This window comes from Salarias fasciatus, chromosome 7, assembly GCF_902148845.1.
Source record: "Salarias fasciatus chromosome 7, fSalaFa1.1, whole genome shotgun sequence".
NCBI lineage: Eukaryota > Metazoa > Chordata > Actinopteri > Blenniiformes > Blenniidae > Salarias > Salarias fasciatus.
Window position 1 is genome coordinate 6,369,786 of NC_043751.1, and position 132,234 is coordinate 6,502,019.

Below are 132,234 nucleotides of genomic sequence, written 5' to 3' on the forward strand. Positions count from 1 at the left end.
AGGTTTGATGGCATTGATCAATGGCGAAACTGAGATTAATCAAATAAATGACAATCCAACACACGTGCACATAGAGACTTCTTCAATCACTGCATGTCAGCTAACATTTGTATTTTATGGATCCAAAAAGCTGAGCTGTAGTGTACAGTATATGGATTTTATTGTGTTTAGATGGTTTATTATTCAACACGTAGTTATTATAATATTGCTTTTCTTTCAATAGTTCCCTTCATAGGGGTGTACAAAACTAAATAACAGACATGTGGATGTGACAAACAGAATGATTATCCTCAATAACATCACAAAATCCTGTCCTCTAATATAGAAAAGAAAACAGCAAATACTGACACATGCATTCTGCCTGTACAGCTCAATAATCACGTTTCAATTTCATATTTTCACCATTAACCTTACTCCAGACCTCAGCTGCGTGAGTTATTTGTGTTTCCATCGGTCCCATCACAGCCGTCTGGCTTTATTGTTTCAGTAAGACGAACCTGAATCAGCGCTTTGAGCCGAACAGCGACCACACTCGTATTCCCAGTGTGAGAGGGGCTCGTCGGACACATGAAAATACCACAGACAGTCATCCTCGCTTCTCAGAAATCAGAAAATATGACACAATCCCACCTTCTTTAAAGTTTAGTGCTTTATGTCTGCTGGTGGGAATCTGGTCAGACTCTGTGATTCACTCAAGCAAAAATGGAGCAAAGCTGAAAAGGTGCAGTCACTGGACCCCTGGAAGGATTCTGGGAAATGGAGAGAATAACACAGAGAGACAGACTGATACTTTCTTGGATCCAAAACACACCAGATGGATCAAGCGATGCATTAAACTGCAGCCACTTTGTACTGCACCACAACAGGAGAGCGAGGGGGAGGGAGAGAGAAAACCTCCCGGCTTCCTTCAAAGTCCTGATTCCGCCTGATATTTCACTTTATGTTGAAAGCCTCATCTTTGTTTCTGACCGTCTGGAAGCTGAGAAATATTCACTGTTTGTATTCACTGTTAAAACATAAAGGTTAGACTTTGACCAAATACCTTCACACAGCGGTCAAGTTTCATCCCCTCCTGTCAGGAATATTCTCACAGGACTAAAATAAATAATTAGACTGTATGAACAGAAAGAATTAAAAGGATGATTGATTTTTTTATAAATGCATTCCAGGGTAAGGAGAGTGTAAATTTTAGTTTTCACAACACTCTTCTCAATTCAGAGACATGGTATCACACAGTATTGCAACTTGTTTTACAGTTTCTACACCGACACCATCAGTTCTCATGGATATTAGAGGATCAGTCTCAACATACAGGCTGACACAAACCCAGTATGTACGGTGGCCCAGAAGGGCCAACAGCACAATGCAACAACAAAAAGTCAAAATGCAACAGCAAAAAGTCACAACTCAATGGTAAAAAGTCACAGCGGAAGTGTGTGGTGTTTTGTTTCCGGGGGACAGTATTTCCTGATGTACTATGGGTCTTCCTGTTGTGTTGTGACTTTTTGTGCTATTTGCCCTTCAGGGCCACCGTAAGTATGGCCTCATTGTTGCAGAGTTTGCAACAATCATCTATCCATCTTCCAAGCTGCTTCATCCTCTTCAGGGTCACGGGCGGCTGGAGGGCGGGGGGGGGGGGGGGGGGGGGGGGGGGGGGTCCACCCTGGACAGTCCGCCAGTCTGCCGCAGGGCTGACTCATACAGACACAACCATTCACGCTCACATTCACACCGAAGGCCAATTAATCTGACATGCATGTTTTTGGACCGTGGGAGGAAGCCGGAGAACCTGGAGGGAACCCACACACACAGGGAGAACATGCAAACACCCACACAGGCCCTGCGCCCTGGCTGGTACGAACCCCTTGTTGTGAGTCAAGGGGCTAATCACGCTGCCACCATGTGGTCCAAACGACACACAAAACTATAAAGATTAACGTTTTCCACAATTTGCGTTTGGTCCCGCCGTGGCTAACACTCATAGTGAGAAGGTTGTCGGTTTGAGTCCAGGCCTTTCTGTGTGGAGTTTGCTAATTCTATTCAGTTCAGCTTTATTTATAAAGTGCCAGTTACAACATAGTCATTTCTAGACACTTTTACAGAGGAAACCCAACAGATCCGCATGAGCAAGCATAAACGATTGTGAAAAGGAAAAACTCCCTTTTAGAAGGAAGAAACCTGCAGAACCAGGCTCAGAGTGGCGGCTGGCTGCTGTTCCAGCTGGGGTGAGGGGACAGAAAGAGAAAGAAATAGGACAGACAGGTACATTTCTTGTATCGACATACGTTTCATGTATAAACAGAGTACACAGGCTACAAGAGAAACAATGGTAACAATGGAAACACATCGTTTATGTTTCATAAATGTTTCGAGTTTACACGACAACAAATGAACACACATTTCATGAACGCATGAATACGAAGTCTATTCACACTGAAACCTAACACTAAAAAGGATGTAGGTTTTATGTAGCGCCACTAGAGGGTACTGTTTGTTGTTTTTGGAAAATGATTTTTCTTAAGAAGCTCACGCGTTTGACAAACGTATTTTCTGGAGGGAGCGACAATATTCTTCAAACTGCTTAATTTTCTTGTTGTGTAGATTAAATTTGAACATTTGGCTAAAGACAAATAAGAACTGAGAGCATGTTGGACTCAGCATCATCATGTCCGCATCTGTCTCAAGTCTGACTAATTAAAGAATCATTTCAAAAGAAAATCAGGGTATTTACTGATTTTTTTATTTTTTATTTTTATTTATTTTTTTTACTGTATGAGAACGTAAATATCCTGCAAGTGAAAAGCCTCTGGATGAATCTGAAAAAGAAAAACCCAAGGATTTGAAGGGGAGCATGCTTGAACTAATAATATAGTAAATATTGCAGTAGAATTTTTACATTTTGCTGAAGCACCGTACCTCCATTACTTTTTACGTTTCATATTCAGAAGTGAAGACTTTTTTTCATTCATTATACAGCATGCATAAGGTGATTTGTTCAGTAAATACATGTATAGTCTTTACTGTGACTGCCAGAAAGGCAGACAGGCACTTTAGAGGGGGGAGGGAGAACATGCAAACTGCTCACAGAAAGCGACGGCTCACAAACTGCTCACAAGCATCTCAGCATTGCTGTGAGATGAGCAGGATAATGACTGCAGCAGATGAATCAGACTGACTGCAGGCCGGCGTTGTGCTCTGAGTCTTGAGCCTGCTGGTCGAAACAATGAACAAATTCACCTCAAACTGTGACTCTCTGCAACCAGAACAATATGAGACTTTACAATGGAAATATGAATACATCTGTTCCTCGATCAGCAGCAGGCTCTCTCCAATAGAAGCCTGATCTTCTGTCTTTGAATGAACTCTGCGGAGGTTTGTCGAGGCGTTGAAGCGTTCACCACCCCCCCTCCTCCCCCCCGAGAACAATGCCCTGATGTGATTATTTTTGATAATCTCAAGGTAAGCTGCCAGGCTTTGGCAACTGTGGGCCGGGAAACTGAGAGCAAAACCTCCAACAAGAAACAAAGAGGTCTCTCCCACAATGCCACGGGATTGTATAACCGCTCACAACCACAAATAAGTCTCTGGCTGATGATCCTGAGATCGAGTCGGCCTGGAGGTCCACTCTGAGGCCGTGCTGGAGATAATGGTCACATCGCTCGGAGGAGTGAAAGACAATACCAGATAATTCTGAGAGCTGAGCAGCATTTAGTGAAACACAACCTTTAGATTTTTGGATAATCAGGGAGAAAATTCATGATACTGAGCACACTGTGACCACCGGCATGTCCTGTGTGAGCTGACCTGAGAGAGAGAGAGAGAGAGAAAGAGAGAGAGAGAGAGAGCAGAAAGTTGAAAGTCTAGACTAGTACTGTTGAGATTCATAGGCAGTAAAGGGTTAACTCATCTCCTGTCTGCCACTGTTGTTATAATCACGGTTTTTGAAGCATATTATATGTTTTTAATCTGAATGAAGTCAGTATGAAAAAATGTGTGCTTCATCATGATTTATGAGGAAAAACCATGTTATACTAGGTTCATAATGCCAGCACCATAAAGGCAACGTGTCCCCCTGGTGGTCAAGAAGGTTTCTTACACACATGACTGTGTGTTTTGGTATATTTAAAAACCTTTTTTTGATGTCAAAATGTGGTTATAGAAAAGCACCCCCTAAACACAAACTAATAGAGAATAATACACACAGGCTTCATGTGATGGCGCAGGTCCAGATCCAACTTCGTAAAATTTATCATGCTCATGTTGAAGAAAATGACTAAACACTTTCAGGAATCTAGAGCAGGTCTGGTCAAGGTAATTTTTTATAAAACATGTGTACCTGTGTTTGGTTCCTCTGTAAAGCACATGAAGCGTTCTGAAGTGTTTATTTTGTTTTCAGGGGGAATCGGTTGAATAAACAACTGTGCAGCGACCGCCCATTCATATTAGTTGATATTCTAAAACATGGAGTAACGGTTGACAGAGAGTAAAAGACGGGATACACAACACTGGGATCATTTCTTGTAAGAAGAAATATGAACCTTTTTATCTTTGTAAAACAGTCTGAAGCAAACAAGGTGAAGCAACGTTTCACTAGTGGAACAAACACACTCTCTTCTTTAGAATCAGGGTTTGAATCCCTCCCCACCATCTCTCCTGTCCTTTTCTCTCCTATAACCAACATCAGCCAGAACAACAGAAAGTCTCCTCTGAGTCTGTTTCTGCAGAAAGTCTTCTCCTCTGAATCTGCAAGTTTCTTCCCATTGAGGGTTTTTCCTGAATTGAAATTATTTGCTCAAGTTCTTCACCGTACAATATATTTAACTTATTTCATTAACTTTATTTTAACACATCTTTTAACTTGATGCAGTCTCATCAGCATGCTGTTCCTATCAGTGACAGCTGGCCAATAGATGGCAGATGTTCCACCCTGGGCTGCAGGAGGATGATTTGACACTTTATCACACTTTGTCTCCCCACAGCATTACCACAGAAGTCTTCGTCTATTCACCAACAATAAATCCTGTTTTTTTTTTCAACCTCATGTTTTATTGCTGACTTTCCTATTGTAATCTGAATTCAGTATTATTTTTGTGTGGCAAACAACCCTCATAGGTTGTTAATGTGCATATTTCAGATTCAGAGTACTGTGATGCTTCTCTTCCACAGTATGAGCCACCAGCACAGGCCACCGCAGAGGTTTCAGTATTAGACACTCAAAAGCTGAGGGGGCTCTCAAACATCTTCACTGAAATGATCAGCTGTAATAATTACAAAGAATTACGTTTGTCCCATTATATAGAACTGAAACAGTAGAGTGTCAAAAGAAATCCTTAAACTGCCACTAATGGATTCACAGTAAGATTTACTTGACCTATTTATGATAATTGTCAGATTTTTCTTTACTTCCATTAAACGAGGCTGTACTGAGTGAGGTGTGTTAAGGAAGGTCATCCATCACTGTATCTGGTTTAAACACAATGAAATTCCAGAAAAATGAAGCGCCCTACCTTAGAACCTCACCGGCACCAGCCTTCACCCGGTATTTTTCATTTTCCCTCTAAAACACCGGACAGCGCCCGTAGTCGAACCCGTTAGTCCGCGGCCCGCGGGGTCGGAACATGCTTGAAGTAACCACTGAGCTTAACCGGCGCGAGAAACGCAGTGCCGCCATTCCTCTCAGAGTGTTTGGTTTTTGGATGAACTTCATTAGTCTTGAGTTGTAACTGATTTGACCCTACTTCAAAGATTGTTGTGCATTTTATGCTGAAGCAGGAAAATATCAAACGTTTCCTGCAGCTCAAGATGATTTAATGTTGTGCAATGTTTTCACCGTTGCAAAATATCATTTGTAATGTTTTATCTGATTTTATAAATTAAACAGATATTTTTAGGATTTTATTTAAAAAAAATTAAATTTATTTTTAATAGCAGATTACGTAACGGTGACGTCATCACTACGCGCCCCCGGAACTCTCCCATTCAGAGGTAAACATTTTAAGTGTTTAAACAAAAAAAATGCGTATTTTTCTAATTTATTTTGAACGTTTTCTGTGTCGGCTTACTTTTAATAGTCTGGGTAACATTACACGCTGTGTGAAAGTGTGAAAGTTGACTGTTGGTTAAAATGTGTTGAATCATTGCGGTCTGTTATGGAGATAGCTTTTAACCGAGCTGTCTTAAATAATCAAAAAAAAAAGCACAATTATACTTTTTTGTAACATCAGTACCTGTTTAATTGATGAACGAGTCGTAAAACTGGCTGCTCGAACTCTCTCTGAAGTTATTGGGATGAATTTGTCTCCCCAGTGTGACCTCCTTCTGGAAGAATGGTGAGTCACGATAATGGCATGAAGTATGCATCCAAAAATATCACAACAATGTCATTGTAAAGTTATCATTCTCATCATTCAAATACATCCAGCCATCTTCTGTACCGTTTCATATAATCAGGGACTTTAAGGTGCAGGAGCTGCCTGTGGTCAGCAAACCCAGACCAGGGTAAATAAACCCTGATCAGGAGTAACCAGATCAATCAATTGTGAAATAGATTTAAACAAAGCAATTAAGAAAGGAAGAAAAAGGAGAATAAAGTGTATGTTTTATTGAATGAAAGGTGATAAGTTAAGTAAAGTCTATAGTTTTGTGGAAACATGAAGCACAAGCCTGATTTAAAGAGGTGTGTCAGGAAGCTTGTTCCTCAGGTGAAGAGCTAAGAACTAAAAGCTGCTTCACCTGCTTTCTTCTGACTCTGGGAACACTTAGTAAACCTCTTCCTGAGGACCTCAGAGTTCTGGATGTTTCATTCAGAATGAATATATGAACAAGTTTCTCTGCATCCTGGTCAGTCAGAAATTCTTTAATTCTCTATATTTTCCAGAGGGAAGTGAGCTGATGTTGTTATTGTCTTATTTGTGGTTGTTTGAATTTCAGGCCTGAATCCATAATTATACCCAGATTCTAGATTTCCCACATTGAGTTTTAGTCAAATCTTTATTAGGCATCGTTATTACGTTTACTGATGAGTTTCTTCTTTCTTTGTTGTGCTTTCAGTCACGTCGATATGATTCTCGAACAACCATCTTCTCACCAGAAGGTAAAAATCCCTCTCTGTGCTCAATCATCTGTTTTTCTCTTATGTGTAACTTTTACACATTTATTTGAAGATCAGATAAATCTTTCCGTGATGCTGACAGGTCATAAAATGCTGGAATCCTGGGTGTATGAAGGACTGGCATACAGTTAATGACTGTTACTGCAGTGATGACCACAATAACAGCATTTAAGCGAAATAGGTTAATGAGGCACAGATTTTCTTTATCAAGCTTTTCAACCTGATATTAGAAGAAAGTGACGTTGCGTAAGTAATTGTGGCCGTTATATTGATCTTGCATCCTGGCTTTGGAGCGTTGTGTGTGTGTCCTCTCCTCGGTGACGCTCTGTCTCCTGCAGGCCGCCTCTACCAGGTGGAGTACGCCATGGAGGCCATCGGGCACGCCGGCACGTGCCTGGGCATCTTAGCCAACGACGGCGTGCTGCTGGCCGCCGAGAGGAGGAACATCCACAAGCTGCTGGACGAAGTCTTCTTCTCTGAGAAGATCTACAAGCTGAATGAGTGAGCGCCTGCTGCCTTTCCTGACGTGTTGGGGGAGAAATCAGCGGCCTGTCAGTTTGATGACCCCTCTCCTCTTCCTTTTCTGCCACCTCCCAGGGACATGGCGTGCAGCGTGGCCGGAATCACGTCAGATGCCAACGTACTGACCAACGAGCTGCGGCTGATCGCACAGAGGTGAGCTCCAGCAGAACCAAGAGTTATCGATGCATCAGAGGGTCTGGACGCATTTAAAGGTTTAAATTATCAACTTAGAGGTCGATCTGATCATGGCTTCATTCTACATTCAACAGTTTGGTGTTAAAAGCTGGTGCCTGAATATCAAAAATCAAGAAAAGCATGAAGGCCGCATGTAGTCTCATGTTGTGCTTTCTAGTTATTATTATTCCCACTGGAATCAAGCCGAGTCTTGTCTTCTGCAGGTACCTGCTGCAGTACCAGGAGCCGATCCCCTGCGAGCAGCTGGTCACGGCGCTCTGCGACATCAAACAGGCCTACACGCAGTTTGGAGGTAGGAAACGTCTCACACTGAGGGAGAAAGCACTAAACTAACCCTAAACATCATTTTCAAAATGGAATGAAAACATACTTTTATACAGTCCGTTTCACTGTATTCATAACAGCTTATTGACTTCACCCCGGCTGGTGAGGAACAGCTGAAAAGTCCGTCTGTATCTGTTTGACATCAAGATTCGATATTATTTTTCGCCAAACTGTAGAGGTCTGGCGAAGTGCGATCTGCTGGTTCCAGGTCAGGAAGTTTGACACAGGATGAACTGAGGCCTGATTAGAAATAACAGACTTGTGTTAGGTGCACCTGTGTCAGTTAGTTTGATGAGCCAGCAGGGGGCAGACTCTGCCAATAATCCTCTTTTTCCATGCTGTGGCGCTTAGGAGCTCTGAGCTTAAACCCAGCTTCTTCAGTCAAACCAGAGGCTGATTGATTAATTCTGTGAGAAGTATCAACACATTTAAACCTGTTTATTACAATGAAGAGCAGGCGTGTCAAACATAAGGGCCGCGGGCCAAAAGCGACCTGCGAGAAAGCCATGATGGGTGGGGAGGTGAAGTGTGACCGTCTTCATCTCTCTCTCTCAGGGAAGCGTCCGTTCGGAGTGTCGCTGCTCTACATCGGCTGGGACAAACACTACGGCTTCCAGCTCTACCAGAGCGACCCCAGCGGGAACTACGGAGGCTGGAAGGCCACGTGCATCGGAAACAACAGCGCCGTGAGTCGTCCGCAGCCCCGCCGCCGCCGCCGCCGCCGCCGCCGCCGGCTCGGCCCAGGCTGCCGTTCCAGTCTGTGACAGTAGAGGGCGGCGCCGCGCAGAGCGGATGGATGAAACACACACACAGTGGCCCACTTTACACACACCCTCAAGAGACAGGCTCATTGTGTCACTCTGAATCTACACTGGTTTTGATGATCTCGGCGGGTCTGCACACAAAGCATTGTGGGTAACCGAAGCTCCTCGGAGCATTGTGGAAACATGAGCAGGGATGAAACCTCACACCTGATCCTGACAGCGGGGCTGTTGTTCCTCTGCAGGTTCAGGAGGTTCAGACGTGAAAGGTTCAAGGTTCACCCATTCACCGACAACAAGGACCGGGCTGTCCTCCGAGGGACTTTGTGCTGAGATGTGTCGTTGTGCCCCCCCCCAGGCGGCCGTCTCCATGCTGAAGCAGGACTACAAGGAGGGGGAGATGAGCCTGTCGTCGGCGCTCGCCCTCGCCATCAAGGTCCTCAATAAAACCATGGACGTCAGCAAGCTGTCTGCGGAGAAAGGTCTGCAATCACAACACGCAGAAGGTTTTCACCCGTCTCCCCGGGTGTTTTCCAAACATCCTCAGGAATCAGTGAAATAATGCCTGAGCAGCAGTTTTCCAGTCAGTAGGTCACATTTGGAGCCGCTGGCAGCGGGCCAGGCCCAGCTGCTGGAGCAGAGCTGGATGTGTCTGTGCTGGAAGGCGGCGGGGCGAGGCGGCGGCGTTCTGCCCGCTCAGCCAGTTTCTAACCGTCGGCTGTGCTTCCAGTGGAGATCGCCACGCTGACGCGCCGCGGCGGCAAGACCTGCATCAAGGTGCTGAAGCTGAAGGAGGTGGAGGAGCTGATCAGGAGGCACGAGGCGGAGGAGGCCAAGGCCGAGAAGGACAAGAAGGAGAAGGAGCAGAAGGAGGAGGACAAGCAGTGAGCGCTCGCGCGTGTGTGTGTGTGTGTGTGTGTGTGTGTGTGTGTGTGTGTGTGTGTGTGTGTGTGTGTGTGTGTGTGTGTGTTTTCTTTAAAATAAAGCTGAACCAGAGTCTCATTGGGTTTTTTATTTCTTATATTTCTTGTTTGTGTAGGAACCATAACACATTATTCTGGACAGTTTTTTTTTTTTCTACATTTCTCTGTCGTCTGAACAAGAATTTGTTCCATCGTGTAACTGCTGTATTCTTAAAGTCTCTCCGCTGGTTTATAATGGCAGTGCAACAATCAGCAATGTCAGAATTCTGCTCATTATCAATGTGAGAAAGTCAATAATGTGACAAGACCTTTGTTATATTTTGCAATAACATTTAGTCAATAATGTAATAAGTTATTCCATGATTAAAAAGTCATTAAAAATCCTTTCAACATGCAATAACTGCAGCTAAAGATGTAAAAATATACTAATAAAACTGCATTTCTTGGGAACAAAATGCATTTTTCTGCAGGTTTTGTGCAGTTTTCCTGAATTATGGTTTTTATCTTGATCAGAATGTCTAAGATTATTCTGTTATTAGTTGATACGGGTTTAAATTGTTTATCATATTTTAAATTACATGAGAAATTATTTTAATTGTGGTGAGAAAGAGTAAAGGAATATATTTTTGTTAAATTCACTTTTAAAAATTAGATTAAAAAGAAAATCAACCCTCTATTGAATGTGTGTTTTCTTGAAATTTACCTCGATTCATTTCATTCTGATTTCCTCTGACCCCTGACCCCTGCTGCTTCGCCACACTTTGAATCCACAGCTGTGAAGCTTTGTGTTGTGAGTCAACAGGTCAGCGTGTTTTTAGACGTTTCTCATGGAAGACGTGGTTAAACATGGTGGAACTGAGCCTGAACTGGAATCCATGAGTCCATCGATGTTTTCATCCTTCGTCATCTTTGCATTTTTTCCCTCTGAAACATTCAAACATGATTCTGTTTTGAGGTGAGTGGTGAGGTCGTGTGTGTGTGTGTGTGTGTGTGTGTGTGTGTGTGAGTAGCAGGGTTTACACGCCACAGGAAACATCAACATGGTCTGACTTTAACTCCGGATCTTCTGAGAAAAGGCTTACGCCGCCGCTCCTTCGGCCTCCGCCTGACACCTGAGGGGAGTTTACGTAAAGTCAGCGTGAGATTAAGGCCAGGAGGAGCCGATCCCGAGGATCAGCGAGACAGCGCCACGCTTTCCACCCCTGGCAGGAACAGTAGGGGGTCTACCTGCCCCCATTTAATGAACTGATAAAGACAAAGTAGAAACACCTGGTCAGGTCACACTGGAGCCCCGCCCCTTTCCTCCAGCAACCAATCACTGCAAAGCACAGCAGCATGGCACATGGTAACAGTGTTTTGTTTGTTTTTTTTTTTGTTTTTTTTTTTTTGGGGGGGGGGGGGGAGGTTTGCAGTTATAACTGACCGACTATATACTTTTCTGTAATAAACTTATGTGATTGATGAACATGGCCTGTTAGAAAAACCCAATAAACAAAAACAAAAAAAAAAAAAAACCTGACGGTGGATTCAAGAGGGAGAATGAAATGAAAAAAAAAATAACATGTAATGTCCAAAGTTTATGTCTTTTTCACTTTATGGTTTTTATAATTTTCATAATAATTATAATTGTGTAATAGTTTTTTGTCATTGCAATTTGTTTTGACTTTTCATGTCAATCAAGGTAAAAAAAAAAAAAAAAGTACTGAGTGACCCACACTAACAGTTTCCATGCAGCGTCTTCATTTATTTTACCGTCCCAACTGAGACTGAGTCTGGCTCCATGCTGCCTAAAATGCTCCCTGTTAAGCAGAATACAAATTCATAAGTGTTGTATTTTTTTTTTCCTCTGAACTATAATGTTGCGATAAATAGTTAAAAAGTGATAAATATTTAACTTCTTGCATTTGTTTTTTTAACTTGAACATTCATTTTTGGTAGAACTGCTTTCCATGTTGAGCCTAGACCAAATCAACCATCTTTATCACACTGAATAAGTTACTTTACAAATAATTTGACATTATTGTGGCAATAAATTCATTCCAGGCATGATTCATTTGGCAGTTTGTGAGTTTTTGTTTAATCCTCTGGGCTTATTAATAATCTGTGCTCATGAAGCAGCATCAAATCTAAACTGTTCACGCCGAAATCTACAAAATGAATCTATATGAAGCCTTTGTTTTGAGACATTTTACTGTATTCTGCTCCAGATAAATGACTCAAAGTTGAGATTTTTCTTTGAAATGGCTCAGACTGTCTCAGAAGTTGAAAAATGGGGCTAAAGTCTTATTCTTCTTCCTTTGGTGGACAGAGGTTTAAAAAAAAAACAGGCCTCTGCTGCATTAGCGAGTCAGATTTAGAGCAGCTGAGCTGAAAATAGTCGTGAATAGACGGAGCGAGTCGGGAGCCGGCCGCCGCGTCTGGCCTGAAGCCAGCGGCGTGATGAGCTGCTGGGAGATTAACGCCCGGCCGAGGCCACCGAGCTACGCAGACGCCGCTGACTTCCACCAAATCGCCGTCCAGCCGTCCCACATTCTGCATTTTCCTTTCAGAAAGGTCTGAAAACGCTGCCCGTTCACACGGAAATACAGGATTTCACTGCATTCACAACACAAACAGAGGCTTAGTCAGCAACCTTTATTGATTTCCTCATTCCCAGAGACATAAACAACAAAATGTGATGAATATACATGTTATGGATTGTCACTGAAATGTTGCTAACGCAATCAAAAAACACCACCCACCCCATTTTTTTCTTGTTTTTGTTGTTTTTTTTTTTTAACTATCACAATAAACAATAGAGAAATATATGTACAGCAAAAATAGACCTCTGAAAAACTTCATATAATGACATTTCCTAACAGCTTATAGTCAGCGCTCCATCAGACTGCAGCAGCAGCAGCAGCAGCAGAAGAAGAAAACCTCAGAGGTGGAACAGTAAGTACGGCCGGCACGGGGAATGTAGGCTAATATTGCTTTTACACACCAGAAGACTGAGACGAGCTGGAAGTGGATTCTTTGGCGTAACTTCAACAAAAGAAATCAGCTCTGCTTTGCATAAAATCACCTGAATCTGATGAAAACATTCGTCCAATAAGACTCTCCAGTACGTAAGAGGAAAATTAAACAAAACGAAAAGATTAAATTGCACTCTTCTCTTCATTTTAGGCACAAGAAGCCAGGTTTTATCCACCGTTGAAGGCTTGGCCAGAGCCCCCGCCCGCTGCTTCTGACGCGTGGAAGCTGAGGCAGCAGCCTCCCCTTCGCCTGCACAGGCTCACGGAGTGGAGCTCGTCGTCTCCTCGCTGTCGGGGTGTGTGTGGGGCGAAGAGCAAAACAGAAGACAGACTGGAATGACACCTCTAACGCTAGGTCTATGCCGGAGGAGCATGTTGAAAAAGCGACGGCGGCTCGGTTCTGAGGCCGGACCGGCACGCCCGCAGTCTTCTTATGGAGAGAGGAAGGGGGAAAAAAAAAAAAAAAGAAGAGGTGGAGATATGCTGCAGAAATAATGTACAAACGCCTTCTCCTGGATGTGCGGCTGCTGTCTTTGTCCTGTTTGTTGCAGCTCAAACAAAAAAGTGAGCTAAAAAAAAAAAATACAATGAAGAGAGTCTATGAGGAGGAGAGGCGACACCTTCAGAGTCTGGTGAGGAGGAGGAGGAGGAGGAGGAGGAGGAGGGGGTGGGAGAGGGAGGTGTCAGTCACTCCTCATCTGAGCTGCTGGTATCCAGAGAGTAAACCATGAAGGCCAGATCGGGCCGGGCCGGTACCAGAGGGTTCCCCGGCTTCACCATCTCAAAGCCCATGTAGTGGAAGGTCCTGATGATGGAGACTGAGACACACAGAGAGAGAGGAAGTCACTCAGCCATGCAGTTTGTTTCCTAAAAACCTAATCTGAAGCAGATCGAGTCTTGTTTTAATTTAATTTTGCCTCATTTTAGAAGCACAGCTGCTTGGTTGGTGTTTCATAACGCGCCTGAACGCCACATGTGGAAGGAACGCAAGCTAAATGAGCGACACCGGGCTAACTCTGCTGCTCATCAGTCACTGATGTTTCGTCTCCTCTTGACATTTTGGCAGAGACACTCTGATAGCGGTGTCGTTACATCAGCAGTATTTATTCTAAAAACATCTCACAGGAAAGCAAAGAACAAGCGGGAGCTCTTACATCGATCCTCTCTGTTTTTCTGGAACCACAGGAAGACATAGTTAACTTTGAGCTTCTCTTCTGCAAACTCCAGCAGAGCAGTCAGCCTGCGAAGGACACACACACACACACACACACACAGAAAGAGAGAAAGAGTCAGTGAGCGGAGAGGAGAGAGGAGTGATGGTGACGCACTCAGTTTTCTTTTTTTTTTTTTTTTTGGTTTTTACATAAGCGCTGCAACTTTACATAATAATGCAGTGGCAGCTGCAAAGCTGGCTGGACGCCTGCAGCAGGCAAGGTTACTTTGTCCTGCCATTGATTTTACACACACACACACACACACACACACACACACACACACACACACACACACACTGAAAATGTGGACTTATTAGCATCCTCTTCAACTTGCGTCATCTCTGCTGGCTTCGGAGAGTCAGGATTAAATTCTGAATGTGATCAACAACAAATGCTTCCAGAGGAAGAGTCCAGAAGGAGCCAGAGCTCGTCCCACATTCCCCGCTCCGCTCCAGGCCAGCTGCAGCTGCCGCAACGCCGCCGCTTCGCCATCGCGTCCCCATAGATGACTGAAGCGCTGTGAAAGGACGGTGGCCGCGCTGGAACCCACCCCTCCTTGCTCCCCTCGGCCAGCAGTCCTCCGGGGATCTCCAGGAAGAGGCTGTCGGCCGTCAGCGCCGTGTCCCAGAAGACGGAGCGGCGCTCGCTCAGCTGGTAGTGGAAGCGGAGAAAAGACGGGCTCCCACTCGACGGAGCGGCCTGCGTCACGGTTAACTGATCGTCCTGCAATCAGACAGAAGGAAAATCATCTCAACTCTGTGCCGGACTGACTGCAGCGTGCTTTAAGGTCTCCATGACAGAAGAAGCTTCTGGAACGTGTTTGACGGTCAGGACGCCGCCTCTCTGATCCCTGTCATGGCCGCCACACACTGAGCCAGCTTTTCTACGAAGCATTACTTCCACAAACCGGCCTGACAGTAAACAAACGGCGTGCGTGTGGCTGGGTCTTGTGACCACGTCTGCTGAACTGGAAACGTCAGAGAGGAGAGAGGCCTTCTTTGATCTGCCTGACCCCAAATATTTAATCCGGTTATGACACACAGACACGGAGGAAAAATAAGAAAAAGAGGAATTCAAACTGAGGCCCAGAGGAATTTCATAAATACACATACAGGTGATGAGCGAGAATGAAGCATGTTTTTTTTTTTTCCTTTTGTTTGTAAAATGAGAGTTGGACTCATTAGTGAGTCAGGAAGGTCCCGGAGGGACGAAGCACTTTACACAATTATGACCCACAGTGCTCAGAGTGAATTAGAGCAACACGTGCCCGACTCTTTGTTCTCATTCACGGCTCTTTAGCCTCTTTCAGCCGGCGAGGAAAAGCCTCTAAAACACCGTCCGGGACAAAGACCAATTCACTTCTTTTATTAAAGCGGCGGCTTAAAAATCACTCGCTGTCGGTCAGCTGGGAACGCTTCAGTTTCAGAGGAGAAGAAGGAAAAAATGTCACAGGAGAGGAAGTTCAGCTGTTTTTATAAACTATTTCACAATATTCTATAATATCCTCATTTTTTTCTGTTTTGTCAGCATTTTGTTACATTTCAGTGGGATTGTTTTAGTCCTTCAGTTAACATGTGAGAAACACTTTAACATTAGTTATCGAATTCTTGTACACGAGATGTCTGTTGTGTGTGTGAGTGTGTGTGTGTGTGTGTGTGTGTGTGTGTGTGTGTGTGTGAGTGTGGTGGACCGTCACCTTGTGTAGTAGCACACTGAGAGAGTGATCCCTGACCGTCCCTCGCCCACCCGGGATCTTCAGCTGTGGGTGAGGGGCATCAGGAGCACCACAGAGGCCCCGGAGACTGAGGGGTGGAGCCGGGCAGCAGGGTGGGCAGCAGGGGCCCCGCTAACCAGGAGCTGCAGGAGACAGGACCCCGTTAGAGCGCTCCGTCAACGTCTCATCCTCACTTAAAACAGGTCTGCTGCCGGGAGCTCGAATATTGTATGATGTGAGACAGAAATGCAGCCAAGACACACACAAACACACTCTCACACCTTTTTGATTGGCAGCCTGGCTGTAGTGAGTCAGCATAAAGCAGCTGCAGCAACACGTTCCTCCTCCTCGGCGTACACAACTGCCCCGGGGAATCTCGCTTCTGTTGGATCCCGACTTTATGCAACCAAGGCTGTCGTTTGCGTAACCCAGCGAGCAAATATAACCCCCATCAGGAGGCATTTCGTTGAGCCACACCGACCGGAATGCATCCACAAAGACCGGCGTGGGCATGCGAAGCCGATGAGCGCCGCGCCGCGATTAAGTTTCACAGCATTCTCCTGTTTGCAGCCAAGTCGACAGGATTAAAGCCGGTGATTCACGGCGGCCTTCAAACGGGTCCTGGTGGGTTGTGCGAGCGGAGAAGGAAGGGCACATATCACAAACAAGCGCGTGATCTGTAAACACGTCTGCAAATAGCTCGCCGGGCTGCCGGGAACAAGCAGCGTCTGCGGTCTGAATTCGGCTCGTGCGTGGCTCGGATCGGGAGCGATGGCTCCGGCTTTGGCTCTGCCGCCGTCGCACAGTCACCTGTGCGGTGCTGCAGGCGGGCCGGCGAGCGAGTGCAGCCGCTGTGCATCTCAGCCCGGCTCCACCGGGACGTTGCAGGCGTGTGCGCGCGCCGCCGTTTCCCCGCCGACCAGACGGGTAACCGGGACGAGCTGGGACGAGCGGCGGAAAACAAGGCGCGTAATTCGCTGCTTCACATGATGCTGTGCTCCTGCATTGGAGTGAAGCTGACCGCTTCCATCGGTTGAGCTCAGGACTCCACCTCGGCTGGGCGAGCGCCGTGGGAAACACTGTCCTGCCGAACCAGAATGAAAACACGGAAGCATGTAGGGAGAACAGGAAAAATAACTGGCGCATCGATGATGTGGACATGAATCAGTGTCCAGGTGAATTCTGAGTCTCGGTGTTGCATCCTGGTTATTTTGCAGGGTCACACGTCTGCCTTAAACGAGACTTTAGCAATTCTGATTTATAGTTTCTCTTAATGGCAACTCAACTCAAGTTGAATATATTGAGTCTGAACCAACACTGTGTTTAAATAGCTTGGACTGTTGTAGTGTTTGTCTAGTGAACTGGTCCGAATGAGGCGCTGTGTTTTGTTGCGAGAGTAACGAGCAGGAACCTGCAGCGGAAAGGTGAAGAGGAGGTAAGAACACTTCAGAGACGTGAAGAGCTGCTCCGGCTTCTTGGCTCTGCCTCTCACGTACAGGCAGTCTGTCCTTGATGGAAATGCCAGCTTGTTTTGAAAGGCGACACTGTCGTCCTCTGACATTTTAGTCTCACGCCAAGCCACCCTGTCGCTCGACGCCCGTCCGCCCGGACGGAGACGGCCTCCAGGGCTCCGATGCTTCAGGAGGTTGCACTAAAAACAGAATCTAGGTTACTTCGTTGGGTGAGCGCTCGACATGTCTGCGAGCCCGGGCAGTCCGAGTATGTCGGTGAGGATTTATTTGCATCGGCGCCGCAGGGGGGTGGGAGGAAGTGTGTGTGTGCATGCAGAAAGCTCCAGGACCGTTTCAGGTGGATTGTTTCGGGAGGAGGAGGAGGAGGAGGAGGATGGCCCTGGGTGGGACAGGCTGCTGAGGCGAGGTTTGGCCCAAATCCAAGAAACACTCAACTCAAACAAAACAGGAAGTGCTCCGGCAGGTCCTCTGAGTCGACCGCGTCACACCAAAACCAACATGCAGCTCTGTAATTACCAGCTTAGTCATGGAAACTGTCGACTCGAACCCGAGCTGCGAACACAAACAAGTTTACAGGGACCACAAATTCTCCGGGGCTAAGCGTTTCAGCTGCAGCATGTAAACAAGCTGCTGCTGTAAACAGTTGAGCCCCCCAGACCTGCCCTGACCCCGCGGCAAGGCAGAGGCAGCAACAGGAGGGGCTCCCGTGCCCACAGGTCTGAAAGTGTGTGGTCGCACCGCTGTGAAAACACGCCGCGGCGGCGACCCCTGGACCCAAAGTGAGGCTGAGCACTCTCGCTCACTAACAACCCAAACAAGCCGAAGGACTTGGTGAACGACAGGAGCACTTCAAGAGAGAGCGGAGCGCCGCAGACAAAGTGATGCCCGTTCATCTGCGAGTGTAAATCACAAGGCTCACATGACAGCTACGTGTCAAAGATCATTAAAATAAATGAATAAATAAAAACCGGGTCACTGCGACATAACTTGTCAACAACTGACAAGTTTATCTTTCCAAGCGCGTGACGACACTGTCAGCACATCTCAGCCGCCGCTGACATTTCAGAGGCGAGAAACGTTATGGAGCATGACTAAAATAAGACCCGAAAGTCTGCAGCCACATGCTCAAGAACTGCTTTCGGCCAAATGCTAAAGTTGACAGACCGCCGTCCGAGCGTGTGAAACTGCAGCCAAGGCCTCCTTTGGGTTGAGCGGAGAAGCTGGATCCAGTAAAGCTGAATTGAGGTTTCCACGCCGATCAGGATGAATGAACAGGAAAGTGTTCTGTGGAAAGCCTCTAATAAGCTTTGGTGTCGTCTGGCATGACATGAACGGCACGTTGAGCAGATCAGGGAGAGCGGCAGCGGTGAGCCGAGTGTCCACAAAGGACACTTTCAGGCGTCGTGTTTCAGGCCACATTCGGGTCGGTCGGTGTTGAAAACCCCCGATTCAGTAACAGGAGCTGAGGGTGAACACTGAAGAAACATGATGTGTTTGAGGGGCAGAAACTTTCACTTGAAGTCGTGTCAGTGTGACCTGAAATATCCCATACTGTTTGTTCCAACTGAGAGTAGCTGAAAATGCTGATCAATAAGGCTCAAAGTAAAACTCCTGGATCAGCATCTTTGTTTTTTGTGATGACAGGAAACAAATTCCTTGACTTTTTTTTGTTCAAAGTTTGTCCTTCAAATGTAAAAAAAAAACTATGCTGGTGAAAGTGAGAGATCTTCACACTTGCGGTTCGGAGACAAGACGATCTCAGTTTGTGTTCAGTCCACGAAACATTCAATCTAAATGAAAGTAAATGACTGGATAAACACTGAAGCTGTCATCTTGCCGGTGTCTGTCCGGTGTGCCTGCTGACACTGACAGATCTCGCTGTCGGCCAGAACCGGTCGGGACAGTTCATGTTTTGGTTTCGTTATGGAAAAAGCAGGACGTGGGCGCTCCTTGTTGACCCAGAATCTCCCAGCAACCGCGGCGAGCCGTCTGTCAGCCACTTTAAAACGGGCACTCAGCTGCACTCAGGTAGGCCGGGACAGATGCCACTGATGCTGGAGAAGCAGAGCGGGGGAAGGGGGGGGGGGGGGGGGGGGGGGGGGGGGGGGGGGTCGTTATGTAACCCACCCGATGTAGGCCAGTTGGTGCCTTCAGCTGACAGAGGTGTAGCAGTCAGAGAGCTAATATAGTAACTGCTCCGGCTCACAGCATCAATGGAGCGCTGTGCTCATCCCGCTGCGTGTCAGATGATGAACCCGCAGAGGACGAACGCACATAAAGGCCGACAAAGGCGGCACGCTACAACCCAACCGTGCAATCGTCCCTATAAATATTTATCTTGGCCCTACCACGCAGTCTTGTCCCACATCAAAAACAACTGAGCGGCGCAGAAACAAAGGCGTATTTCAACAAAACGGCCCCGTGGGGCCGAGGGGGCGGCGGAGCTGGAAGGAGGAACGTGAAGAGCCGAAACACAAGAAAGCAGAAGTTGTGTTATGTATGTGTGCAGGGGTAGACAAAATAACCCTGAAACCAAACCGTCACACAAACAGTTTTCACGTGTGCAGTCTGGTTACTTTAAAAAGTACAAGACAATGCAGTTCAGTTTTCCACCGTGGATTTTATCTCTTCCCAGCTCAGAATCAGCATTTATGCTTGACTGAATAACCTGGATTGGCAAGACATGTTTGAGGTCTCCACCGGGGCATTTATGTACCCTTCTTAGAACCTCAACACACCAAAAAAAAAAAAAAAAAACCCATGTTACTTAGATAAACTGTTTCCTGACATTCTCAACAACATAACTGTTGATCCACTAAATTTCAGTGTATTACCTAATCCAGTATGCAATTTGAACAGGCTGGATTTCTTTTGTTTACATGGTAGTAAATTATTAATAATTTCCATGCTTTGGGAAATACTTTGTTGATTTCAGCTAAATACACTGTAATCAGCATTTTTTTCAGTAATTATGTTCCACTTCTAGATGATTTTTTTTTTACACTTCCTGGTGCACATATTTACGTCTGTCTCCGATCTTGTCTCATCTTTTATTTTGGACAGACTGTCGGTTCTTTCCTCCAAACAGGGATCTCCCACTACATGATTAGTTATTTAATAGTGAAGACGAAAAATATTGGCAAATCATAATCATAACAATATGATGAAGGCGCGTTAACAGGAAAACAAGAAGGAACTTGTATCTTCCCGGAAGAAACTAGCGAGTGTAGATTAGATAATAAATAGCTCAATGCATCTAAAAGTCAACAGTTATAGTTAATGTCTGATGAAAACACTTGTTTTAAGTGTATTTCACCTATAGTTTGAGTAGTTATTGCATGTTAAGTAATCATTGTTTGGGATAAATACAGTCATATTAAGGCTGAATGCATCCCACATCAGCAATGCTGAGAGCACTCTGTCTGAACTTGCTCACAGCAAACAACAGAAGGCAAAACATTCGGTAAAATAACAGCTTTCCCCCCGTTTTGCTCCTCTTGTATGCAAACTTCAGGGCTCGTCGTGGTGCGTTCACTGCGCCTCTGTATCTAATTTCTCCATCATCCTATCTACTAGTAAAAAAAAAAAAAAAAAACAAAAAAAAAAAATTTAGAAACTTTACTTATTTTTTTTCAATTCCAGCACCTAAAACAAGCAGACTGAGTTGGCTAACCACCAACGACGGAGGCAATGAAAACCGGATCGCCGGGGTGTTTTCGGGCGTGGATGTGTGGACGTCTGCCTACCTTTCCTCCGTGTTCAGCATGATAGCTTCGAGGAAGCGCGGAAACGGACGTCCTTTTTTACAACCAAACGAGTTACTGTTCAGCAAAACCTCCACAGACGTGTTGAGCATCCGTAAAGGACACGGAAAGCTTGGTTCTGTTGGATTCTAACGCGCTTGTATAAAGAGCAGAGAGACCGGACCGGACTCCTCTCCGAGCAGCAGAGACTGCGCTGAACACGGACAGGACGCGGCTTTTATACCCGCAGCGAGGCATTGTGGGTAATCCAGCCCTAGCGTCTTTGTACAGGATGTAAACAGAATGTAAACAAACTGATGAAAGCATTAAAACTCTCACATAATTGTCACATAATCGAAATCATCCTGACTATTTATGTATAAGCGCAGTGTTATAACGCTATATTTGTTAAAGCATGGTGTTATAGCACCTAACTATACAGCTTTCACTGACTTCTCACTTTCCTGTGCAAAAATATGATTGAAAAGGATAAAGTAGAAACGAGATTGGATAATTTATTTCTATTTTTCTATTATTATTATTATTATTATTATTATTATTATTATTATTATTATTATTATTATTATTATTATCATCAATTTTAAGGAGGGCAAACGCTCACCTGATCTTGATTTTCACTGTGATGGTCTCTCGATCTTCTGACTTATTGGGTTTTAAGTGGGAGGTGTCCAAAAAGTTTCCACAGGAATAACAGGCTTTTGAAAGCCAACGCTTGGTTCATACTAACGTCACTTTTTGATCTTTTGATTCCCTGTCATTGTGAATCAGAATTCACCGTTGGCTGGTTCACTCACTAAAAGGGAACATGAGCTGGTTGTCAACAGAAAATTTTACCCTTCTTATGATGTGTTGTTGCAATAGTAATCTACCCACCCATCCATCCATCTGCCCATCCATCCATCGTCTCCCTGTGCAGGGTTGCGGGACTCACATTTAACAGAAGCTTCACCTTGTGTCTTCTGACTCGGGAAACACTGAGTAAATCTCCCTCTGAGGGTTTCAGGCCTGAGACCATTCAAAGCTTAATGGACATGATTTTGAAGTAGATCCTTCGACACACAAGCAGCCAGAGCAGAGACTGAAGCTCAGGTTCAAACATTCATATGTTCAAGTCTAGCCCAGGCCTTTCTGTGGGGAGTTTGCATGTTGCCTCTGTGCATGCATGTGTGTGTGTTTTCTCCAGATACTCTGGTTTCAGCTCGCAATCATTAAAAAAATCTGTGTCATTTTTATACAAAATGCACTTCCACACAACCAAGATAGAGACAAAGTGGTGCACATGATGAAACACAAGACATAAACTAAATAAGAAATAAAACTAAAATACAATCAAAGCAGGAATAAAGAGATTAAAGAAAATAAATTGCCATAAAAACTCATGATTGTCTCATGCTGAATTGAAAGTTAGTGATAAAAAGTAGGTTTTAAAATGTTTTTTTTTTTTTTTTTAACTGTACAAAGAAGAGGCCTGTCTGCTCATAAAGGCAGAGTGTTGCACATTTTAGGGGCAGAATAAAAAATGCTCTGTACCATCTGAACAGTAAATGTAACTGATGCCCCTCAGTGTACATGTGAGTGTGTGTGTGTGTTCACCATGTGACTTCTTTATGTGAATCCTGCTTTCAGTCGTAACGTAACTGGCTCCAGCACCTGTGACCCCATATTAGATGAAGAGGATCAATGGATCTCAGCCTCGTGCCCCAGCAGATAAATACTGTTGTTATGAAGCAGAAAAAACTGCAGACAAATTCAAACAATAACTATATAAAGTCTCATGTAATTGAACAATTGCACACATTGTATCGATGTTTTTAAAAATGAAAATAAGTTATCTTGGACTATATTGATTTTCTTAATTCTACCCTCTCAAAATAATAACCATATTGTACTTCGTAAATTCAGCTGTGTATGTTTCTTCATCGGTTGGCAATCAGCTTTCATCAAGCTCATTTATTCACAGCAGAGAAAGAACGTCATTAGCCTTTTCTAGGCTTTCATTTCTTAAACCTAAAAGGACTTTTAGTGACTTTTAGTGACTCTAATCGGCTGCAGTCTCCTCAATATTTGATGTAAACACTTAAATCTCATTCAGAAATCTGATGTGAAACTTGCTGCAGTGTGTTTCCGGCCTCATGAAGGCAGGCTCATGCTCACACACTCACTTCACGGAGCATCTTTTACTGTGTTGGCTTAAGTGTTATTCAACAGATTTACTTTTTAAGTGTTTTTCCTTTTTAATCAGTGGATTAATTCCTGGGGATTAATTTGCGTGGGGTGTTTTCTACCAGCTAGTGCACCATCCATGACGGTCCTACTCAGGTGATCGCAGCTCTACTTGTACGGATTCTAAACCGTTCTGTATGCTTCCAAACTAAATATTATGATTAAAATGAATGAAATGCTGTCATTGCCATAGCAACACTTTGTGATTGAAGTGTTTGTGTTGGTACTTTTCAGGCGAGGAATCCAGAGAGGATAGTTTCAGATAAAATGCCATTCTGAAAAACTGTCTGAAGTGATGATAATATCAAGAAAACTATTCTTCTCTGAAAGTCTCAGAGTGAGATATTTAGACCCAGACTGTGTGAGACTGGTGGTATTTGAATGAAGAGACCCTGATCTGCTGCCTCTCTCTTTCTTTTAGAGCAACACTCACCTGCCAGCCACTGAAACTGAGACCTTTAAATTCAGTCTGGAGCTCCACATTCTGGCTGACATTGACCTCCGACCCCTCCGCAGATCGAGAGCCTGAAACCTGAAGACGAGAGCCCAGTTCTAACAGCTCCCAGGAGTGACCCTGGCAGCGGTGGGCCGGCGCGTATCTGAACATAAACCCAGTTATGTAAGGAGGAATGGAAACGAGCCCCTCTGCCAAACAGATTATCAGATTAGTAACAAGATAGCAGCCGGGCTACTTGATCCCGGCACATCGCAGCGGTCATGTTGGAGGTCCGGCTCGCCTGGCCGAGCAGAGGACACGGGGTCAGCGCCAGCCGCCATGCAACAGCACCTCCATGATGTAACGCGATAGAAACACACAGAGGGGGGCTCTGTCCAGCAGGTCTGGACGCGTCGGCACGGTCCATCTCAAGCACTCTAATCCACACCTTGATCTACATCAGAGCCTCACTGAAGCGTGTTTCCAGGAATCGGTTTACGTCACGACTCGGATCGGAGGCTAACAAAAGAATCCTGACCGCGGCGAACAGATGGGATTGAGTCGGAGAGGACGGGTCAATCACAGGGTTGAGTTATCAATAATCTGGAAGTATGTGTCTCAAACTGTCACTTCTGGTCTAAAACCAAGGCCATTCGATGTCAAACAGACATGTTGATTGGTTTTATATTTAGTGTTTTAGCTGTTTTTGGAATTTAAATGAACAAAAACTGAAAACTGCATGAAAAACCAGACAAAAAGTAGTTTCAGTATTGTGCCCACAGGAAACCGGGGTTGGCTCTGACGGGGTCACACCGTGACCCTGCACAGGATTAACTGGTAGAAGATGGACTGGAGTCATTGTAGTACCTGAGTAAAAAGGAGAAAATGTTTTTCTTGAAATACTTTGATTTACTATTTCCCCTGCAGATTATTTATCACGAGAATAAATCATGATAATAAGAAATAATCCAAGGAGAATACTCTAAATTTTATTACTGAATGAGTTGGAGCTGTAAACAAACAGATCAAGCAGCCACTGTAAATGAAAAACCTCTGACCGGTAAAATAAAGAGCCAGTGAGTTTTTTATCTTTGGATCTCAGTAGCATTTTATATCTCAGAATATGACGTAGACTGTGAAATGTGATCTTGAGAACTTTCAATTCAGGAGAAGTTAGTGGGAGGAAGATGCTCTATAATCTGGATGTTAAATTGATAAATAGAGATAAAGTGAGACAAAACATTCAGACAGCATTGCTGTTATTGTTACAACATTTTTTCAGGATCATTTTCACGGTATTTTAATGTTCAGCTCAGATTATATTCATTTAATTGTAGAATTGACTTTAATAAATTTCCAAGCATGTCTGGTGACCAGACCAGGAAGCTGTTTTAAGACCTGTGTGCAGGTTTAAATCCTCTGACTGGAACTTTTAGACATACCAAAGTCAAGGCGAAAAAAAAAAAAAAAAAGCTGAATGAGTCTTTTTTATTATTATTATCAGGACCCCTTGACTTTGGAGCAATCTGCCTGCTGTGGAGATAAGCAGGCAGAATCTGTGCCTTCCTTCAAAAAGCTCCTTGAAACTGACTTTTAGAGATTCTGGTGGAGGTGATAACATCTTCTGAAGACCCACTTTTAATTTTCCCATATAACGCGTTCTGCTCGATTTCCTTTCCATGCGTTTTTGGAAAATCCTGTTTTTAAAAATCGCTCTGTGATGACCATGACAGGATGTTTAATTCATTCCCATAAAGAGCTGATAGAAGAGCAGCTTTGCTTCTAATAAAACCATCAACTGGAACACTATATCAAGAAACCACATGCAGCTCAGAATAGCACTGCATTCTCAGAAGTAGTCAATCACCAAGAAACAAACAGAAAAATCAGACTCATGACCTACTTCTGCAGGACGGAGTCTATCAGACGTTTTCATTCCAGTCACACCGAGACAGAGAACAACTACTGTGACGGAGGTTACATTCCTGCCCTCATTATTTGCGATGCAAAGAAATGTGCTGAGTCATTTCTCCGCCGCCCCATTTGTGTTGTTTTCAGCCCGGTGCTCCGCTGAGTCGCCCCTGCTTCCAACATGTCTGCTCAAAACTGTGTCAAACTGCAAGTTTAGCTGTGTGGAAATATTATGTGAGATACTTCATGAGTATATACACCGGAAAAGAGTGAAAAATGCAGGACAACATAACTGTAAACTCACACAAACATGTGAGAAGAGGACTAAAACTGAACGTGACAGGAGTGGTCTGAACATGGGAGGATTGCTCACTGATCCCATTAATCAGCTCACTGCGTTTCCTCAGCGCGGTTTGGCGAACGACACTCAGGAGCCAAGGTCCCGTCGTAAATTTCACCGAGAACAATAGGTGGAGAGGAGGGATTCCGGCTCACAGCCGTTTGAGCAGTTTGGCATCTCTGCTTCATCGTCCCTCTGAATGCGAATGACCCTGATTCATCTGCGAGGCCGCATCCGCCCCGTGCGACTTTCACCCAGCGCAGCTTCAAGACGTCTTCTGTGGAACAAAAGCTGACAACCGGAGCTTCCTGAAGGAACGGCCAGCTGCTCGCAGCCTCACCCACAGCAGTCACTGTCTTCGCCAGTTCCACGGAGGGTTCGGCAAAGCGAACACGCAGACAGGTGGAAAGTTACCATGTGTCACATGAAGTTCAGCACGTCACGCCTGCCGCCATTACCTGAACATGTAAATCAACATTTCCCCGTGCCAGAGAAGAACAATGGGAACCTAAATTAGATGGCGAGTTTGTTTGGGGATCGTCACTGCGCACTTCCACGCCTGCGTGTCCAGATACACAACCACACAAAAAAGGCAGATACGCTCACTCTGCTCTTTACTCCCTTTCTTTTCTTATGTGCATTGTACAGAATGTTTTTGCTCACAGGCATGAAACCTGAAGTGAGCGTCCCACTTCTTCTGTTTTCCAGCCAACAATGTACAGAGGGACGGGGGTCTTTGTGTTCGACGTGACCAGTGGGAGCTTTTCCACAATCTGATCTGACTCTGTAAACCAAGTATGGAGCACACACGTGTTTTTAAAAGACGGACTGAGCCCGTTTCAAAGTAATAAGAGAGCGTTTTTATACCCCTGATGTCCCCTTGTCAGGAGGTTGGAAAGTTTTTTGTTTTTTTTTAACAGGACTGTGATCTACAGCAGCTATGAACTGGGATCAGCTAGAAGACGATGCCTGAAACACCAAACATGTTTAACCCTTCATAAAGCACTGAGGAATACTTTAAGAAATGGTCATTTTAACCTCTGGGGCGTTTTGAAATATAGATGATAAATAGAAGGTGCTGAATTTGGAGTCTTCTATTGAAAATATCCATGTATTCTTGTCAGATGTTACGAACTGCTCACAATCTATAGGAATGCATCACAAAGCTACGCTGCAATCAAGCTTCACCAGAGCCCAAACTATCAATTAGCAGATTCATAAAATGGGTCAAATGTTGGACTTTCTCTGCACTGAAGATCTCGGTGACATACATATTAGATAACATTTTTATTTTTGCAACACAGCAGTGGTTTCAGCCTATTTAGTGGAGATCAACACAGTTTTTTGTTTTTTTTTTTACTTTTCGCCCTACCTAAGTTTACTATATCTGCGTTACACAAAACTTGCTCAAAGCTGAACCGTCCTCCCTCCTGCTGCATATTTCATCCTCACAGCAGCGATAGAGTGTCCCTCACCGTTCACTCGATCTGGCCTTTGTCTGCAGCGTTCGGGGCGACGCGCCGGGTCGGCGGTGAATCGAGGCGACGGCCTGAAACTTGAGAGTTGAGCCTCTCGTGTGCGAGCCGGTGACGCCGCACGGGAGTTCGCCAAGGCCGGTCACTGACAGTTTGTCCTGAAAGCTGAGGAGGTTCAGTGTTCACCTGAGATTCAGCCCCGGCTCAGATTTCTTCCTGCTGCTGCTGTACATACAGTCTGTGGACGGTCGCTTGATATTTTAAACTAAATGCCTTAACTAGCATTGATCAGGTCAGTTTTTCTTGTTGGGTTGGCGTTTTCTCCTGTATCCGTATCTCCTCATTGTATTTCCTTCTCTCTGTGTTTGCCTTTGTGGATTTTTCCTTCGGCCTGTTCTGGTCACGTTTCCCGCTTTGTTCAGTGTTCAGGTGTCTTATCAAGTTTCTGTGCTGCAGCAGCTGTTTGTTCAGTCTGTGTCTGACCCTCTCTTCACTCATTCCTTTCTAAAATGATACTGAACTGATTTATAGCTTTTAAGGATTGTCACAGTGCATGAAGACATGACTGAGTTCTATCAGCCTATAGCTGCTGTCGTCAAGAATCTATAGACTCTACAAACTCAAGAGCCGAGGATTCATCCTGGAAACACACCTGGTTCCTCGGGTTTGTTCGGAGTGGTAATCCACTGTGCAACTCTTTTGAATGAATAAATAGGAATAATGCAAAGCTTGCCACTGTCCGTCACAATTCTTCCAAAACAAACTCTCCCGCTGAGCTGAGTTCACCCTGCGCTCACACTCAGCAGCTCTGTAAGCTGATTGAGTCGGGGTGATGCAGGAGTGTCTCAGTGTTTCCAGGCAGGTCCGTCAGTGTGCCGCGCAGCTGATCTGATATGCAGACACGTGTAATCTCAGTCTCGACGCGTCAGTTCATAACAGTAATGAGCTAAGCAGGGCTTGTCAGCTGCATGCAGACTGAAGAGCTTCACTGTCGCTGCAGCGGACTGGGAGTTCGTCCCAGGAAAACACACACAGGGGCAAGAACCTGCTCAGAGCGCTTTGGTCAAACTCAGGTTTAACAGCTCAGTTTTGATGAAAAAACACCAAACACAAAGAAATTCAGCCTTCTGTCTGAAGGTGATTGCAGAGGTGCAGAAATGAACAAAAGCATATGAATGGTGGCTGAGGTCAGGATCCATGAGGTCCATGTCCAACAACATTTAATAAAGTTCAATACATTAACAATAATACAGCTGCAATAACTTTATACAAAAAGTATATAAAACACTAAAATGCAACCATGCAAAAAGCATTTTACTTGAGAACGTGGTCCAGTCCTTTACTACCAGTCAGTTAGTAATCTCATTTTGAAAACTCTTTGCAGCAGAATCACTACAATCTATAATTCTCTTTACAGTACATGAACCAGCTTCTCTTGATTTTTTTCCCCCCACTGACTGACTGTGATAAAACATTCACGTTGATGTCTTCATCTGTCCTGACTCTTCATCTAGACTTCTTTAATCGTATCATTTGTGTGACGGACCGTCCGCAGAAGAGACGGTGACCCTGGTTCTCACTCAGTCAGCTGTCATGGCCTCCAAAAAAACACAAGACAGAACATGAACCCTTCAAATCCCTGTTATGTTTGATCTAAAATGAGAGACGAACAGCAGAGGGCTCATCCATACATAAAGAATAGATTTACAATGTGCTGGGATGTGGATGGTGCCTTGCTCTGTTCGTGCGTGTTTGTGTCAAGAGGAAGCGGTAACCACGGTGGCATGGCGGTGTGCTTGTTAGCACACATTTTGCATGTTCTTCCTGTGATTGTGTGGTTTTGGAAACGAGGGTAGTTCCTTCTGAGAAAGTCCGGGGAACTGAAAGTCTGTGAAGCCTCCTGGATCTTCAGCAGCCTGTTTTAAAAAAATGGCTTTCAAGGCGAGAAGCGAGGCGACGTCTCCACCTGGTCTTTCCCGCGCCTCGGCCTGGTGGTTGCAGTGTTCTGGCCGTCTGGCTGTGGCCGAGGGTGTCTGCAGGAACTGTGTAAGTGGGTAATCTCTCCCTGGGCTGCATGTCGGCTGGGTGAGCCGGCGCCTGAGGTGCCAGCAGAGCCGCTCTTTCTAGAAGAAGCCCGTCCTGCCCTTCAGGCTCTGTGCTTTATTACGTAAGTACCGCTGTCCCATTTCCTCCCGCCCCACTCGAACACTGCAGGGAAGGTCCGGAAGAGCCGAGAGGACTTTTAGTGCCAATATCACAAGTTCCAGTGCCTCACTTCTGCAGCTCTGCTCATAAATACTGAATCCAGGGAGGCTGCCTTCACTTGTTTTCCCCTTTTACTCTTTCATGAACTCATATCAGACTCTGAAAACCTGGCAGCGAGCGCCGAGCCCCAGGAAGGCTACAGCCAGATAAATATTTCACGATGTTGCACAATCCCTGCGAATTAGCGAGTCAGCAGAAGCTGCCATTAGCAGGAATGCAGCAGCACGTTTATGGTCCCTGCCAGAGCACTTAGCTGTGTTCTCTCCCCACAGCTTTATCGTTTTATCGCGTCACCAGAAGTATGCATGGAGGAAGGGGGGGGGACTCCAATTAGCCACCAAGAGAGCAGAGCGGCGAGGACACGGCGTTCAGTTCAGGAAGACTTTGTTATCCAGTGTGGTTCTGCCAATTAACTCCGCCTCGTGTTTAATCCTGAGGCTGGGATGGAGGCGATGAGGAGGAGACCAGAGGTCGAAGTGGATTTTAGAGCCTCGGGAGGGAAGGACGCGTCGAGGAGAACGTGGTGTGATGAAGATTTGTGCTGTCATTGCTTTAAACACTTAAAGTAAATGATGAAATGTATCAAAAAGAGAAGGAAACCACTGAAAATAAAAGATCTGTAACATAACATAGAAACACGCCGCAAAGAAATCCTGCCACAAAACACTCAAAGATAAAATTCATCATGTAATTTATGTTTATTCTGTAGATAAAATCAAACTTTGGCAGAATGCTAGCTCTCTTTTCAATTTTTATTGAACAATTATATAAATGAATCAACCACCTTTTCACTATCATGTCACAGATCACAATGTATTCTGGCATTCAACACAAACTGCCAGTTATTTAAAATTATTTCTGAATATCCCCTTAAAAACAATGAGGAGGCAGAGCCAGGTGGAAAGTTAAGATCAGTGATTTGTATTGATTTGAAGACGGCTGATCAGAAAACTCCATGTTGCTCAGATTTCTTGGATCAGTCGGGTTCAGATCACTAAATATTTCAGTCGTGTGAAAGTTGATGACCCGATTCCAAGAACCAGAGTGGAAAATTAAGAAAAAAAAAAATCTTCAGATAAATATGTAAAGTCCTGAGAACGCAGCCGGGCTGCTCCTCAGGGGTCGGCGTTCTGACCTCTGTTCTGCTTCGTGGGATAAAGTTTGGAGGAAATGCAGCGTCGAGCTCCCACCACCAGCCCTGACCTCACCGCTCCGCTACAAACTTTCTCAGCAGCTTGTAAGATTTTTCTCCCCCCCCATCCTCTTTCTACTCTCGTTGCACACTCGACGCATGTGCTTCGCTTGGATTCGCTGCAGATGAAACGCAGGATCACGGTCCTCCATGTGAGACAATGGAGGCCGAGCTTAAATTAGCTCGCTCCCTCCGCGGCCTCGCCGCACCGCCTTCCTGTCCGGAGAGGTGAGCAAGCAGTAACTCTGGAGGAAGGGCAGGAGATCGTGGGAACCGGCGTGTCACCGCGGGCCGGGCCCGCGTCCCGGAGAACGCTCCCCGCCGCATGGCGGACTCGGCCGCGGGAGGGGGACGGCGGCCGGAGAGGAAGCCCGAGAACAATGGAGGAATGGATGTGACACTGCTGCCGGGCCGCAGGTCTGGGTGGGAACCCGAAAGGCGGCGGCGCTGGAGTCCGGGACGCTCTTTCTAAAACTCATTGACAAAAAACAAGGCCCAGTTCCCACAGTGACCTTTCCCACGCCGCCGCACAGATTGTATATTTATACTTCTCTTGTTGGAGCGTTTCCCCTCTGACTCGTACACTGCCTGTTTGTCTTCCCTTATCTTTGTGGACGTGCCTCGACTGTTGTTGTTTTGAACTTGAGCTCGGCTTTCATTGGGACCCTCTCCGCCGCCGGGACTTCTGTGAAGTTCGTCCCTATCGGAGCTGGCGACCAACCCAGCAGTTTGCAGGAAAAAGCAATGGAGTGGAAAAAGTCTTTGTAAAGAATCCTTTCCCTCATAATAGCAGGCGTTTCTGAACAATATAGATTCAGTATTAAACCACCATCAGGCCCTCTAACACCCACAGTCACAATGTGACATTGTTAAGTCACTTTAGCATTTCTTCACGCATGTATGTAACTTCAGAGGCGACCGCGTTGAACTGCCTGGGGGGGGGGGGGGAGTCTGATCCGGGCTCTGGGGTGGACGCCGGTTGTCTGGGCCCTGAGGGCCTCTCTGGCCTGCTGCTGGTCTTCTCGGGGGTCAGAGGTCATATTTGCATGATCACTGTCACATTTTCATGATCACGCTCATCTTTAATCACTCTTCATTCTAACTGTGGACTCGGTTACCTTGTTTTCTTGTGGTGGGTTCGACTAGTGGTGATCTGTAATCGGCCTCTCCTGGTGCTCTGGTGTGATTTCATACCTGGATCCTCAGCTTCACGCCCCAGTTTGCTACATTCGCCAACAAAAGTCCGTAGGATGTCCTCTGTCATGTCTTTATGCAGGTGCAGTAGCCGCGCTTTGCACTATCTTCCTTCTCTCCACTCTTTTTGTTGTTGTTGTTGTTTGCTTTCTGTCTCTTTATCTGTCTTTCTGTCCCCCTGTCAGGTCCAGCAAAATCATGTATCAGTACTCAAAATAAATAAAAGTAAGTAAGAAAGCATGTTAACAAGAGGAGCTTGATATTTATAAGCTCCTCTTGGAAGAGCAAATCTGTCGGGGAAATAACAGCAGCCAGACTTCCATTCTGCTGCTCCCAAGCTGGACAGAACAGGTTAACAAGAAAAAAAAAAAAGGGAAAAATTATGTGATTTCACTTGAAAGTATAAGTACAGTGTAAGATACAGATTAAACAGTATTTGTTGGAAATAAAATCTTTTGTTGTTGTTGCTGTTTTGGTGCAGTGGACCAGACAGTTTTCTTTTCTCATTTTATTTAGTGCTGTCAATTCATTAAAATAATTTCACTAATTAATCACAACTAATTGATCAAAATTAATCGAATCATTTGGGAACATAGAATTAGCACAACACTCACCCATTTAATGCACAAAAATGTCTTTATCTGATGTGGAGCAGTTTCACCTGAGAAAACTGTCACAAATGTGGAATTTGAACCATCCAACATTTTAAAGTTGAGCTGCTCAAGGGAAGGCCAGTCAGAGTTTCAATTTCAAAAAGTTAATTGTTGACAGTCCTCCATTCATTAACCATGCTTAATGCGATTAAAACTGACAGAATGAGAACATTTTGACTTTATTGGTCGCTTCATGTCATTCCCAACACTTGACCTTCATTTTAGGCATTTAATACACAAATATTGAATAAAGCAGGTTTGGATTAATCGATAACTATTGATTTTGTGCACCTAACTCACGTATTACTGAAAGAACTGTAAGGTTTTCTCTGATAAATCAGTGAAACGGTGACTGATGTGTGTTTGGTGGCTGCGGGGCAGGATGTGGACGTTTGGCCCTCCGGTGTGACCCCATGCCTCGCCGCCGCTTGTTGTGATTCTCTTTTAATCTCTCTGACAAAGCCTCTCGCAGGAAGCTATGCCAGATATGTCCGGCCCGTCACGGCTCTCCCAGCAAGGCCGGCGAGGGAAGAATAACACAGTTTCACTGGACAATCGCCGATCGCCACAAACAGGGCCGGACCGAACAACAGAGGGTTTAGCCGGGAGCACGGTTGTGCCGACTCCAGGGAATTCTTTCCATATTTCGCTTCTGGTGAGTCATTGGATGCCTGAGTGAACCTGGGCAAAACAAGAGCGCGCGAGGCCGGAGCGCTCGCCAAAATTAGCTCCTCCTGGCAGAATCCACAACAAAACATCCCAGAGAAGAGAAAACGTCGACCACGTATCACTCAGACGGTCAGATCCTGACATTCACAGAGCAACGCATGGAGTTTGCATGTTTTGCATGAGTCTGTTCCTACCTGTGTGTTCAATCAGGGACCAAACGTGTGAGGGAGTGTGTGTGGGTGTGTGTTTCTGCTTCAGCCTCCAAACTGTGTGAAGTGGGTTTGGACTGATGAAAGCAGAGGATCCTGTTCGACCATTAAAGCCTCGCTTTGGTGGATGAATGACGGCGCACTGAATACACGATTCAAAAGTTGTGCCACATTTTGAAATAACTGTTGCTTTTGTGGGATTTTCAGAAACTTTCTAGACTCTTTTTTGAACACAACAAATGCAGCTATACTGACCTTTAGTTTTAATTTAAATACTTCATAATTCACTATAAATTCTGACACAATCATTCCCACATTAAGATTGTCTGAGTGTCCATGACAGTACCTCAGTTTTATTCAAATTCATCCACACAGTCACATTTAATTTACTTTTCTTCATAACTCCTCTTACTTAGTACTGAAAGAGGTGAAGCGTCCACGGCATTTCTCTGACACAGGGCCAGAGATGGATTCATTTTAAAGAATCGTCTAAAGAAGCTTTGAATAATGAAGAATAGATTTATAGTCTGAGTCTCACAGAATAATAGTGTCGTATCTACTCACTTCAAAAAACTTAATACTCTAAAAACCAAAGATATGGTCATTGATTATAGAAGGAAGAATCACATGCACAAGGTCAAAGGTCAGACCATTGAATTTGTGCAATCTTACAAATATTTAGGGACTGTTACTGATGGAAAACTGAACTTTGGAGCCAACCTGGAAGCTGTGTGTAAAAAGGGTCACCAGCGTTTGTCCTGTTTAAGGAAACTCTTCACTGACCAAACTATAATGAGCATGGTTTATCGGGCTTTCATTGAGTCTGTTTTATCATTTTCCTTGGTGTCATGGTTTGGTCACACATCTCTGGAGACGAGAAAAGCCCTAAACCAAATAGTTAAATGGTCTTCTCGACTGATTGGTGAGTCACAGCTTCCTCCGGCGTCCCTGTATAAATAACAGCTACAGCGATTTCCAGCTTCTGCCCTCTGGTTCTAGCCCCTAAAGGGAGAATGAAACGTTACAGAAACAGCTTTGTTCCTGCTGCTATTATTGAACTGAACCAGCTGTAGAGATTTTGCACAGAATTTTGCACAATAAGACTACAGAGGCATTACTTGTTTATTTATTTAATTTTTTTTAAACTTGGCTTTAAACTTGTTTTACCTTGGTTTTTATCTAGAGGATTTTATTTGGGTTATTTATTAGTATTTTGATGTATTATGTTGAGGTTTCTCTCCCGTCTCGTGCCCTGACTGCTGGAGCCTTGGGGTACTTGTAACTGTGCGTAAATGTGTGTGAATGTCATCCCACTGCAGAACAAATCTACCCTCGGGTATTAATAAAGTAACCTGAAGCTGAACCTGAATTTAAAATGAGTCAAAGAGAAAAAAATCAGAGGAAAATCAGATGTTATTTCATCAGACAGTAAAAGAGAGGAAGAATCACAGCGTGGCTCAGAAAACAAGAAGCAGACTGGACCACAGGCCGAGCCTCTGTTTCAGTCACAGCAGGTCAGGACTGCGAAGAACAAGAAGAAAACTTTCATTTCTCTGATCACACAACAGAAAAACCCACAAGCCCGGTGTGGATGTGGTGTTTGTGATGGGAGGGCGCCCTCTGCAGGTCACTCTGAACCCATGAGCACAACTCCAGCTCTCAGCCGGTCATGAGAAGGATCAGATGTCCTGCAGGTTTCAGCTCTCACCTCTGAATCTACTGATGATCGTCAGTCAGGCTCTGAAAGCTCCTCATGTGGCGAAGAGACACAAACATGGAGAAGAGGAGACTCCCGGTGCCGGTGATCGAAGAAGCATGAAGACGTTTTTTTTTTTCTTAAAAAAAAAACAAAAAACAAAAAAACCCCAGAATACATACTATTCGTAATCCCTACAAAAAGACTGAAATTTATGAGATTTAATGTTTATTTACAATGTTATTTTAGTAATTGAACAAACTATATATACCATACCATACCATACCAGCTTTATTTATAAAGCACTTTAAAAACTTTACAGCCGGCCAAAGTGCTGTACACAGACAAATATAAACCACAAAATACAATATAAGAGCAGACAGTGCAAAAAAAAACAAAAACAAAAACAAATGATCAATCCATAACAATAAGAACATCATTGATTAAAAGCCAGTGAAAAAAGATGTGTTTTCAAAAGAGATTTAAAAGCAGTCAAAGACTCGGCCTGTCTAATCTCCAAAGGCAACTGGTTCCACAGCCGTGGAGCAGTGACAGAAAATGCACGGTCCCCACGAAGCTTGCGTTTTGTCTTGGGGACCACAAGCTGCAGCTGATCTTCTGATCTTAAAGATCGAGACGGGACATATAGGTGAAACAGGTCAGTGAGATAGGAAGGAGCCATACCGTGCAAACATTTAAAAGTAAATAAGAGGATTTTAAAATCAACTCTAAAAGCCACTGGAAGCCAGTGGAGTGATGCTAATACAGGTGAGATGCTGTCATATTTGCGTGTTCCAGTGAGGAGTCGAGCCGCAGAGTTTTGGACTCTCTGTAAGCGGCTAAGCACATTCTGACTCACACCAAAGTACAGTGAATTACAGTAGTCAAGTCTGGTTGTAATGAATGCATGGATCACCGTTTCAAATTGTTTGGTCGACAGAAAATGTTTAGTTTTGGCCAGTTGTCTTAGCTGGAAAAAGCTAGGTTATATGGTAATATGGTTAATCTTCCAGATCCCTTCATCTGTTTTTCTATTAACACAAAAACCCTTAAGCCAAAGTATTGTATAAAAATTTGTATTTCTGGCTGAAAATGTTTAACAAAACAGATTATAGTTATCAAAATGCTCTTGTCATGATCATAATCTCATTTCTTTGGTCTAATATCGGCACTGTGCCTTTAAACCGCACGCATAGCAGAACAACTGAGCACAAGATCAGTTCACCTCTTATTCAGAGTATCAAGAATTTACCCTATTAGGTGTTTTTTAATGCTACTTGCACAGTGTTGGTGTTGGTGAGGAGATTCTACATGTCTGCTTCATCCAAGGAATTACATGAAGCACATGAGAACCTGAGAGTCTCTTCCTGGAACAGAACCGAGGTTTTCTCACTGTGAAACAGCAGAGCAAACCACTGCACCACTGGGATGATATTCTGAGAAGTATCTGCTTTTCCACAGTCAGTTTTATTGTGTCTGAAGCTCTGAGGATGCAGACTGACCTCACACTGATCTTCCGGGTTATAGCGCCTCTAGTGGTCAGAATGGGAATTGCTCTACACTGTGTGGATGATCAGAGTGAAATCCAAACTTTAAAAAAATACAATAAAAAAAGAAACACCCACACCATTTTAACAAAATGTGAAATCTTTATTTCCGATTTCATTATTTATTGTTTTTTTTTTACAAAACAACGAACAGCTCGGTGCGTCTTGGAATGCTCGTCTGTTTGTCTGAATGGACCCAGAGTGTCGCCGCGTTTGATCCGGACGCTCCTCCCGTGTGATTAAGACAGCGGCCGCTCGGCGCTGAGTGATGACCCGAGACCCTCCCGAAGTGGCCCGCACCATTCCCCCGCCCCGCCCCGCCCCCACCAGTCCGTTTCCCTCCTCCGCCGCCGCTTCACTCCTTGGCCACGGCGAACGGCTTCTCCACTTCGATTTTGCCGCAGTCCACGATGACCACGTCTTTCAGAGGTCTGTCTCGGGTGTCCGTCCCCGTCTGCTCGATCTTCTTCACCACATCCTGGAGGGAGGAGAGGAGGAAAAAAGGTCACCCGAGTGTCAAATAAATAGCATCCGATAGTCTTCTACACATCTGATGTTAATTTGATCATTTTCAATGTGATGAAGCCAAAAATGGAGTCTTTTTTTTTTTTTTTTACCTGTAATTCAGTATACACTATGAACATGATAGTTTATTGGTTGAAACATGGATACAAACTGTTATGCTGCATTTATAAAGTTTCTATAACAATTTAGGATGGTAAATTTTTCAATTTTTGCTGTTTTGTGACTGATTTTAGCAGTTTCCTCCTTCTGTTCCAGCCATTTTCACACAATTCTCACATTTTACAAGAACAAAATACTTTATTAATCTAAGAGGGAAATGCCTTTCAGCATCGCCCCCCCCATCGCTCTCCCCTCTGGTATAAACCTTGCGACTGTGCCGAGCGCCACACTCACCATGCCCTCCAGGACCTTCCCGAAGACCACGTGCTTGCCGTCCAGCCAGGAGGTCATAACCGTGGTGATGAAGAACTGGGAGCCGTTGGTGTCCTTGCCGGCGTTGGCCATGCTGAGCCAGCCGCCGCCGTAGTGCTTCAGCTTGAAGTTCTCATCCGGGAAGCGGTCTCCGTAGATGCTTTTACCTTTATATTTAAAAAAAAAAAAAAAACGACATTTGTTGCTGCCAAATGTTTGGTTTGTCTGACAGTTTGTCAATCGGAGGGGACCCAGGAGTCACTCTGACATCTGGCAGCCGTTTTGGTTCAAAGATCAGGATCTCACCTCCAGTGCCGTCTCCTCTGGTGAAGTCTCCTCCCTGGATCATGAAGTCTTTGATGACTCTGTGGAATTTGCTGCCCTTGTAGCCAAATCCTTTCTGTTCAGATCAAACAGAGAGGCGTGGGTTTAATGTTGAAGCCACCGTAGACGAGGCTCCTGGCAACAGAACACAAACAGCTTCACGTCTCTCACCTCCCCCGTCGCCAGAGTCACAAAGTTTTCAACCGTTTTGGGAACGGTTTTCCCGAAGAGCCCGATCACCACCCTTCCCGCGTCTTCATCTCCGATTTTCATATCGAAGAACACCTAGGAAGGAAAAGCAACGCCGTCAGCACTGCACACTCCCACCTGCCACGGGATCAAAGATAACCCCGAGGCTTCGTTAAAACACGTCCGCCATATCTCCACGTCAAACTGCAGTCAGACATGGAGAACACGTCACATTCCAGACACAGCACCAGTCCACTGCATCTGGAGGCTGGTGTCAAATTACAAGCACACAAGTAGTGCATGTTGACAGAGGTGCTGTCTGGGAGTTCATCAGAAAAAAAAAAAACCCAACAGAAGCTCGTGCATGACTTGAGATGCACAATATCTCGTTTGAGCATCTCCACTGCATCAGGATGTGAGTAATCGTCACCTCACAGGTCTCTGCAGTGCTGGAGGGAAAGGGACGCAACGCTGTTGTGCTGAAGTGTAATCTGAACACCAAGTTTCTTAAAAGAAACTGTGTCAATATATTTTAAGCTTCGAAAGTCAAAACTATGACAATATTGAAATGAGGAGAGACAGGAAATCGTGCCGAGGAATCAATGGAAATATTTTTATTACCGTCGTCAGAGCAAAGGTAAAGCGGCTTTACTTATATAATGCTTTTCCGCAGCAGGTTTACACTGATATCGCTTTTTCACGCATGTACGTGCACAGCTGCCATGTAAGGTGCCCAGTCCATCCATTGGGAGGAATTTGGGGTTCAGTGTATTGCTTGAGGGCATTTCCCCTTGTGGGCGGAGGGAGATGGGGAACTGAACCTGCAACCTTTCCCAGCAGCCCCATAAGTGAAAAGCCCGACTTGTTTAAACAAGGCCAAAGCTTTAACTCGCTGGACTGACGGAACCGTGACTCGGTTTTGCTGAATCTTTACTGTGAGGCTGTAAATGGACACAGCAGCTCCTCTGGACCCGCATGATGGACATTCATCCACAGCAGGAGTTGCAGATGTTGACAGAAGCACAGATTAGATCAAGTCCATATCGAAGAGAGCAACAGATCCGTGGTTGTGATTTGTGGGCAGTGGGGAGACTTTAGGCCCGAGCAGCTGCGTGAGAGCACAGCTGGAGGCAGAGGAATGTCCTCCTCATGCAGATGTGCTTGGACACCGGCTGGAAGTCACACCGGGAGGCGTTTGGCAGCAGGACCGGTGAAGGGATCTGCAGGATGTCTGCGGTTTGGGGGGGGGGGGAAACCTGCAGGTAAACCCGAGGTCCAGCTCAGTGACGTGGCTTCACGAGCCCCCGCTACCGGTTAGCATAGCGGGTTAGCCACGAGCTAACCGGGGGAGAGGTGGTCGCTCTCGAGCCGAGCTAGCTCCCGGCTCACGCCTACCTTCGCCGTCACTTTGGGGCCTTTCTTCTCCGCAGACGATCCGCCGGGGAAGGTGAAGAAGAGCAGGAATCCCACGATGACCGTGACCGCTACCAGGAACTTCATTCTCCTCTCGCACAGTCTCACCATCAACAAAGGAGCCAATCGACCCGCCGGGGACGGCCTGCCGGTCCTGCTACCTCTTTATAAGCGCGGGGTGGGGGAGGGAGTGCCGCGGCCGCGTATCCGGGGGACGGAGGGCCGCATCCGGGGAGGGGACTGCCGCGGCGGCCGCTCCTCCGCTCCCACTCCGCGATGCAACCGCGGCCTCCACGGCATCGCCGGGGGCGGGGCTTATAGACGCACGGAGCTCTGATTGGCCAACGCAGCCGAGGCTCTCAGCCAATCAGAGGCATACGCGTAAGAGCGCGCAGGAATGTGCGCAGTTATCCACTAATCCTTCCTGCTGCAGCAGGCCTGTGAGCTCAAGAGCCATTTTTGACATTTTCTACCAAATACGATTAAATTTACCTGCATCTGCAAGTCAGTATAATCTTTGAAAGAGGCTGACAGCTTCTGAAGACTCATAAACACAGTAGTCCTGCAACAAAACAAATGCAAAAACTGAATCTTAGGTTGCATTTATGATGTTTCAGTTACAATTTACATGATTTTTTAAAAATTTTTTATTATAACTATTTCTGTGCCTGATTTGAGCAATTTCATCTTTCCTTTCCAGACAGAGGAGAACAGAACAGAGCAGAAATACTCCTTCATACTCCAGTCTCCTTCATACATTCCCACGGTCCTGTCCGGTGTGATGCTTTTCTTAAACTCAATGTAGAAAAACAAAGATAGGAGCATCAAAGCTGTCTGAAACACCAAAACACCAAAACCATCATCACAGGTCAGACAGTAGACGCTGTTCATAATGATAAATATCTTGGCACCATTCTGGATGGCAAGATGAAATTTGTCACTGTTTACAAATAAGTATGACTGGCCTATCTGAAGAAACAAACTTCCTGATTGATCGATCTCTGATTTTATTTTATAGATCCTTTATTGAATCTGTTCCTCGTCCTTCCTCTTCTCTGCTGGTTCGGAAACTCAGCACCAGATCAAATAATACAGCGAGCAGTGCAATAAAGACGAGCTGTGAGAGTGTGGGAGTTCAACCGTACATCCTGACGGATCTGCACAGATCTGGCTGGAGCTTTCCGACCTGCTGAGTTCCAGGTTTTGCCTTCTGGCTTTGATCTCAGGATTCAGGTGGAAGAGCTCCTTCATCCCTAAAGCCCCTTCACTCTGAATTTAGGACAAGAGAGGACTCGTCGTACCTGTTACGTACTTGTTCGTGCTAGTTGGAGGCTTCAGTTTGAAATCTCATGGGTATTTAAATATTGTCCACTTTTGTCTCCGTTTCACCGTCAACAAATTCACATATAAAAATGTGTTTTAAGGAATAATTTTATATTTTTCTTCTAAGGAAAACACATCCCCGTTACCCTCAGATTTCTCTATTTGAGAATCACTGCCTTACAGCAATATTGAACATGTGTGGAAAATTAAATCTTAATGTTAAAGAGAAAATAAAAGCCAAAAAAAAAAAAAAATCAGGGGGAAAAAAACCCAGGTGTGCTTGTTTCATGGCGGCATGAAAAACAAAAAAAAAGTTGGACATGATTTCCATTAAAAAGCTCATTTCAAGAGCCGAAATGAAGATGAACAGTTGAAATCAATCCACAGCACTACAACTCAAGACTCTGTACACGTTTTTTTTTAATGACAAACTACAAGTAAATGAGACTTGTGGACAGAAACATATGTTAAAAACATGAGACACGGCGTGTGAAATGAGGAACAGATTGTACTTGCTAATCGTCGGGGTTCGGAGTTCGGGTTACATTCACCTCTGCGGGCACACCTGCCACGTCTACTAGTGCAAAACAAATACCTTCTGCTGAGACATTTGCATTAAGACTCCATTGTGATCATTATTGCATGCCCTCAGAGGCAGTTTGAGGTATACGAACACAGTTCTGACAGTTAGAAACTGCACGTCTATCACGATGCAGGTGTGTCAAACAAGTCGTCCAGAAGCGGGGCTGATGTCTAAGCTGAGGAGGAAGATCCATGGGGGATTTATCGGACAGTCAGGGAGACTTTTCCCGGCAGTCGTCACATAATAACAACTGGATGACACTTTCAGCAACATATATTCCTCCAAAATATAATCAACAGTCAAAAACGAAGCAGCAAGTAGTAGATAATTACATTTAGAGCAAGGTAAGTGTTGAATTTTTAAGCGTGATCGAATTACCATATTTCCTGGACTATAAATCACACATAATTTGCACTGTGTACAATATATTTATTGATTCATTACTTCAATATCCCTCAGCTAGCCTGCATAACTTAAAGTTTCAGGTTAAACTTTGCTGAAAAGTTTGCCGATTATTGGCATTTTTCTTGCATTATTGGTGAAATACGGTAATGCTGGAGGTGTATTCCAGCAAAATTCTGTTGTCATACAGTGACATCTAGTGATCAATATATGATTTACTGATCGACAAATCTCTTCTTATTTTTGAAGTCTTATGACCAGCTCAACTTAAAAAAAAAAAATAGTGTGAAATATGCTCTGAAAAATACGGTAGTGAACTTTATAGAGATTTATTGTCTCGTGGACCATGTTTTTAAAGGGTATCAGGTAACTGTTAAAGGCTCAGCACAGTTTTGCATTTTATCCTACAACACAAAATGCATCAGCATATCAGGATTCGTCAAGTTCGTACTTATTTAAAAAAAAAAAAGAACACTAACAAGTGGATAAGAGCCCTGTTTCCAGGATGTTTCAAGTGAAAATGCATCGTGTCTTTTTAAGAAAAAGTGTCGCATTTACACGGCAATATTTTGGAACGCTGAAAACGATGTAGGTTTCACGTTGGGCCACTAGTGGGTGCTCTTTGTTCCTGTAATGAAACCACACACACACACACTTGTGGGCAGAATACAGTACAAACATTTACAAGTGAAAATGTAGTCGTCTAAATGAGACCAAAAAAAAGATATCGGGGCTGGTATCCACAAACGACGCTAAGGCAATAATTAAAAACGTCACTTCTCTGAGTGACGGCGGCAGGCTGTGGAAAGGCTACAGACCATGGTTCTACACTTTTACCGAGCAATAATCTTTTGTTCATGGGTCTTTAAAATTTAAGAAAGGTGATTTTCAGTTGGCGTGATCTTCGTTTACACCCAGATTCTACACAACAGAGAAAAATCCCACTAACGTTGCATCAGGGGAACCAATAAGAGGCTAAGGCTGAGAAGAGGCTGTACAATGTAAAAATAAAAAGAACAAAAGAAAGTACAGTAACCCTGATAACATGTGGCCTATCTTACAACTGCTTTCCCACAGCAGATGTTTGTAAATTAGCTTGCTAACTCATTGTAAACTGAGTTTCACTGCATATGTGAAGGATCTGATCCGCAATCTGAGTTTCTCTCGCTCTCTTTTTTTTTTTAGCGTAATTACAGGAAATAAAAAAAGATGCTGTTAAGTTTCCAAACATCTTTTTTGTTTTGGGAGTGTTTCCGTCAAAAACAAAACAACAAAACAAAACAAAAGTCATCACATCCTCTCGGGACAAATAAGACAGAGCGTCAAGTATCGAGTCAACACTTACTCCAGGTGTTTGAGTCCGATGCTGGGAAATACTGCGGTGGGACCGTTTCTCCAGTTTCCTACTGACTGAATCTGTCGACTGCGCCGCAGGCTGAGGGAACAGAGAACATGATGGCGGTTACCACGGAGACTCCGCCGCTTCCAGTTAGTCCCACGGCTCGGTCCGGAGCCGAATGGGAGCGGCTCGGTGTTTTCTCAAGGCACAGCAGACTGGAGATACGCGGGTGGGAGTGAATTAGCTGAGCCCGGGGGAATCTTTGGAGTTTGTGGCGATGGCTTTGAGCTGTGCGCGGTGCATAGAGTCGGGTTCGCCTCACCGCTGGCTCACATCCGGGAGGAGGAGGAGCCATCAGGCGTCACCGCGTGACCCCGGCACAGAGACAGCAGCTTCTCGGCTCTTCTCCGGCACGGCGGCGGCGGCGGCCTCAGAACGGCTGCGGCGTCTTCACCTCGGAGTAAACTAGTCCCTCCGCCGAGATGGCGTCCCCGAGCCCGACTGTCCGGAGCGGCTGTTTGCACACCAGCACCGGCGTGAAGTGGAAGGTGACGTTCCCGCGGCGCCACACGGTGACGGGCCGGGCGGGGTCGAGGGTCAGCGCCTCTCGCGGCTCGCCGTGCGAGCTGGAGAACTCCAGCGGCGCCCTGAGCTGCACCTTGCCGACGTCGACGGAGCGCAGGCCGCAGGCCTGGCTGCTGGCCACCCGGGCGCCCGCCATCACCGCCGCCGCCTGGTTCCCCCAGTGGCCCTCCACCGTGGCCAGGATGTGGTAGGCCAGCGTGTGGAAGTGGATGCGGGTGAGGTCGGCCTCGGACGCCGGGTCGCTGCGGCCGTGCCGCTCCAGGATCCACAGCAGGATGTCGCTGACCCGCCCCACGTCCGGCACGCCCTTCCAGGACGGCAGCTCGGCGTGCGGCCCCGCGCCGGCCTGCGACAGGAACAGCAGCTCCTGCTCGTTCAGCCCGATGGAGCTGACGACGGGCATAACCTGCTAACGAGAAGCAGAGAGACGGAGGCTTTAATTACATCCACGGCGCTCCGGGGGGAGCGGCGCCGGCCCAGAGCGCCTTCCTGCGCTGCTTCCCGGGACGGCTCTCCACATGTACCTCCTCCATGATGCTGTTCATGAAGTCTTTGTCGGTCAGGCTCGCCAGCTCCAGGTGGATGGGAATGTCTCTGCGGATTTCCGATATGGCGGCCACGGCCTGGGGAGGAGACACGGAATGAAATGTTAGTTTTAGGGTTCACAAAGGCCGGGGGGGGTTGTTTTCTTATTTAGGCCAGCATCTTGTGAGATATTGTTGAGAGGCGATTAACTCGTTGTTCTGCTTGAAAAGGGAAATGCTGTGAATTGAAATGAAGCGCTGACCTCCTTCAGCCTGGCCTCCCACAGCGCCCGGCCCTGCCCCTCCATCATGTGCAGCCCCGACAGCACCACCAGGTCGGGCTCGAACTCCTCCAGACTGGCCACGAACGTCTCCAGCGAGCTCATGCCCCCGTTGGACACGTCGTGGGAGAAGATGAAGCGGTTGGCTTGAGGCGCCTGCGTGGAGCCCCACTGCTCACCTGGGGATCGAACACAGGGTTCCATCACCTGCCGGATCTCGCTTGAGGAGGCAGATACTGACCAGGCTGCTGCTGTCTCTCCGTCACCTGCTTTGTATTCCAGGATGAGGTGATACTCGTCCGTCTCCTGCAGGGATTCTGGAGGGACGACAATCTGCTCGTCCAGCATCTCGTGAAGTTTGGGACCGACTGGGCCGCACAGCAGAACCTGTGGACAGGGAGCAGTCACATGTCACGCCGATGGACGTTCTGGGGTTTTTCAAAGCTTTAATAAGAAGATTTGACAAGAGTACCATCAGGTCGGGGTAGGTGGCGAACTTCTGACCGATGAGGGCGGCGTTTCCTCCCACGTACAGCTGGAGGAGCAGGACAGAGAGGTCAGGGGGGGAAAGTGAAGAACATGGCAGACGGAGAACTCTGCGAATCCCTCTGAGGAGCGAGCCTTGCCTTCGCACCGGGGTACTCGGCCGCAGCGCGGGCGATCCTGTGGAAGACCTCCTGGTCGCTGAAGAAGCGCTCGGCCGCCGCGCCGCGGGCCATGTAGTGGATGAAGGCCTCCTTCAGGTCCTCCTTGGAGTGCAGCACTTCGTGGTCCGAGCCGGCGCCGGGGTCCACGGCCAGGGCCTGCAGCAGGCCCACCCCGGACACCACCACGTCCACACAGGCGTTCACCCTGCAGACAGACGGGACGGCGTCTGTTACAGACGGCTACAGCGACAAATCAATCGGAACAAGACAAAAACAAAGACGTGAGACGTGATCTGCCCCACCCGGTCACTCACCCCACCGCCACTTTGCTCCACTGCCGGCTGGGCAGAGTGATGAGAGCCTCCCAGGCGGAGGAGATCACCTCCTCCAGGCTGCTCTGCGGCGCCGTGGACGTCTGGAGGCCCGGCAGGCCGACGTACTGCAGGATGTGCTCCGGCAGCTCCGGGCTGCCGTAGTAGAAATATCCGACGGCCAACGCCAGCAGGGCCGCTGCTGAAGCCTTCCTCCACATGACGCTCCCACACACTCCTGCACACACACAGACACACACAACAAGGGCCGGTCAGTCCTGCTCCTCACATCAGACTCGTGGCTTTGTGTAGCTGCTTAATGAATCAGGATACTGTGATACGGCTGATTGAAAATAGAGCTCTCTTAATTTCACAGTCAACTTCGAACATCAACGGGAACAAACTGCGTGCTGCTCGAAAGAAACCAAAAAGCTGCTTCTGCCTTCTGGCCACCAGGCGACGGTGTATTAACAATATCCGCAGCAAGATCTGACAGAGAGAAAGTCGGAAATTCCAAGTGCTTGCAAACAAATATTCAATTCAAAACAGGAAAAAGGTGTAGTTAGAACACCGGCCCCGAACTTATTGCTGTTGGACGTTTTTGTACTGAAAATACACACGCAGAAGAAGTATTTATTCTGGCTGTGGTGCACATGTGCAATAGCAGCTTCTTGTTGTGTTTCGAGTGGCTCTGTGCACTGCCGTCATGTAAACAGACATCCAAAATTCTGCAAAAGTTTCCCATTTTTCACTTGGAAATGTCGTGAAAAGTTTCAGACCTGACTAGGATTCTTTAACACAGATTTGTTTAAAAAGAAACAACAACTTTTCAAACAGGAGCAAGACTTTTTAAACTACATTTTTCAGTGTTTAAAGAAACAGGGTTTTTTTTCAGACCAGACCCAGCCTCTTGGTAGTTGATCTCTTCAAACTACACCATGACTCAGTTAATATGGTTTGTTCTTCCAAATACCAGTGCTACACCTTTTGTTCCTAAATGGACTCTATGCACAACTTCACCACTTCCTGAACTTCAGGAGGCTCCTTGTTTTCTATCTTTCATGATAGGACAAGCTGATTAATCCAGGTGTCCCTGACCTGTGTAACCACAACAGTAATGGTCAAACACACCTGCATTAATCAGCTCGTCCTATCATGAAAGATAGGAAACAAGAAGCCTCCTGAAGTTCAGGAAGTGGCTGAGTTGTGCATACAGCCCATTACACCAGCAGTGACTGGGTCAAGTTTTTTTTTCTCTCACACGTTCATCTGCAGCTTTTCAGAAACTGAGCAGTTTGTGGTTTTAAATAAATGACTACCAGTCTTCTGTGAGGTTGACAATGTGTGTGTTGACATAACATTTCCTGCAGGAAGTTTCTTGTTCAACCCTGGATGTTTAAGACCTGCTTAAGTCTCTTCAAACAGAACTTCTTTGCGAAGCAAACATGTATTATTCAAATAATTGTTCGGATTAATGAGACATTGACTGCACTTGCTAAAACAGAACTTTTTGATTCATAGAGAGATTCTTCATACAAATATTAGTTCTTGAACTGAATTATATGAGATGGACACTTAACTGAACCCACATAAACTTGAAATCTTGAAATCAGACCCTTCGATGGGGCGAATTTCAGGAAAGTTGTGTGACTCCATCAGGGCTTAGTTAGCAGTGGCAAATATTTGAGCAGCATGAAGAGAGGCACAGCTGCAGATCTGTCCCCGGGGGATGGAGTGCACACCGGGGGTAGAACTGCAGCCCTGTCCCCGGTGTGCACTCCATCCACCGGGGACAGATCTGCAGATCTGCTCCCTCTGCGAGCTCCCACCGGGGACAGAGCTGCAGATCTGTCCCCGGTTTCCCGGTAGGAGGAGTGCTCACCGGGTTAAGTTACTGCTAACGTGGACACATTCACTCCGCTAAGCTAACATGCTAGCAGCAGCAGCAGAGGGATTTATTTATTCCCGCTTTATTCCAGCTAATCTGGCAAGAACAGGCAGCTCCAGACTGACGGGTTTAGCCAATTTAGCGACGTAATCCGACGCACAAACACTCCCGGTCCAGCTCCGCTTTTCGCTGGAGGAGAATCAGTCGAAAGCCGGATAGTTTGAGGAGTTAGCGGTACGTACCGACAGCGCGCGGGCTTCAAGTTAGTTTACTCCGGAGGGGGAACCGGGGTCCGGCGCAGGTACTCTGAGGGCATCCAGTCCTGAGAATTCCGCCGGTGGAAGGACAGCTCGGGGAAGAAGTGAGCGTCGGTAGGTACCGGTCATCTGAGGAGGAGGAGGAGGAGCAGTTCAACAGAGGAGCGGCTCCGCCAACAGCGAGCGGCGGCTTCCGTCCACCGCATTGCGCATGCGCCGCTCCCGGAAACATGTTGCGTTCAGTGTTATCTGTTAATTATTATATGAACGCACAGGTAACCTATTATTGGCTTCTATTTCCGCTCAAATGATCATTCTTCCTATTGTGGTTACCCTGATGCAAACCGTGTAGTTACATCCAACTGCAAACCGTGTAGTCACATCTAACTAAAACGCCTATTATAAAATCCAAAGATCACAAACAGAACAGCAGGGCTTTTAAAATGAATGAAATTCATTGTAGGGATTTAAATTGTTTGATTTTATGAGATTTAACAATATGAAGAAGTGTTTCTGAAACTTAACTTGGATTAATTTAGCTTTATTTTTGGCACAAGGTGCAAGCTGACGTGAACTCTTAGTTTTAACGATTGCACGTGAAGGCAGCATCGTGGTACAGTCATGGTACATGATGTTTTGGACATAGTGTCAAATTCAGTCCATTAAAATGTCAGCATAAATTATTTTTAACAACTCAAGATATTTTCAATTTCTTGGCGCAAATAAGTACACTACAAACATGCTGATTTGATTTAATATCCTTCAAACAAACCTCCGCCACTCACTTACTATATGTAGTGCAGGGTTACGGGGTGCAGGAGTCCCAAACAACAAGAGAGAAAATGAAGTCAGACAGACACTCACAGCTAGGAGAAATTTATAATCACCAAACAGAATGGAATTAAGTCAGGAGTGCATGGAGACAGCATGAAAAGGCCCCTCAGAAAGGCCTGGCCTGGACTCTAACCCACAACCATGTTGCTGTGAGGAAAGAGTACAAACCACAACACCAATATTGCAACCCTCATGAAAGACAAAGAGGTTTTTTTTTTCAGAAAGAAACAGTAAAATTAAATGACAGGTAGTTAACCTTATTGCAGTTCTGTCAAACCTCAAACAGTGATAACTATAAATCTATGTGTGATCAATTCTCATGAGATTCTAGTGTGAGCATAATGGGTTTTATTTTATTCATGAATTTACTGATGCACCTCCTTTGAAAAGTATTTGGCTTTAGTTAGCATAGAAAGATCTTTTTGACGCTATTCTTCCAGGTGGATGGGAGAAACCTGCAGATGAGCAGTGCTGTGGAACTGTTTCAGACCACACGGTGGTGCAGTGGTCAGCAGGATCATCCCTGAATCAAGCCCAGACTTGAGGAGTTGTCATGTTCTCCCTGTGCATGGATGAGTTTTGTTTCCTGTCATGGACTGTAGATCTGTCCAGGGTGCATCCAGCTTTAATCCTCAGATGGACTGAATCAGTGGATGAAACTAGTTTGTCTAAACGGAAATCAGCTCTTCATCACTGACATTAGTTTAACATGAAAATGTAGAGAGAACTGTCAGAGGTGAAGATTTCAACACAAAGTGTCATATTGATGGCATTGTACAGTGAAAAAATTTAGTGCATTGCTTCTGCATATTTTTGTTCCTTTACATACACTTCAAGACAATATGACACTCTTTTCACTCATAAAGCAACACGAAATAATCCATCATCTTATAATGATGTAAAAAGCAAATGGAGATAACTATCCAATCAAATATTTTTGGAGGAATGAGCCTCGCTGATAACGCCACACATGTTGATCTGCTGTTTGTGCTTCATCATCAGTTTAATCAAGGAACTCATACTTAAGCAGTTGAAACGGCTGCTATAAAATCCTCCTACTCTCTCTGTGTGTTCAAGGTTTTCTTTTTCATGCAGTGCAAATCAGAAATGAACTCTTTGACCTCCTGGAGGGAGAAGTTTGAAGAGGAGCTCAAGAATTTAACCGAAGTGAATCAAGCATGAAGCAATCCCACTGCAGCAAACGCAAACTCTTCTTTTTAGTCTTTTCTCCCAAAGAGGAGCGAGCGAGCGTGTCCTGGCTCGAGTGCTTGTTTCTGCACGTCAGGTATTTCTCTCCCAGTCGACAGAAGGCGTGGCTGAAACTGAACCTGGAAGTTACACGACACACGCACATATGCAGTGCAGACTGTTCTCTATGATTAAATATCGTGCACAGCGTTCAGGAGGAACCTTCGAGTTAATAGGAATCCAGATTTTACAGGTTTTACTAAAAACCAACACGTCAACTCATGCTTTATTCTTTATTAGAATTTGTCATAAAACTGGATATTAAAGTACAAGTATACAAAAATGTGTTGCTTTAAAAAATGCTACATATTTACATGACTTTCAAGTTAAAATGGTAGAAATTGTACACTCATGCTTAATGTAATGACCTGAGAACTATTTAACCCAAAAAACTGACAACTGTAATCTATAAAAACAATGAAAACAACAAACAAAGACACTTTATAGCTTGAAAAATGTGATAATGTCAGTTAAAGTTTTGCTTTAGAGGTGATTCCCACGTCTGAAGCTCAAGAGTCAGATCTTGGTAAAAATCTAATTGTCTTTAAGATGAGCGGCGTGCTGCTGGGTTCCTCCCCCGCAGGGCTCAGGCACGTCAGCCAGCGGCGTTCGGGGATCCTTCAGACTGTTTCAGGCCTCTGCAGGAGGAACTGGCCTCGGAGCGGAGAAGCTGACCTGGACGTCCCGCGTGTAGAAACCCTGCAGAACCCCGTCAGCGACGACGTCCGGGAGACCTGCAAGACGCAGCTCAGGGTTTAATCCTCCTCGTCGTGTGATTGCACTTCGTAAGGTCATCTGTAAGAAGATGTCCTCTCCTACCTGACGTGCGGCCGGAGCGATACGGGTCGTGGAAGAATCCCATCACTCGCTGATGTGGCGCCTGATAGCTGACAGAGGAAAGGGATAAATTAATGAGCTGTGCTTTTTTTTAAACTCCATTTTCACAACGCTTCGAGTGAAAACGCATCATTTTTGTGTTTCCATTTCAGACAAGTTTCCTCATTTACACAATAACAGTTTTTGTATTTATGATGCAGTGGAGTCAGTGTGCCATAAAGCAGATAATATGACGATCATTGTTCAGCAGCAGTGTGAATGTAAACCTTTCTCTACTCCTAATGTAGGTCCACACTTAGTGTGTTGATGTAGGTTGTTTTACAATAAAAACCCTGTTTAGGCTTGAATTTTCAAATAAGTGTCAGATATTACACCCGTCTGCAGCATCCCGTAAACTAAAGCAGTGTATTTATGATCCATGATATAAAATACCAAAGCCTTTGACGTGTTAAAGTGATAATATAAGTAAATAAGTACAGCTGAATGCAGAGTCTGTACATCTGGTCAGAGCTGGTCATTTGTGGATGCAACCTCACTCATTTTTACACAAGACTGCACACACATTAAAAAATCCAAATGAAAATCTTACATGTAATCCTGGCTGTCCAGGTCATCAAGAGATCTGAAATTAGAGCACATATCCATTAGACCATCTGTTGCAAGTGGAGATGTGCTAAAATCCAAAATAAACAACAAAAACCATCAGTATAACAACACTTACATGCTGCATAAAAGGATATTTTGAATCACAAGCTATTAACTTGCTCAAGAAAAGTTTTGTATTTATTTCCTAGTATTTTCTCTGCAGCTTTTAGGCGTGCACATTTTCACCGACCACCCTCACAGCGTGCCGCTCTGCTACTCTCACTACAACAGTCAATTAATCAGCCGGACGAGTCACTTTATGACAGAATTCCACTCAATGTCCTCATGCTAACTTTCACAGAGCTGCTGCTCCTCACTGCTGTTCCTCAAGTTTTATCATGCTGCTGCATTGCCCCCAATCCCAGAATAGAAACTCTGAATTTAGCCCCACATCCCCGGCTGCAGAGCGGAGCGTGAGACACGGCTGCAGGACTCACTCCACGCTGCCGACCTTGTTCCCCGTGTGGAAGTGTTTGAGGTGGAGGAAGTCCAGCAGCACCTGCGGCACATCCTCATTCTGATAGATGATCTCCTGCAGAAACACCACCAGAGCTACGCACATCAGGCTTTTACAATTTGTTTCATGTCTGGAGATCAAGCTGGCTGGTTTTCCTGGGGAACCACGACCCAGGAGAGGAGAGATCCTGCAAACTCATCTTGATTTGATCTGAAGAAGTGCTGCGATCTCCATAGCAGAACAAACATATAACAAATATAAAAAAGAAGATTTTTCACCAAACATTACAGCAAGGATGTCAACCTCATTTTACATGCAGATCAATTCCATCCTGAGAGGGTCAGACCGTTGCGCCTTTAAATTTAAACTGTAAAGGTTTTTATTGTTGTGATGCAGAGTATATGTAATGAAAAGGTCTTTATTAAGTTATTCAGACCAGTGTTTCAAGTGAAAACACATTGTTTTGTGAACCACCATTTTATTCCAGTAAAGATGAACTGGTTCAGATAGTCATTGTAGAGGAAAATAAAATCAGATTGACACTTTTTTCAACATTTCAGTGTTTGTGGAAGTTCAGTTTTGCACAGAGACTCTACAGTCTTGATACAGGGTTCCTGCTAAAGATTCATGGGTAAATAAAACAAATAGGATCATGAATGATTATTTTTCAGAGATTTGTGGGTGTTACCTGGAGGTAATCCTCCAGCTCCTGCCTCCTCTGCTCCAGGGGTTTGGTCCTCAGGTGGGGGTTTCTTTTACTCGGGAAATCCGGAGTCTGGATGATTTTCCTGAGCTGTGGGCGAGACACATCACAGCAGAAACAGACGGTGTTAAAGTTAAACCCCGTATTTAAAAGAGTCTTTCAGCCTGAATGGATTTTCGAGAATATGCCTCAACGTGCTTCAGTTCTGAAGCAGAGGGAAACAGCCTCACATCAGCCTAACAGTGACATTAACACTTTTGGCCCAGGTTACTTCATGCGGTTACTTTCTTGATGAAACCAACCATTAAAGTCAATTAAAGCTACAGAACACATTTCTCTGAGGGACATCAGGCCCCACACGATGATCACAAAAGCTTTCTGAAGACATTCAGTGACAATTTTAGACTATCATTAGATATTTTTTAACTCTAATTTGTGAAACACAGTGCTATTTTTGCCAGTTTTACACTTTATAGCAGGTTTTCACAACAAATAACCAACATTCCGGTGAATATTTTACGATGGAATCACAAACTCACAAATTTAAAAACAAAAAACTTAGATCCCGATCATCCTGATATATTTTTTTAACAGAAATTATTCATAATCAAATGTTTCAATGAGTGGGGCACAGAAACAGCTGGTGTGTATTGTGAAGCTTTGCTTTTGTGTCTTTTAGTCACTGCTAATCATTCTCATTTTCACTTGTTCATGTTGTTTAAAAACATGGCACCTTTGCTGAGAACAGCAACAGATTTTAACTGTTTGCACATAATTTCTGTAGGTAATATGTATCTGAAACTTACAATTTTTTGTTAAATTGCTAACATGAATAACCTAAACCAGCATGTAATACGGCTGAAAAGTCATTACAGTGAGCTTTAAACATAAGCAGAAGTCTTCTTTCATCTTATAAAGCAGCAGAGATGTTCTTACTGTTTCCCATCAGTGAGGCGATGTTGCGTTTTCCTTCCAGTAGATGGAGCCTGAGTCACTTTTTTATCATGCTGTAAAGTTTGTCCCTGATCACTCTGGGTTTCAACAACCACCTACTTTTGAGGCTCAAATAATTAAACTAATTTGTAATTTGCAGAATGATTCTTATCCAAACAAGTTGTTATATGACTGATCTGTGAATGTAAGTTTTAAGTAAGGTGTGTTTGTCTGAATAACACCACTCAGGATCATTTAAAAAAGGCTAACTAATATTTGTTTACTTAAATCATAAAATCATTTTCCATCCTTTCACAGTCAGTTGCATCTCTATGGAGTTCATTTTCATTTTCAGTGACTATTATTAATTTGCCTGTGTTTCTGCTCTCTTTTCAATGTATCATTCTTCCAGAGACAATCTCACTTAATTTTGGGCACTTGTATTGATGCTTAGCAGAGTTGGTGAATGCACTCATATTCTTCATTATAGCAGAAGTACACAAACTTTTATATAAAAGCAACTTTCTTAGACCAGACCACGTTAACACAACGTTTCAGAAAAGTTTCACTTTTGCACTGCAACTTTTTGACAGAGATGTCTGCCAGTTGAAAACTAAGGAGTTTTTATATCAAGCCACTCGTGGATGCTGTTGTTTGTTTCTGTAATCAAGAAACACAAGCAGAGAATAATGATAAAGTAAGAAAAGGTTCTGGAACAAAAACAGTCAGTAACCTAATCGACACAACATACAGACTCAGAGTCAGAGACAGCGAGAAAAAGAAGCATTTCAGGTGATTTCTCCAGAGAATTATCACTTATAAAACATATTACAGTGTGTGTTACATGTAATTATATGAATTACAGTGAAATTACATGCACGCTATGGTGTAATTACATGCGTGTTACAGTGTAATTACATGCATGCTATGGTGTAATTACATGCATTACAGTTGAATTACATGCATTTAACAGTGTAATTACATACATTACAGTCAAATTACATCGTATTGCGGTGTAATTACATGTGTGTTCCGGTGTAATTACATGCATTAAAATGTAATAACATGCGCGTAATGTGTAATTACATGCATTACGGTGGAATTACATGTGTGTTACAGCGTAATTACATATGTTAGAGTGGAATTACATGTGTGTTACGTTGTAATTATATGTTTTACAGTGTAAATACATGTGCATTACAGTGTAATTACATGTGTGTTACAGTGTAATTACATGCACGTTACGGTGTAATTGCATGCGTGTTGCGGTGTAATTACATGCATGTTACAGTGTAATTGCATGCGTGTTGCGGTGTAATTACATGCATGTTACGGTGTAATTGCATGCGTTACGGTGTAATTATATGCGTGTTACGGTGTAATTACATACATTAGTCAAATTACATCGTATTGCGGTGTAATTACGTGTGTTACAATGTAATTACATGCATTACGGTAATTACATGCATGTAACAGCGTAATTACATGTGTTAGAGTGGAATTACATGCGTGTTATGTTGTAATTATGTTTTACAGTGTAAATACATGAGCGTTACAGTGTAATTACATGCATGTTACGTGTAATTAAATGCATTAAAATGTAATAACATGCGCGTTACATGTAATTACATGCATTACAGTGGAATTACATACTTGTTACGGTGTAATTACATGCATTACAGTGTCGTTTTATGCATTTTACAGCGTAATTAAATGCGTTAGAGTGAATTACATGCGTGTTACATTGCAATTACATGTTTTACAGTGTAAATACAAGCATGTTACAGTGTAATTACATGCGTGTTATGATGTAATTACATGTGTGTTATGATGTAATTATATGCATTACAATGTAATTACATGTGTGTTACGTTGTAATTACATGCATAACAGTGGAATTACGCGCGTCACGTGTAAGTTCAGTTGTTACAGTGTAATTACATGCGAGTTATGGTGTAATTACATGCGTGTTACACTGTTTTACAATATAATTACATGCATGTTACACTTTGTTGCAATGGAACTACATGTGTAATTTACATGTTTATAACAGAGGTGAGGATTCATGTTTAGTGAAAGAGGAGTATAGATGTGACTTTTGGCGATAGAGAAGTACAGAAGGAGGTGGCTGTGGAGATGCCATATGACTGAGTGCCCAGAGAGGAAGTGTGTATTGACCGAGTCACGGGTGACTGAAGTACAGTCATAACACACGGATCCACATTTTATTATCCTGCAGCCTCAGTCCACAATGGATTCAATTCATTTGAGGCCTTGAAAATGATTAACGCACTAAAGTATAGAAATGACAAAGCCAAGCATTGAAAACCAAAATCTTGATTCTACTGATCAGCACCTGATCAGTTCACAGCTCCTCTGCAGTCATGTGAGGTCAATTCATTGGTATAGAAAATGAATCCATGTCTCTTAAAGCCCGTCACACCCAGTGCTGCTGGTTTCCTCTACAGACAGTCCTGTGTCCAACATGGAGCCAGCGGGTCAGGCTTCATCAGGCCTCTACCCTTTGACCTTTCTGGCATGGGTGACCCTACCAGGAGACAAACCTCCCGTTAGCATAGCTCCAAAGGTCACTGAGACGCACCAGCCCCCCGACCACTGCAAGATGGCCATCTTTTGGTGAAACCAAAGAACTATCTGCACGTCAGGGGTGTACTGAGGTTTTTTGGTGGGTAAAAAACTTTTTTGAAGAGCATGAGGATACAGGAGCCATGTGACAACTAACTTCTATGGAGCCACCTGAAAACGATGTCCTCCATCCCCCCGATGTCCACCAGCCGTGCCGGGCTTGTAGCATCGCACTCAGATTTAACTCGGTGCAGTCTTGGTCCTGATACTGGTATCGGTGCGTCTCTTCACCAGATGATTAGATGTCTGCAGGTTCAGTTACGCACCTTTCTGTGGAGACTCTGGAATTCGCTATTTCTTCTGAGCACAAAGTGTTTCCTCTCATTAAACAGCACTTCCACCCTGAAAAGCTGCAGGGAAAACAAAGGAAAAGACTTAAAATATGTTGCAAATGAGCAAATTTAACTAGAATAGAAATGTGGGGCTGAATAGACAAGAAAAGACTGATACTGCCGGGTATGATCTGCCCAGTTATAGTATTGTTAAGTATTGCCAACTGCTCAAAAACAAGTGATTCTAGTGATTTCATCTTAATTTCTGACTTTTTCAGATAATTTTGACATTTTAAAACAGAATAGAATAGAAATGCTTTATACATCCCAGAAGGAAACTCTTTTAAGCACAGGTTCACAAAGAGGACAGCTGAATATGAAATAATGCAGGACAAAAATCGAACAGGTAATTTTAAATATTAACATTTAACGGTGACTAGTATAAGCACAGAAAGGATGAAAACAAAACACAACGAACAGTTTATGGAGGGACGTTTTAGCCAATTTATTATCATTATTATATATAATTATATATCATTAGTTTTGCTTGTTTTTAACATTTTTAAGAATTGTTTTATTGTGCCTTTTAAAAAAATAATTAAAGTGGAAAAAAAAACTTTCGGAAAGACAAAACATTGTGATGTTCCGCTGGCTGCAGACCGTGGAGTGGAGGTTTGCAGAGTTTGGGACTCGCGCTGGTTTCTGGCCGTCGGAGCGGCGGAGTGTCGGTAAAGCGCGGAGGATCCGGTCGGTTCACTTTCACTCCGCGCGCCGCAGGTAAACCGACACACCTGACCGGACACGTTGCAGAGGTGATCGCGAGCGAATCAGGTGACGTGTGAGAGTGTCCGGTCGCTTCAGAGAGGAGAATAAAACAGAGGCGTCCTCACCTTTTTGGTTTTCCCAGAGTCCTCCACTTCCCGCTCCGTGGACGGGATCGACACCTCAATCATGATCGCTCTCCTCTCTGGCTGCTCCTGTCGTTTACACACTCATCTCACACGCGATCTCTCTTTCTGTCTCTCTCACACACACACTCCCGGTTTCTGTGCGCCGAAAAGCTGAAAACAACACGAGCTGTGCGCGCTTCCTTGTGCGCTCCGCCGCGCGCTCCACCTCCGCGCTAATTGGACGCTTGGATCGTTTGAGCCTCTTCAAAAGGTGCAGTTCAGCGTTTAAAGGTGCAGCTCGACGTTTTCAGGTGTAGTTCAGCGTTTAAACGTGCGGAGACACTGGGTGGATGGAAGTGTCTGCTGCAGACTGGACCCGGTAATCTGATCCATCAATCAGATTAACACATTCTGGTTAGTTTTAACACGAGAGCCCGAGATTCCAGGTGCAGAAACACTGATGTTTCCCTTTAAAAATTTGACTCCCATAAACGCAGGCCTGCAACCTGCAGCTCTGGAGCCACAAGTGACTCTGCAGCTCCACGAGGCTTTCAGAAGACATCATAGAAGTAAAAACACATGTTTATTTACACCTGATTTGCTTTCCATCCTGATTTTCAAATTAAATTAAATTGAATTAAATTAAATTAACTCAAATCCAGGATAAAAGCAGAAGTCTGTTCAGTAAGTTCAGTAACGTGTTCATAAGAGTCACAAAGATTAAAAGAAACATGGCAACCCTCTTGAGCCCAGCTCACCTAGTTTCAAAGGCAAGATGATGGATTTGTAAAATAAGACACACACACACTCGATTGAGTGTGTGTGTCTTGGGTTACCAAGATAACCCAGTATTTTTTAGTGTGTACAGTACCATTAATGCATTGAATCTGCGGCAATTGTTAAGAAGTCTTTAGAATTTAGAATTAGAAAGACCATATTGACTTTCCAAGAACTAATTATGATAATTTATAATAAAATCACAGATGTATTTTTCATTTGATAAATTAAGGATGCACAAAATAAATACTGTTGAGAATGTGCAGTAAGAAAAAGAACGGCCAATTCACGTCTTAAAAATGGTCAAAGAGGCTGAGTTTTAGCCTGACAACCTTCACAGAACACTTTCAAATCCAGGTTCACTTCCACTTACCAAGCTGGAAGCACACAGTAAATAAGGGATGTAAACTCAGAGCAGTCAGCACGCAGCTCTGCTCACATCCTCAGATCACCGAGGACGCGTTTCACTCTATCAGACAGGAAAACGCCAGAAACACACTCCTCCACTGACTCTGTGTTTTCCATTATCTGACTCACTCTACTCTCCTGTTTTCCAGCACACAAAGACACTTTTTCAGGATTTTATCTGACCTGGAGTCACATGCCCCGTGTCTGACCCGCCGTCATGCGAGTTCTATCTTCCCCTTCCTGCTGTCCTGTCGCTCTCTGTGCTTAATGTGAGCATGAGGAAGAGCTGAGGGCAGCAGAGCTGCACCGGGACATGCGACCTTCTGGAGTCACAGATCGCAGCAGGGTAAAAATATATCAGCGATTTGCCGGCCTGTTGCGTCACCAGTGTTTTACTATGGCTCATGTGAGTCTTTGTCTGAAGTCAGCAGATACCGTCAGCACACATTAACAAACAGGAAGCCGGTGTCGGCTTCGTGTCTCCAGTAGCAGGACTCTGTTGAGCTAAAACCTCAGAGAATGGTTTATAGCCATACAGAAAGATTTCAGACGACTATAAATCATTTTTATTCAGCTTTCCTGAATGGTTTCGCTGCATTGTGGGAGTCAGTGAGTTGTTGTGTTGTAGTGGTGTCGTGTTGAATGGAACAATGTGGGGAAATAAAATCTTCTCTTTACAGTAACAGGAGGAGAGACACACCAGGTGTGTAAAACTCATTTCAGTTCAGCAGGGCCAGACTAAAGCCTCTTGTGGGCTGGTTTTGGCCCACGGGCCTTATTTTTGACACCCCTGCTTTAAACAATTTTAAGATTGCTCCATTTTTGCCCATTTGGAACATGAACCAACCCTGTGATTGTTGTGAACTGGTTGGATTGCTGTAAGGAAGCAACAAGTTTCACACACATGCCGCGGCATTCGCCTCTTCCTCTTTTGCAACAGTTTGAGCTGGAATGTGAAGGAGGTGAGTCCGTGAAAGAAGGCACTGTCACCCAGGGTAAGCGTGTTAGCTGACGTTCCTGAGCGCTGAGCGTCACATTCTGGCAGCCGTTTACCACTGTGGCTCGATCACACAGCTCCTCACACTCCATACACGCCCAAGAAAAACACCATCGTACAACACCGGAGGTCACAGTGAAGGAGAAAACAGATTCTCGTGGACATTTGTGTGAGAATTTATTTACGGTATATTAGATGGGAAAAGTGGAAAGCCAACTACAAAACACACATTTTATGATTCATGACAAAAAAATGTGTCCTTGAGGGAAAAATTTCTCACTGTGTTTTTGAAAGAGATTATAAACTTTCATTCATGCTGAGAATTTGAAGAGTTGTATCCAACAGAGGCTGCAAAACAGGCCCAGGATATTTCTATTATCAGTATTATTATTTCTATTTTTAATATGCTGTCCGAATTCTTCAAGGTTTATTAGATTTCTAAAGTTCAAAGCATCAATTAGTGGGAGAGAGGGGTGATTTCTGAAGGTAAAAGAATGCAAATGAAAAATGCATCAGTATTAATGTGAATATATGAAAGGTTTAAAGGAGAAGTTCCACTTCTTGTTACCAAAAACTGACACAAAAGACCATCCATCATGCTGAAATGAGATGAAACAAACAACATGACTGACAATTAAAACCTGAGCGAGATAGATGTTCAGAACCGCTGAAAAAAGTGATTTTCACTGCAGCTGATAGTTTAACTTCTGTCGACAGAAGAGATTATCTGAACAGACTTTTCATTTAGAAACTGTACAAAGCAAATAAGCTTTCTTGCATGGTTCAGGCATGGGGTGTGAAATATCCAGCCCGTGGGCCAAAACTGGCCCACAAGAGGCTCCACTCCGGCCCGCTGAACCACCATGAACATATATGGGGCGAATTGACCTTGAACCAGGTGTGTAAGTGTTCTTCACATTTATGAATTCAAAAACCCACACATGTTGAGGGTCCCAGTGTGTGTTTTTGGAGCCAACACACACCAGCATAGAGAGAACATGCAAACCCAACACAGAGAGGCCTGGAGTCAAACTGGGACAGGGTTGCGCTAAACACTTCACCATGACGAGAGAAAGTCAGCTTTATCTATTTAGAAATTCTGAATTGAAGCAGTGAATGAGTCCTCTTGGTTTATACTGGAGAGTTGTTTTGAGCAGAACCAACATGTGAAGCGAAGGGAGTCTCTGAATCTTCCATTTACGTCTCATGCTGACAGCTCACACTTCTTATTTATCTTATAAAACACTCTGACGTTGTTGGCAGGATTCGAACCTGCGAGGGGAAACCCCAATGGATTTCGAGTCCATCGCCTTAACCACTCGGCCACAACAACCCTGCCTCCTGTAATGATCGACATGTATTGATCCAGAATAGGCCGAATACTTCATGTACATTAAACTTCCTTTGATTAAGTGATCCAGATAATGAAGTAATTACATTTCAGATGATGCTCTGATGAGAAAACATGCTGTAGATCAATATATCCCTTTAGTGCTCCATGCAGAGGAATCAAAGACAAACCAGAGAGTGCTGAGTAAATGAAATAATAAAAAATATCCATTCTAAACAGGTGGGAGCAGAAACAAAGGCTGTCATGAGATTATATTCTGGAGACATAAGTTTTGAGACTCAATGTATTTATTTATTCCAGCATCAGATTACTTGGTGTTTTAAAGGATCATTACTCCTATTTCTCCACTAGGTGGCAGTAGATACAAAACTGTCAGTGTGATTAATCCTTTCATAGTGCCAACATTCAGTCATATTCAAAGCCGGTTTTATCATCATTCAGCAAAGTAAAAACAAGTAATTACAAGAGTTTATATTTTGTAGTATTACTGCTGAGTCATCACTTTGAGAGGACTCACAAATACAACACAAAAACTGACTTTGTAGTTTGTAAATAATCCACATTTCAAACTGTATTGTTATAGATCCGAAGCTTGTTGCATATAGTGTTTGGCCCTTTCACCATAAACCTATTACAAAAAAAAAAAAAACACCAGAGAGATACACATCATTAAATGATTAAATATTTCACGTGAACTTTGCTGAACCCTCGGCTGCATGGCAGAGCAGTGGTTAGCACTCAGACAATCTATCGCTCTCCTCTCCAGTGAAGTGGACTTCTAGATCTTCTAGAACTGTTAAGCTTTAGAGCAGCAGTTCTAATAATCGTGAGAAATTCTGAGAAGAGAAAACAAAAGACTGAACAGCATAAATGCATAAATTTTTAGTGTTTCAGTTTGATTAATCCATTCAGCATCTGCTGTAGGATGAATGATAAAGCTGGGAGGCTGCTGCTGCTGCTCACTGACCTATGCTGGCCTGCATATATATTTAAAAAATAATCCGCATATTATGTTGTAAAATGACAAAAAAAAAAAGTCCCAAAAATGTTGACATTAAAAGATGGTATTTAATGGGTTAAAAAAGCTGTCAGTTTATGGAGTGTCATGACTTTTTCCCCTTGCTTTCTTGTTATGCTTTCATTATGTTGTGAATAGATTGAGATAACATGGGAATTCAGTGTTGAGGTGAGGTGAATGATTCAGATCCCTGGACTGTGTTCAGATTGAGGGACTTGTTTGATTATGGTCATGTGTGAAGAAAATAAAAGCATCCTTTATCCCAGGTCAAGCTGAATGAGACTCAAACCCCCCAAAACTTGAAGATGTTGATGAGGACGATGGTGAATATGAGCTATAAACCACTGTGCAGCCCAAACGCCAACCACTGCTGGAAAAACATGAATGCCATGCAGAAGAGCAGAAAAGCTGTAATACCAGGGAAATTCAGCACTGATGATGCTGGTTTCAAAAACAGGCTGGGTCTCATTGGAACATTCAACAATGCATATTTTCAGCGTGCAAATAAACATATAAAGCGATTGGTTTCAGAACATGTTCTGGTCTCTATCATGAGTTTCTTCAACCATGTCGGCTTGACCAGAGTCTGATTTTCATGTAAATACACTGGACATTTAAAAATGTGCTGCAAAAATAATGATTATACAAATATTTCATAAATAGCTACATAACTACTGTAAATTTGCAATTTAAAGATTCACACACACACAAAAAAAGAAAATTAAATTCTCCTCCAAAACAGGGCTGTGATGTTATGTCCAATATGGTGATCATGCAGAGTTTGAATTACTGGAAAATTCAACAAACAGAAAAATATAAACCCCCGCTAAATTAGGAACTAAAAATGTTTCATATCTGAAGTGCATGGAGGAAAAAGACCCTTTAAACCTTGCGCTGTAGTAGAGGGCCCTGACAGATAAACCCAATCATATTTTTCACTTAATCTTGTATCTATTTGTTTGAGTCTGTTCCTACCCTATCTTTTCATCTTTCATTTGGTCTGTATCTTGTATTTTGTGATACTTGTCTATTGCCCGACAGAAAATGTAAAATAATGTGACTATTTCGTATATATTCTTTAAATTGCTGCTTTGCACAATTAAAAAAAAAAGAAAAGAAGAGATGCATAATATGCTGTCCTATATGATGCCCGGTCCAATATGGCGGCTTAAATTATGAGTCAACAACCACATAAAGGCGTCTGACGGCAATCTGCGCATCACGTCACGTGACCGCGCCGTCACCATGTTGCCCTGCTCTTCCTCCTCCTCCTCCTCCTCCTTTTCCCGGGATGCGCGGCGCCTTTAAGAGCCTTATATCCCGCTGCCCGCTGCACTGAACCTCCATCGCTGCTCCGCCACGGCCATGTCCGCCAGCTCCGCGTTCAACGACGAGAAGGGGGGCTCGTCCTCCGTGGGGGAGCCCGAGTATGGGCACGACCCGGCCAGCGGGGGGATCTTCTCCTCCGACTACAAAAGGTAGGGAGCTCCCTCCTCCTCCTGCTCCGGTCTGTTCGTCATGGTGGAGGTGGAGGTGGAGGTGGTGGTGAGGGGATGCCGGGGCAGCTTATGGCGGGGGAGGTGCGGCTGGTTGTCTGACACGAGCTAAACAAAGTGCCGGAGAGCCGGTAGTAAAGATCCAGGCTGGGCTGAGTTTGTTTCGGGCCGTGATGGGCTGGAGGAGGCCCGCCGATCATGTCTGGCTGTGATTTGTCCTCTCTGTGCGGCCCTCTGCTGGCTTCCGGTGGCGTGTGTGCGTGTGTGTTTGTGTGTGTTTGTGTGTGTCCACCCCCCTCACTGCAGTGGAGAATGTGTGTGCGACCCCCCCTTCAGGTGTGTTGGTGGGTTTTAGCGGGTTTCAGGGTGCTTCCACCCGCCTGTGTTCGGGGGGGGGGGACGCCAGGCCTCGGCTCCGGCATTTCAGCACCACCCCTGCTGGACAGCGACACTCAAACACGCACACACTCATACAGAGATCATCATTATGGGTTAGTTACCAGAAAGTTCTTTTTTTTAAAAAAAAAAAAAAAAAAAAGCAGCTGTGTTGTTGATTTCATACTCACTGTAGATAGAAAAGTAACTTGTGAGTATTTAAGTAACATGTACTCTTCACAGACAGGATCTGAACCCACGTTCTGCTCGCTCACCCTGACAGCCTGGCTTTGAGGCTTTAGTTTGATATTATTCAGATTTATGCAGATGGCTGATGTCTCAGCTTGGGGCTCAGTGCTGTTTTGGTGCTGCTACTTTTAAGAAATTAGTTTTTTAAAAAATCAGTGTGTTCTCTGAAGTTTTTACAATTTTCCTTTGTTGGACCTTATTTTTGGCACCTGCCTAATAATCAAGAGTCAAGAGGGCTTCACATGTTCGAGCCTTGTATGGTATTTTTCATTAGGAATGTTCACTGCTCACAGGATTTATTTGTGCAGAAAGATAAACATTCCTAGTGCATTTCCCCTTTTTCCATAATTTTAGTATTGTAAATGCAGTATTACTTTTTTATTTCATTACGATCGCCACCATTGTTTTAATATACTGTTAATATAGTGATGTATGAAAAGAAATATTTTTAGAAAGCTTTTTTTAAATGAGTTATTTTCATTGAATTTTGAACAGACATTGTTTCTCAACATTTCCATTTTCCATGAATAATAAGTGCGTGGGTTCTCTCCGGGTACTCCGGCTTCCCCCCACGGTCCAAAAACATGCATGTCAGGTTAACTGGTCACCCTGAATTGTCCCTAAGTATGAATGTGTGAGTGAATGTGTGGTTGTATGTCTGTATATATGTCAGCCCTGCGACAGACTGGCGACCTGTCCAGGGCATACCCCGCCTTCGCCCACAGCGGCTGGAATCGGCTCCAGCCCGAAAGGGAAGAAGCGGTAGAAAATGAATGAATGAATGAATGAATGAATAATATTTTCTAAGTGTACTTTTTTCTGTATTTTTTTTCCAGTATTATTAATATAATACACTCAGCAACTCTGCAAAGGATGAAGCAGTCTAGAAGGTGGCTGGATGGATTTGTATAGTCACTTTTATTGGGTACAAATCTATTCAGAGGGAATAAAATAAAAGAAGAGTTTGGTTTATTGGACTAAAATGCACGTGCTGGTGCGATATTAGTGCAATACTAAACCAAACTACACCAAATTTAAAGCAAGACTGATGCTGAGCCCAGGCTAAGATGAACTAGAACCTCCTAAATACATCGTGTTTGTAAAAAGTGGCAAAAAAGAAAAAAAAAAATGAGATGTGAGTTTTTCTGTCCTGTTGTAGTGAAGCAGAACGAGAATCTCATGAGATGCAGGAACAGTTTCTGTTCGCTGTGTTTGTTCAAAAGAGGTATTAATGGAAAACTAAAAACATGAAGCTTTTTGCTCCCCACTGCATGAATTCACACATTCTTCATTCTTTTACTCAAACTCATGTAATTCTTCACACACTCCAGTAGGTGGCAGTGAAGGGCGGTGGTTACTGTCACTGTTCCTCATGTCTGTGATTCTGCTGGTTTATAAGTCCTGTATACACAAAGTTATTTATTTTTAAATCACGAGTGTACATTTTTACATCAGACATCACAACTAGTGTCATTTTTAAACACTTTAGTTGTTTTCTGAGGAAATACAGTCACATAGTTTCAGCTTTTCAAATGTACTAATTTTAAACAGCAATGTGTTTTTCATGCCCCCAGACTTTTAGAAGTCCTGAATTACACTAGTCTCTTGAAGTTTGGGATATTTGTCTTTTGGCTGAAAAGGTAGAGCATTTAAGTAGAAACGTGCCACAAACAACTTCTTGAATCGAAAGCCAACAGCAGTGGAGGACATATCACAATAAACAAGGTCAGTGTCTCAATAAGTTGTGCGAACTTGAGCATCCATTGCAGTCTGACAACGTTTCCTGCTGTTCACAAGTGGACGCGTTGTCTCGTTAGCTCCTTGTTAGAACAGCAAGTTATGCAAATGAACAGGAAGATTAGTGCATTCATCATTTGAACGAGCAAATATGGTTTACTGCTCACCCTGTCTTTCTTTTTTGTTGCAAAGGTTGCAGGTCCTTTTTCTCGTCTCTTGTTTCAGTTTTATGAATGAATGACTGCATAGATCCGTGTTTGCAGGAGAACTTCCCGTCTGATGATCTGGATCATCCAGTTTATGAGCAAACAAAATGCTAACTCACTCTCCAGTCAATACATTGAAATGAATTTGATGGGGGATGTTTCCTCACTCTTAATAACTAAAACTACTAAACTACAATATGAGTGAAATTACATACTGAAAAGAATGCAAACAGGCCAAAGATACACGATGCAAAATCTAAGTATTTAGATTTTTGTGCATATGGTAGCAGCAGTGAGTCACGGTCTGGCTGTTTTTGTTTTTGTATTTGTTTTTAAATGTGGCCCACCAGATTCTATGATGAAATGTTTTCTGGGTTTTACTGTGTCTCGCAATATTTTTGGAGTTTATATATTTTCTATAATGCTGTGATAAAACTTCCTCCACCAACACAGATTTATTTTCTACTTGTGGTGACTCAGCACTCCATCCAGTCACTGCATTTCCTACATATCATTGTCATGTAAACAAGGTCTAAATGAGGGAAAAACCCTCTTTTATCCGTGTTTCCATCAGATGTCAGAGCAGTTCGTCCTGACGCGTTTAGGGGAACTGAGGTAATGTTGTCTCCAGGCAGCAGGAAGATCTCAGAAAGAAGAGAGGTGATAGATGTTGAGCCTGAATGGATAAAAGTGAGAGTTTTCATTGAAGAATTCAGCTTCAATATCAAATATGAACAAACACAGATAATTTGATCCAAAACTACAACCAAGAGCTCAAAAGATTTTATTGCTGTCTGAGCCAAACCAAACTTTTGGAATATTTTTACATCTGACAATGACCACGAGGGATTCAAGGCTTTTGCTGCTTCAATGTTGTTGACATTAAATTATAACATGTTGGAATAAGAAATCCAAGGAGGGGCCACCCTGAAAACCTGCTCAAGGCTTTAATTCTGAAGGCTCTTGAAGGTACCTGTTTGGCTTTCACAGTAATGTTTAAGCAGAAAAAAAAAAAAAAAAAGACCGAAGAGGGTCCTTTAAGCTTTCTTCTTGAATTCCAGGTAAAACTAACCCTAAAACATTATCCTGCTTTTACTTAAATTTTACACCTGATGGCGAAAATGAAAGAAATCTTATCTTGCAGTTCAAGATGATTAATGCTGAAAATATAAAATGGCTGTTTTGACGAAGATTGATACAAACGGCGTAAAAAAGTGAAATAGCTCAACGACTAAAACAGTTCTGATCTTGGTAAAACTACCAAGATGTCCAACCCCCATATTCCACATCTTCCGTGTCCGGCCCGGTCCGGCCCGGTCTGCTCCGTATTCTCAAAACCCACAGCGCTCGCATTGCTCTGCTGCGCCTCTGTTCCGCCCGGGTGGAGAAGCAGAGAAGCGCATGCGCAAGGAGCACATTCAGGCCATTCAGAATAAAATGCATACATGGCCCTGAATATGTCATTGTAGAAAACACGAAATTTATGAACAATAGCCTACAAATAGACCATATATGCAGCTGTGTAAACATTCAGAAACGTTCGACTATAGCTTGATTACAGGCAAAAATAGAAGTTTGTATTATAAAACTTGAAAGTGTGTTTTCATTTTTCTTTGTACCACTTTTTAAAGTGTATATTTTAATCAGTATGGTATGTCTATATCTGAAAATTAATGTGAGGACAAATAAACCGTCTTCAAACTGTTTAAAGTTTTCAATAAAGACAAAATGATTTTATTTTGTATAAAGCCGGAGGTTGTTGGAGTTCTCTTTCCTGTTTGGTGCATCTGAACTGTGGAAATTTATGCGTGTGGATCTGATCGGACCGGACCGGACAGAAAAATAGACCTTGGCTCTATTTTGGACTGACGGAGCGGACCCAGACGGAGCCGAACGTGGCAGAACGGAGGCTGTGGAATCAGCTGCAGTCATTAAAATAGCTACGTATTTGCTGCGGGGGTCGGAGCGGAGTGGACCGGACACGGAAGATGTGGAATTTGGGGGTAAAAGACTCAAAACTATTTATAAAAGAAATAAAAAAAAAAAAACAGTCAAATTAGCCAACAATGGAAAATGGCTCCCACAACTGCATTAGCTAAAAATGCTAAAATGGCCAAAACCAAGTTGAAAAGGCTAAAAAATACATTCAAAATTTTCTCAGAGTCAAAACCAAGCTAATTTGGAAATAACAGCTAAATCTGTGACAATAAAAATGTCAAGATAACCTGAATTGTATGTGATTTTAGCATACAGTATATGTGACATTAGCTAAAATTGCTAAAAAGCTAAAACCACTGTAGAAGTTTAAAAAACCAGCAGAGAAGAGTCACAACAGCTAAAATAACTAAATCAGAATGACTGAATCTTCAAGAAATGTTTAAATCAATCAAAAGATGAAACACAAAATATGTGTATCTTTCTAAATTGTGATCAGGAAACTTAAGAAATGCAACACGAGCTACAGTTTTAGTTTGTACAGCAAAATACAAACATAATTTTTAGAAGATTAAACATGTTTTGTGACTCCAGGTGAGTTTTAGTTGGCGGAAAGTGTAAAAACAGCTCTTGAGGTTGTAAAGGTTGAGTCCCCTGGGTGAGTTTTTCAGAGCATAACCAAACACTGTCTGTCACCTTCAGTTTAATCTCTGGAAAAGCAGCCGACCGCTCCAGGGCTCGCTCTCCTCATGACACTGACAGGTGAGAAATCACATTAGTCTTTTGCAAATGTCAACAGATCCTGACTGAGCTGTGATCACAGGGAGAACATACGTAAAGAGCGGCTTCAAGGCTCTTATTTTGGTCCGAGGCAAAAAGAAAGGAGAGAGAGAGAGAGAGAGAGCAAGAGAGAGAGAGAGACGTCCTCATCACGACTCTGCCAAGAAAGCTGAGTCACGTAAGAGGAGAGGAACCAAAAAAAAAAAAGGAAAAAAAGGCACATGGCGGATTATTAAAAATGGATAGGAAGGGGCAGTTTTTAAATGTGAGGACGGAGACGGAGTGAAAGATACTTCAAAGCGTCTGTCGAGTATCGACGATGGTTGGCTGGCTGGGAGTCGGCGCGGGTGAGGCCGGGACAGACGAGCGGCGGAGGGAGATTTCTCACCGTTAACGTGAGGACTGGGAGCAGGGATGACAAGCGTGAAGGGAGGGGGAGGAGGAGGGTGCGCTAACGTGGCAAAAGATGGGAGAGGCTGTGCCATTGTTGAAAGAGCGTGGATGTAATTACGCCTTGGAGAGAGAGAGAGAGAGAGAGAGAGAGAGAGGCTGGTGCAGCAGCAACAGGAACCACATGAGCAGCGGGAGGAGTCACCGGAGGAGAGGAGAGGCAAATAGGAATCCACGCCCCTCCTCGCTGCCGAGCATCCATTTACTGAGCGGCTGAAGTCTGCTGCTTCACTGGATGCGCACCGACTCAGCAGTAGCAGGAGGCAGGCGAGGGTGAAGGAGCAGAATCAGAAAATCAAGCCCTACAGAGCGCCGGAGCTCCACTGCGCTCAGGCAGCAAGGAGGACGTCAGCCTCAACCCTTCCAGAGCATTCATGAGGAGGACTGCAAGATTCACCCACGTATGAAGGGAAGGCGTGGATTTCAGGAGAAGCTGGTTCTGCTGGTCTCAGGAGGAGACGTGCAACTGATTAGCAGCGCTTCGGTAAACCCCGCCATCTGCCAGCAAACCGTCTGAGGATCCCACAGGTTGGGGAGTCGCCGAAGTTGTGAGCATGACCACGATGCAGAAGCTGCTGCAGCTGCCGGTGAACGCCGTCAACATCGTCAAGACGGTGCAGAGTCAGGTCCAGGGCCAGGAGGAGGACAAGAGCCCCGTGCTGACCCCCGATAACGCCCAGCAGGGCTGGTACAACGCCCTCCAGCCCGACGAGCTGCGACACCTCCGGTCCGGAGGGACAGGTGGCGGCGGAGGCGGCGGGGGAGGAGGTGGAGGGGAGCCGGAGGACCGGGGCTTGCAGGAGGACGGTGGTGGCGGTGGAACTTTCCAAACTCAACCGCTACGGTAGGCTCATCCAGGCTTATTCAGCTCCGACTGTGGGAATCGTGAATGGAACCTGATGAGTGGAATCTGTTGGAATCTGAGTGTCAGTCGGTGTTTGGAAGCCTGAAGATCCAAGAAGTTGCAAGAATATTAACTTGCATCCAAGTAGAAGTAGATTTATTTCAGATTTATATCATCTCTGAGTCATTCCAACAAGACCACAGACAACAGCTGTTGTGCTTGTCTTCAGTTCTGAACAGATGCTCCATCATTCGACCACCTGAAGCCTCTAAATCTAGAAAAGTTTCAGTGCAGTGGCTTGCTGGCCTTGACGAGGAATTAGAAATATGCTGATGATGCTGTATTTATGCTAATCAGGAAAATCAGGCATGAAACTATGAGAGCTATCTTAACGTTAGCAAATAGCATGAAAATCTAATCCAGACAAAATCTAAATAACAAGCATGCTGACAGCTTACAGAAATCCTGCGTCCTAAATAGTACGAGACTTCGCAAACCTTTGCTTGAATAGAAACATTTTGGTAAAAGGTATTTCAGCTTTTTGGGTAGATTTACTGAAATAGCAGAATGCTGAGTCATTTGTTGCTAAGTTCAGAAAAATACAAGCAAACGAAAATCATTTGTTTTGCAGCATTGATTCAACTGATATAAATGTTAAAACTGCACTTTTCTTATGATTCAACAAGTTTCTCAAATGTTGTGACTTAGCTTCTTGTGCTTCATGTGTCATAGTTCCCTTGAGCAAGACACTGAGCTTCAAATTGCTCCCAGTGGACGGTTGAGCCTCTTGCAGGCTGCTGTCAGCACTGATGAATGGCTGGACGTGTCTAACGGTGCAAAGTGCTTTGAGGATTGATGAAACAATGAAACAAAAAAGCTTTACGATACTTTGATTTAGATTCTGCAGCAGTTTTATGGTAGGATTGGTTTTCATCACCAAAGTCATCATTGTGGAAACAACTGATCCCAAGAACACCACGCAACTTTTTTCTTTTTCTTTATAACTAACCAACGTGCAGAATGCAGCATCTGGAAACCGCTTTTAAAGGCCAAATGCACCAAAATTATGAAAAGGACCATGTCTGTGAGGTGACAGTGGGAATAGGTTTGGTAGATGAAGAAGAAAGGTACTGTTTTAAATGACTTAGTGGTCTTCAGGCACTTCACGAAGTCCAATAAAAAGGTAGACCCTCTGGATCAAGCAAAGGCTGTACATGCAAATTTCATTAATTAGGCTGCATACCTTCCGAAATTAAAATAAAAAAACAAAACAAATATAGCCCTGCTCAGGAATAGATTGACTTCAAGAGAAGCATAATCACTTCTGGATTTTATTGGGTCAGAGGAGCTACAAGCCGCAGTCGTCTCCTTTAATGTTATGAGATGAGAGGCGCACTGAAGTGCAGTTCTGGTGGGCTTCAGAGTTTCACATCTCTCTCCGGAAAAAACAAGAAAGACGACGGCTTATGTAAAACAGACGAACCGGCTGCTTACAAATGCAAGCGGCAACTCTTGAGTCTTTGGCTCGCCGCCGATTCATGCAAATACATTTTCACATGTTCCGCTTTTTCATGTCATTCGGAACAAACCGGCGGCGTGTCTGAAGTGGAGCCGCCGAACGCCGGCTCCCCTCTGCCGAGGCCAGGTAACCCGACCGCCCGGCCGCACAGGGTTAAATAATTCAGAGCTGTTTGTGAATTCATCCGCTGTTTGGCAGGACGGGACACAATCCAGGGAAATTAGAGAACGCGAGTCGGTGTAGGATGACTGCAGGTCCTCCGGGAGGCGGCCCGTCACAGGGCCGTTTTTCCCCCGCCGGTGCTCAAGATGAAGCTTTACTTTGGAGATAATTCAGGCACAGTGGTGTTTGTGGAAATCCATCACACTCCAACAAATGGATCTAATACCCAGAGGCTGGGCTCGATCAGGGGGCTGCAAGCTTTACGACCTGGGGCCAATTTATCTGCTGCAGCAAAGCATGCAACACCTTTAGGATGGGAACAACACGGCTGAAGACATGTAGTTTTGGTCCATATGGATAAAATTGTTTATGTTACATAAGTTGTTAAGTTTCATAAGCAACTAGTTCTTTTAAGCCATTTTATCAAAAATGTATTAACAAAGAAGCTTTTATTCAGGGACTTCAGGAGCTTTGATGCTTTGGTTTCTAGCAATTTTAGCCATTTTCTCATGTTTTTCTTTTTAATTTTTTATGATTTTAGTTTTTTTATTTGTCATTTTGACTTGTTTACATATCTTAACTCTTTTTGATTTGTTTTTTTGATCATTTCCAGTAATTTTAGCCATTTGAATCTTTTGATGTGTTAAATTTTTGACAGATTGTGAACATTTTTTTTCTAAATTCTACTTTAACCACAATATTTTATTCCCTGACCTTTGATAGCGTTTAGTTGTTTTTGTTCTTTTCCGTAAAGACCATCCAGCAAAAACGAGTCTGAAAAAGAAAGCAGATATATAAGAACCTTAATTTCCACCCTGATGTTCCTCGCTGCTCCCCTCGTCTGAGGCTCTCCACTTCTTGTTTCTGTCTGTTCTGCCTTCGTGGCAGCCTTCAGAAGAGGACTCTCGGTGCGCAGCATTTCCCCTCGTCTCCCCTCCGCCCTGCCAACGCCGACTGCGGCTGCAGCCGACAGATAATTCCTCTGTGACAGGTCGAGTGTTTGGCGACGGCAAACATCATAAATGTTTTCGGGGCCGGTTTTAATTAGATCTTCTGAAGGCTTGCTTGTCGTCAAACAAGTCACATGAATCCCTGTCACTTTATTAATGAGACGGCCTGATCGGGATGGTTAATTAACGCGGCCTGTAAAACAAATGAATCATTTGCTCGGGTGCTTTCTCTCCCGTCTCGTTGCTGCTCACTGCAGAAAAAAACAAAGCAAAAAAAAAAAAAAAAAAAGGGCATGTTAAATTTTTAAAATGTAACTGTTTAACTTGGCTTGTTTATCATAAATCAGTAATTTCTCAGTCTTGCAAATGAGTGTTGGTAATATTTAGAAACGGAACAGCAATAAAGGAGTTGATAAGTAGGGAAAAAGTAGCAAATTTGTGATGTTATAAAGGAATTCTAAAGAAAATGTGACTCCCCCACAGATTGAATGCAGTTTATGAATGCCTATTCTGAGCATTCAAAACACAGACTGGGTCTAAATGTTATTTACGCTTCTCACAGGTTCAATCGAAGTGCAAAAATGGTTCCCCTGACTGTTTTATATAAAATATTTACTGTCTACATTCATGAGATGGGACACAACACCGGTTCTTAGTTTCCAGAGAAATAATCTTTCTGAAATAAGTGTTTTGTTTTCCTTAAGTCTCCAGTGTGAAATGCAATAACTTGCTATAACACAGCAGTGGAACACACAGTTTCCACCTGTATTGTGGAACAAGTGGGTTTACCTGTGGAGGCTGGGAGGGTCCTGTGGTGGGATGCTGACCTGTGCAGGGTGTCTCCTGCTCCTCCGCAGTCAGCTGGGGTCACATGATGGAAGATTACTCTTTTAAGTTGGCAAATAGTGAAGAATGATGGAATCGGTATCGCCTGGAGGAAGATGTCAAACAGAAAATACTGCACATCACAGTGCGCATTGCATGTTAATCTATCTGCACACATCCGTCACAGTATTGAGAACACATACACCATATTCCATATTCATGAAGGCAAACATGTTAAATCTGGAGTGTGTTAGTGTGTGTGCATACATTAAGTCGGTTTCCACATGTGTGTGAGTGTGATATCATGTTAGCGCCTGTTTTTCTTTCTATAAACCTTTAGTAGATCAAACACTCTGAATGTATCTCATGATAATCTGTCGATTCACTCCAACATAAAAGGAAAATTTCTAAATTTTTGAAATATTTATAAAGAAAAGTTGCCATCCAAACTGAAACACTGGCCAATTGTTGATATAGAAGGATTTTTATTTTATTTAGTTTTTTTGGAAAAAAGAAAAAATCACGACATGATCCATCAGTGAACGTAAACAGTTCGTCTTTATGTTCACATGTTAACAAGTACCTTACCTATTCATTGTGGACGTCACTTCTGCCCTCTGAGAGGAAACACAAACTCTCCAAAAAATACAAGAAATAGACCAAAAAACATATCGTACCCCCAAACCCCCCCATCAAAACCCCTCCAGTTCTAATTTGCTGAATTTATTTTCATATATTCTTGATTTTTATGCAGTTCCGCGCTGTGGACTGTTCGAAGGGGAAGTCTGACGAGCAGTTCGGTTTATTTTTCTCAATGTGTTGGAATATGCAACGTCTTTCATCAGCTTCGGTCACATGACAGCAGTGAATGGAGGGTTCACAGCGCGAGACGAGGCGGCGGCGGCGGAGGCCGCACGTTTGATCATGACTCTGCTCCCAACCTAATGTGTCTGTACGTGTGTGAGTGTGTGTGTGTGTGTGTGTACGTGTGTGTGTGTGTGTGCTCCATCCAGCATCACAGTGTTAATAATTGCATTGCTTGGACAGATAATATGGCCGGCTCAGTCACGCCGCTTCAAAACCGAAAATTCATCAAAGGCCGTCAAATTAAGAACCTGACAGGGAGGATTATTTTTGGAACGCGAGCAGAAAACTGATGCCGGTTTTCTTGGTTCCAAATATGTGGCTGTGTATCAAAACAAATTATAAAGAATGAACTTGTAGAGATTGCGAGTGTAAATTGCCCAAAGCACAAACGGCCCAGATGGGAGGATGAAGGATCCTTAATGCTGAGTTCTGGCTGAAGACGGCGGCCTCGCTGCTTCATTATTTTCACTGTGAAATGGCGAGGATGGGCCGGAGCCCCCGGCCATGACTCTAGGAGCATGAGCGTCTCTATCAGCACAGCCTGGGTTAGTTCTGCATGAAAAGTCCCACATCGGCCGCCTTTGATGTGTGGTTCTGAAACAGAAAAACACAATAATACAGCAAACCGTGGTGACGGGACACTCAGCCCTGAGTGTGTGACAAATCATATGAAAAACAAAAGCACAGCGGTGAGAATAAGTCTGGAAAACAGGAGTTAAAGGAGTTAAATGGTGGGTAGGTCAATGACGTCCACTATGAATAGGTTCCTTTAAACCTTCGCTGGTTCTTATTTGAAGCTGGTCGATGTAAATGTTTCTGAGAGGAGGTCGTGCTCTGTTTGTGACACTCTCACCACTCCCTGCTATCTTTCTCTGATTGAATAAATGAAAAACTAGATTTAAAAAGAGATTGTGAGTCCAAAAGTAAATAGAAATCAGAGTAGCCATTCAAATAGATGGTGTTTTGTTACCGGCAGACACTCCCCCACGAATAGCTCCAGCATTCACAGCTATAGTTTCTTTTAGATTAACTTCAGTTAGAGTTTGAACAGAATACCCCTGATGGAAGTTTTGAAAAGACAGAGAACAAAAAGTATCAGAATCATTCAAAATGCAGACTGGTTTAGCCATTGCTAAGGCAACGCCTGGTGTTGATGAACTGTTCCTCTAATCGTGGAGCCTCCATTCAGGCTGCGGAGCTCTGAAGGCCGATCACAGCGCCACAGCTCCAACAGCTCCAGCCTTGATTCACATCGTCTTTGTCATTACATTTTTTTTTTCCCAATAAATACAAAATCCACTGACAACATTCTAATGAATTTCTACAAATGATGAGAAGAGTTTTCTCTATAACTGTGCTTATGCTTGGAATTTTAACTCTTCTTATTTCCGCCTATCATAGAACCTGAACAAATCTCACAGGTGCTCTCTTAATCTTCACTTGAAAATGATCCAAGCACATGTTGAGGTTGAAGAGGTCATGTAGTTTTGGAGCAGGAGCCCAAATGAATGCTTTAATTTTTAAAGGGTAGCCGTCGCACGACACCTCTGCCTGAAGGTGGTAGAAGGAATCTCCGCTGGATCAATGAGTCTCAGCTGTTCATAACGTTGAATCTGGTCCTGCATTTCCTGCTGCCTGGTGTTTTAGTGTACGGGCTCGTCCACGGTGACGGCGTTCAGCAGAGACCTGAAGCCCTGTGAGTCAGTCTTTACCACAGACCTTCAGTGCCACGTGAAAACATTGTCAAATGCAACAAAGGCTCTGGAGGAAGGCAGGAAATCATTGAGCTTAATTTTATTGCTTCCTCTGTTACCTTGGAAACTCGTTGGGGCTGACATGTGCTGTAATTAAATCATCCCCGCCCACTGCCAGTCAGACCCCACCCTTCATCCTTAACACCTCCCAATCACACCAGAAAGTGTCTGATGGCTTTCAAACACTGCTAGGTACTACCTTGCTGTTTCACAAGTCTCATTATTTCCATTCACCTGATTCTAATGAGTTGGTTACCATGGTGATTCTGGAAAACCTTTCTGAATGAGGTGGAGCAGAGCTGGGATCAGACCTGAAACAAGCAGGAGGGTCCAGGACCTCGGATCAGGGCCGAGGAAACACCGAAGTACTCTCAAGCTCCTGGGCTTGATGTATTGTTTAACCAGCGTATTGATTCGGTTTAAAAAGACTGTTTTTTTTCCATCTTTATAATTCTATCTCTCAAATTCTCCCTATTATGATGATGTAAATTTGTTGACCTCTTGGTAATGTTTGTTCATGCCTCTGTACAAGCTGGTTATAAATTCAAAATGTCAGACACCAGGAAGACAGACTTGATAAATTGATATACCTTGACGACATTTTGGTCGTTTTCCTGCCCACTCGGACTGGAATTTACCAGAAAAACTAGTCCACTCTCCATGTTTGACAAGGTGTCCCCTCTTTTTGGTGTGCTAACAGTTGTTTTGTTTTATTTTGTTGAACTGAGGTCCTAAAAGACATGGTACTCTCCCATAACTTGGCATATTAGATCCCTCGCTGTTTGTTAATCCGGCTGGGAAGGGTGTCAACAGTACCAGACTTTTAATTCTGGGCAAAGTGTATCAGCGCCTGGAGAAATCTGAGTCACATATCAGGATTTCATTTGCCGATTTCTGCTATTCACAAGACGCATTACATTTTAATTGACCACCTTGCATCTTATTTTGAAGGAGCTGCTCAGTTTTTCGTGTTTCTATCGAACAGGATCCAGCAGGTGTCGGCGAGGCAGCAGGAGGAGTTCAAACACAGGCTGGCCTCAGGGTTGTGTCCTGTCACCTTTGATTTTCATTATGAACACAGACAGCTGCAGAACAGCACAGGAAGGCAGTAATATTGTCAGGTTTTCCGATGGCAATTTTTTATCATTCTTTTATTGAAAGCCTTGAAACATTCTCCTTTATCTGCTGCTGTAACGGACTGTCTGTGAAAGACCAGAACAGCTTCAGCAGTGTGAACCATCCCAACCACCGAGCTCAGCAGAGGCACCTGGACTCAATCTGGGAGGAGGAAGTGGCTGAAAATACAAAACGACTCATCAGCCATGATCTGTCTCTTCTCTCTTCTGCCTTCAGCCAGATGTTTTCATGAAAAACTAACGGCTAAAGTCCATCATTCCTGCTGTCATCTGCTAAACGCAGACCACACCCATTTTAAATGACCTTTCAGGGATTTTTTTTCAAGAGGGCGCATTTTATTGATCGTCTTTTTAACCGTTTTTATTCTTCTGAATGTTTTTCTCTGATGTTCTTTTTTGAATTGGTCTTTTTTTCGGAGAGATTTTTCAACGCAGGTTTGTAACGCATGTTTTTGTTGCTCAAAATGCACATTTAATTGACATTACTTTTTAAAATTGCACATGAACCCCTTCGTTCGATCTAAGTTGTAATTTTCTGATACAGAACTCCAGTATCTTTTCATATTGGTAGATTGTAGTTAAGATTTGCAAATTCACCAACTCTCAACCAATTTTTGCCACAGGACGGCGTTTTGAATCACTTTGATGCTCTATTTCCAAACACAGAAGACACACTTAATTAAAAGTGGCACTATTTACATAAAAATGTAACTAAAGCTTTCCAAAGATGAAAAAGCAAATAAATTCCAAAGAAATGTACTCACCTTTAATCACAACGAAGAAAGACAGTAACTGATGACTTTCTTTCTTAGCTGCGCTGCTTGTTTTTGCTCCAGGAGCAAACCGCGGCCTCGTCATTGATCGGCGTTCCTCCATTCAGTCGCTCCTCCGTGTTTGTCTTGGCAGCAGCAGAGATCCCAGCGTAGCCGCCGTTTGCAGCTTTGGCAGTGTTGTTGATGTGTGTTTGTATTGCTGCAGGGTGGAGATGTCGACTCAAATCCACCCAGACAAGGATCTGGTTTCCCACATGCGTCGCCTCGTCGTCTCTGTCGCGGGTGACGGATGTACGAGCCTGAAAAGTTCGGCATTAACAGGGTTAGACCAGCCTGTGAGCTCGTGGAAATGAGTTCTATTAAAGACTGGAAAACGTCCAAGGCTGAGATACTGGTGACCATATCGCTGGGAGTGATGAAACACCCGCTTCAGTGACAGCGTCAGTTTTTGATAGGAATCTGGTGTATCTGGAGTGTGTGTGAGATGTATGGAGATATACAAATATTTCACTTGGATAATATGGACAAAAAAAAAAGAGTTGATACGATGAAAAGAAAGAAAATGAGAGAAGATGAGACTTTATTTGGTTAATGTTTGATGATTATCTGTAAAGTAAATTATTTAACTGTATGCTGATGATGTTTGAGTGTTTGAGGTAAAAGTGTTTAAAGCACAATAGAGTGGTAGGAAGTAGGACCGGGCGATATATCGTCTGGATGATAGGAAATGTCTTTTGTTTAATGTGAAGCTCTATCGTTGATATCGCAGCGTCCCAAAACACGCTTTACCGCAGTATTTTATTTCACTGATGCGTCTTACGGCAAGCCCAGGCACGCGGCTTAAAAACATAAACAGCCATGGAGGAAGATGGTGGACACCACCCAAAAGAACTAGCCTGACCAGCCAGCTCCCTTCTACATCCGTCACATGCTGCTTGGATGCCGAAGGGATTGGATCCGGAGCATCAGCCAATAATTTACCGTTCCGTTTTGCGGCGGACCAATTACAGCACGGCCTCTCTCATGCGTCACACTAAGCAGACGGAACTCCCCAGTTCATAACATTCAACATGGCGGACTACAGCGATCGTGTTTATGCGTCTGCTCTTTCTACAGTTTTGAACAATTTAAGTTTAATTAATTAAGTTAATTTAGTTTAAATCCCCAAATGCTGCATGCAGCGCCGCGCTGCGTGAAGACAGCGCCTCTCGTTTGTTGACATACCCGGGTCCGTCGCATGTTATTGCACGTCACGCACGGGGGCTCGCATTGGCCCCCGCTCAGCCAGTGAGCTGCCTTCATACACAAATAAAAAAATTGTGAGAAACTGAGAATAGGCGCTGTGACCCCAGACCAAACCGCGTCTTTGTAAAGTGTTGGAGAAGCGTGTTTTGGTCATGGCTGGTCAGGCTACAAAAGAACATGTTACCAATTCTCAATCTAAACAACGAGATGACGAACAACCAGCGCAAACTGACGAGCTTGTACCAAAAAGAGGGGGAACGTCTGTCATATGGCGGTGGTTTGGATATAAAAAGACCAACATCATGGATCAGACTACTGCACTTTGTAAAGTATGCCGCTGCCCAATCCCAACAACAGACTCAAACACGAGTACCTTTTCTTTAGGCTACTGCTACATGTTGAATACAGTTAATGACAGATGTTAACATGACCAACAAACACTTTGCATAACACATGCTTGGAAAAAAGTTCTAAATAAAGCAAATACACAAAAAAAAAAACAAATACTACAGGATCCCATTTCAAACTAATTAAAATCCAGAAACTGTGAAATTCATAGATATCTAACAATTACAGAGATTCAAGAATCAATAAAAATTACTTCTAATAAGGGATGCAGCTATGAATGGTAATAGTTAAATCTGATAGATGAGTCTTGAAAGTCTGGGTACATGTTAGCATTTTGGCATTAGCACTTATATTTATGTCAGAATAAGAAGTTTTTCTATAGTGAATTTTGACTTCATGCCTCAAACGGATTTGCTTAGAACAGTCTCACGACTTCTTTTATGTTATTCAACACAATGTGATGCTTTCAATAAAACTGCAGTTTAATGTTAGATTTAGAAGACAGGAACAAGATATCACAGCTGTTTTTAGTTGAGATCGAGATGATTTTGCACATCTCTGGTTTAATTTGTTATTAGCATTAGCATTAGTGTTTTAAATGTTAATATTTGAATCAGATTGAAAAATCACAGTAGTCTGGGATTAAAGTTTGGCTTAAGGAATAAATCATTTAAACTTCTTAGTGATCTCTCTAAAGCATTTTTTTTAATGCAACAATTCCAAAAACAGTTTTGAAACACCCCTGGAGTTTCTGGTTTAGGATCATTTGCATTCTTCCACTGGTGTTGCTCGGCATGGATGCTCATAAAATGGTGCATTTCTCCAGTCGAGGAAGGATTTTGCTCCACTGTGGCCGCTGTGTTTGCAGCTACACCTTCATAAATTATCGCCATGGATCCTAATTTTCTCCCGTTTGAAGAAGTTGAGGTGCAGCTTTCCTCACTGCATCTTTTCCCTTCATCCAGCCTTGGCTCGTGAGGATAAAATCACACCTGTATAAATGTAAAACAAGTCGGAATGAAAAACCGACTCATCAGTGTTAAAGTGATCAGGAAATGAGCGCTGCGCTCAAATTGATCCATTAGCTCCATAATTAATGTGATGATCAGGACACTGACTGCACGTCACAGAGTAAAGGATCCTGACCAGCCATAACATTATGACCACCCAGGGGAAGCAAATATGGAAGGATGAAAAATTGCGAATTTTTACCAATCAAGCAACTGGCTAACCATGTTAGCACTGTAATCGTCCGATGGTCGCATTATGGGGATTTTTGTTTTTTCTCTTATTCCAACTGAAACATCGGCAGTCTGTGTGCAGGAGGTCAACATTCTGTGTTTTTGCAAATTACAGCACTTTGCAATTACCCACCTTTAATGCGTCGCACTTTGAAAGGTTTCCATGTTCTTGCCACATTCCAGACTTCAAAGAGAATCATTTCTGGGTCAGACTGGCAGACTTTGATCCGTCCCGAAGCCGAGAGTGAAAATGTGGAGACGGGGCCGTGTGTGTTTCTGGGTGGAGCTCACTCCACCGTGTTTCCTTCTCCGCAGACACGACGACTTGAAAGAGATGCTGGACTCCAACAAAGACTCGCTGAAGCTGGAGGCCATGAAGCGCATCGTGGCCGTGAGTATAAATAATGTCCGCTTCGGGATGTGACCGATCAGTGATGTGCAGCCGTATATACGGCTGCACATTGTGAGTAAAGCGGCGGAACCCATCGGTTAAACGCAACACGTGGCTCTGAGTGGAGATCCAGAGCATCTCCTGTAAGTCGGCGGCGGCGTTTGATGATACGGCTCCAGCGGCGAGAGACGAAAGCTGCGCAGCCTTCCGTTAAAGATTCATAATCCTCCTCCTGAACTTTCCATTCATCGGCCCTGCAGGACAGAAAAAAAGACCAAAGAGGAGCCAAATCATCAGAAGTGGCTTGAATTGAAATGAATTCCAATAAAAAAACCTTTTCATGTGACCTTGGGAAATCTTTCCTGTGCTTCCAGATGATCGCCAGGGGTAAAAACGCGTCGGATCTCTTCCCCGCTGTGGTGAAAAACGTGGCCTGTAAAAACATTGAGGTTTGTAATGAGCTCCGTTTTATGTCCCTTCATGGATTATTAGCAGTTTCTTGTTTTTTTTTCTTTTTAATGTGCTGAAATGAAACTTTTGGCTCATTTATGCATCATCTTGTCGCGTTCTGGAAAAGCCCAGAGGGAGGTTTAGCTTTATCTGTCCTTAACAAAATTGCAATTTTCCCCTCCTGTTTTTGGAGAGTTTTATCTCTGTGCTTTATCTCTCCCATTCAGATTTATCTGAGAGGAAATAATTGAGCTAATGTACATAATTTGGGAATTTTATGCGTCTGTTTTCCCCGCTCGCTCTCTCCTTTCTGCAGGTGAAGAAGCTGGTGTACGTCTACCTGGTGCGCTACGCCGAGGAGCAGCAGGATCTGGCTCTGCTGTCCATCTCCACCTTCCAGAGAGGCCTGAAGGTACGGCGGCGGCGGTGGCGGCGGCCATCAACTTTTTTTTCAATGCACCATGTTTGAAAACTGGGTTGAGAAAGTGGGATTCCCTGCTTGATTTCACTATTAACTGTGATGACACATCGTTTTTGAATGTTTATTTCAGAAATCTGTCACATTTTGAAGATAGGCAGGAACACTGGAATGGTGTGGTTAGCAGCCATTGTGAATCTTGAAATTAAATCACACACACATATACATGTAGACAAACACACCAGAGCATTAAAATATGAGAATTTTGTCTCATAAATCTAGGAAACGATTGGATCAAAATTTGAAGTACAAGATGGAGAATATATTCTAATCAAGGTGTTGAGTGTCAAATTAGGAAATCCTCTCATTGCTTAACAACAGCAGGTTTTTATACACAGTAAGAACAAATGCAATGAAGGTTTCAGTTAATTTAGCTTTAAGATCAGCTTCCACATGTGTTTGCAATAACAAATTTGTGTCTGAGCCTCTGTAGAGCTGCGATCGATGGCTTCTGTGATCCGTTCGTTTATCGCCATCAGTATGTGGACGTTTGTGGTTGAACATTTAGCCGTAAAGATCCTCCAGAATTCCAGCAGTGCTGATAGTCGTGTGATTACAAACAGGGGTGCGGCTGCATTGTCAGTCCTCTGAGTAAACTGTGCTGCAGCTGGACGTGGATTGAAAAGCTGTGCTGGACGCCGTCCAAACGCACTCACCTGTGGCGAGCCTGCACAGGGAGGGAGATTAAACAGGTGAAGCACAGAGAGAATTCATGAGCGGAACAAACTGAACAGAAACACGACTACCGTCAATTGAACATTGATTCAGTCGTCCACAGCCGTGGCATCGACTCCCCAGCAGGCATTTTGTTTCCATCGTTTGACATTATCTTGGCAAAACTCTTGTTTGTAGCCCAACAATCTTTACTGTTTAATCCTTTAAGAAGTAGCAGCTAAACTTCAAAACACAGAAAATATTCCAATTTCTGCATCGTAAAGCTCAAACATTTTCTTCTGTTTGAATCAAATATCAGAAAATGTTTCCATTGTGTTTCTCTGGGTTCGATCTCCTCATGATGTTCCTGAACTGTGGAACGGATCTTCGCCTGGTTCATTTGCACCGTCCTCCTCCTCAGGACCCGAACCAGCTCATCCGGGCCAGCGCCCTGCGAGTCCTCTCCAGCATCCGCGTCACCATCATCGTCCCCATCATGATGCTGGCCATCAAAGAGGCCGCCTCCGACATGTCTCCGTACGTCAGGAAGACGGCGGCTCACGCCATCCCCAAGCTGTACAGGTGCGCGGCGCCGAGACGAGTCGCCGTGACCGTGATGATCTCTGTTTGGAGGCTTTCTGCAGAGCGCAGACCTTCAGTCTGCTGGATGTTGGTTTGACTTGCTGTGAAATTGCGGCACTAAAAGGAAACTTCCCAGGAAAGCCATTACAGCTCCGGCAGTAAAATCCATTATTTTTACACTCCTGGGTCTGTATTTTTATGGACAGGTTGCCAAGCTACTCCAGCATGTCTTATTTGTTGCGTCTGAGTGAGTTGCTCTTCTCTCCTCGCAGCTTGGATCCGGAACAGAAAGACCAGCTGATTGAAGTCATCGAGAAACTCCTCGCCGACAAAACCACGGTGGGATGATTCAATATTTTCTCCTGTAGACCCCACCCCCTTTTTTCCCCCAAGAGTAAAATGCAAATACAATTTTGAAAGCCATAAAGCATTGGAAAACGATCGGGACCAGCTGCTGCGCCCAGCTCCAGATTGCATTAAATGCCTCAGTTGTTTCAAGGCTTATCATTTGTTTGGCCTCTCAGTGTTTCTGCATAATCTCTTTCTGAGCGAGAAAGTGCGTCACTAACAGGAAGGGGCTGCAGAGTTCACATTTAATTGTAGATCGCGTGCAGACGCCGTTAAAACGTGTCGCCCTAACCCCCGCCGTGCGCCGTCTGGCCCGTGTCGTGCTGCAGCTGGTGGCGGGGAGCGTGGTCATGGCGTTCGAGGAGGTGTGCCCGGAGCGCATCGACCTGATCCACAAGAACTACAGGAAGCTGTGTAACCTGCTGATCGACGTGGAGGAGTGGGGCCAGGTGGTGATCATCAACATGCTGACGCGCTACGCCAGGACGCAGTTCCTCAACCCCAACATCAACGTGAGTGACGGACCGAACACAGACCGGCGTGATTCATTTAAATCTTCATTGAAAGCAGAATCATTCGTCCGGATTGACGAGTCGATCGGTGAGCTGAAGTCATTTTCAGTGAACGTGAATAAAATCATCAATGTTCTGAATTATTCCACTTCCTGCCACTCCGCCGCGTCCTGTGAGTCATGGCTGGACTTTCTGCAGCGACGCTCAAACTAAACCATGGAAAACAGGAAGTACGCTCATCCATTGTTGTGTTTTCCACTAATTTGCATATAAATTGCGCGGGGGGCAGATTACAGTGCGACGGCAGCGTGGAGGCACTTGTGTTGCAATAACAATATTTTGTGGGATTAATTATAGTTTCCCTCGACCGCTGTTGTACAAAACGCCCGTCATTATTTTCATTTCACCTCTGACAACACATTTCTGGACTTGTGTTTGATTTTCGAGTCATTTTCTAGTGCATGCTGGGAAGATATTGTGATGCATTGTAACAGCGGTCCAGCTGTTGTCTTTCAGCAGCGCCATGCTGTCATGGCGACGCTTACGTTTTCACTAAACTCCTGTTTTCGACGACGTATGAAGGAAGCGTCAGCAAGCTGCTGTGATAAAATCACTCCAATAAATTTACATTTGGTGGATTATTTGATCAGTTTGTTGCAGATTTATCACATTTCTTTCCACAAGTTCAAACATCCAGACTTGAGAGCATTTTCTTCCTATTTAAACTGCTGGGAATGTGCTCATTTTAACCAGATTTAAGACGTCAAATAAGTAAAAGCGGTTCTTCAGTCAGACGAAACCCACGAAGTGTTGCGGTGTGTCTGCTTCTCCGCAGGAGTCCCTGCTGGAGGAGGGCGGCGGCGGGGAGAAAACCTTCTACGGCTCAGACGAAGACGAGGATGAGGACGAGGAGGAGAAGGAGAAGAAGGCGGAGGCGGCCGCCATGGCGAAGAGGAAGCCGTACGTGATGGATCCCGACCACCGGCTGCTGCTGAGGAACACCAAGCCGCTGCTGCAGAGCCGCAACGCCGCCGTGAGACCCTCTAAATTATACACGCCGTACATCGGCTCCGTGCGTCGCCACGGCAGAGGCCGTTGCTTCCTCTGCGGCGGCGGCGGCGAGCGTCCCCACCACCCGATCCTCTTCATCAGAGCTGACCTCTCGCTCAGAAATGAGGACAATTACCCCGAAGAGAACTGATGAGGCTCGGCGCCGCAGCCTTCTCTTCTGCGGGCTCGTTTGTTCCGTCTCAGACGTTATGAAATCCCCACGATGCTCAGCCGCTTCTGGCTGCTTCAAGGTGACACAAAGACGTAAAAAATGCAGGAGACTCATATTTACATTCCCTTACTTTAAATGTAGCACAGAAGCCGAACACGGAGCTCTATGGCGGCTTTGTGTGTTGTTTATTTCGCTCTGAATAATTCACTGATTCTTTTATTTTGCACAGAATAGGATTAAATATTTAAAGATCTCTTATTGTAAGAAATGGGGGTTATTTCATTTACAGTGTTAAAAAAGTACAAACTGTTGTTTGGACTTTAAGGACTCTGTGAACCTCACAATCAAACCGTTGCAGTTTAGGACAATTTAAAGTCACTGAAACACTTGGAAGGTTAGAAACAGTCGCTCCTCTGAAGGAATTTCTTCTAAAATCAATATTGTCCTCGATTTATTTTTTTTTTTTACAATTCGCTCGTCGGTTCGGCGTTTGCAGCCAGTTTCGGTCCACATGTTTGACCCCCTGTCCTATATTTTTCAGTCTAATTAGTCTTTTGAAAACCGCCTCTCTAAACGGATAAGTGACCCCATCGTCTTAATAGAGTGGTGTAAAAACGTGTGGTTGTGTGTCTGAGGCCATGTTTAGAAAACAGCGACATGCCGCCTGAGAGCCACCTCAGTGCTTTCTCCCCAGTGAGTCACTCGCCAGATTATGCTTTTGACTTTCAGCTGAGATGGGTGGAAACAAAAAAAAAAAAAAGAAAAGAAAAGAAAGCAAAGCCGTATTTGCTTTAGTTGGCTCATACATATTCCGCTCTGTGGCATTATCAATCCAGACACACTCCACATCTGCACTGCAACACGGCGCTGTGATGCATTAGCGGCGAGCGAGTTTTCAGGCTGTCTGCAGACACACACTCAGCCTCCAGTGTTTGATATTGTAACATAGTTTCGCTGCAGAAGGTTTACCTGGCACGTCCTGTTCCAGGTGGTGATGGCCGTCGCTCAGCTTTACTTCCACCTCGCCCCCAAAGCAGAAGTGGGCGTGATCGCCAAAGCCCTGGTCCGCCTGCTGAGGAGCCACAGGTGAGCTTCACCGGCGTCATTCCTGAAGTGGTGCAGAGACCAGGAGAGAGAGCTGTAACAACCCCGAAACTCAGCAGAGTGGAAAAGAGTTCAGCAACAACAAGAAGACAAGTGAGGGCAGTGAAGTAAATCTCCGCAGCCCTGAAGCAGGAGGAGAATTACGCAGGGAGCGAGGAGTAAACAGGAGGCGTAAAGCCTGAGGAGTGATGGCGGCGCACAGGCGGCCTCTCGGCTCTAAGTCCTGCACGCTGTCAGAGTTTTATTGAACAAGTGGTCTGGTGGCTCCGACTGCGCTGTAATGGGATCATCATTCAGGAACCACCAAACACCAAACCGTTTTCTGCTAGAGATCCGTCACCAGTCCACCGACCGGCGCCATTCCTTTCATTTTCCTGTCCCAAAGATTCATCACTTTGAATATCATGAACTGAAAATTAAATTGTTTTGGTTTGTTGGTTGGTTCGTTTCTTTGTATCTTGGTTTCCTGACTTTTTGGTTTGTTTGTTGGTTTAAGTTTTTGAAATTACAGGGAGGTTATGAGCAGATTTTATTTATGTTAATTATATAACATTCAGGATGATGGATCCAGAACAGAGTTTACATGATCCAGGCATAAAAGTGTTTATATCTGAGCGCTCTCCCCTCGTGGTGAGAGTTTCATTATAAGGTACACTGGAAAAAGACACTTTAGAGAAGACTTTCCTGCAGGCTAACAAGCTCCATACAGCTGAAGTGTGGACTCCAGAAGAACTTACTTTGACTTCCTCCAGCTTTTTCATTCTCGGATCCCTCTGTTAATCTCCCGTTGTCCTCTTCCTCCAGTGAAGTCCAGTACGTGGTCCTTCAGAACGTGGCGACCATGACGATCAAGAGACGGGTGAGCGTCCCTCTGATTGTCTTCTGTCCAACACCTTGTGACACTCTGTGGAAGCTGCAGCTTTATTCCCCTGCCTCCGTGTCTCTGTGCTGCAGGGGATGTTTGAGCCCTACCTGAAGAGCTTCTACATTCGCTCCACCGACCCGACTCAGATCAAAATCCTCAAGGTCTCTTTCTCTCATGTCCTCACCGCGGAAGGTTCAGGCAGTTCTGTCCAGATAGGCGTCTCTGAAGCGTTTTCTGCTTCTGTCTTTCACAGCTGGAGGTTCTCACCAATCTGGCCAATGAGACCAACATCTCCACCATCCTCAGAGAGTTTCAGGTACACGTCCACGGAGAGGAGATGAATTACTGACCTTCAGCACCATTCCTGCTGTTGCTTCATCTTATTGGTTGAGTTTTTTAACGTTACGGGCCTGATCTGCCGGAGGTTTAATGTAACACGATGGGAATTGATAATAAACTGTATTTATACATTTTCTGTTAAGAACGTAACACGGACGGACGGATGGACTTTCTTTTTTTAAATACTCCACTGAGCGGGTTTGTTTCCTCCGGCAGACATACATTAAAAGCATGGATAAAGATTTTGTAGCTGCAACAATACAGGCCATCGGGCGCTGTGCCACCAACATCGGCGAGGTGAGGGACACGTGTCTGAACGGCCTGGTGCAGCTGCTGTCCAACCGAGACGGTGAGTTCAGCGCTTTAGGAATTGGACTGGCTGATTTCCGACGGTGAAATGTGGGGACGAGGAGCCGCTTTGTGGGTTGATTCAGTCTGTCGCTCCGCTCTGCAGAGCTGGTGGTCGCGGAGTCGGTGGTCGTCATCAAGAAGCTGCTGCAGATGCAGCCGGAGAAGCACAGCGATATCATCAAACACATGGCGAAGCTCACCGATAACATCCAGGTGAGAGTCTCACGACGGCGTCCGGAGCAGAGGCGCCCTGATCTTCTGAAAACAGGCTTCTCATTAGGAGCCTTTTATGCTTTGACCAGGTGCCGATGGCGCGGGCCAGCATCCTGTGGCTGATCGGAGAGTACTGCGAGCACGTGCCCAAGATCGCCCCGGACGTCCTGAGGAAGATGGCCAAGTCCTTCACCAACGAGGAGGACATCGTCAAGCTGCAGATCATCAACCTGGCTGCCAAGCTGTATCTGACCAACTCCAAGCAGGTGGGAGTCAAACCCTCTCTGAAGTGGTCAGTTATATTTCTGTTTATATTTACCTCTATAAAAGCTCAGAAAACACTTGAAATTCAGCAGGATTTGTAAACAAGTGTTTTGAGCTCGGTAAAGTTGGTTTATTAGGAAACATCTGAAGCCTTTTAATGGAAGTACGAGGCTCTTTGCTCAGTAACTCTGGAGGTTTTCACTGAGTATCCCATTAACTCCCTCAAGCCTTTAAACTATTAGCACTGCTTTAATCAAAGCGCTGCTTCATTCCATTAACTTGATCCACCCTAATGAGGAAGCAGTGCTCAAATACATCAGTATTTACAATGGCTTTACATTATGTTGGAGTTCCATCATTAACTTTACAGTTAATTTTTGAAATCCTTTCAAGCCTTTACAACCATCTCCAATGGTTTTAAATGGAAGAAAATAGCTTCCTTTCACACGTCTATCTCACCAAAGCTCGTTAAATGGCTTCTTAATCACAGAGGGAGATGTACGTATCCTTATCCTCCATGTGTCTTCGCCTGGCAGACCAAGCTGTTGACGCAGTACGTTCTCAACCTGGCCAAATACGACCAGAACTACGACATCCGCGACCGGGCGCGCTTCATCCGCCAGCTCATCGTGCCCACCGAGAAGAGTGGCGCCCTGAGCAAGTACGCCAAGAAGCTCTTCCTCGCCCTCAAGCCTGCTCCCGTCCTCGAGTCTCCATTTAAAGGTACAGAAGTCTTTTTATATCTCCTCAGGTAACCATGACGACCTGGACGGGAATCACAGAGAGTTGTTTGAAGATCTTTCATTATATTAAGACTCTTTCTTCACGACAGCCTCTGAAATGTCACCTTTTTCACTAATCACAGTGAAGTCGGAGGAGAGGCGTGGGGATTAGTTTTTGACTGATGAGATGGCATTAGTATTGATCATAAGTCTGGCTCACATTCCTCACAGCTGAATGGGAAACGTAGCTTCCTGAAGATCAGATGAAAATAGACAGACGAGATGGCCGTTTCTGATGGAAGTCTGTCTGCTTTAGTTTGTGGAAGTCAGGAGTTAGTGATGGGCCTGAACGTGTTCATCGTCGGCTTGTTTTCCGTCTGCAGATCGAGACCACTTCCAGTTGGGTTCATTGTCCCACCTGCTGAACGCCAAGGCCGGGGGCTACCAGGAGTTGCCCGACTGGCCCGAAGCCGCCCCTGACCCCTCCGTGCGCAACGTGGAGGTGAAGGAGTCTGTGCGTGCAGTGGGAACAGTAACATACAGAGACACGGCGGCCCTCCGGGCTCTCCGGGGGCCCCGAAAGACGGAGGGCGGCGAGGGTTGCTCCCTCGCCAGAGCAGTGCCACAGAGGGGTTGGAAAGAGCCACCAGAGCCACCTCACATCCGATATGACCCCAACTCCAATATAACATTGATTCCTCTTCCACTGAGCGTCATCCGTTCACCCCCATTAGCATTAGCAGCTCATTAGCATCAACGGCTCATCCCTTTCAGTGTCCATCTGCCTCCATAACTCCCCGCCAGGGGAAGGAGAAAGGAGGATCACTTCTTCTATATCACCAGGCAAAAACATTATGGAGGAAAATCTAGATTTAAAGGTGCAGTACGTAGTATTTTTTCAATGTAACACTTTTATGGTCACTCCAGTTTGATGTTACTCACAAACTGCATGTTCAGTGTAACATTTCTTTATGTTTTGAAAATAAGTGAGTCAGCATTTCAATCATTTAGGTCTCCACAAACAAATCTAAATTTTGCAAATGAAACAGGAAAGCTGTCAATGAAAATATGTAACAATAAAGTTAACAAAGTAAAGTCACGGTGGGCCAGCTGAGGAAATGTCTTCAACCTGTTGAAAGCAGATGTATCATAAACACCTAATGTGAATCACATGGCATGCTGTACATTAATCTGTTATATCAATTTTTCTTAATCTGTAGTTTGTACCATAGATTCTAGAACACACTATTGATATTCCTTATTAGTAAAAGCCGATATGCTGAACAAATAGCGTACAATTTTATCACTGCATTTCCACGGTCGATCACTTTCCTCACATCTGCAATCTGCAGTATTTTGGAAAAACCTTTAGTTTATCAGGCTGAAAGTTAATCAGCGAGCTGTAGTCTGTCCGGTCCTGTAAATCCAGCCTCTTATCCAGTGTGCATGCGGAAGGCAGACTGACCCAATTTTGTTAAAATGTTGATACTGCACCTTTAAAAGTGTCAGGAGGAAAATCAGGGGGAAAACAGTGCCGGAGCTGATCTCACCCCCTGTGCTGCGCTTGCTCCTGCCGGGCAGCAGCTCTCTCGGCCCGTCCCGGTTCTTCCTCACGGTTCTTTGAGCCGATCGCACATGCGATCCAGAAGGGAATGGATTTGGTAGCGGTGTTACTGTGGAATCAAACACTGGATGGATGTTATTGAGTAGCGGTAGAATCCCTCCTCCTCCTCCTCCTCCTCCTCCTCTTCTCCATCCCATTCACCCCCATGTGCCATCGGTTCATAAGCTGTAATGTAATTGAAGACGTGGAATCAAAACTTGAAGCTGTCACAGTTTTTTTTTTTTTTTAACCTCAAAAAGAAAAAAAAATATCAAGACTGGAAGCTCGATCAGAAGTTTCCAGGAGTGACCCTCAAGGTTTGATTTCCTCGTCCAACGTATTGATTATTATTATTATGATTTTTGTTATTTGTGTGTCACGCCTCAATGTTTCATCCCAAAGTGTTAACCTGTCATTTTACTTGTGATGCAGATTTCAAGACGAGGCCTCAGGTGCTCGCTTACCTTGATTTGGCTCAGTTTACTGCTGATTATCACACGAGTGGCGACCCTTTTCCAAAGTCTTTCCTTAGTGCTTCACCTCATATCTGAGTCACAGCTGGAAACTGACACTTTGTTTACTTCGTGAAACGTGTTTTAAGATACATCTAATACCTTAATACCTTAACCGCATCACGACAGAACGAGAACAGGTAGGAACTCACTGGAACTGACAGCCTTTGAATGGATTTTAAGATGAATTGTGTTATTATTGTGTTATATATGTAAATAATTACAAATTAGGGTGATATAACTTAATTACCAGCTATAAATAACCAGTATTTTTTCCTAAAGTGACTTGATTTGGGATTTTATCTATTAGTAACCCCATAAATCTTTAACCTGATTTCCGTTCATGATTTCACATGATACTTGCAAAGCTGCAGATTTAACCTCCTAATTATAATCCAGGTGCAACTCAAAAACTGCAATATCAGAGCAGTAGATCCATAAGTTATTTCTAATTTCATAACACAAAAACAAAACATTTTTACTGTTTTTAAGAAAAGTCTGGTATTTTCAATTATTTTTTAGAATGCTTTTGTGTTACTGTCTTTTTTAATTTTTTTAATGAGCAAAAAAGACTTAAAATATTTTAGTTTATGCAATAAATAAATAAATAAATAAATAAATAGATAAAAATGTATACACTGGATATGTAGTTATAAGAAAAATATGCATTTAATGATAGTTCGAAAAAAATATGAAACTAATATAAAATAATAAAATATAAAAAAATATTCTTTTGAGATACTGTATATTTTCCATTCGACTGTAAATTTTTATTCTTATAAAGTAAAATTAATTGGAAAATAGATATAAAATACATGTAATTTAACATATGTATTACAGAAAATTCCAAAACATGTATACAAATTTGAGAAAATGTGCTTTAGATCATAAATGTAATTAATTGTGCTTTTTAAATTTTTAAACTTTTTGTGTATTAGATTAAAACTCTACCAGCTCTGTTAAAGCGTGTGTGGAGCGCTACGGGTGATGTTTTGGAAAACGGTCAGCCTCCAGGAAGAGCGTGTTTGGAACGGAAATGTCCGGGGACCGTCTGCAGCCTCTGACCGGATGTCCTCTCCACAGTCAGAGGAGGTGCTGAACACCGGAGACGGGCGCATCGGCCTGCTGGGAGACTGGAGAGAGGTGCCCCGGTGTGGGAGTGCCGTGCTGCTTCACTCTGGCTCTCTGCCAGTCTGCTCTCACCTCGCAGCCTTGATCAGATCAATCCGCCGACACTTCCCTTCGTATGTTTATCTATTGATCATCACAGTCCAGGATTCTTTAGGACCAAAAGAGCCGGTTTCGCTTTTTACTCTAAAAATTCTCTGAAATGAAAGACAGAAATCTTTAAGAACAAAAAGCTTCAGAAGCAACAAGTGAGGTTATAGGGAGAATTTAGATATATTTTATTATAGTTTTAGTCCTTGTGGCCATTTTTACAATTTTTTGCTTCACTTTTTAATGGATTTTCCTGCTTTAGATGTTTTATACACATACATATACATGTTTTAATTATGCAAGTATTTTTTTTCTTTTTTCCCTCCTTTTTCGCATTAATTTTTTCCTTTTTCCTTTTGTCACTTTTTCTTGTTTTTTCCTTGTGTACTCCTTTTTTCCATCTTTTCTTATTTGTATTTCTCTTTTCTTTCCTTTCTTATACCTTTTTTATTTTTCCTGTTAAAAAAATGTTTGTACTAGAAATTTAGTTTCATTTCATTTCACAATTTTTACACTATTTTTCCCAAAAAATTATTTCAATAGTTACATAGTACTAATAATGAGTATTTAGTTTGAGTAAAATTTACGTTTTAGTTCAAATACTTTTCTGAAAATGGAAAACCTCTGATGGAAGGAAATAAATACAGTTGGAACTCAACACTTTTTAATTCTCTGAAATGAGATGAAGTGTAGAAATTTTACTTGCCAACCTGATTTAGTTGATTCTTAATCTCTGAAAGACGAAACACTCGACTTCATAAATCGATATCAGATCGATATCAGAGCCTCTGCACCTCCTTGGTTCCTCCTGAAATGTGCGTCACGGCTGTTCCCGTGTGACCTGCGGTGGCGTGCCGCTCTCGTAGTCGTGCTCGTGTCTCCATCCAGCCCATCCCATCACCGCCGGGACGCCACGCTTTGTCGCTAATGAAGATGTGAACTGCATTTTCATGTATTGTTTTTTTTTCTTAATGTGTTAGCCAGTGGCAAATGTTATTGTTGACTTTTGATTTCTGCAGTGATTCCCAGTGTATACCTGAGTTTCTACAGTCGTTATATTGGAGTGTTTCTCTTTTCCTGTTTCCAGCTAACGTTCTGTGGTAGATGACGATGCTGTGATAAAAATCTGGGGTTGATTTTCTGTCTCTGTGATATGCAACAACTGTTCTCACGCATTCTTATTTTTTGAGACCCTGTAAAAACCTTCCTGTGCCTGTTGTTTTCTCTTGCTTTCCTGACTTTTTTATCTGAAACCAACCTTCTCCTTCCTTTTTCCTCATCTCACCTCCATCCCAATCTTTTTCTTTTCTACGTCTGCCAGGTTTTTGCGCTGCTTGAACGAGTCACAACATTAACGAGTGTGAGTCAGTTAGCGGCGAAAAGCCACACGTCCTTGAGCCTCCAACCCATGTAGCTGCAAATTAAAAAAAAGAAAAAAGAAAAAAAAGATGAACCCAAGTGCTTCTGAACCCCCGCCTACTGTAGTCGCTGTCCTGTGCTTAGCTCAGCCAAAGCTACCTGAAAACACGGCACCCTCTCCCCCGGTCTCCACCATTAAAGAAGTGATTCTTGCTGCGGGAGAGGGCCGTCCTCCCTACACGTGCACGTGCACGTGCACTGCTGTGGGTGGACGGTGTCCACTCCCTCGAAGACATCGCTTCTCTTAATGGAAACTGCTCACTGTTTGAAAAAAAAAAAGTAAAAAAAAAAAAAGAAAAAAGCATTTCTGCAACTGGTCATGAAGGCAACACCTGGTGCAAAACAAACAAGCAAACAAACAAACAAACAAACAAACAGAAGAAGTTTGTGCTGAGTCAGCGCTGTTGACTGGCCTGCCGGCTTCATTGGGCTGACGGACACCAGGCAGAGGCGTTCATGGCCGCGCTCCCGTTATCTGCCCACGCGTCTCTGCTTGTGTCTGACGGGGCCGCTGGCCCGGGGCCCCCCCTCACCCGGGCCCGCCCCCCCTCACCCTCTGCCATGTCTCCTGCAGGTGCCCGAGTGGACCAAGTGCAGCAGCCGCGAGAAACGCAAGGAGAAGAAGGTGGAGAAGCCGTTCTACTCGGACTCGGAGGGCGAGTCCGGGCCGACGGAGTCCGCCGACAGTGGTAACTGTGGTGGTGGTGGTGGTGGGGGGGGGGGGGGGGGGGCAGGAGGGGCCGAGGGGGGGTAGCTGGTTCTGGGAGAGCCAAGTGGGAGTGTGTGGACTACGTCAGGGGTGTCATGAAAACTCGGCTTTTGGCAGACGAAGCAGTCGCTTCATGTTTGACTCCTGCCTCCCTGACCCCCTTGACCTCTGACCCCCTCCTTCCCCTCAGAGTCGGACTCGGCCAGCGGCTCGGAGAGCGGCAGCGGTAGCGAGGAGAGCGGCTCGGGATCAGAGAGCGAGGAGAGCGAGGAAGGCTCCGACTCCGAGGAAGAGGAGGAAGACGAGGAGGAGAAGAAGAAGAAGAAGAAGAAAGAAACGAAGAAGCCCGTTCAGGAGAGTGAAAGGTAGAACAAAACCAGAACCAACGCCCGGGGAGTTTTCTGAAGAGAGCACATTAAATCACGTCTTCCAGATTTATTCACATCCAGATCATGACCCATCGCTGCTGAATTCATCTTCTCCACTCCTCCGTCTGTCTCACTCCATCTGATCGCTGTGTTTGGGTTTCAGTGAGCAGAGCAGCGAGGAGGACGAGCGAAAGCGCGCGCCAAAGAGCAAACAGCGGAAGAGCGAGTCGGAGTCGGAGTCGGACGACGACGAGGAGAGCGAGTCTGAAAGCAGCCAGTCGGAGTCCGAAGACTCCGAGTCGGAGGTGGAGGTGAAAAAGAAGAAGAAGGTACGGATGAAGCCTGACAGAAGGAACCCCGTGGCACCACTGCAGCTTGAAACTACAAACAAGAAAAATTATGTTAAAAACCGATTTTTATGAAGTGATGATCCTGATTGGTCGATCTCTTTCCAGCCAGTTGAATCGAAACCTCCTTCGAAACCTGTGAAGAAAGAGAACAAGAAGGAGAAGAAGGAGATGTCTCTGCTCGACCTGGACGACTGTGAGTGTCTTCGTCTCCGGTCCCTTCTAGTTTAGCTTCTGGGACATTTCGCTGGATTTGGGATCAGAGAAGTGAACCGTTTCTTCCTGATTCTTCTCTGACTTGCTGCCCCTCCTCAGTCGAACCGGCTCCCTCCCCTCAAGTCACGCCCGTCAACAGCTTCCTGTCCAACAGCCTGGTGACGGACCTGGAGGGCTTGTCCCTGTCCGACTCCGTCCTTTCCCCGGCGGTACGTCTCGCCCCCCGCCTCCCCTCTCGCCCTCGGCTCTGCTCGGACTGACGGCCGTCTCTCTCCCCTCCCAGACCATCGCCCCGTCCAGCGCGCTGAAGAACTACGAGCTGCTGCACCGGATCACGGGGGAGGGGCTGTCGGTGGAGTACTGCTTCAGCCGCCAGCCCTTCAGCCCCGACGCCAACATGGTGGCCGTGCAGATGCAGTTCACCAACAGCGCCACCGCCGACACCAAGAACCTGCACATCGAGGACGCCAAGCTGCAGTCGGGGATGAGAGTCAAGGAGTTCCCCGAGATCGGTGAGTGATGAGGAACGCCGGCCGCCGAGTCCTGAAACCTGACACCTGGACGGCTCTGAGAACTCACCGGGCTTTCCACAGAGCTGCTGCCTGCAGGGGAGACCGCCACGGCCGTCATGGGCATCGACTTCTGCGACTCGACGCAAGCAGCAAACTTCCAGCTGTGGTGAGAACGACTCACTTCTGGACTTGATGTATTTTCGATTTAAGAGTCTGTTAAGCAGTGAAAAGCTTTCATCCGACTGATGGAACGTTCCGGTTTGGTCGCAGCACCCACACCAGGAAGTTCTTCGTGTCGATCCAGCCTCCGGTGGGCGAGCTGATGCGCTCCGTCTTCCTCACAGAGAACGAGTTTAAGAAGGAGCAAGGTGAGGCCGGCACGGGCGGGGCGGTGGAAACGGAAAGCCTGCTGAGCTTCTTCCTTCTTTTTCAAAAGTGTTTGAGAAAGTTCAGAAGATTCGTACAAAATACAGAAAAAAAAGAAAATAACAGCTCCACCCAGTGGAACCTGCTCTCTTCTTCCTCTTCGCTCTCTCAACACACAGTCCAGAGGGGCCCAGAAAAAGTGAGCAGTTTCCACTGGGTGTCAGTGAAATGAGTATTTTCTCAGTAGGTTTTGAAACAGGCGCTCCCAATCCTCCAACACTTATTTTGGTGTTGTTTTTTTTTTTTTTTTTTTTAATTTCTAAATCCTCCAAACTGGTGGGCAGCATGTGTTCTGATGTGATGTTGGTTTTTCCAACATGGTGACTCTTTACTGTCGTGTCCCCCACATAGAGAAGCTTTTACAGAACCTGGGTAAGTTTTCCTCTATAGCTCCGTCTGTACGTCCACCTGTCCCTCCACCCCCCGCCCCACCACCACCACCTCTTTCTTTTGGCCCCCCACCCCTCCTCGTTTCCAACCTGCTGCCCAGCCACCGATCCCGACTCACTTCTTGAGCACCTAAAGAGGAAACTCCAGCTCACAGCTGCACCGCTCCGCCTGCTCTCACAGCCCGATGAGGTTCTACAGTGGACTTAGGAAAAAAAATCCTAATTCTGATTTATTTCTCAGAAACACAAGATAAAAGAAAAATCTCCTGAAACCAATAATCTGAGATTTACTTCTAAATTTTGACTTTTTTTTTCAGAATTCTGACTTTTTTTGTCCTAAATTCTCAGATTAAAATCAGAATTATCAGACAACCTAATCTTAATTGCAGCTTTTCGCACAGAAAGTCAGAATTCTGAGTGATTTCTTGCTGAAGGTATTCTCGGATTTCTAGTTTCTTTCTCAGAAATCTGAGTTAGAATCTCGGAATTTTGGAAAAATGTCAAAATTCTTCGAAACAGCTCAGATTTCAGATTGTTTTATTTCTGAAATCAGAGTCTGAATTTCAAATTGTTTCTTGGATTTCTGAATTTGTTCCCTCAGCATTGTGAGATCAGATTTATAATTTAGATTTAAAAAAAAATGAAACGATAAAAACATAAAGAATTCTGACATTAATGTCAGAATTCAGAGAAAGTAAGGAACGGATATTTTGGGGGTTTGTCTCTCGACGCTCAGTAGGAACCAGACTGTGAGAGCAACAGTTCACTGTTTTTGTTTCTGTCTGAAACCGTCCGCTGCAGGAAGTATTTTACTGTTCTGATGTTTCCCACATTCTGAATCCACTTTTTAATTTTTTTAATGATTTACTGCCCCGCACACAGTAGTTCTTTCTGAATACAGTATGTGGAGCCCATGAGGAGCATGCAAGGTGGTGAAGCTGGTGTCAAATTACAAGATCTACAATCTCATTGCTCTTGAAAGGATGACGTTTCTACTGATAACTCTAAGACTTTCTCTTTCTTCTGAGAGTGTGATACTGCAGGGAGTAGCTCCCTGTTCAGCCCGACGAGCATTACATGATGTATGTGAACGAATTGGAGATTCAAATTAGACATTTTGATATTTAATAAGAAGTGGTATTGGTACTTGGTAGGTCACTACTAATATTTGTGCATAAAAAATGTGGAACAATACTTTAAGCAAATATTCCAGATGTTTGCAGCATTGAGAGCTGATAAAGAAGTAGTGTCTTGACTCGTGTGTTCGGTGGGAAGCATCAGCACATTCACTGTTATTGGTGGAGTCAGTGAAGCAGAAGCCGAGGTCTGCAGTTCGTCTCCGGTACTCTGCTTGTCCGATCTCCTCGTCAGTGACGTCTCCGCTCCCGGCTCGCTCTCTCTGCTCGCAGGTCAGCTGATGGGGATGAACGAGATCACGGAGAAGCTCACGCTCGATGCAAAGTGCCGGAACGAACACGCCATCGTTCAGAGAGTGACGGCCGCCGCCAACCTCAGCAGGGTGCCGTGCGGCTCTGACCGGGAGTGCAGGTGAGGCGTGCGATCGTCGCGACTGGTCCCTGTTTTTACGTGTTCATCAGACGATCTGACCCGTTTCTCCTCCTTTACTCTGCGACTTCTGATCTGCTGCTTTGACCTCAGTCCTCCCCTTCCTCCTCCTCTTCATCCTGTCTACAGGTTCGCCGGCAGGACGGTGACCAGCGGCAGCTTGGTGCTGGTCACCGTGGCGACGGGGGAGGACGGATCGGCCCAGCTGACGGTCAACTGCGAGAAAATGGTGATCGGCACCATGCTGGTGAAGGACATCCTGCTGGCTCTGACGCAGTGACCCCGCCTCCGACCCCGCCCCTCCCCCCTCGCCTCGTCCGTGTAGCGTCGCCCGCGTTCCTCTTCGTCCGTCGGGAAGTTTCCAGAGCGTTCGGAGCCGGAGGGCAGGAGAACGAGCGCAGCTCTGACGTTGTTCCATCCCGCGGGATTTACTGGGTCAGACTAGGAAACCAAAACCAGCAGTTCGTTCAGAAGCCCCGACATCCAAACTTCAACCCTGCTCTGAAGCTTTCAGGGTTTTCAGAGGATTTGGTTGCTCATTTGTCAAAATGAGCATATGATCTTTCCATTTGGGAACTAATGCTAAAAAAACTGATTCTAATTTAACAAAAATATCACAAACTGACAGTATGAACACGTCTAAATAATCTCTGTTCTTTATTTTGGTACTAACTTCATGCCTAAACTCACTGGTAACAGCAAAACATCTCCGGAATTTGAATGTTTGCACGACATGTGATAATTCTATTTAACTGAGATCAGCATAACTTGAAATTGTGGGCAGAAGGAGACAAGAAAAGCTTTGTGATGTGCTGTTGTTGCAAAAGCAGCCTGTTTAACCTTACAGTACCAGTTTGCACCACAAGGTGGTGACTTAAGTCACTGAGAATGAATAGAAGTGAACACTGGGCTGTGACATGTTGGACGCTTTTTTATTCAACCTACAGAATCAGCGTTTGCGCTTTTATGCTTGCATGTCTCTCTCCCAATCTGAAACCGTTGCATCTAAAAAACAAAAGCCAGAACTAAAGCGACACGAGGTATTCGAAGGACAAATACTAAAGCCACGTAATAAAATATCTTTATCTCAAATTGATCTGTTAGGCAACAAATGAGCAACTAAATCTGCTGAGGAGAATATGAAAGCTTTGCACTCACAGTTTAATTCAGTCAAAATTAAAGTTTGAAACTCAAATTTAAAGTGATGAATCGCTTCCGCTTTTTAGAAATCAGTCCCTCCTTTTTTTGTTAAGTTTTAGCTTGTTAGATATTATTTTTCCCTCTATTTTAAAATGTTAAGAGTTGATATATTCCCCTGAAAGCAGGTGACTGTAAAACACATCCAGCTGAGATCAGTCCTGAACGTCTCGTTGGGAGTCTCCACGACTCTGCTGGCTCCCAGAATCCTCCACTTTGAAACAACAGATGCAGTGAACGGCTGATTGAACCCAGAGGAGACCGTCCACACGTCCATCACAGTCAAAACTGAGCGTGTATAAATGTTGTATTGCAACATGAAATATAAGATGTGGTGTGTGTGTGTGCGTGTGTGTGTGTGTGTGTGTGTGTGTGTGTGTGTGTGTGAGTGATGACACTGACAAACATGAAATAGCTATTTTTTTTGTTTTTCTCACACCTTACTTGAAATTGTCATGAATTGTCATCAGAATGAGAAGTTATCGGATCAAATGTTTACTTTTGTTGCCTGAGGGAAAAAAAAAACTTCAGCTTTGTTACTGTATAATATTTTATTATAATTACACATAAATTCACAGCAAGGAATTGCACAGATCATCCCCTTATGGTAGTTTTCTATCATTTCACCCACATAACATGAGAAAAACTTAAATGAACATTTCCTAGGGAACTTCCTCATAGGAAAATTAGCTGATCTCTGAGATTCTATCTCGCCTTATGAATGGCAGCTTCTTCCAAATTTCTGGTCAGAATTTCATCAAATTTTGTTTTGAAACTGTGCTGACTTCTAAAATTTGAAGTAAAGTGTGACTGACAGTCCTTCACTTCCCTTGATTACAGGCGAAAGCTCATTTTTTGGACCCTGCTGCGTCCGGCAGCTGCATGTTTCTTAACTTTTTATCTTCTGTTGAAAAATGTAAGTGACACACTCTAGTAGGATGACTGCTGGCCAATTTTTCTTCCACCACCTGACTTCTCGGCTCCGATGTTTCATGCCGGAGGTGTTCTGCCGTCGATGTAAAAGAGAAACCGCCGGGTTAAAGATCCACCGCGTCACAGCTCATGCCGGGCCTCGTGTCATCCGCTTCCAAATATCCAAAAGTCGCTCTATCATACCCTGTGTGTGGTTGTGAAATGTGATCCTGAGGTATTACAAGTTTATTTATTATACAAATAAAAGTACGGAAACCGTCTCTGCTCCTGTTCAGTGAACGTCGTGAAACCTGTGGCTGTGTATGAGGAGGCGTTACGGTCCCGACATCTCCCTGCTTCAACACACCTGAGTCCCATGAAGTTTCCGTCACCGAGATGAGCGGAAACCTGATCAGAAACCACTCATCACAATCAGCTGTGTTGAGAACATAAGTTACAGTTGTGGCAGGGCAGGGGATTTTTAGTTTACATGTGCAGACAATGCCACCTGGGGAGTTTCGCCCCAGGAAATAGTAAGGCGCATGGGTGCAAAAACTAGCACAGGTCACACACAGGTTCATTTTCACAGATATTTTTGCATATTTCAAATGTTGGTTAAAGCTGGGGTTGGCGATCTTGGAAAACTAGCATGTAGCACGAATGTAGCATCTCCCCAAGGCTCTGCCTAGCCCCCACCCCATTGGAGGAGCTCCGTTGGGAGCGGAGACGCGGAGACGTTCCGCACGCGGTGCGCGCAGCGCTTCCGCGTCCAGTGCGTTCCTGGCGTAACCTGTCTTCAGCGCTTCGTTTCTCCGTTTTTCTTTATTTGGACTACGCCAAGTTATGGCGCACTCACCGGTAAGTAAAGCCCCAAACATTCTTCTCCGCCATTCTGCAACGACACTCCGTCCTTCTACGCACGCACTGAACCAGGGTCAGTGCACGCCATTGACATGTACGCGCAGGGGGCAGGTCGAGCAGCGAAGGGATTAAAACTACTTTAAGAACACGCCATGAATTGCTTCCTATCGGGTCATAAAGATCATTTTAACCAGTATTTAAAAAAATGTATCTCATTCAAATCGCCAACCCGAGCTTTAAGTACATAAGTTGTTCTTGATTCTTGAACCTGGACCGGAAAGCCAGCTGAGGCCAGAACACTGGGGATCCTGCTCTTGTGTTTCCAGTTTCAAAAAGGACACAAGGGACAAGAGTCACACATGAGCAACTTAAACAGCCTATTTGCAGCACAACATAGTCATGATTTGCAGTGACTGATCACTCATATTTTCCTCAAACTGTCACGAATGTAGACAAACTAAAACAAGAAACATGACCATGAAAGTACCTGGCACTTTGGGCCTTCGGGTCTTTATTGGAAATGAGAAGCAGTTCTCAATTAACTTACCTGGTTAAACGAAGCTAAAAAATGCATAACTCATAACAATATGCATTAAACTTCATTTAGTAATAATTCTGTTGTTATTTCTGATATGAAAACACATTTTCTTTGTTGCATTTCTATCAGCAGCTACACATCTGATATTTGCTCTGATGGACTGTAGCTACACACACATTCTCACTGTAATTCATGAATGGGTGCAGGAAGCCTTTGGTTTGTCTGTCAGATTGTACAACTCTACTGTATACGAAGAATATGAGCAACAACTCTGGACAAAATATCCTGCAGTCTTGGTCAGTTTATAATGTTCTTTTTTTTATTCTTTATTTGCACATTTAATCAATGCACACGAACACACACACACACACACACACACACACACACACACACACACACACACACACACACCTTTTTTTTGGGGGGGGGGGGGTTAATTGAATTGTGCCTAGAAATTAGCTCTTTTTTTCTTTTGGTTTAACCAAATTGTGCCTGGAATGCAGCCCTCTTTTTTTCTTTTATATCCTAAATTTGTTGTGAATTTTTTCTTCTTTCCCTCTGTCTTCTTTTTCTCCGTCCCCAGTTTCCTTTCGATTTCATAATTTCTGTCCGACTGAGCGAACTGGACAGAAATTACTTTTTCCAGCTCTTCCGGCTCTTCCCGCTGCAACAGATGAAAAGCTTCCTCCACCAGCTCCACCGGCTCGACTTTTTAACTGACTCCACTGGCTCTACTGTCTCCACCGGCTCTACTGTCTCCACCGGCTTTTCTGTCTCTACCGGCTTTTCTGTCTCTACCGGCTCTTCTGTGTCCACCGGCTCTTCTGTCTCTACCGGCTCTTCTGTGTCCACCGGCTCTTCTGTCTCTACCGGCTCTTCTGTGTCCACCGGATCTACTGTCTCCACCGGCTCTTCTGTCTCTACCGGCTGTACTGTCTCCACCGGGTCTTCTGTGTCCACCGGCTCTACTGTGTCCACCGGCTCTTCTGTGTCCACCAGCTCTTTTGTGTCCACCGGCTCTTCTGTCTCCACCGGCTCTTCTGTGTCCACCGGCTCTTCTGTCTCCACCGGCTCTACTGTGTCCACCGGCTCTTCTGTGTCCACCGGCTCTACTGTCTCCACCGGCTGTACTGTCTCCACCGGCTCAACTGTCTCCACCGGCTCTACTGTCTCCACCGGCTGTACTGTCTCCACCGGCTCTTCTGTCTCTACCGGCTCTTCTGTCTCCACCGGCTCTACTGTCTCTACCGGCTCTACTGTCTCCACCGGCTCTTCTGTGTCCACCGGCTCTTCTGTCTCTACCGGCTCTTCTGTGTCCACCGGATCTACTGTCTCTACCAGCTCCACCGGCTCTTCTGTGTCCACCGGATTTACTGTCTCCACCGGCTCTTCTGTCTCCACCAGCTCTACTGTGTCCACCGGCTCTTCAGTCTCCACCGGCTCTACTGTGTCCACCGGATCTTCTGTCTCTACCGGCTCTTCTGTGTCCACCGGATCTACTGTCTCTACCAGCTCCACCGGCTCTTCTGTGTCCACCGGATTTACTGTCTCCACCGGCTCTTCTGTCTCCACCGGCTCTACTGTGTCCACCGGCTCTTCTGTGTCCACCGGCTCTTTTGTGTCCACCGGCTCTTCTGTCTCCACCGGCTCTACTGTGTCCACCGGCTCTTCTGTGTCCACCGGCTCTTCTGTGTCCACCGGCTCTTCTGTCTCTCCCGGCTCTTCTGTGTCCACCGGATCTACTGTCTCTACCAGCTCCACCGGCTCTTCTGTGTCCACCGGCTCTTCAGTCTCCACCGGCTCTACTGTGTCCACCGGCTCTTCTGTCTCTACCGGCTCTTCTGTGTCCACCGGATCTACTGTCTCTACCAGCTCCACCGGCTCTTCTGTGTCCACCGGATTTACTGTCTCCACCGGCTCTTCTGTCTCCACCGGCTCTACTGTGTCCACCGGCTCTTCTGTGTCCACCGGCTCTTTTGTGTCCACCGGCTCTTCTGTCTCCACCGGCTCTACTGTGTCCACCGGCTCTTCTGTGTCCACCGGCTCTTCTGTCTCTACCGGCTCTTCTGTGTCCACCGGATCTACTGTCTCTACCAGCTCCACCGGCTCTTCTGTGTCCACCGGCTCTTCTGTCTCCACCGGCTCTACTGTGTCCACCGGCTCTTCTGTGTCCACCGGCTCTTTTGTGTCCACCGGCTCTTCTGTCTCCACCGGCTCTACTGTGTCCACCAGCTCTTCTGTGTCCACCGGCTCTTCTGTCTCCACCGGCTCTACTGTGTCCACCGGCTCTTCTGTGTCCACCGGCTCTACTGTCTCCACCGGCTGTACTGTCTCCACCGGCTCTTCTGTGTCCACCGGATTTACTGTCTCCACCGGCTCTTCTGTGTCCACCGGCTCTTTTGTGTCCACCGGCTCTTCTGTCTCCACCGGCTCTTCTGTGGCCACCGGCTCTTCTGTCTCCACCGGCTCAAGTGTCTCCACCGGCTCTTCTTTGTCCACCGGCTCTTCTGTCTCCACCGGCTCTACTGTGTCCACCGGCTCTTCTGTCTCCACCGGCTCTTCTGTCTGCACCGGCTCTTCTGTGTCAACCGGCTCTTCTGTCTCCACCGGCTCAAGTGTCTCCACCGGCTCTACTGTCTCCAACGGCTCTTCTGTCTCCACCGGCTCAAATTTCTCCACCGGCTCAAGTGTCTCCACCGGCTCTACTGTCTCCAACGGCTCTTCTGTCTCCACCGGCTCAAATTTCTCCACCGGCTCTACTGTCTCCACCGGCTCAACTGTCTCTACCGGCTCTACTGTCTCCACCGGTTCCACCGGCTGAACCACTTTCCCTGTCAACAGAAAATGTAGAGTCAAAGTAGTGAGTTTGAGGAATTTTTATACACTGTTTAAAATAACAATCAGCAAATGAAGCTGCTCTGATCTGCTCTGATTTTGAGGAAACAATCAAATTGAAACGTGTTTGCGTCGTGCAGGTTTGGTATCGAACACCGTCAGCTCACCTGGCTCCACTCTGTTTCGTGCCATCGCTGCTTTCGCTCTGGCCTCTCTTGGTCTCTGCACGTGTTCTGCTTCAACAAAAGAGAGAAATCAAGGAAGAAGTCAATTTCACATACAATTTGAGAGAAAAAGAAAAGATTTTTCTTCCTTGATGAGTTTCCTTAGCTCAGGAGGAGAACTTACCAGAGTCGCCAGCCAAAGTCCATCCACGGCATCCCTGAGCCCATAATCCTAGACCCTGTGGCCGCAGCTGGATGTTTTCATCCCCTGGGTCTGGTTTGGGTTCGGCGGCCTGAGAAACTCTTGATTCTGCAAGAGATCAATCAAGGAAAAGCCTCATTATCACCATTCAGATGCAGCAGCACATCACAAAAAAAGGCAGAAATTAATTAATTTCAATTAATGCGATTAAAACTGAAACCCCTAATGAAAGCATGTGTCCTGATTCAACAAAAGAGAGAAATCGAGGAGACCTTACCAGAGTCGCCAGCTGGAGTCCCTCCACGACGTCCTTCAATGGGCTCCACCAGTTGAACAGGCTCTACCGGCTCCAGTGGCACCACTGGTGCTGCAGGCTCCACCAGCTCCACCTGTGGCGCTGGTACCAATGGCTGCACTGGTTCCACTAGTCTGACAGCCTCCAGCGGATCCACAAGCTCCACCGGCTGAACCACTTTCCCTGTCAACAAAAGATGTAGAGTCACAGTAGTGAGTTTGAGGGGTTTTTACACACTGTTTAAAATAACAATCAGCAAATCAAGCTGCTCTGATCTTCTCTGATTTTGAGGAAACAATCAAATTGAAATGTGTGTTTGCGTCGTGCAGGTTTGGTATCGAACACCGTCAGCTCACCTGGCTCCACTCTGTTTCGTGCCATCGCCGCTTTCGCTCTGGCCTCTCTTGGTCTCTGCACATGTTCTGCTTCATCAAAAGAGAGAAATCAAGGAAGAAGTCAATTTTACATACAACTTGAGAGAAAAAGAAAAGATTTTTCTTCCTTGATGAGTTTCCTTAGCTCAGGAGGAGAACTTACCAGAGTCGCCAGCCAAAGTCCATCCACGGCATCCCTGAGCCCATAATCCTAGACCCTGTGGGTGCAGCTGGATGGTTTCATCCCCTGGGTCTGGTTTGGGTTCGGCGGCCTGAGAAACTCTTGATTCTGCAAGAGATCAATCAAGGAAAAGCCTCATCATCACCATTCAGATGCAGCAGCACATCACAAAAAAAGGCAGAAATTAATTAATTTCAATTAATGCGATTAAAACTGAAACCCCTAATTAAAGCATGTGTCCTGATTCAACAAAAGAGAGAAATCGAGGAGACCTTACCAGAGTCGCCAGCTGGAGTCCCTCCACGACATCCTTCAATGGGCTCCACCAGTTGAACAGGCTCTACCGGTTCCAGTGGCACCACTGGTGCTGCAGGCTCCACCAGCTCCACCTGTGGCGCTGGTACCAATGGCTGCACTGGTTCCACTGGTCTGACAGCCTCCAGCGGATCCACAAGCTCCACCGGCAGAACCACTTTCCCTGTCAACAGAAGATGTAGAGTCACAGTAGTGAGTTTGAGGGGTTTTTACACACTGTTTAAAATAACAATCAGCAAATCAAGCTGCTCTGATCTTCTCTGATTTTGAGGAAACAATCAAATTGAATTGTGTGTTTGCGTCGTGCAGGTTTGGTATCGAACACCGTCAGCTCACCTGGCTCCACTCTTTTTCGTGCCATCGCCGCTTTCGCTCTGGCCTCTCTTGGTCTCTGCACGTGTTCTGCTTCATCAAAAAAGAGAAATCAAGGAAGAAGTCAATTTTACATACAATTTGAGAGAAAAAAAAGGTTTTCCTTCCATGATGAGTTTCCTTAGCTCAGGAGGAGACCTTACCAGAGTCGCCAGCCACAGTCCATCCACGGCATCCCTGAGCCCATAACCCTAGACCCTGTGGGCGCAGCTGGATGGTTTCATCCACGGGGTCTGGTTTGGGGCCGGCGGCCTGGGAAACTCTTGATTCTGCAAGAGATCAATCAAGGAAAAGCCTCATTATCACCATTCAGATGCAGCAGCACATCACAAAAAAAAGACAGAAATTAATTAATTTCAATTAGGGCTGGGCGATATGGCAAAAAAAATGATCACGATTTTTTTTTTCATACCATTGAATCTCGATTAAAATCACGATATGCTATATTGTTTTTAAACCAGTTTTAAAGCATCTGCACTGAAAACTAGAACTACGTAATAGTTTAACATTTTATTAACAAACCAAGCAAATAGCAATGCAAATTAAATAATATAAACATAGAAAAATATAAGCACAATCTGACTTAACAGTGCAGTAAATGGGAAAAAAAAATCTAGCACCAAGACAATAAAATCCTGCGATGCACCGTTTTTTCAGTGAAAGAGAAGAACTGAACGATCGTTAGTTAAAGTGTGACAGTTTACAGCCCTGAGGATTTTTGTTGCTATAAAAGATTAAAAAACTAAAGAAACCGCCTGGGGATAATGAAGGTGCTTTAGAATGTAAACATTATTTTCAAGTTATGATACTAAATATGCTGCTGCCATCATTAATGCTTGCATCAAATGTACAAAATTTAAATAATCTAGATTGGACAGATTAGATTTAAAATGTAACGGTGCAAAACTACAATAAAATAAAAATATAGACAAAATTAATCATTTTTCTCCTCTTACAATGTTGCTCGTATGGTGCAGTGGCCTGAAAAGACAGCACTGGCTACGTTTACGTGCAGTCAATATTCGTGTTAAGATAAATATTCTGGTTTCTGAAACATCTGGAATAGCCCCAGGGAGATCCTCATTCAGACCACAGCCACAGGCGACGCCATGACTGCAATTGCACTTCATGCCACTAGGTGTGCTGTTTGCATGTTCAACCTTATTTTACACAGACACCACAGAAGAAGACCGGCGCTGCAGCCGCTGCAGGCTCTCTCTGCATGTTGTTAGAAACAGAGCGTTTGCGGCAAGAAGTGGTGATATGTTCAATGATGCGATGCACCGTCATTTTCAGTAAAAGAGAAGAACTGAACGATCGTTAGTTAAACTGTATCACAAGTAGTTCCTGGACTCAAAAGACCAGATTCTTTGCGGATCGGTGTGCTAGCAGCGGTGAGTTAGCAGCGGTGAGCTTGCAGCGGTGCGGGTGGAGCAGCCTGTCCTGTCAGCAGCAGCCTCATCTTCAGAGGATAACGCCAATACATGGCTGACTTCATCTGCTTCGCTGCTCCACGTTCAGCTCCATCTCTGTTTACTTCTCAGACAACTTGCAGGCGGAAGTTGAGCAGGAAAAAGTCGACTGTGTCACGCACATTTCTGCCATGTCTGATCGAGTAAATGTGCTCACAGCTGATCACCGTGATCGACTGGAAATTAATCGCGATCACCAATCACGATCATATAATCGCCCAGGCCTAATTTCAATTAATGTGATTAAACCTGACAGCCCTAATTAACACTAGGAATACCAGGATTTTCTGGCCTCCCTCGGAAACCCAGATGGGCCAAGATGGTCCAGTGCTTTATAAGCCTGGTGGGCCTCCAGGCTTTACTTGCTCCCCCGCCAGGCTAAGCGTTGGTGTTTTTTTTTTTTTTTTAAATTGTAAATATGTTTTTTTTTATGAGCCAAAACAGCGATACCAAAGACGGTCTCCAGAGCGTTTAATGGCATCTGGAGATACGGTTGCAATGGCGACACCTTCTGGTCGATACGTGAACACACAGGGGGTCCGAGGTGAGGCGTGTTTTCATCAGAGAGCCGCAGCTCGTTGATGAGGCAGAGTCGGTGCGAGTTAGCATAGATGTTAGCACGTCGTCAGAGCAGCCTTCTGTGAATCGCGATGGTAAACATCAAACTAGCGGATTTAATCCAAAATGGTTCGTGTTCTATCCTCAAAATGATTCACTGTCCAAAAGGTGGAACTGCGGTGCTTCTGTTTAATAAAGCAGCCACGAACAACATGCTTCATCAGTCTGGGGATTCCCTTCATGCACATTCTTCTTCTACTGCTTCACACGGCACTATACATCTAACAGTAACACTGCGCCCTCTGCTGGACTGAAGGAGGTACTGCTGCACTGCTGTGAACTCCATATAAACAACAAAAATACTCAAAGAACATAAGAATATTATTAACTGTAAGCAATCTAATAGTTTTTCTTTAGTTTTTCATTCAGAAAGTAGACGAGCTCAGACAGTCCAGCAGATACCTCTTCAGCCCGAGTGCCCTGTTTTTACACCTTGATCATGTTTGCACTTTTTTATTTTTGTTAATTTATTTTACCTTTAAATGTGAACAGCAATGCCTTGTTTTAAGATGCATTAGGATTTAACTTAATTGAAAACAATTGATATTTATTTTAATTGTATTTTTTGTGTTTGTTAAAACTTTATTTAAGATTATGCCTTTTTGGAAGATTCTGCATTTCAGTAATGTTCATAAATACTTACAATAACACAAAATAGTCAGAATTTCCAAATTTCTGTCAACCTAACTTTTTTTTTCACATAAACACGGTGGGCTTCTCTGTCAGTCCAACCACCGGGCTTAGCAAGTTTTCTGGGGGAAACCCTGCAATGAATAAGATTCGTCGGGAGCTGCCCTGATCAGCCAAGCAGACTGAATTCTGTGCATCATCAATATGTCACAGGAAGAAATGAAAAACATAAACGGCATCGACCTCTTACTTCAGTTTTACATTAGATGTTGATTCAGTGTTATATTTTCTATAAGCACATACAGCACCTTGCAGAAGTATTCATCCCCCTTGAACTTTTTGACCTTTTGTTAAATTTCATACTGCAAATATAAATATATAAAATTGGCAGATTGGATTGCACTCAGATAGACTCTGTTTAGTCATTAGCTCAACATTTGATCATTGAGGAAACAATCAGACAACTTTTGAAGCCACTATGAGAAAAGAGGGTGAATAATATTGCACATCCCACTTTTCAGGTTTTTATTCCTAACAAAAAGTTGATAATATTGTATAAATTTCATTTCACTGCACAATTGTGTCCCATTTGATGTTGGTTCCTCACAAAATATGCCAATTTTATAACTTTATGTTTAAAGTATGAAATTTAAGAAAAAGGGCAAAGAACTCAAAGGGGGTGAATACTTTTTCAAGGCACTGTACATACTATGTTATAACAAATATTGTTTTCATACACAGGACCCATAAATACACTGGAAGAAATATCTCTTATTTTTGTAACTATGAAATATACACACTAATAAAATGTGCAAACTCCCCAATTCTCGTGCAAACTGATACCTTACATCCACAACAAAGTTTTCTCTTCTGAAAATGCTAATTTGTGTCAAACTGATACAAACTATCACATGAAGAGAGTTTTAGAAGCATCAGCTGAACATTGGCGTGTGTGCTCCACTTCTCCCTCTGTTTGGGCCACATTCCTGCATGATGCATTGCGTAGCGCAGGGGTGGGGAACCCTGGTCCTGGAGGGCCGCAAACCTTCATGTTTTCCATGTCTCCCTGCTTCAACACACCTGAATCGAATCAAGATTCATGGCCAAGTCCAGCAGAAAGCCAGATAACGAGCCTCATTGCAATCAGCTGTGTTGAAGCAGGGAGACATGGAAAACATGCAGGTTTGTGGCCCTCCAGGACCAGGGTTCCCCACCCCTGGCGTAGCGGCTGCATTTACAAATGAAAGGTGGCTGGCTGGAGGACAACGACTTGTGTATTCAAAAGCACTGGACCACTGTGGCCCTTCTCTGGGTTCTGGGAGGGGTTGGGCCAAACCGGCCCCTGCTTGGTAAACCTAGTGTTAAAGCATGTGTTCCGATTCAACAAAAGAGAGAAATGGAGGAGACCTTACCAGAGTTGCCGGCTGGAGCCCATCCACGGCATCCCTGTGCCCAAAACCCTAGACGCTGTGGGCCAAGGTGGATGTCCTCATCCAACCGTTTCTGCAGAGGGAAAACAGAGAGATAAATATGCATTCTGTAGTCTGGAAGAAATGTGACACTCAGAAAAAGAGTGCTGGTCTAGTTTCTTCAAAGATAAAGCAGTTCTGAGTTTATTTCCAAGTAATTATTCACATGTAATAATTGTGTTTGTAAGAACTGAATGCTCTTGTCTTACCAGTGGCCTGTAGGCCTGACCAGGCTGGGTTGAACTCATGTTCAGGAGAAATGAGTGGCTCATAATAGTTGGAGAAAAGTCTTCAAAAGACACAGAAACACACCAAACCTACGCTGCTCGACTCGCTGGACTCGCTAGACGGACAGAATGACCCTGTTCTCCCCTGGTCTCAGAGAACCTCAGGGAAATTTAAACTTCTGATGACGCCAACAGTCTGTTGCCATGGAGACACCCAGCTGTTCTGCGCATGCTCCGCTGGGTAGCATGTGCATAGATTTATACAAATTCAAAAAGTTCTTATATGCGGTCTATTAGTGTGTATCTAAATATGTTTTCACTCACCAAAGCTGCGGACTCACTTTAAAGAAAGGCGCACGGCGGTTCTTTTTTCAGATAAACTTTGACGAGCTTCATTCATGTTGATTTCCGACTGTTAGCCTTAGCTTTACCCGCCTACATCGGCAGCAGCCAATCAGATCTCAGTTTGGAAATGACGCTGCAGTCTCAGCCCCATTTGTCAAAAAAAAAATAAAATAAAATAAAAAAGAAGAAAAATTGCTCTTTCAAGTCATTTTCAAACAGACACCATGCAGTTTAACATTTTTCAAAAAATTAGACAGGTTGTCTGATTTCTTTAACCCTGAGTAATCATCCTAAGGGTTTTCCTCAAAACTGTCAATGGCTCAAGCAGTGACCTCTGACCCTGTACAGCTGGCAGTCTTGGGCAAATCAGTTTTCTCTCACAGGCCTGAATCACATGCATTGCAGCATTATCCAGGAAATGGTTGACAGGTGAATCTGGCCACTGCTCAACAACTGAAGATGAAAAAATAGAAATTTATTTTGACAAATTTCCAGAGCTGGAAAGAGTTCTGAAAATTTTGTGTTGAAGTACAAATACTGCTCCACTGATTAATGCTCAATTGCACGTAAAAGTACTGGTGCCAGAAAACTACTTAGGAGTACATTGTATGTTTCTAGATAAACTGCTCAGAGTATTATTTCTTTTAACCAATGGATGTTTTACTGTGTTGTCAGCAGCAGCCATCTTATTTGATTCGTCTGATACAATGCTACGTTTAAACCTTTTCTCAGATGAACAATGGAAAAACTCTGCCAAGACAGTTTGTCTTTCTTGTGACCAAATGTTAATATAATCAGGAATTTATTTTGATTAAATGAATTCCCCCTTTTAAAAACATTCATTGTTTTGCTTTATTTTGGTTTCAATTTTTTAAATCAATATAATTTCTAGATTATTTAAATTTTGAGATTGCAGAGGGAATCCCTCTCAGGGAATCAATCACATCAAAACCTTCCTCTTTGGTTAAAAACCTGCTTATTTTTCCTGAACTCCCTGTTCTTCCTCCATATCATCAAACTCCCCTCTCTCTCTCTGTCTGTCTCTCTCTCTCTCGCAGTGCATGCTTGGAGTGATTGGTAGTAGGAGTGTGTGAGAGCGTGGTGTGTGAGGCGTTGCTTTTTGCGTGTATTTTCTGTTTGTTTAAGTTGTTAATGTTCACTTTCACTGGAGTTTATTGATCACAGAGCACATTTATTAGTTTATATTGTTTTCGGGTTTCTTGGTGGGTTTTGCCGTCCGTTTGGGGGTCTGGCTGCAGCCACGACCAACCTCAGACAGCTCAGCCGCAGACACGGTGTCCGGGTTGTGGCCCCGCCCCCTGCGGCGTGGAGGACGTGGCTGTGGGGGAGAAGGTGGGCTACGATAATGTGAAGTCGGTGGCGGGGATGAACAGCGCCGTGGTGATCTTCCTGGACCAGGTGGAGCAGGCCAACGCTGTGGTGGAGTCGGGGACAGGTTCGTCCCGGTCCAGCCGGCTGTCCGGGTCGTCCTGTCCAACGTCTGATGGTGAGGTGGAGGGACGGGTGGAGCTGCATCAGGGTGAGACCGTGGTGGAGGAAGAACAGGATGGAGGAGCCTCATAGTGATTTTAATAATGAGGCTGAGTGGAGGAGGGAATGGAATTTACTTCATGCCAATAAAACTCTTCTCATCAGGCCAGTTGGTGTCCACTGCTGCTCAGCTGGACTCTGTGTGGCAAGTCGTCTTTCATTCCAGACAATGGTGTGACTTCCTGTGTTTAACATCTCACTGAAGGACTATGAAACGTAGTCAAACATTCCACTGCTGTTCCAGCTAAACGCCTTGAAGATGGACAGAAGGAGTCTGAAACACTCGGCTTGAAGAAAAGAGATATGAATCGGTAGCCTTTTTTTAAGGCACCTCCAAAATGTACAACAACAGCTGAACCATTTATTTCGACAGTAGCTCACATGGTAGAGCGGGTCGTCTCATAACCGGAAGGTTGGCCGTTCGATCCCCGCTCCCGCAGGCGTAAAACTGTCGTTGTGTCCTTGGGCAAGACACTTCACCCACCTTGCCCAAGTATGAAAGTTGTGTGAGAGTTGGTGGTGGTCAGAGGGGCCGATGGCGCAGATTGGCAGCCTCGCCTCCGTCAGTCTCCCCCAGGGCAGCTGTGGCTACAGTAGTAGCTTACCACCACCCAGTATGGTGTGAATGAATAATGCAATGTAAAGCGTCTTTGAGTGTCCAATAAAGCGCCATATAAAACCAATGCATTATTATTATTATCATTGTTATTCAGAATACAAAAATACACATCTCAGTGACTCCAAATCGTAATAAATAGTTAACCATGCCTCCTAACCATAAAAAGGCACAGAAAACAGTCACTTAGTAGTCATAAAAATGATCAACTACTTGACCAAAAACCATCCAGATAGTAAGACAGGTGACGACCGTAACATTATATTCCAAATGTGAGAACACAAAACACGTCATATCATTTAACCTTAGGCAATACATTTGCAAATATTTGTTTAAACCTACATATTTTGGCGATCTCGACAAGCGGCGGAGTCAGCGAAGGAGGACTGAATCTGCTCTATAGTTTCACAAGCATCAGCGTTTATTGTTAGAACAACTAACCCTGTGCACATCAGCGCCCTCCCCGGAGGCGTGCAGGCCAGGCCCCTTCCTCAAAGGTCTCCCTGACCCACAGTGCACACAGAAATAAAGTAAAAGAACACAAAACAGGTGGCAAACGGCACACAACAATAAACAAAACACAACCATAACAAAAGGAAACGCAGACAACCCCAAAAACACACATAACAGGCCCGAAACCCCCCCAAACTCAGTCCCGTTTCCCAGGGTGCCTTGCAGCACAACACAGTCTGCAGGGCAGCGGCCCTCTGGCGCACCAAGCGACCCGCGCAGTCGCTACAATACACAAACACACACACACACACACACACACACACACACACACACACACACACACACACACACACACACACACACACACACACAAAGTGCTCCAACATGCTAAATAAGCTCTAAAATGTTTCTTTCAACCAGACCCAGACACTCCAGGACCAACTCCAAACTTTTGTTTCATAAAAAATTTTAATGAAACATAAATGACGCATTTAATTTAATAAACATTTTACAAAAGTGTTTCCAAACTTTATGAAAGTAGGAAAATTAAGAAAAAGCTTGTTTCCCTGTTTTACAATCGAAGGAAATAAATTAACGAACCAAATAACCAACTAACCAAAACCAGCTGAAACAATTCAAGTATTGTGCATTTATTTTCTGAAGTTAACAAGATTGGCTCTAAACTCAACTTCAAAACTACAGATGAGTATGAAGAAAGAAATGATTCTACAGAAAAATTGATATTTTTAGGCTTCTTAAAAAAGGTGGAACTTCTAAGTCAGATTTTAAGACACTTTAATGGAAACATGATCAAAGTTTGAACTTAGCAATAACAAAGTTTGTGGTTTTTTTGACTGTTTATCATATTGAATAATATATTAATTTTAATACAATTTCAGGATTTAACTTCTTTATTTTAATTTTTCAACGTAAAACAGATCAAACAAATATCACAGAAACTTAACGCAAAACAAAAACAAAACAAAACTTGTTTTTTGTGCACGAGTCAGTCACTGAAGCTTCTACCTTGAAATCTTTGGTTTTGTGATTTGTTCATGTAGAAAAAAAAACAAAACATTTCTTCTCAAATTTTTGGTAAACTCTTTAAAAAAGAGAGTTTTAATCCTTAAAGTTCTGAAGCAGAACAGCTGGAGGTTCTACGTCTGAGAATCAACATTTCCAGATGAACTTTCTCCTCATGATATTTTCAACTGATGCTCTTCAGAAGCTGTGAGAAGACGAGATTTGAGAGGCGAACATCAGACAAGAAGAGAAAACGTCAATGAGTCAGGTGAAAAGGCGGGTGGGGGTCAGGTGGGGGTGGGGTGGAGGTCAGGTGGGGGTCAGGTGGGGGTCAGGTGGGGGTCAGGTGGGGGTGGGGTGGAGGTCAGGTGGGGGTCAGGTGGGGGTCAGGTGGGGGTCAGGTGGAGGTCAGGTGGGGGTCAGGTGGGGGTCAGGTGGGGGTCAGGTGAGCTCTGTCTGTCTGGTCTGAGGCAGCAGCAGAGCCACCAGTCCTCCGGTGAGCAGCAGGGCCGACACCAGCAGCACGGGGACGGCACAGTCCGTGTCCACCAGCCGCCCGAACACCATGTTACCCGTGATGGCCGCCACTCGGCCCACGCCCGTGAAGAAGCCCAGAGCCGAGGACCTGCAGGAGAACCAGAGGCAGCAGAGACCAGAACTTCATACACTTCAATTCACCACACGTTTGTCCACAACCTTCATTCATTTTTTACCCTCGAGTCTTCAGATCACATTTTAGGTCATCAAAAACTGTTTTTCCTGGAACCTTTGAACTAACAGTGACAAACTGTGATGCTGTAGCAGCTTTCTGTTGTCATGCAGTGACATCTAGTGGTCACAGATGGTACAAACCAGTTCAGTGCATTGATCATTTTCTGAGGAGTTTCATGTGGTTGTAGAGTTAAACTAACAAGGCCTGGATTGGGAGGATTTCCAGAGTATTCCCAGGATTTTGCCAGAGTTCTCCAGAGTCTGGACGGGACTCACCGCAGCTTGGTGGGGTAGAGCTCGGGTCCCATCACGTCCAGGGCGTTCCAGGCGACGACGGAGACGCCGCTGAAGATGCAGGACAGAGTCAGACTCTGAGCTTTGGTCTGAACCAGGTAGATGAAGAAGACGCTCAGACTGGACACCAGCAGGCTGCAGGCTGGAGGAACAACAGGCGCAGAGCGAGAGGACGTCAGTCTGGTGACGTTCAGTCAGTCTGGTGACGTTCAGTCAGTCTGATCTCACTTTTTCATTTTCATCTCAACAGAAGTTACAAGAGCCCTGCTGAAATGTTGGTGCTTCCTCTTGATAATACCACCAGAGAGCACCTTTCCCTCTTTCTGTGAAATACAAAACACATCCTACCAATGTCCTCAACGTGTTTTTTCGAGGAAATTGACAAAATCCGGAAGAAAAACGACACTTCTCCATTTTTTTTAAACCAGAACACACAGAAACAAAGTCTGTGAGTCTCTCCAGTATTTTAAATGTTATTTCAGGATAAAGTTTCAGACGCTGCAGGTTCTCTCCAAGCACATCACTGTGTCTATTTATGTATTTAAACTGGGGAAAAAAATGGGCATGATGGTTATATACAGTAAGTAGTAATCCGACACCAAACAGCCATATATACAGACTTCAATACCAATAATAGACAACAATTGTTAAAGATAAAATCTAATCATTTACCATAGGATTATATAAAAAACTAAAAAAATAAACATTCTGTCTGGTTATTTAAGGGACCGAGGTAACTTCACCAATCAAAGTCTAGATGATAACAGAAAGTGGATTATATGTCCTCCACTTGCATTTGGAGGTGCTACACGTCAGGACTGTGATCACTGAGGAAAAGAGTCTTCGGGTTAAAGAGCAGCCGCACAGCGACGCCCTCTGGTTCTGCCCGGAAGAGGCGGCTCAGACTCACAGAGCAGCGTCTTGCCTCCCGTGCTGTCCATGACGAGGATGGTGAAGACGTTTCCGGGCAGGTTGGACGCAGCGATGACGAAGCCCTCCATGTACACTGCGGGTCCGACATGTGGACGGACATCAGATTAGAGACTTACTGCCAGGCTTCAGTCAGCTGAATGACTTTCTGAGAGACGGGTGACGCCTTTAAATGAGGAGATAAATTCCACCTCAATAAATAGTTGAATGAACTGACCTGCTGGTCCGACCGGGTCACAGCTCTGGTTCAGGACCGAAGGCTGGAAGGAGACGTTGGCGCACGGTGAACCGCCAACCTCCACTTTCTTCAACAGCTCAGGAAACCACATCCACAGGCCGTAGTAACTACACACACACAGTTATAACATTTATGAAGAAATACTTTCTTTTTTTAATATTAAAGTGAGATAATAAATAGGTAAAAGTATGAAGAGTGAATTTTCAAAAATTTTGCCTTGAAATTTTGAGTTTGGTCAGTTTTCAGTTCAATCTATGAACAGTGGGTGAAAGCACAAAAATGTATTTCAAAAAATGTTGGAATGACTTTAAAGTGTTCATTTTATCCTCATGAATTTTTCATTCAATCACTTTCAAAGTGCTTTTTTAATTATTATTATTGCACTACAATAAACTGAACTCCTTCTGAAAGTGCTTTAAGGAAAACAGCATGTTTCTATCTCACCCAAAGGAAATGCAGTAGGAGATGATGAGCAGGAGGACGCTCCTGGATCTGAGAGAGCTGCTGAACATCTGTTTGACAGGAACTGAGACCTGAGAGGGAAAAGAGACGACAAGCAAAGGAGAAGGTCTGTTAAGGTCAGAGGTCAGAGTGGATTTTTTAAAGCTGATGATACAGCGGGGAATTAAATGTACCATGATGCTTTACTGTTATAAAACTGTTTCTTAGCGCTCTAATGATACCTTTGTTAAAATGCTGCTGAGACTGCTGGTGTCTTCCAGGTCCTCTCTGTGCCTGGAGGCTGGACATAAGGAAAACTCCTTTGGGAGAGATCAACAGTAGACTATTACACACTTTACTGAAAGAAAACACACAACACTGGCTCATATTGTTAAGACGTTAAAAAAAAAAAAAAAAAAAAAATCTGTGTCAGTCCACTCATGCGCAGTTTGACTTTCTTACTGGGAAAGTCTTTTCTTTCCTTCTCGTGTTGAGTCCAAACATCAGTCTGAAGACGTGCACTGCTTCCTTCTCTCGGCCCACCTGGCAGAAACACACCATAAAAACAGCCTCAGCCCACAGGGGTCACAGACACACAGCGGTCCGGTGTTTTCAGGACCTCCATGAGGAACTTGGGGCTTTCAGGCATCAGCAGCCTGAAGAGGAGGGCCGAGGTGATGCTGGGGACGGAGCAGAGCAGCACGAACAGCCTCCAGCTCTGGAAGTGCAGCTGGAACACAGAGAAGTGAGCCCAGGAGGCAGGGATCACCATCCAGGCCAGACCTGCAGGGAGGGGCGGGGACAAGAGAGGCCTGAACGTTTGCTCTGTGCTCAGTGTCTGAGTCTTGTGCATCTTTTTAACATTTTTTACACATATTTCTGCTTTTTTCAAACATTTTCTTTTATTCTTCCTTGTTTTTTTTTCATATTTTTCCACATATTTGTATTTTTTTTTCTCCCTGTATTAAAAAGGGTATTTCTTTAAACACTTTTCTGTATTTTTACATGTTTTTTTCCTGAATATTTGTCCAGCCTATGATTTTGATATATTGTTTGCAGGTCGAAATGACAATAAATCTTTTTCAAAAATTAAAGACAGAAGTACAGACATTTAAACTTTGCTGATCATTTTGTCAGGGTTTTACTGTTTACACTGACAGATATTATTTAAAACAAGATTTATTCAGACGTGTCTTTTTTATGTTTCATTTATGCAGTAACACAAAAAAGAAGTTTCATTTTATTTGAATGTCTGTGTTTGGTTGCAGATTACTGTCAGTTTCCTCTATCACTGAGTTTACAGAGGAAGCACACATTAAATCTATTAAAATCCCTCTATACCTGCTGCCAGGATGTTTCCTGCCATCCAGAATGTGGCCAGAGCGCTGATCATGGCTCCTCTCCTCAGGCGGGGCATGAACTCAGAGAAATAGGAGAAGATAACGGGAATCGAACCGCCAACCCTGCAGGGGAGAACATGAGCTTTATTCATACCTTTTCATAACAGAACGCTGAGTCATGCAACAACGTTTACAGATCGATCACAAATCTTGTCATTTTCAAGAACAAGATACAAAAACAAACTGTGGATTAATATGGAGTTTGCAGCTTCTCTCCACTCACAGCAGCTTTTCTAAAAACCTTACTGTGATCCATGAATGAGGGAGGACAGGTAGAGACCATCAAACCATAATCCAGGTACTGGATCAGGAAAGTATTAGTTTTGCTAAAGTCTTGGTTCCAAAAGTTGGATCTGGGGCCATGACTCTAAGAATACCACAGTCAAACATGTGACCCTTGACCCCAAAACAGTCTGTCACCAGGCTTAGTTTGGCCCTGAAGCTTCGGGTAAAGGAAGAGCTATTCCTAGCTTGTCCACTGGAGGTCGCAAAACAACAGATAGTCGCTGCAGTGAGGCTGCTACTGCAGATTTATGTGTTTCAAAAGTGTTAAAGGACTAAAATAACTCCACCACAGAGCTTTAAGCACTCCAGAGATTAGCAGCTTTAAATTTAAGGAGCGACACCTGGTAAATAAAAATATTTCCCTCGCCTCATTCAATACGAATGAAATAAACTATGAAAAGTATCAGAAAGGTTTTCTTTTTTAATAAAATTTGAATTAAACATAAATACAACTGTCAGAAAATATTTATAGAATGAATTGGCAAAAGCTTTAATTGGCTCGTGGAGTTTTTAAATCAAAAGTATTATTAGAAACTATGTACTACTTTACAAGAACTGGTATATGGATGAAACTGTCACAGACATATAAAACATCAGGAGCGTAACGAGCTGCTGAAGCTGCAGAGATGCTCCCCAGCCCAGCTGAGAGAAGAAATCAGGCAGTTCAATGACAATGAGCCGCCAGAATTTGAGAGTCACTAAACTGCATTTATAAAAGGAAAACCATTAATAAATACAGTATATGGCAAAGGGAGACTTCAGAGACTGAAATCAATGAGCAAAAAAGACTTAAAATATTTTAGTTTATGCAATAAATAAATAAATAAATAAATAAAAATGTATGCACTGGATATGTAGTTATAAGAAAAATATGCATTTAATGATAGTTCGAAAAAAAATATGAAAGCAATATAAAATAATAAAATATAAAAAAATATTGCTTTGAGATACTGTATATTTTCCATTTGACTGTAAATTTTTATTCTTATAAAATAAAATTAATTGGAAAATAGATATAAATACATATGTATTAAAGAAAATTCAAAAACGGTATCACGTGTATGCAAATCTGAGAAAATGTGCTTTGGATCATAATAGTTTTTAAATTTCCCTTCGTACCTTTTGTGTATTATATTAAAACTCTACCAGCTCTGTTAAAGAGTGTGTGGAGAGCTCCGGGTGATGTTTTGGAAAACGGTCAGCCTCCAGGAAGAGCGTGTTTGGAACGGAAATGTCCGGAATTTTTTTTTTTTTTTTTTTATTAGCAAAAAACAGTATACAGAGTATACAAATTAAACATAACAGTACAGTGAATGCCAGGGGGTGTGTACAGTAAAAATTGCATTATACAATGTCAAATATGTGAAGTTTTGCACAAATATTAATCGTAGTCATAGCTTTTTTGTTAATAGAGTTTTTTAGGGTTGAGACATAAAATAATGTGTCACTGTGAAAATGTTTGAAATTGGGTTTAGTGTTTGAGAATTTACATTTATGAATATAGAATTTAGCTAATAATATTAATAGATTAATCATAAATACAGCGTCTTTATCTTTATGCTCTCTAAACAAGCAGAATACCACAATTTCCCATTTCAAGATGAAGTCCTTCAAAATATTTCTGTGTATGAAGTTACAGAAGTCCTTCCAGAATGTCTTTGAGTGTGTACATGTCCAAAATAGGTGTTGAACAGTCTCTGGATGAATACAGCAAAAAGCACAGTTCACATCGATATCCCTCTTGTATTTAGTCATGAAGTAATTTACAGGATAATATTTGTGAATCATTTTAAAAGATACTTCTTTCACCTTGTTTGTTAAAAGAAACTTGTTTGGGATGGACCAGACCTTTTTCCATAAAATATCATCAACAAATTGATTCCAGTATGAAACAACATGAGGGATAGATACAAGTTCTTTCTGGAACAACACTCTGTTTTTGCTGCAGTTTTTGTTTTGAGAAAGGAAAATTTTTCCAATTTGTGTTTCAATGACTTTGGGGAGGGAAACAGAAAGTGGCGTGGGCAAGATTGAACTTTTGAATAGCATAATAATGCCTGAAGGAATAGCGGAAATGTCCGGAATTTTTTTTTTTTTTGTTTTTTGCCTTTATTACAACAAATAACATTAGTTATTACAACAAATAACAGTAATTATTACAATGTATAAAAATACAGACAACAAAACAGCCAGGGGGGAAGGCTGCTAAATAAACACAGAAAATAAAGAGCACAAATGATAGGTCTTCATGGCTTTCTTATTGTTAGAGTCACATATACTTTCCAGGTACTTTTCTGTTTCCTTTTGAAATCCAAAAAAAACTGGGATTCGAATGGCTAAACTTCGCTTTGTGTATATGATATTTACTCAATATAATTATTAGATTTATGACATACAGTTCTTTTTGTTTTTTACTTCTAACATCATGAACACCAAAAAGCACATTGTCCCGTTTCAAAAGAAAGTCTTTGTCAATTTTCAGAGTAATAAAGTGCAGCACCTCTCTCCAGAAGGTGGCAGTATAATGACAGTCCCAAAACAGGTGCATTAAAGTTTCAGGCTCACAACCACAAAAAGAACAGTCCACACACATATCTCTCCCAAACCTCAACAAGTAATGTTTGGTAGGATAGTATTTATGAATTATTTTGTAAGATATTTCTCTCACTTTATTTGTAATTAAATATTTGTATGGAAGATTCCAAATATGGACCCAGTTTAACCCATTGAAATGATTGGACCAGTACTGAACAACACATGCGGTAGTCGTAATATCAGTCTGAAATAAAGATCTAATGAGACAATTTTTTTTCTTCGTTGTGGTAGAAAAACACAAATGTCCAACTGGTGTTAATGTGGGGTCCAGTGAAGGACAGACTGGTTTTCCCGCACCTCTTAACAGAGTTAGGATACCGGAAGGAATGGCATCCATTACAATTGCAAAATCCTTTGGGGTAACAGGAATACCGAATGTCTGAAGAAATTCTGTGTAATTAAGCAAACTTCCCTTATCACTAAGAAGCTGGGTAACCAAAACTATATTATTCTTGAACCAAGAGTTGAGAAATAAAGATTTGTTTTTGTATTTAATAAACTGATTATTCCAAATGAAGCATCTGTGAGGAGAGAAGTTGTGCTTATAGATTAATGACCATGCCAACAACATCTGCCGGTGGAAGTTCGAGAGAGCCAGGGGAAGTTTATCTATTTTATAATCACACAATAAAACAAATTCAAGGCCTCCAATGGCAGAAAAAACATATTTGGGTATAAAGTTCCAAGTGGATGTAGGGTTATGAAAAAACTGCTTAATCCAGTTAACTTTAAAGGTATTGTTAAGAGTAGTGAAATCAAGAAAATTTAGGCCGCCAGAGTCGTAAGTGTTCATAATAACAGATTTTTTTAACATAATGCGTCTTATTCTTCCACATAAAATTAAATAACAATTTGTCGATGGCATTGCATACCTGTTTTTCAACAGCAAGAGGGGTAGCTGCGTAAGTAAGTCGAGATAGCCCTTCTGCCTTCGTTAGTAGAACTCTACCTTTCAAAGATAGATCTCTTTGAAGCCACTGGTTCAGCTTTTTCCTTGTCTTGTCTATGATCACATTAAAATTTTCGTAACATCTATCTCTCTGATTTTTAACAATAGTAATTCCAAGGTAGGTGAGTTTGTTTCTAATAGGAATATTGTAAATTGTAGACTCATCACAGTCTTTGAGAGGAAATAACTCACATTTCTTGAGATTTAAACAAAGCCCAGACGCTGCAGAAAATAAATCTATTGTATGGATAGCAATGGGAACCTGGGAGGCATTTTTTAAGAAGAGCGTAGTGTCATCAGCCAGTTGACTTATTACAATTTCTCTTTCTGCAATAGGGATACCTTTTAACAAGCTATTTTTTATATGAGTTGCAAGTAATTGAGTACATAGGATGAATAAGTAAGGGGAAGCAGGCGTGGGCCCTGGCGTATGCCCCGCTGTAAATCAAACCTTGGGGAAGTCCCATTTTTTAGTCTAATGGAACTGTTGCCTCTTGAATACATAGTTTTAACTGCTTTACAAAAGAAATCACCAAATCCAAAATGTTTAATTGTTTGAAAGATAAAGTTATGTTCTATGGTATCAAACGCCTTGTAAAAGTCTAAGAAAAAGATAAAACTATCATCAGAGCACAGAGAAGAGTAGTCTATTAAGTCTAAAACAAGGCGAATATTATTGGAGATATGTCTTCCTCCCATAAATCCCGATTGGGTCTCATCAATTACTGGGTCCAGGACATTCTTAAGCCGTTTAGCAAGTACAGATGCAAATACCTTATAATCACTGTTTAATAATGAGATGGGTCGCCAATTATCAATAAGTAGGTGGTCTTTTTTTGACTTTGGAATTAGTGTAATCAGGCCTTGTGTTAATGTAGGGGGTAAGGTTCCTTGTTCCACGCTTTCTACTATTACTTTAAGTAAGAAGGGAGATAAATCTTCAATAAATGTTTGATAGAATTCAGCGGAAAGACCATCAACTCCAGGAGACTTGTTTGTTTTGAGGTGTTCTATTGCATAAGTGACTTCCTGTACAGTTATAGCTCCATCACACATAACTTTGTCATCCTCAGTAATTAACCAAAAATCAAGCCGCGACTTCCTCGTAGCAGTTCTATTACTCCATGTATAGACACTGGATTTACAATGTTGGTTTCTCCAAACATCAATTAAATTAAATTTCTGCATAAAGACTTTCAGATTTTCATTGACCGCAGCTGAGTTACGAGGAGGCCAACAGTCCAGATTATGGTCAAGTATCATGTTAAAGTCACCCCCTATTACAATACCTGAGACAGGAAAGTTATTAGAAGCCGTTTGAATATGATTCTCTAAAGTTTCCAACAGGTCATCATTGTCATTATGTGAGTTATAACCATAGATATTAACAATTGCAATTATGGTGTTTTCAATATCTATCACTTGGAGGATAAAATGGCCTGAGGGGTCACAAGTAGTTAACAACAAGGATCCTGAAAAGTTATGCTTTAGAGTGGCAACACTGGCAGAGCGTTCAGATCCATGAGCCAGCCACAGCTCATTACCCCATTGGGACCTCCAAAATTTAGCATCATCAGGAACTGAATGTGACTCTTGAATAAAACAGAAATCAGTTTTGTGCTTCTTAGCAAACAGAAACAACGCCTTGCGCTTAATACTATTTCGCAACCCCCAACCATTAAAGGTAACAACGGATAAAGACATAATAATAACAAGAATTGAGAAAACAAAATGTGTATAGAGATAGGATAAACTTTAAGAGAATTAACTTCCTTATCAGGAGCTGATCCACCTTAGGTTCTATATTCAGTGAAACATATAAGCTGTAAACAAAGAAAGGCACCTAGATTTTCAGGCTTATCTTCACATCACATTAATTATAAGGCAATGAAAATAAAAGAACTCCTGAGTAAAGTTGTCTGTGTTCAGTCCTACAGTCTGATAGGGTGTAACTTTCAATTTAAACAGTCACTCTGCAAAAAAAAAAAATGGACCATGAAAATCATGTCCTAACATTCCTTGGCATAAGCCTTACAAACAACGATGTAGTTATCACCTTCAAGTAGTTGGAATCAGTTCAGTTCCTTCAGCAAAGGCTCGCCCTCCGATGTAGTAGGCAGTTTTCCCTTGTTCGCGTGCTTTGGCCACCAGAGGCCACAGCTGCCTTCGTCTCTCCCTGCAGGCTGGAGACAAATCCTCAGCGAAGCGCAGGTTCTTGGACTGCAGATATGCTGACTTCTTTGCAGCCTTCCAGATTTTGTCACGGTAGAAGCGGGTGGCAAACTGTATGATAATTCCTCGTGGCTTGGTGATATCTTTCCGTGGTTGACCGCGCCAATGCACTGTATCAATCGCGTCTGGGAGTTTTGTTTTGTCTGGGAGTTTTGTTTTGTAATCCGGCAGGATCGCCTGGCAGATGCCTAATACCTCCGTACGGACATCTTGCTCCTTATTTTCAGGCATTCCCAACAGGCGCAAATTCCAGCGTCGTGAGTAGTTCTCCAGATCGGAGACTCGTTGGTCCATAACAGACATTTTCTTCTCCGTCTCTGCAGCTCGAGCATCAACTTGTGTCACCTTTCCTTTTATCTCCTGAATCTCAGCACAAGCAAAGTCAACTGTTTTTTTCAGACCCTCGATTTTCAGAGTATTATCAGAAATGAGCTTCTCCATGTTTTTTTCCAGGCTGTCCAGTCTAGCGTTAAAGATGTCAGATATCTTTTTCACCAAGTCCCCTTCATTCATATTCAGCGATCGGTGTGTCTTCAATTTCTTCGATGCAGGGGGTTTGGAGGGTGTAGATGATGGAGTAATAGAAAGCGGAGGAAATTCGTCGTCCACAATGGAAAACACAGGTACATCTGCCATGCAATAGTCGTGTAGGTTGTGCATAAGCGGGTTTTCTTTTGCTAACGGCGCATCCATATGTTGTTGTTGCTTGTAGCTTCTTGAAAAAGTTAGCAGGAGTCTCCCCTCGACGTATTATGGTAACAGTTCTCCACAGAATAAGGTTGTTTGCCAGTTCAGCACGTTGTACTCACCACTGCTCTAAGTGACCCTGAGTAGTTTGTAATATAAAATATGAATCACTTAGTTATCAGTTAGTTGGTGCTCAGCTCCCACAAAAGCGTGTGCTCACTCCGCCATCTTGGTGAAGTCGGAAATGTCCGGAAATGTCCGGGGACCGTCTGCAGCAATGACGTATAGAATTCCCATGATTCTTTGCGGCCTGGTCACATGAGCGCACCTCCGATTGCTTGTAGCTACCATAATCACACAGTCTGTTATTTAATGCAAAGAGGAGTATTTGTGGGCAATCATTATTAGTTAAAAGCAAAACTTAAATCTTTAAGAAAAAAAAATGCAGTCCGTGACGCACATCTGCTTCCGGGTCGGAGGTCAGAGTCCTTAACAACCGCGACTGGTTGTCAAGGACGCAGCGGAGCGAGCTCTTCAGAGAACGCTGTCAGAAGGCACGTAGGAACGAAAAAAACTGCAGATCACATCCATAAATGGAGTGGAAACCTTGAAGACAAAGAGTATATTTGACTCAAGAGAAGCACTGTGTAAATTACAATACAAATATTTCTCCATTCTATAGATTTGCTTTTTGTTTGTTATTGTGGTTCATATTGTGGCTTCTGATCTGTTTCAGAAACTATTTCAAAGGTTTTGTTCTGTTTTGAAAATAAAATTGAAGTCATTCAATGCAGAGAATTGTATTTGCAGTCAAATGTAATTATTATTATTAAGTACAACTCACTCCGCTCCGCTCTGTTCCGCTCAAAAAAAAAAAACAAACTCCAATCCGTGGTGTCTGTGACATTATTTATACGGTCAATAGAGGGCGCTTGATTTTAAAACGTACCCCGTGGTCGTAATTTGAGGCATGAATTAACGACCACTGTGGTCGTTTACTCGGGGAGGACAGTCTTGCCCAGTTCGATGACCTCCTGGCCCGCGTCGGCGCCCGCATCACCTACCAGGACACCAACTACAGGCGCTCCATTACAGCAGACGAGCGTCTGTCCATTTGTTTGCGGTAAGTTGCACTAAAGTACAGGGTTTAAACACATTTGCTTATCTAATTTGTGCACCGCTGGTAAACAGGGACTGAATCATGATGAAACCAAAGTTAAAACGAGATTAAAGTGGACCGTAATCGGGCCTAGTCGTGGACCACAATGGGTTTAAACCAGGGCTAATTTTTGTCCAAACCAGCACAATACTGGGAATAAACTAGGCTAAACTGTTCTACACTGCACTTACATAGTGATAATAATCAACCATTTGGTCAATTCATATTTATTTGTTTAAAAACTGTCTTGGAATCATTCTTCAAAATGCTTTCATTTATGGATACATTCAGTCATAGACTGAAATGTGATGAAATCAAATATTGTGAAACCTTTTTTGGAGAAGTCACACAGGCTCTATCATTTTTTTACCCAACCAATAAGACACATTTTGGTGTCGATGTTCATATGAAGTTTTGAACTGTTTTGAATCAGAATAAAAGTAGCTACTTTATTGTTGTATTATCTCTTCAGGTTTCTTGCCACTGGGGATTCCTACCCGACCATTGCCAACAGCTTCAGGGTCGGCGTCTCCACAGTCTCCACTATCATCCCAGATGTGGTGACAGCCATTTGGGATTGCCTAGTGGAGGAGTTTATGGTCGTGCCTGGAGCAGCAGAGTGGAGGTCCATTGCTGAGGAGTTTGAGGAGCGTTGGAACTTCCCACTGTGCTGTGGTGCTCTGGATGGGAAGCATGTGAAGCTGAGAGCACCTCCCAACTCTGGCTCTCTCTTCTTCAATCACAAGGGGGACCACTCCATTGTTCTCCTTGCTGTCGTGGATGCCAGGTACCAGTTCCGCATCATAGATGAGATTAAGATATTAAGATATTAAGATAAGATTCTTGCAGGAACTGTGCAACTCAAAAAAATGTTTTAGTATGTGTGCAAAGCGTGCGGGCATCGTACAAGACAGATATTGATAAATCCTGCTCTTTTTTGACATCCTTGAAAGCATGATGCTTTTTTTAATGGTTTGAATGTTTAAATACAATGCATATTGTGACGGCGGCGGTGACCTCTTCACAATGGAGACAATGTTTGACAAGGACTGCCACTCATTAGTTCATCCAAAACTTTTATTGTTGTAACAACTAGTGTATACTGGGAGCATGTCACTCACAGCAAACAATGCTGGCACAGAGGCCACCTCACTCTCACAGCGACCCTTCTCACTGTTGGTCCAACATAACGTAAATGAAACTTAACATAAAAAGACCGGAAAAAAGGCATCAACACATAGAAAAACAATAACTTAACACACCTATAACAAAACAAAGTACATTTTAACACATTTTAACACGAAATACATCTTGAAACGGAGAGGCCAGTATATTTCTTACCGGCACGGCGTTCCGGTGCGTTCCGGCTTACTTTCACCTATGGATATCAGATCGATATCAGAGCCTCTGCACCTCCTTGGTTCCTCCTGAAATGTGCGTCACGGCTGTTCCCGTGTGACCTGCGGTGGCGTGCTGCTCTGGTAGTCGTGCTGGTGTCTTCATCCAGCCCATCCCATCACCGCCGGGACGCCACGCTTTGTCGCTAATGAAGATGTGAACTGCATTTTCATGTATTGTTTTTTTTTTTTTTTAATGTGTTAGCCAGTGGCAAATGTTATTGTTGACTTTTGATTTCTGCAGTGATTCCTAGTGTATACCTGAGTTTCTACAGTCGTTATATTGGAGTGTTTCTCTTTTCCTGTTTCCAGCTAACGTTCTGTGGTAGTCTAACTGATCTAAATGCCCACGCTCTCAGTGCAGCTCGTACGACAAGTGCCCTGCCTCTGCGTGTACGTCGCGTTGTAGCACTCGCAGTCCCAGCGTGTTCCTGGTCTCCAATGTGCGTGCGTGTCGTCCTCCCTTGCAGCTTCCACCTGCTGCAGAGTCTCTGGGGCACACCTCGCGTCTTCTTCTTCTTCTTTAGCTGTTATACGGCAAACATGGGTTATAAAAGCACATTACTGCCATCCTCCTGATGTATGAGTGAATGAACTTTCACAGTTATGGCTCACAAACGTAACAGTGAAAAATTGTAGCATGCAAGCTACATAAGAAAAAAACCAAAAAAACCAAAACCTAGATTCTATTCATTAGTCCCGTCCTCCTAAGACATTCAAAATAAATACTTAACAACTGCATGATCTGATGGCTTGTCTAAAATTTCCTTCACTCTGAAGATCACATTCCTGTCCTCAACCTTGCTTTTAAAGACTCTTCTCTCCCTTTCAAAGGTTCTGCATCTAATCAGAACGTGCTCTATGGTTTCTGCTGATTTCAAATATAAAAACAAACTTTATTAAATTCCAATATTAAAATTAGCAGACTAGCTCAAAATAAATGGGTTTTGAGGCCTGCAAAACAAAACTGAACTGGACATGGCTGGGGCTTACCACGACAGCGGTAACAGAAAGGGGAAAGGATCCAAAAACACACAGCACCCGTGATACAGCAAACAAAAAGTGAAAAAAGGACCACCACCAGGGAACCGCTGCCGCTCCGGGGCCCCCAGCACCTGCCAAAAGAAAAGAAAATCAACAATTAAACTCACACAATGATGGCAGCCCTCATAACCCAAAACAAAAATCCAATACCTAAACGATATTCAAAGGAAAAAAGAACAAAGTAATTTATACAACATGACAAAACAGAAATCATTACAAAATACTGAACAAAATAACGAAACCAAAGGAACTGAATTGGATAGAAAACAATGAAACAAAGTAATCACTAATAAACGCAATCCAACAGAAGAAAGAAAAAAAGAAAGAAAATCAAAAGAAAGGGTGAGTCTGCATTCATAAAAATGCCCGAGCACGGCGCATGCCCAAGCTCCGAGGCTCGATGCAGCTGAGCCGCACTTCTTAAGGAGCCAGGACTGTCCATCAGGCCCCTAGGGCAGCAGGGTGCACTGAGGAGGCCGCCGTGCGACGAGCAGGTGCCAAGCACATCCAGAGAAGGGGAGCCAAAACAGCAGTAAAGCCCGGGAGCAGCAACAGCTGGTGACTGCACAACTGTAACACAAATCAAGAAATCATACCAAAATTAATGAAATTAATCGAATCAATAAATCACACCTTCCTACTGAGGAGGGGTTGACACACCTGGCAGCATGAAGGAGCACACACACACAGCCCAATCAACAGCAGCGGCTGCAGGAAACACACCGCACCCACACAGACTCCAGGGCAGTCCAGCTCCCAGTCAATTCACACAGCTTTGTGGAAGAAGAGGGAGAAAGAGGAAGGGGAAGAGGAAGGGTGGAGCAGGGGTATTCGTAGACGCCCGGTAATTAGCGGCCACACTGCCGCTAGTGGAGGGGAGTGCAACTCCCCACCATGCCACAATTGGTTTGCCGCAAAATCGCGACGCGTCAAAAGTTCAGATTTCCCAACTTCAGCGACGGCCACCAAATCGAGCCGCCGACGTGAAAACGCCCCGACGCGCCGCGACAACTTGTCTGACACGTTGTGTTTCGTCGCCCATTGAACACGCGTTCCCCGTTGTTTTCAACTAAATTTGGACACAACGCGGAAATCATTTGGTGGTGTGAACGCAGCCTGAGACTGACCGCTTGTGAGTGCTTTGGGACGGTGGAGGGGCTCACGGCAGCACCCGCTGCCCGTTGAGAACGAGACGTCCTGTCACGTCAGTCTCCAGAGCACTATAAGAAGTCGCCAGATTTGTCGTTAGTAGCTTTTGACAAAAAAAGTTGCCAAGAGGCTTTGGAAAGTCTCCAGATTTAGCGAGAAAGTCAACAAGTTGGCAACACTGGGTAGATGTTACAAACCAGATAAAAAGCTGTGTTAGACCTTTAATGAGTCTGATTCAAACACTCACTGCCACTAACAGCAGCAGCAGGACATGCCAAAGGAAGTCGGTCACCAGGTTAAAAAGGAAAGCAGTTCATTTGTAACACCGTATTGACCGCTTTAACAGAGCAATGGAACACACACACACACACACACACACACACACACACACACACACACACACACATGCACACGCTCAGTCTTGTATTTCTATCCTTGTGGGGACCATCCATTGACTCCCATTCATGTCTAGCCCCTAACCCTGACCCTTACCCTAACCCTAACCCACACCACAACAAAGCCTAACCCTAAAGAAATGTTTTTGCACTTTTACTTTTTTCAGTAACAACAACATGGTCAAGAAAACACTGTTTCTCCTACTTAGGACCGGAAAAAGGTCCCCACAAGGCACGTCGTTCCACGTTTTGCTATCCTTGTGGGGACATTTGGCCCCAACAAGGATAGAAATACAAGAACGCACACGCACACACACGCACACACACACACACACACACACACACACACACACATCATAAAATGCTCAGTCAAAGGCCACGTACACACAATGTAATGTGTGTCAGAAAAGTATCTCTTAAATCTGGGTCATCAAACAAATTAAAACACCAGATGAGAACTCATAATCGTCAGTAACCGTGTCAGAGGTCAGAAAATAACAGTCTGACTCTACACTAATGAGGTTGATGTCTCGAATAGAGTCATGTGGCATTCGTTAAGGAGCCAGACTTTTGGGAAACTATTTTTGATTTTTGTGGTAAAAGGCTGAACAGTGAATTTATTACCAAGACTGTCTCCTAGGGCACAAAACTATGGTACCTCACTTAAACAAATATCTGATTAGAATATTACAAACTGGCCTAATAACCTGTGCAAGAACAATTCTGAAGTGTTGGAGCGATCCCCAAATCCCCAGGCTGAATATGTGGAAGACTCAGATGATGGAAGCAGCAACATGTGAGAAGATAATGGGGTGATTGAACAATTAAACTGATGTAATCAACCAACAATGGGATATTTTGGCAGATTTAAACGGCTCTCAGACAGCTGTGAACCAGCTCTCATCGTTCATTGGGAAGAGCCGTTCAAACAAGCAACTCGGTCATTGAACGTCAAAGCTCTAGTAGAGCTGGGATTTATTTATTTATTTATTTGTTAGCTTTGATATATTTCTTTAAATGAGGTACCATAGTTTTGTCCCCTAGGAGACAATCTTGATAAATCTGGGAAGTTCACAGTTCAGCCTGTTAAGTTTATTTTGAAAATACATGCAGCAAAGCCACGTTATAGCTTACGCAGTGACATCATCACGTGTGCCTGCGTGC

General features: G+C 44.1%; 7 protein-coding genes and 1 non-coding gene across 11 annotated transcripts; 2 read left to right on the forward strand and 6 right to left on the reverse strand.

The window, feature by feature from the left end:
* Positions 1-6,234: 6,234 nt before the first annotated feature.
* psma4 (proteasome 20S subunit alpha 4) lies at positions 6,235-9,985 on the forward strand. 2 transcript variants are annotated; one of them, XM_030095984.1, is made up of 9 exons: positions 6,235-6,329; positions 7,051-7,093; positions 7,450-7,612; positions 7,709-7,786; positions 8,032-8,120; positions 8,708-8,838; positions 9,272-9,395; positions 9,644-9,811; positions 9,856-9,985. In XM_030095984.1, the coding sequence occupies exons 1-8, from the start codon at positions 6,327-6,329 to the stop codon at positions 9,799-9,801; spliced, it is 789 nt and encodes a 262-aa protein (XP_029951844.1). In that variant the 5' UTR covers positions 6,235-6,326; the 3' UTR covers positions 9,802-9,811; positions 9,856-9,985. The 2 variants fall into 2 exon arrangements, with proteins under 2 accessions (XP_029951844.1, XP_029951843.1); XM_030095983.1 differs by lacking the exon at positions 9,856-9,985 and having other exon boundaries at positions 9,644-9,839.
* A 2,471-nt stretch (positions 9,986-12,456) lies between these two features.
* On the reverse strand, positions 12,457-21,194 carry oaz2a (ornithine decarboxylase antizyme 2a). Its single transcript, XM_030096716.1, is given in 6 exon segments — positions 12,457-13,668; positions 14,005-14,090; positions 14,615-14,787; positions 15,761-15,841; positions 15,843-15,921; positions 20,997-21,194. Coding segments are annotated over 6 exon segments (660 nt in total). The 5' UTR covers positions 21,107-21,194; the 3' UTR covers positions 12,457-13,537.
* Positions 21,195-36,903: 15,709 nt separating this feature from the next.
* On the reverse strand, positions 36,904-39,944 carry ppib (peptidylprolyl isomerase B (cyclophilin B)). Its single transcript, XM_030096111.1, has 5 exons — positions 39,669-39,944; positions 38,256-38,369; positions 38,067-38,160; positions 37,743-37,927; positions 36,904-37,302 (listed from the first exon to the last, which is right to left on the reverse strand). The coding sequence occupies exons 1-5, from the start codon at positions 39,795-39,797 to the stop codon at positions 37,180-37,182; spliced, it is 645 nt and encodes a 214-aa protein (XP_029951971.1). The 5' UTR covers positions 39,798-39,944; the 3' UTR covers positions 36,904-37,179.
* A 1,666-nt stretch (positions 39,945-41,610) lies between these two features.
* adpgk (ADP-dependent glucokinase) lies at positions 41,611-47,996 on the reverse strand. 3 transcript variants are annotated; one of them, XM_030096109.1, is made up of 8 exons: positions 47,812-47,996; positions 45,685-45,919; positions 45,350-45,575; positions 45,196-45,258; positions 44,990-45,110; positions 44,706-44,902; positions 44,443-44,541; positions 41,611-44,324 (listed from the first exon to the last, which is right to left on the reverse strand). In XM_030096109.1, exons 2-8 carry the CDS (start codon positions 45,900-45,902, stop codon positions 43,764-43,766), a joined length of 1,485 nt encoding a protein of 494 aa, XP_029951969.1. In that variant the 5' UTR covers positions 45,903-45,919; positions 47,812-47,996; the 3' UTR covers positions 41,611-43,763. The 3 variants fall into 3 exon arrangements, with proteins under 3 accessions (XP_029951969.1, XP_029951967.1, XP_029951970.1); XM_030096107.1 differs by having other exon boundaries at positions 41,611-44,327; XM_030096110.1 differs by lacking the exons at positions 45,685-45,919; positions 47,812-47,996 and having other exon boundaries at positions 41,611-44,327; positions 45,358-45,382.
* A 2,166-nt stretch (positions 47,997-50,162) lies between these two features.
* snx22 (sorting nexin 22) lies at positions 50,163-57,558 on the reverse strand. The gene is made up of 7 exons (XM_030096389.1): positions 57,292-57,558; positions 56,396-56,479; positions 52,536-52,640; positions 51,828-51,922; positions 51,335-51,367; positions 50,728-50,795; positions 50,163-50,642 (listed from the first exon to the last, which is right to left on the reverse strand). The coding sequence occupies exons 1-7, from the start codon at positions 57,352-57,354 to the stop codon at positions 50,539-50,541; spliced, it is 552 nt and encodes a 183-aa protein (XP_029952249.1). The 5' UTR covers positions 57,355-57,558; the 3' UTR covers positions 50,163-50,538.
* A 3,166-nt stretch (positions 57,559-60,724) lies between these two features.
* On the reverse strand, positions 60,725-60,806 carry trnas-cga (transfer RNA serine (anticodon CGA)). The gene has a single exon. It is a non-coding gene; the product is annotated as a tRNA-Ser (tRNA).
* Positions 60,807-69,198: 8,392 nt separating this feature from the next.
* On the forward strand, positions 69,199-100,910 carry ap3b2 (adaptor related protein complex 3 subunit beta 2). Its single transcript, XM_030095672.1, has 29 exons — positions 69,199-69,210; positions 69,423-69,914; positions 81,050-81,125; positions 81,500-81,574; positions 81,892-81,987; positions 83,129-83,289; positions 83,562-83,628; positions 83,967-84,149; positions 84,985-85,182; positions 86,360-86,457; positions 87,280-87,334; positions 87,430-87,501; positions 87,594-87,656; positions 87,896-88,028; positions 88,134-88,243; positions 88,333-88,509; positions 89,044-89,230; positions 89,613-89,731; positions 93,884-93,922; positions 94,556-94,670; positions 94,881-95,055; positions 95,222-95,387; positions 95,514-95,601; positions 95,721-95,830; positions 95,905-96,133; positions 96,215-96,299; positions 96,404-96,501; positions 98,358-98,496; positions 98,644-100,910. The coding sequence occupies exons 2-29, from the start codon at positions 69,625-69,627 to the stop codon at positions 98,792-98,794; spliced, it is 3,555 nt and encodes a 1,184-aa protein (XP_029951532.1). The 5' UTR covers positions 69,199-69,210; positions 69,423-69,624; the 3' UTR covers positions 98,795-100,910.
* Positions 100,911-115,208: 14,298 nt separating this feature from the next.
* Positions 115,209-127,656, reverse strand: LOC115391522 (synaptic vesicle glycoprotein 2B-like). Its single transcript, XM_030095793.1, has 10 exons — positions 127,583-127,656; positions 119,120-119,241; positions 118,398-118,561; positions 118,241-118,321; positions 118,021-118,098; positions 117,782-117,870; positions 117,317-117,444; positions 117,080-117,175; positions 116,152-116,311; positions 115,209-115,789 (listed from the first exon to the last, which is right to left on the reverse strand). Exons 1-10 carry the CDS (start codon positions 127,654-127,656, stop codon positions 115,606-115,608), a joined length of 1,176 nt encoding a protein of 391 aa, XP_029951653.1. The 3' UTR covers positions 115,209-115,605.
* Positions 127,657-132,234: the final 4,578 nt, after the last annotated feature.

Bases quoted from the DNA above. Each gene is read 5' to 3' on its own strand.
- psma4 (XM_030095984.1), top strand. The intron at 7,613-7,708 runs GTGAGCGCCTGC...GCCACCTCCCAG, and splicing joins AAGATCTACAAGCTGAATGA to GGACATGGCGTGCAGCGTGG. The intron at 7,787-8,031 runs GTGAGCTCCAGC...TGTCTTCTGCAG, and splicing joins CTGCGGCTGATCGCACAGAG to GTACCTGCTGCAGTACCAGG.
- ppib (XM_030096111.1), bottom strand. From the start codon at position 39,797: ATGGTGAGACTGTGCGAGAGGAGAATGAAGTTCCTGGTAGCGGTCACG. The intron at 38,370-39,668 runs GTAGGCGTGAGC...TTTCCTTCCTAG, and splicing joins GCCCCAAAGTGACGGCGAAG to GTGTTCTTCGATATGAAAAT. The intron at 37,928-38,066 runs GTGAGATCCTGA...TTAAATATAAAG, and splicing joins CAGAGGAGACGGCACTGGAG to GTAAAAGCATCTACGGAGAC.
- adpgk (XM_030096107.1), bottom strand. From the start codon at position 45,902: ATGTGGAGGAAGGCTTCAGCAGCGGCCCTGCTGGCGTTGGCCGTCGGA. The intron at 45,111-45,195 runs GTACTCTTGTCA...CCCTGTCCACAG, and splicing joins CCACCTACCCCGACCTGATG to GTTCTGCTGTGCGGCCCAGT. The intron at 44,903-44,989 runs GTGACGGAGAGA...TTCGATCCCCAG, and splicing joins CATCCTGGAATACAAAGCAG to GTGAGCAGTGGGGCTCCACG.
- snx22 (XM_030096389.1), bottom strand. From the start codon at position 57,354: ATGATTGAGGTGTCGATCCCGTCCACGGAGCGGGAAGTGGAGGACTCT. The intron at 51,923-52,535 runs GTAACACCCACA...GTGTTTCTGCAG, and splicing joins AGCTGGAGGATTACCTCCAG to GAGATCATCTATCAGAATGA. The intron at 51,368-51,827 runs GTGAGTCCTGCA...CTCTAATTTCAG, and splicing joins AACAAGGTCGGCAGCGTGGA to ATCTCTTGATGACCTGGACA.
- ap3b2 (XM_030095672.1), top strand. From the start codon at position 69,625: ATGACCACGATGCAGAAGCTGCTGCAGCTGCCGGTGAACGCCGTCAAC. The intron at 88,510-89,043 runs GTGGGAGTCAAA...TTCGCCTGGCAG, and splicing joins ATCTGACCAACTCCAAGCAG to ACCAAGCTGTTGACGCAGTA. The intron at 96,134-96,214 runs GTGAGTGATGAG...GGCTTTCCACAG, and splicing joins CAAGGAGTTCCCCGAGATCG to AGCTGCTGCCTGCAGGGGAG.
- LOC115391522 (XM_030095793.1), bottom strand. From the start codon at position 127,656: ATGGCTGTCACCACATCTGGGATGATAGTGGAGACTGTGGAGACGCCG. The intron at 118,322-118,397 runs GTCCTGAAAACA...TGTTTCTGCCAG, and splicing joins GCCCCAAGTTCCTCATGGAG to GTGGGCCGAGAGAAGGAAGC. The intron at 117,871-118,020 runs GTATCATTAGAG...TTTCCCTCTCAG, and splicing joins TCAGCAGCATTTTAACAAAG to GTCTCAGTTCCTGTCAAACA.